The following is a 144179-nucleotide window of genomic DNA, read 5'->3' on the forward strand; positions in this document are numbered from 1 at the left end:
TATTATGGATCGAAACTCTATTTTTTAAAAAATAAATATAGCCCTGTTGAGGAAGGTATTGGGATGTATTAGCAACTCATCATTTATTGGAAGCCTGGAATTAAACTTGACTCTTCTCTACCCGTGATAAATAATCTCTACGTGTGAAAGTTACTTATGTGTTCTCCACTGAGTCCCTATCACCATTGTGTTAATTCAGACCTTTAGCTTCACCTTTCTAGATTATTGCCATAGTCTCCTGAAAGCTCTCTGACTCCAGTTTGCCCCCCTTAAAAATATCGGTCAGGGGCATTGCCTTGCCTTGTTCAAGGCCCTTTAATAACTCCCCAGTGCTTACCAGAAGGAGTTCATATTCCTTAATAAATTCCTAACTGTATTTTCTGCTTCTCATCATTCCTAACTTGATGCTCTGGAACTACTGTTTTGCCAGTAGTATATTTAAGTTGTATACCACCTGTCTTTGCCCATTCTGTTCCCTCTGCCTCGAATTTCCACACCTTTCTTTACATGGGCATGGATGGCCTTTAAGACCAAGCTCAAGTGTCGTTTCCACAGGAAATTTCCCCTGAACCCTTGGATTAAAGTAGCTGCTCTTCCTCCATCTCCAGAAATTTCTACATTATCGAAAATATATCTACTAATATATTTGTAAATAGATTGGAAGTTCTTTGGCGGCAGTGGCCACACTTTATTCATCTGTCATTGGTTAGCATGGTATTTGGCATTCAGAAAGGCTTAATAAGTATTTAAAGGATTGGGCTACACTTAGTTGTTAAGGTAATATAAGCAGTGAAGATATGCAGATTGGCTGTTTCTCATACTTTTTTCACATACCATTGTCAGGTTGGTTTTTATTAATTTGTGGATTCTAAATCTAGAAATTAATATTTATTCTCCTTGTTTTATTTATTATTTATTTATTTAAGTTAAATAAATAAGTACTAAATACTTGATTATTAATAAATGTTATTTATTATTTATTAATTTATTTTAAAAAGATTTTATTTTAGTCAGAGGGGAAAGGAAGGAGAAAGAGAAGGAGAGAAACATCAGTGTATGGCTGCCTCTTGCATGCCCCCTTCTGGGGACCTGACCTGGCTCACAACCCAGGTATATACCCTGACTGGGACTCAAACCAGTGACCCTCTGGTTTGCAGACTGGTACTCAATCCATTGAGCCATGCCAGCCAGGGTGACTTTGTTTTATCATTAGTATTTAAAAATATAATTCTGACAATAATCCTTTAATTATTACATATAATAATTATATGTTGAACTAAACACAAATTATATATTAATTAAATATATATATATAATTATATATTAGTTGAAAAAACATGCCTTCTTGACCTGATGTAAGATATTATAGAAATATCAATAAGTATAGTGTCAGGAAAGAATAGAGAGCTGGCATATCATATCTGTTCAATATCTGTTGACTCTTGGGAAGTAGTTAAAGGGGCAGACTCCGAAGCCAAACAACCTGTATGTGGAATGCTACCTAAGTCACTTGACAACTTCGTCTTAGTTTACTAAGGACATAAAAGGGAATAGTAATAGTCCCTATATCATGGTTGTTATGAAGATTCGATGAGATAACACATACAAAATCCCAGAGTATGCTTGAGAATCATAAGTTATCAATTAGTACAGTTACTCTTATAATTAATCTTGGAGACTTGGTTCAGGTTATGTCACTTCTTCTTATTGCCCTTCTAAAGATGAATTGTTGTTGAATGCCCTTCTTCAGGGTTTATAGCATCCACTTCATTAATTCATTCATTCACTCACTCAATTATCATTTATAGCATCTACCACAATCTATGCCCCTGGTAGAAATGGGGACACAAATAAGGCTACCTTCATGGAAATCCCAGTCTGGTTAAGAAGACCAATCCATTTATAGAATAAAAGCAATATGCTTAAGTCCAGTGATAAAATACAGACCCAGAAATGTAAATTGTAAGAACCGTTAGTTACAAATGAACACAAATTTCCCATCACTATTTTGCCTGTCTCTGGTCTGACAATGGGAATTAAGAAAAAGTCTTCCCTTTGCTGTATGACTCTACTTTTCCAAGCAATCCTTTTAGGGTTCACTCTCCTTTTAGTTTCACCAATGGTCTTTACCTTTTCCTTCTCCATCAAGGTCATGTGACGATGTACAGAGGGGTCAGGAACTCAGATACATATGGGCAAATAAAGTACTGGAAATGAGGTGAGCGGGTGTAGTGGGGACAGTGGGTCATGTTCATGTTTAATGCACAGGAAGAAAAAGTGAACCCCTTCAAGCCATTTGTCACCATGAAGAAAAGCAGACAAATCATCCAATATTTCAAAATAACCCAGAATTCGAATTTTTATGTGAAAGCTCCTAGTTTTTGACATAAAATTAATCCATTAAATAAAACAAAATTGTTGTATGAGTTAAACAAAACAAGTTTATGAGCTGGAAACTCTTTTTTTTAAAGTTATTCCTTTCGAATTATTTTTTATTTTTCATTTAATCTTTATTGTATTTTCCCCATTACCATTTAGTCTCTTTACACCCTTTCCCCCTAGCAATCACCACACTATTTATTGTCCATGACCATGAGTCCTTTTTCCTTTTTGCTCAATTCCTCCACCCCCCACTAGCTGTCATCTGCTCTCCATCTATCAGTCTGTCTCTGTTTTGCTTGTTAGTTCAGTTTGTTCATTTGATTTCACATATGAGTGAAATGCTTAGGGATTTTAGTTGGTAAGTTCAGGAAAATATTTTCTTTTTACCGCAAATTTTTATTTTGAAAAATTTCAAGCCTACAAAAACATTGAAAGATTTGTGTAATGAACATGCTTTATATAAGTATGTGTATTTACATTTACCACCTATTTGCATATAATGTTTTTCTCTCTCTTCCTCAGAGACATTTCCTGGCTGTAAATTTTTAATGAATCATTTGAAATGAGTTACAGACATTTTGATACTCAGGCCCAGGTAGCTCAGAATGCATCTATTAAGAAAAAGCCATTCCTTTGTGTAATGACAATAGCATATTACCATTAACAATAATTTAATTATACACTTAGTTTGCAATTGCTTTAGTGAATGGTTTCCTAACATACATAATGATCTTTGTCCTCCTCAACTAATGTGTTTTTTTGAACAAGTTGTATTCTCCTATGGCCACTAAGGTGGGACCCTGAGGACCTCATTCCTCTGAATCTATGGGAACTTATACCCATTTGATTCTTGATATCATGATCTAGTCCTATTTTCATAAGGCTAATATTTTATATCAGTGAGGTGCTATGTTACCTTTTTGCTCAACACGTGCACTCCCTTTTCATACCTCACTCTGAGTGCATAGATTTATGAGCACTGAATTCATGTCCGTTACTCTGGATTCTTATCTCTATAGTTTCCTCCAGACAATAAGTAGCTTCCTTTTCCATCGCCAATTTTCTTTTCGTGACAAAGCTTTTTTTTTCTTCCACAGTGATTGGTTTTACCATTTTATCTGAACTTTCCCCCTGTGTTCTCTTCAGATTTCATATAAAGCCTTCTTGAACAGGCCTATTAAAATGTTTTGCTTATTTACCTGTTTGCCTTTTCTTTGTTCAAATGTGGAGAACTTATGGAGAGCAATAAAACTTAGGTGGAGATTTCAAAAAATGCATTGAAGAGAAGCTTGAGCCTGATTTCACTGTGTTAATACCAATTAGGGCGAGACTATTTAAGAAAGTCTAAGTCACCATAAAAACATTCTTAGCAACATGCAAATGGAAATGAGCCCATTCATAAAAGGAGATTTCAGGAAAAGAGACTTGACTCATCACTTGCCACAGCCTGAGATGTACTGGTTGAAGTGCCTCAATGATGTCTTCAAAAGGCCTGTTATAGTTGCATGTCTATTTGTGCTTGAATGACAGATTTTTTCAGTTAGAGAAGAATACCAATACCATCCGAAAAAGGCATTACTCATATGAGCTGCTGACCATATATTGGGAGAGTTAAAAGAAAAAGAATTAGAAGTTGATTCATGCCACATAATGCTTATGAAGGCACCGGTGCTATGTGTGACGCATTGTCAGCATGTCGTAAATGTTGGTTTCTCTAGTTACAAATGGAAATCTCTTTCATTGCTTTACCAATGCAAAGCTAAGACCAAGGAGTTGCCTGGCTCTTCTGAATCATCAAAATATTTCATTATATTTTTATTATGAGTATCATATTGTATTCTTTGAGAACTAGAAATCAAATTCTAAGGCATTTTCTAACTGGTATTTCTTTAATATTTGATTCATGAAAATATGCCTTTCTCTATCCTATGTAATCAAAATGATCACCATCACAGTTTTATGATGTGATAGCTCTCACAGTTTTATAGCTCTCAAAGACCTGTCTTATATCAATACATACTTTTAATTTCATACTACCTTTTTGAGGTCAACAGGAGGACGAATTCCCTGAGACTTAGTTTTTTCCCCAGTAAAGCAGACATATGCATACTCGTGTGGCTGTTAAGGTGAACTGCACACAGCACCTGCCAATCCTTTGATGCTCAGTTTTCATAATAGCTGTTGTGTTTGTGTCCTGTGGCTGCTGTACCAAATTTCCATGGACAGGTGGCTTAAAGTAACAAAATTATTCTCTTACCGTTTTGGAGGCTAGAAGTCTGAAGTGCAGGTGTTGGCAGGTTGTGCTCCCTTCAGAGCCTTTGAGGGAGATTTTGTCCCTTGCCTCTTCCAGCTTTTGGTGGCTGTTGGCACTGGTTGGCTACACTTGCATCACTCCAATCTTTCCCTCTGTGGCCACGTTGCATCCTCTTCTATTGTTTGCTTGCCATTAGGATGATTTTCTTATCCGGAGATCCTTAACTTAATTACATAGACAAAGACCCTTTCTCCAAATAAGGTCACACTCACAGGTTCCAGGGATTACAGGCATTTTTCAGCTCAGCACCACATAGACTTTAGAGTTTCGAGTCGAGATTATGAACTTCAACAGGTCTCTGATTCATAGTCTACACTCAGCAGATCCTGGCTTCTTTAACAGTGTCCCTGAATCCCAAAACCATGCCCCTGATTAACTTCCTTGGTGTCTGTAAATAATTTTCCAAGATCACAAATCAGGGGAAACAGATCCTTGGTGTTTTAATTTTTCAGTTCAATGCTTTCCCTAAGAACTATATTATTAACACATTTTACTCTACTGTCAAAATGGGACTCAATAATAAGAAAACAAACAACCCAATTAAAAAATGGACCGAAGTTCTTAACAAGCACCTCACTGAAAGAGATGTACAGATGGCAAATAAGCACATGAAGAGATACTCCCCATCACTGTCATCAGGGAAATGCAAATTCAAATAACAATGAGACGGCACTGCACATCTGTTGGAGTGGCCAAAATCCAGCATGGTTACAACATCAAATGCTGACAAGGGTGTGGAACAACAGGACCTCCTGCACATTGCTGATGGGAATGTAAAATGGTACAGCCACTTTGGAAGACACTTCTTATGAAACTAAATGTACTTTTACACATGATCCAGCAATCATGCTCCACCCCAAAACCTGCAAATGGATGTATATAGAAGGTTTATTTATAATTGCTTAAACTTGAATGCAACCAAAACATAATTTGGTAGGTGAATTCAGAAGGTAAATAGATTGTGGTATACCTAGACAAAGGAATTTTATTCCGTGCTAAAAAGAAATGAGCTATTAAGCCATGAAAAGACATTGATGAACCTTAAGTGATTAATACAGAGTGAAAGAAGCCAATCTGAAGAGGTTGCGTACTATCCAATTCCCAAACATATGACATTCTGGAAAAGCAAAACTGTGGAGACAATAAAGACATCAGGGTCTGCCAGGGGCAGGACAGGGGGAAAAGATGAATAGGAAGAGAGCAGAGGATTTCTAAGGCAATGAAAATACAGCCAAACCTCAGTTCTTGGCTGCCTTGGTTCTTGAACAATTCAGTTCTTGACCAAGTTGTTCACAGAAAAAATGTCTCAGTTGCCTAACAAAACTTCATGTTTCAATTCTACTCAACAGCCCCTTCATGCTGGTACCTGTAAGGTCAGTCACATGTCTCACAGGTGACAAACAAAGGGGATTGAGTGTTCAAACAGATCACTTCTTGAAAAGTTTTCTGGAATAAAATAAGTTCAAGAACCAAGGTTCCACTGCACTTTGTATATTATAATGATGGGTATATGTCATTACAAATCCATGTAAACCCACAGAACAACGCCAAAAGTGAATGACTTTAGGTGGTTATGAAGTATCAGTGTAGGTTCATCCTTGGTTTAAAAAAAAGTGCCACTATGGTGATTGATGTCAATAATAGGGGCGGCTATGCATGTGAAGGCAAGGGGTGGTATACGGGACATCTCCGGACCTCTCAATTTTGTTATAAGCCTAAAACTTCTCTAAAAATGTCTTCTTACAAAGGACACTCAAAAGGCCTGCACATATATACAGAGAGTAATATTATTCCCTGGATTGTATGTGTGGCAATCCACATTTGCCTATGGAAATAGTCAACAACCAGATGGGTCCAGGGTTACTGCCTCTGAGCCTGAACTCTGGCCAGACCTCTTGCATTCAAGTCTCAGTTTTCTCACTTAGTAGGGTATTGGGCAAGTTATCTGACTTTTCTGTATTTCAGCTTTTTAAATCTATAACATGAACTTACTAGCAACAACAACAACAACAACAGTTTTCTGATTATTAAATGAATTATATGCAAAAGTGGTGAGAATAGAGCCTGGCGTGGGGAAGCATAAGTGCTAGATTCTATTATTATTATCATCATCATTGCTGTTGGTATTATTGTTGTTATATATGAATATGGAATAGGAAATAAGCTTGTCTTTCAAAGTGAGGTTTTTAATGACTCAGGGGGAAACATGCAAGGTAGAATTTAAGGAATGATGATTCGGTTTAGTATAAACCAAAACATTTATAAACAAAGCCAGAGGGGGCTGAAGAAGAAATTTTGGGAATGAAAATAGGACTTAACAGTTTCTTTAAAGAATTTAGTAACTGATCTTGTTTTTCACAGCTGAATAATAAACTGTTCAATTTTGCAACTGGCTGCTTGCCTTAATCCAGGATTTGGAAAAATAGGGAAAGGACAGTTGTTTGTTAAATAAAACTGTTTACAAAAGCTTTATTTTTCCCTTGCATACACACATATGTGCTTATTACCTGATAGAAGCTCTTAGGTGATTCCCCCTCTTCATGATTCAGTGTAGAAATTAAATAAAAATGTTAGCAGAATGCAGAAGGGGAAAAAGTCAGTTACCCAAATGGTGCAAAAATGGAAGGAGTAATAAATGTTACAGAATTCAAAGAATCTGAAGCATTTGGCCAATTTAGGAAGGACCTGGTGGGAGGCTCATTTAGGGTTTTCCTGCAGAGGGAGCTTGTATAATAGAAGTTATTTCATTGGCTGGCTCTGTTCATAGGACAGCCTGGAGACACGGGCAGCTGAGGCTGAAAGGAGATTCCACAGCATGAAAGGGACTCACAGACTGCTCTTGGAAAGGCTGGCCACTCCAGGCTCTTGGCTTGGTTAAGCAACTTGTCTACTGGCCCACAGATAGGACAGGCCACACTCTGTTCTCTTCTGAAAGCCAAAAAAGCTCTGACAACAGGAAGTTTTGTCATAACTCATTTGAGAGTAGAGCCTGACCTGAACTGACACAAGGTTATTCATCATCTCAGTGTTTATTAGTTTGCTAGCATGGCTCTAACAAAGTACCACAGGCTTGGGTGGTTTCAACAATGGAAATTTTTTGTACTCATAATTCGGGAGCTCATAAGTCTGAGATGGAGGTCTCAAAAGGATTAGTTTCTTCTGAAGCCTCTCCTCTTTGCTTGTAGATGGCTGTCTCTCCTTGTCTTCATGTTGTCTTCCCCTGCGTCTCTGTCCTAATTTTCTCTTCTTGTAAGGATACGAGTTGCATTGGATTAGGACCCACCCCAACGACCTCATTTTAACTTAACTCTCTAAAGACTCTCTCCAAAGAGTCACATTCCGAGGTACTGTGGGTCAGGAAGTCAACATGTGAATGGGAGGTGGGCACAATGCAGCCTGTAATATTGTGAAGTTCAATTCTTGTAGAGACTTTTTGTGTTTGATTCTGGGTGTTGTCCCAGACCCCAGTGAGGGGGGGGTTGATGTTTTATGTTATATGTACACTATCACCTTACTAACATGCTGTGAATTCTGAACTTCAAAATGCATCTTGCCTCTCAAAAGTTTCAAACAGGGGGCTGTGGACCTCTGACAGTTGGAGATGAGATTCCTGTCAAGGCCAGGCACCTCCACTTACCCACAGTTCCAGACTATAACACGAGGGATGAACTGAATGGTCTCCAAGGTCCTCCCAGCTTTTACATTTTCATTCAATGAGCAGAGATGATTTTGAGTAAATCTCATCTCATAAAAATTACAAGAATATAAAAATAAACATTATAAGCATACTTCAATACTGATTCTTCTAATTGTTCCTGTCTCATTGGGTGACTCTCAAGACAGGGCTCTATCATATGGACACAGAAACTGGCTTGGGCTCTTTGGACAGGGAATTCTGGAGTCTTGAGTCCTTGGGGAATTTTCCAGAACTGGGCAGGGGGGTTGGTGTGAGGAAACTCTGAGGCCCTTTTTGCTCTGTGAGGAGGAGTATGACGGCAGGAGGGTCAGAATGGGACCTCCTCAATCATAGGCCAAAGGTAGCAACGCCTGACTGGTGGGGCTTCATTTGAGGGGCTAAAGGAAGAGGACAGCACCTAAGAAATCCCACTGGACAAGACATTGGTTCATTTGGAAAACTGGGGCATGGGGCACCATTTTCCCTCTTTTTGTTCTTGCTGATAGGGAGTTGCTTGCTCTTGAGGAGCAATCCTGAGAGGGGATACGAGAAGGGCAAAAATCCTCTGGCTGTTTCCAAGTCAACAGAAAGTTCAAAATAATACATAAAAATCCCCTAAGATTTATTTTAGGAAACTTTGAAGAGCTGGTTAATTCCATATGAGGTTTGAATTTTTTAAGTTTTTGAGGGGAAAAGCTTTGCCTTTTAAAATAGTACTTGCTGATACAGGGTATTAGACTTTTAAAGTATGTTTTGAGACAAAATGTTTCAGTAGAAATAAAATCTAAGAAGGAATACCTAAGAGAATAGTCCTTACTTGTGTTTGATAGCTTTAAGCAAACTGAGATAAAAGAAATTTTCCTCCCAGTTTTAAAAATATTTCTGTTAGACAAGAGTTCTGGGAGTTTTGTTATGTTAGGAATGTTTAGGTGCTCTCCAACCACAGGGTCAGGTAACTTACAGGAGGTTCACATGTGAAGGACTCTGGCACAGAATAAAATTTGGTGCTATCCAGACTGATGTCTCAAGTTCTCTGGGCTTGAGTTTTCCTGGTCATGGGGCCACACCTAGAGACTGAAAACAAAATCATCACATCTCCAGGATCAAGGTCGAAGGCCATGGAAGGTCAGGACAAGTGTATTGACCTGGTCTCAGGGGTGCGCATGTCCACCCATGATCTGGGGGGACCATGAATCCAGTTTCAAATATTGTTGTGGATGATGACCAGGACATGGTTAAGGTTACTTTTGCATCTGTTTACTGTGGAACCAGTGCAGAGACAGTGCAAAAAGAGTGTATGTATCAACGAGGACATGTTCAGGACTCAGAGGTCAATATAAAAGAATCTGCCATGTGAGAAAAGCCCAGGTTAGCTGCAGTTTATACCACACGAGCTCTCAAGAATCTATCCTATTTCTAGTAAGGAAATCTTTGTTGGACCACATGTCCATGGTCTGTTTCTCATCGAGTTGTCAGGCCAGTAACTGACCTGGTCACTACACTTCTGTGGCCAAGCCAATTCTCTGTGCTTCTTTTTTGTCATCGTGATAGTGAAGTGGAGACCAAGAAAACCTTTTGCAAGTGTAAATCTTACTCAAAGATGACCCCAGGCATCCTTGGACCTCCGTGGCTGACCTCACGCATATCTCCAGCAAACCCCTGCCCTTCCACGCCCTGCTATGTTCAGAACTGTGTTATTGGTCATCTAGGGCAGAGGAACTCAAACATTTACTGAAGGACAGTGGCTGATGTAGCTCCTCTTCTGCTCTTCTGTCTGTTTTCACATCACACTGATGTAAAAGTCTGAGTGTGAGCTTGGATTGATTATCCGTATACCGAGGAGGGTATTTATTGGACCGTGGACATTCATATAAGTATGCCACTTAACCCAGTTCTCAACTGGGTACTGTAACCCAATGATTTCAAAGGGTAACATTCAGCATCTCTGTGGATGGAGCCAAAGCCTGTGATTCTGAACAACCACAGTACGATCCATCAGCCATGTTATGCATATAAAAACTAACATGATTCATCAGCCACAATATGCATATAAAAACTAACATTACAGTGCCTGTGGGATAAATGGGGACACGTGAGTAGCAGACAATAGGTGATATGGAGGTTTCAGAGTGGAAGAGAACGCAGGGTGCTGGAGTTGTGCAGGGAGCCACTTTGGAAATGCTACAGTCTAAGTGAATATTGAAAATGAGGGGGCGGGGGAAGCCTAAACAGGGGAAGAAGCCCCTTTTGGGTGGACAGAGTGGCTGGGACCAGGATGGAAAGTTAGACTTAACAGTGCTTATTGGGGACATGACTGGACAGTCAGTCACAATGTAAGAACCCTGTAATATAGTCAATCCCTCTTCAGAAAAACTGAGATGCCATTGGTTTATTATTTGAAGTATGTTCAAGCAATTTTCCTCATCTGGGCCATAACTACTTCCTCTGGCCTCAGAATCAGTCAACATTCATGCCTGCAGAGCAGGAGAATGGAGCCCACTGGCTTATGTTGTTTGTACAATTTCTGCTATAGCCTCGGGTCCATGTTGTGCACTCCCTGAGGGCTGCCTTTGGAAGGTGGCCATGGTCTTGCCCTGAAGGAGTCCTGCCTACAGCCAGCTCCCTGTGGTGAGAGGGAGGGGAGGGGAAAGGAGGGAGAGAAGAGAAGAGGAGAGAGACTTGTTCTAACTTTACTCTTTTGTACAGCATTCTTTACATGCAGTAACTTTTTCTATGAAGTACGCTATTTGCCCTAAAAAAGCACATTTCTTTGGCTTTTCTAAGTGGGTAATTGGAATTATCTGAAGGCGTTGTAGTTTGGAGTGATAAGTACAGTAACACTTTATCTGATCTCCAATGTCTGATTGTGTTCAGGCAGCAATGCCTGTTTGTGAAGAGTGACTTTGTAATTTCCCTTGGGAAGCAATGCATTCGTGAGTTAATTCAACTCAGCTGGCCATATTATCTTTTTAATGTTAGAGTAAGTATCTTTGACTGTGTTCTACAAAGCTTTTTTTAAGTGCACCTACACCTAAATATTTTCCTGGATTTATTCTTTATTCCACTGCAAATCAAAATGTTATTGGCAACTGAATATACTCAAAATTAATGAATCAAGATATTTCTGTATTGGTGGAAGCTTTGTCCAATTGGAGTATGTACCATGGCCGTCACACTTAAAGAAAGGGATATTGTAGAAAATGCTACAAATTACAAGTATAGAAAGAACACGGGAAGCTTCCTGCAGGGTCAAAAATCCTGTTCACACTGGATCACTACTGTTCTCCCAGTGACTATGGAGCCTTGCATTTTAAGTAACCCCACAGTTAGTGTCTGTGCCCGAGCTCCTCGGTGAGGTAAATACCAGTGTTTAGTGTGAAAGCTCCTTCCAGGACCACTCAGGAGCCACCTCGGTACAACCTCCTGAGCTGTGTTAGAGGATGGGGCAGATCTCTCTCTGACTCGCTTGGATATCAAGGGGGAAAGGTCTACCTCCGGAGAAATGAGAACATTTTTCATGCCTATAACCCTCATCTCTAGGAAGAATGAAGTATACAGATTTGACCTTCTGTGCACCTACCTCTCCCATTACTATGTGTTCAGAATAGTGTCTGCTTACCAGCTCCTATGCTTTTGGCTTCAGTGACCTCCCTTTCTAGCGTGGACCCCCATGCTGTGAATTTCAGCAACACTTTGATCTCCCTGACTCAGAGACCTTCTGCTGTTCCCACCAGCTACAAAGGACGCTGGGGAACAGCAGCACACACAGCTAACAGGTTTGCCTTGTTACTTTGTTTTTTTTTTTTCCTTCTTTTCTTATTTGCAGGCTGCTGGCAATCCGCAGAGTAAGTCATAACACTAACCTCAGAACTTTGAATGAAATGGATTTAGGTCATCTGCAATGGGATCTTCAGTACTGTGTAGCAGATCATTTTAGCTCCCTGTCAAATTCCACTGAGTCCCTACTATAACCGACTCACTGTCTGCATACTTTCTGAGCCTGGCCATCATCCTCTGACCCTAGAGCCCACTTATGTAGTGAGGGAGAGAACCTTCTCTTCTTGAGCACTTCTCAGCATCCTCACCCATTTTACGCTCTTGTGTTCTACCCCCAGGGAAAGAGGCAACCTTCTGCTCCACCAACAGTCTCCTGAATCTCACTGCCTTCTGCTTCCCTTGGGGGTCTTGCTCTGCTGCTTATTCCCTTTCAATTTTTCTTCAGTGTGTTTTCTGGAGCTACAGGGCATTTCCCTCCACTTGACAAACATGCTCAAGTTCCTATTAATTGAAAACAAAGTAGAAAAGCAAGTGGTCAAAAGAAAAAACAATCACCCTGGACCCCTTGACCCCTATACCATCCCTTCACTTTTCTCCGGCCAACAAACATCTTAGTTGGCACTTGCCACCTTCATCTCTTTGTCAGGCACACACTCCTTAAAAGCTGGCTCCCAAACTGAATATTCTACTCAGCTGTTCTCTCCTTAGTTAAAGGCATCTCATAGTTTAAAGCTGAAATGACCTCATCCTACTTTTTAACCTCTTTACTCTCTCTGAGGGATGAGGCACCTTGGCCATCCATACAGCTGTGGACTGAGTGTTTGTGTCTTCCCTCTGTCCCTCAGTTAAAATGTTAAAGCCCTAATCCCCGATGTGATGGTGTTGGAGGTGAGGCCTCTGGAGGCTACAACGTTATGAGAGAGGAGCCCTCATGAATAGAATCTGTGTTCTTATGAGAACAGACATGAGAGATGATCTTTCTTTCCCCTGTGTTGTGAGCAAGAAGGCAGCCATCTGCAAATCAGGAAGAGAGCCTTTACCAAGAACCTAACCATACTGGCACTGTGGTCTTAGACTTCTAGCCTCTGGAAGTGCGAGAAAGAAATGTTTTTCATTTAGGCCACCTATGGCACTGTTAGGGTAGCTCTAACAGACTAAGGAGCACACCTTAGAGTTCCAGGTGGACTTCGTGATGCTGCATGCTCCTCTGACTCTGACTGGTCCATTGGTCCTCTCCTTTCTTCTTAAATGAAGATGCTCCTTTTTCTTGGTCTTTCTCATTTCTCTCTGTACTTAGAGTCTCTCTTTGAGTGATCCCATCTACTCACATTAATTAAAATACCCATTCTTGGAAAACCTCTGAACTCTATACATACATATCTTGGAAATATTGTGGGTTTGGTTCCAGACTACTGCAATAAAGCAAATATAACAATAAAGTGAATCACACAATTTTTCTGGTTTCTCAGTGGATATGTTATGTTTTTGCTATACTCTAGTCTATTAAGTATGTAGCAGCATTATGTCTAAAAAAAACAATGTACATACCTGAATTTAAAAATGTTCCTAAAAATGCTAACCATCCTGAGTCTGTGGGAAAAACAGCTCTGATAGACTTAATTGACACAGGGTTGCCACAAACCTTCAGTTTGTAGGAAACACAATGTCTGTGAAGTACAGTAAAGCAAGCATGCCTGCGTCTGTATTGCAGCAGTGAACTGTCTAAGATCCCATTTCCAATTGTTTGCTGCATACCTTCACCAGAAAGATCACCCATTGGCTCAAACTCAAAGTGATCAAAGCCGAACTCACTGGTTTTTTTCTCTCTCTTAATGCTTTAGGCCATTCTTTTATCACTGCTTATGAAGCATAACATATTTTCCAAACTGGTTATTCCAACTGTCAAATTTCTTCCTCATAATTATGCATGTGTGGATAAATTTATTACTGATAGATTACTTGTCAGATTTTGGTGCTGTTTAAAACTCTCCGTTGCAGATATGCCTATGGAAGTAAACCCAGCCAGAACCTTGCTCGAAGATGTTCTACAGTGTGGCTAAGCCTTACCTTCTCAGGCTGTTCTTCTAAAACACTCCCGGGATTTCTTATGTTATGGATGAAACTGACAACGTATGGTTTCATGGATATGCTCTGAGCGTTCTTGTCTCCATTGCAATAAACTGACATGCAAACATGATAAATAGGAGATTGTTTAAAATGGGTACCAGTGGGTGTACTCATATGAGTTGCATTCACAAACCCAGAAATGATATCGCTTCCTCACTGTCTCTCAGTATACATCAGGAAAAAAAATGAGTGGGGAGGCATACACCTGTTATTATAGATTGTCTTTGACCACAAGCAGATTTTTTTCTATATCTCTTGTTTTCCAAAGAAGACTGTATGTTCTTCGGGGACATCATATGACTTATTCTTTATACCTTTTAAAATATGAAGTATACAGAATAAATATGCCACATGTATTTGTTAAAAGGGGACATGGACGGTTAAAAATGGACATCATTGCTGCTACCCTTGGAGAGAACATACCTATTATTTATCATGCAAGCCTGGTTTCCCATTGTCAAATGAAAGCTCTATGGCAAACATCTGAAAGCCTAGACAAATGGAAATTAAGCTGCTCCCAAATATATCTGGAGATTACAAGGCACTTTGTAATGCTTTCCCATTTTATCTTCCAGCTTAATTTTCGTCTGGAAAGCAATATTCCACAAATGGCTGTAGCATGTTGGAGATTTCAGCTGGAGGGCAAACTTGCCATTTATAGCATGAGCCATTAAACTGTTCTACAAAATTTCCAGGGTTTTTTGAGGCTGGTGATAACTGCAAGAATAATGCACATTCTCTATGCCAAAAGATGTGAATTAATGAGGTAAAGGAAATGTTTATCTCTTGCAAATGACTAGAGAAAGTTTGCCAAGTCTCTTTAAGTTGTCTCTTTTCTCTTGTCATTTTCTTGGAAAGAGTACACCCTGGTTATGAGACTCTCATGTGACTAAAGAGAGCTTTATGGACAGTTGCAGTCCTTCAAGGCCACAGTTAGAGGTCTGGGGGATACTGGATGTTGACATAGTTTTTAGGAATATAGAAATATATTCCAAAATGTGATCAATGAAAAATGTACAATCCCTAAACTAGGTCTACACATCCAATGCAAGGTCATGTGGGGTGTGTGTGGGTCAGGTCACCTGGAAGTTATAACCCTGTATGATATAATCCTCTGCTTCTCATTCGCTAGACCATTTTGTAATGTGGGTGTGTGTGCACACGCATGTGTCTGTCTCTGTGAAAGGGTCATTAACATGCTGAAAATAAGGCAACAGTTTAGAGAAAAGCCTGTCCTAGTAAAAACCGACAAAGGCTGACATTTTTTAAGTAAAATTCCTGGATGACTGAACAGGTGGACAGCCACTTTGGGTGTGTCTTCTTCTTAGAATAAGAAAAAAGAGCAGTTTAGAGGTCTGTGCTCTCTTCCCTGCATGGTTTCATCAACACAACTGGATAGTAGGATCTCTACTTAGGGTCTAAATAAGGATTTTCTTAAGCTCACTGTCTTTAACTTTTAATACACTCATGATAACGTGGAAGTACATTTGGTCTTATTTTCTAGGCTAACTAGTCCCTTATTCAGTTTAACACCTTGACCTCTGGCCTAGAGAACCTGGGGCAAGTGGAAATCTTTCGGTAGTTTTTTCTTATGGTCTGTTAGACACCATGACTCCCAGGTAGCTAGAACAGTTTCCCCAAAGTCTTTGGGATTTGATTTTGTTCTTATCTGTTTTTTTTCTCTCTGTGTCAGATCGTTCCTTATCTCACCTTTTACCTTTCCTGTTCTTTCTTCTGCTTCTTTTGTTTTCAGCTATACAATTCTAGATGCCTAGAAGTTAATGTGGCTTGTTAAATATTCTCTGCACAGAGCGTGGAGAAAAGTGTTATACATGTCATGCAAATAACGATAAGGAATCAAATTCTGCTCTGTGCTTTTGCCATTTGGGGGTAATAAGTTATGTAATAATGTACTAAATGATCAATTGGCAGCCTGGTGGGGTGAATGCATGTCTGTAAGTGCCTCGTGAACACCCTGGGAATGACTTAAGTATGAGAAAGAATAAAAACCAATAATATATGTCAGCTCTGATCCATTTGAGAATTCATGTCCTGAGAAATTTCAGTGGAAAAATCTAATGTCTCATCTGCAATGGCATTTGATTTGCATTCATAGAGAGATCATTTTCTGGTCTGGCTGCTCTGGGAGGGAGTTCAAAACTCATGAAACCTTTTAAATCCTTAGTTTTGTTCACTTCCCTTTTACAGTGAATATGCACTAAGGTCATGGCCCTGCCTGGAAGGAGAGCTGGCTTAAGAGCAAAAATAATCTGGTTTGTATCTCTGAGAGCTTTGTCAATGCAAGAAACATCCAAATCTGTAGACAATTTTTATGAGTTTATTTGAGCCAAGTTGATGACATACGGGGTGCAAGATCTCACGTGCTCCCGAGAATGGCAGTTTTGTAGTTTATTTAGTACATTAGAATCAGAGGAGAAGACAGAAGGAAGGTGCCTGAAATCCATGGACAGTAGATTAAGGAGGCAAGAGAAAAAAAAGCAGGGAAATTTCTAGAATTAGACATAAGGCAAAGTGGAGAAACATGCTTCCTTTACATTAGGGGATGCAGGATAGTTAATAACTGACATTTATAGCACATAGAGATGGTATTCGAAGAACAAGAGAATAATTAGGCATTTTGTGGTCTCCTGTTCAGGCACTCTTATACTCTGATGCCTGCTTTTGTGCCTTCAAGGGGTAGAGAAAGAAAATTACTCTGACATTTCAAAGGTATGTTGTCATAGATGCATAAGAACAATGGGCAGGGCTCACTTAAGGTAAAGACTGAAATCCTTTGCTGAGGAAGCCACAGGCCTGCCATGTGCCCCCCCCCTGAGCTTGTCAGATTTATTACAGAGCCCCCATTTTTGTTCATGGCTTCTGTAGTCCATCATTACCAAGAGTGTTCCTTAACTGGAACCCAGTTAGGGAGTTCCCTAGGATAGGTAGTATCTGGATCTTCCAAACTACAGTAAAGGAAAGCTTGCTATGTGTCATGCACTGATAATCCCAAATTTCAAAGAGATGTAAAGTGCAATTCCTGCTCACGAGTTGTTTAAAGTTTTGTTGAAAAAATGTGTATGCACATTTACAAACACCATCACAGTCTATGACAAACTTTAGGGAACACACATAGAAAGACTAGGGGAGGTAACATCTGTACAAGCTGCAACTATCAGAGGGTAACCTCCTGGGGATGGTAAGATTTGCGCTTGGCCTTGAAATAAGGAGGGACTCTGGCTACAATGGGCCAGTGTGGCTTGGTAAAAAGAGAAGGGACTTTGGAAACAAAATGTCCTGATTTGAATTCTGCTTGGCTACTTAACGACTGTGTGAGCTCAGGCTAGTTGCTAAACCTCTCTGCTTCTCAGTTTTCTCCTGAGAAAATTGGCAGAGATGCAAAGTAGGTGCTGAGTAAGTCATTACTTAATTGGGTGAAAGAGTGTGGGAAGCACTTTAGGCAAACTGAAAGAGCTGAGCAAAGGTTTGGAGCACATGGGCAGAGGATCTGTGGAGTGAAAGTGAGGCTACTGATTGTCTAGAGCAAAGGTAACCTGGAGAAGAGTACAACATAAAGTTAAATATTGAGAAAATAGAAAATGCATAGGGCAAATGTTCTTTAGTTATTTTCGTTAACTGAAGTCCAGTTAACCAGAGCATTCAGTTCTGTGGTGTGAGGGCAATTATTGTGTACATTGGCATGCTCCTGATTAAGCTTCAGGTCACAGCTTTGATATCACATCCTTCCGTCAACTTCCAAGTCTGGGTTGTGTGCATGTTCCTATTACCCTGCGTCACAATTGCTTTTCCCATGACCACCTTCCACCCAAGATGAGCTTGTTTCTTGATGATGGCTCAGACTAGGCCTGTTTTATTCACTGTTGTATTTGAGCACTGAGCAGAAGACCTGGCTATTTATTAAGCACAGAGTAAGTGCTTCATGATTATTGATGGATGGGAAGAAGAAAGGAAAGAAAAAAGAGAAAGAGAAGGGAGAGAGGGAGGGAGTAGGGAAGGAAGAAATAACTTCAAGAAGCTGAAAGTGAGGAGATTCTGATATGAAGAAAATAACTTTGAAAACTGGTTGGTAAGCAGGGAGTGAGAGTTGACCTTTTGCAAATTCCTGACTTTGGGATTTGTTTAAAACAGGCAAGGAATTTAACTTTCAAATATTTAATTGATTGAGAGTCACTCTACAACTGCCTGACAGAGTGCATTTTTCTTACAAGCCCTACTTCTCCCCTTTTTGCAGCTATTTTCAATTGCCTAAGCTCAATGACTTAACAGAAGGAAAATCAACAATCCAGATAGTCATTTCTTGAAAAAAGCATGCAACCAGGAGGTCCACGTTCAGAAATATTAGTTTCGCCAAACCTCTTCCTCTCAATTATACCATTTTATCACAGATTCTAAAATATATGTTTTTTATATTTTAACATCTCTGCAATCAGGATGCATTTTATAATCAGTGGCATATTACAGTTATAATGGCCATGGCTTTTCTTTCTCCATCATAGTAAATAGCTGTGCTTCTTTTTAATCAATAATATCTTAGTTAAGAAGAAGAAACTGAGTCCTTGGCTAAATTAAGAATTTTCTAGCCCTGGCTGGCATAGCTCAGTGGTTTGAATGCAGGCTGCAAACCAAAGGGTCACTGGTTCGATTCCCAGTCAGGGCATACGCCTGGGTTGTGGGCCAGGTTCCCAGTGGGGGGCTACGCAAGAGGCAACCACACACTGATGTCTCTCTCTATCTCTTTCTCTCTCCATTTCTATCTCTAAAAAATAAATAAATAAAATATTTAAAAAAGGAATTTTCTGAAGTTTACTCTGTAATCTGGTAGTGGAGCTAGGATGAGATCTTACTCCCAATGCATGACTCCATTGTCCTGGTTTTTCTTCCTCATTTCTCTAATCACATGGCATAACTACAGATACTTCATGGTAAAATTGTTTTTCCCTGTCAGTGGCAATAAGCAACTCCATTATTCCAAGGGTGGGAAAAGACCAGTTAGGAAACCTGAATAGCAAGAGTTCGCAATGATCTGTGTGAGAGGCAGGAGCATTTACTTTGGCCTGACTTCTGTGAAAGGTAAGCGGAAGCTGTTTGCCACCAAATTGGTTCGAAGAGACTTAGTTCCACTCCTGTGAAATCAGGGGATGCAGCAGGGACACCATGGCAACGCACATTTCCATCATTGTTCTCCTGCCTCTTCCCAGCCCTGAGGGCTTGTATAATGAAACCTTGACTCCCCGGACTGGATCGATTTGAAACATGTTTTATTGTTCCAACTATTTGGATTTCAATGCCATCATGCCCTGGATGTCCTTGCCTGACAATCTGGAAGCCTAAGGGAAGTAAATTTCTTTATATTATTCATGATTTGAGGGTCCCACAGTCAGTCATCCCTGCTCCAAATAATGATGGGACAGATACACGCTTCCGTAGTGAAGAAAGATTTGGAACCCTGAGGTTTTGGGTCATGCTATTTATAGGCAGTGTTGTGCTTCTGAACATTCATTTAGTCACCCTGAGCTGTTTCCCGCATATGTACGTGTCCTAGTCTCACAAATAATAGTTCATTTCTCATTCTAAAATTTTGCACAAAGAACAATGGCTCTTATGTGCTTATCATTTCCTCTCTGTGCCATTTTGTGGAATTTATTATGTTAAACATGTGGGACTAAGTCAAAGAAAAATTCCTAGGATTTGCCTGGAATTGGTCATTAGGTTTGGGATATTTTCATGGGGCTTTTATAAAACTCTTGCTCATGGGGTCTTGAAATATTACAATGGTTGTTTCTATTTGTTACACCATGATAACAATCTACATATCTTGCTCTGTGGCCATATTTTATACCACTAAACTTATCTAGTTCTCTGGAAAATTTAGTAATTCTTCCAAGATTAGACTCTATGGTTCTAACAGGGAGTTAAATTATCCCTTAAGCAATCAATTAATTTCAAAAGAAAAAAAATCACATTCAATTAGGAGCAGAATTTAGAGATATTTCAATAAATAAATAAAATGTTGAGACATGAAATAAATGTATAAAATGTTGAGATATGTCAAAGATAAAAATTTTCTGATAATTCATTATGGCTGTCATCGCCTACACTCATTTACTAATTAGTTACTTCTACTAAATAATAATAATACCCAACATTTGAACCCCTCCATGTGTAAGAGATACGTGGTTGGAGCTGTCTTCTCTGAGTCCGAATTTAGAGAACCTGAGTAACCGAGTTCTGGGCATAGAAATTATAGGAGATTCTCACTGATTTCTTTTCATCTAGCTTTGATTTGTTCTCCCAGGAAATCTCTCTTATCAACTTCTCTCCCCATTCGAGTGGAAATGGGAAGACTTCACATAATCTTGCTTCTCTGGTCACAGTTCAGAGGTTGACAGAAGACTCAAGTTGGGCCTATGAGAGTCCCTTCCTTAGGAAATTTGAAATTGAGATAAAAGAATTTAGTCAGTTTTGGGGTAAACTAGGCACCTGTTGCATTCCCTCATATGTTTATCTCAAGGAGAGATCAAAATATAAGGCTGGAGATGGACAAAGGACATGTGTAAAGGGGAGCAGGGAGGTCTTTTTTTTTTTATGGGGAATACATTTTATTTTTAGAACAATTGCTATTGGCTTGCTAATTAAAACATCTTTGTTTTCATTTTTTTAATTGTTATATTTTATTTTATTTTATTTTATTTTATTTTTTAATTTTATTTGGTTACTTTTCAAGTACATTTTTTTCTCTCCCCCCCCCCCCCCGGTCTCCCCCCCCCCCTCCCATTCCCCCCCCCCCCAGTCCTCATCTCTGTGTCATTCATACTTGTTCCTCAAAATCCCTCCCCCTTTTTCCCCTTAAGTTCCCTTCCCTCTCCCCTCTGGTCGTTTTGATGGTGTCAGTGGCCCTGTCCTAAAACATGGCTTATCTCCTGTCCTTTTAACCTCATAGTAATTTTTATCTTGTTTTTTTTTCTTATTTGGGAGTGGGTTTCTATTACTGGTAACCAAAAAGTCCAAAGTTACATAGGGATAGGTGATTAAATGCAAATTAATATCATGAGACTGTAAGATAAAATAAGCTAATTTCAAGATATATTTAGGGCTGTGCAACTAAATGAAGAAAATGGACTTTTAAACATGCTATTTATCCTACTTTTTATATTTTTGGATTATCCACTTGACAACTTTTAGTGAGTACTCTCTATATGTAAAAAGTAAACCAAACAAAAACAGGTTCAGGTAACTGAACAAAAGGAGGTTCAGCTGCCTGTTGCCATGAAAGCCAAACTTGTGAGACAGATGTTGGTGCAAGAGGAAAGAGGTTTTATTCAAGTGGTGCATGATCTGGGAGGATGGCTGACTCCAGTCTTAAAGCCCATCTCCTCAGCACAACCAAGCAAAAGCTGGTGTCCAGAGTTCCTGCTCCAATTTAAAGTACAGTCCCTTTGGAGTTTGCAGCAGCTGCTAAGCTGCAGTCATAGTCCGTATCCAGGTAGCTTAACTTGTTCCTGGCTGGTGTTCATTCCAGTTTCCCTCCTGCAGCCTGTGTGTGAGGGCCACAAGGTCACGTACTTCTGGGAGAGTGTATGAACACACCAGCCAGTGCATCACCAGGTAGATAAGAGAGGGTTTCTTTGTTCCTCTGGGATTATATTAGGTTGGGTCTGGGACAGACCAGGTACTTTCTCAAAATGACCAGTCAACTTCCTAAACTTTTTCTCCCTTCCCAACCAATCCTTTCTTTCCCCTGGTTAGACTGACAGGCCACTTTGGTCTAAAAACCTCTCCCTGTGACATTTTGACTTCTAGGGCTCCTGTACATGCCTCCCTTGGTCCCACCCCCAACCTGATACTGGAAGGGGAAAGGCTTTTTCCTATCTGGTTATCTTGCTAGCTTTTTGTGATCTCAGTCTAAGAACCTCCCCCTGCCACCATCTTGGCCAACGGAGGAGACTCTCTGGTGCTCTGACTGTTTTATGGTAACACTTGAGGATCTTACAATGTAGTTGAGAGAAAAAATGCATAGGGGGAGAATTCTTAAGTAACTGCAAAGCAACAACTGTATAAACACAAATTAAATAGAGCAAACTAATTGCATAAATGCTGAGGGGTGACAGAGTAATGAGCAGGTTCCAGAAAATAATCCGTAAGGTCTATTTCAGCTACAAAATGCCACGAGGTTGCCTACAACTGATAATTGGATAAGGCAGCACTTAGCAGTAACCTTCAGCCTTACAGAGCTTGAAGCAACCAGACCTAAAGTAAGCCAAGATTTGATTAAAGCTTGAATGTTGGGAATACATGCTGTACTGGGCTACAGCAGATGCTTTCTTATATGACAGCAGCAAGGAGACTCCTGATGAGTTTGGAGTTTGTCTGAAGGAGAGGAAGGCAAGAGAAGAATGATACCAAATCTTCTTTCAGGCAGCTCTGGCCAGGAGAGAAAGGAGAAGGCCATTCTTGCCACATTGTCTTTATGATTTTATGACTTTATGACTTTACGACTACTTCTTAGGTTTGTTGAGATTAGATAAATTTGCTGTACTTCTACAATATTTCCATTTGAGTTTCATATATATATATAATTTCATATCATTTATTTAGAATATTCCCTCCGAAGATCCTTGTTTTAAATAAATCCTATAGAGGGAGGGCCCTTGGCATTATGTATTAAGATATTTTGTCATGAGCTATATAGCAGCATAAACAACTAACTACATTTCTGGGATTATCAAATTCAATTATGAGATGCTTATTATCATTTTACCTCCCTGAACTATAAGTTCTTGACCACAAAGAATATAACCATGGGGGGTGGGAACTTTTTCTCTCTTGTTGTACAATAGCTGACCCCTCATGAGCCTTTAATTGGGACAGAATAGCTGAGGAGTTGAGGGTAAGCTCTATAGTCGGAGATTTGGTTTCAGGTATTGACTCTGTAAACTTGGACATGGACCCATGGTTTAGTGTTAACAGTCAATGGGGGAATGACAGTGTGTCCATTATGTGGTTGTCATGAGAAGTAGGGAGTGATAAAACCTAGAACAGTGCCTGGTACATAGTAAATTCTTAATAAATGGTTGATGTTTATTTTATTTATTAATGTATGCTATTAAATAAACAGATGAATAGATGAATGATTTGACAGCATTTTATGAGATATCTTACAATAAATATTCTGACCTAGAAAAAGGTATTGAAATAATCAGAAAAAATTTAAAAGGCATCACTATAATTAAAAGCTGTAAGATTGTTTAATCCTCCATCCCCCAGAGGATTACATTTTCACCAGTATTATGAGAAAGGGCGGGAACAGGGCTCCACACCTTTAATTCACGTAGATTTGTGTGTAGCTGGGGACAGTGACATGCCTATAGGCATATGGCTTTCAATGTGGAGATGGTCATTATTTCTGCCGGAAGCATCCCTGAAGCTTGGAGATATCGCTTGCTCTTCTCTGGATGTAATGACAAGCAGATCTGCAGATGCAAGATGCTGTGGGCAGAGGCTGAGCTGTCAAGCACAAAAATGATAAACCTTTTGTCTTTTAAATTCTCATTCATTTAGAAGGTGAGGGAGGCAGAGCTGCCTTTTGTGCTAGAACTATAATACCAAGAAATTCTATAAGCCAGAGTCCATGAATCTCATCACCAAGCTTCCTTGGGTCCTGCAAACCTAAAGTGAGGACCTCATTTAATAGTGAATCCCTTATAGCTTCATTTGCAGCAGCATGGAACTAAAGATAAAATTCAATCTCTGAAGTCAAAAATAATTTTCTAAAAAAGAAAAATCACAATGGCCATTTAGCTGTGCCTAGTCAAACTCAGAAAATAATAATAGGGGGAGAAGGGAAACCTGTGGAAATTTTCATTAGTGTTATTAGATTGCTGAGGCCTCTATAGCAAAATAACACAAACTGAGTGGCTTAAGGCAACAAAAACTTGTCTCACAGTTCTAGAAGTTAGAAGCCCGAAATCCAGGTGTCTGAGAACCAGTCTCCTTCTGAAACTTGTAGAAAGCCCTTCCTTGCTTCTTCCTCGCTTCTGGTGGTTCACCAGACATTTTCAGCAGTCCTTGGCTTGTAGATGCATCACTCCCATCTCCATCTTCATATGGCCTTCTCCCTGTGAGTCTGCACATCATCTTTCCTCTGTGTTTGTCTGTGTCCATATGTCCCCTTTTTATAAGGACTCCAGTCATATTGCATCAGAACTCCACCCGCTCCCCCATGACATTATATTAGCTTGGTGACTTCTATAAAGACACTCATTTTAAAGAAAGTCACAGTCTGAGGTACTGGGGCTTAGGACTTCAACATATCTTTTCTTTTTGGGGGGGAGGAGGGAGATATAATTAAACCATAACAGATAATCAACCAAAGCTTAAGTTACACATTTTGAAGGGTTCATGCTTACTGCATTAAGCAAACCTCATTTAAGGTCAGGAATTTTCCCCTCTAATTAAGTGTTATGGAATGACCAACTGTACAAGAAGTCAGTTTGAACTCTGGGATTCTAGGACGTGAAAGAAAGATCCACAGCAAAGAAACCCAAGTGTCTGTGTCTTAACAGCAGGGAGGACAGGAAAGACATTTGTAATCAGTGAGTCAGTCTCTCTTCCCGGCCTTGGTGCCCTAGCCCGGGAACCACCTGGGTGCTGTCACGGCAGCTCTAACCGCACAGCACCTTCCAGGACCAGGCTGCGAGGCACTGCCAGACACCTCCCAGAGGCAGCTGAGCCTCCTGGGCTCTGCAGGACACTCCACCACTTCACACTTCAGGCTCTTCCATGGGAATGTGTAGGATGATAGATGCTGATGTTGTTCTGGGTGGTTCTGAGGACCCGCCCTACACACAAACATACCAATCTCAGGGGGTGGTTGTGAGAATTTCATGATATGTTATATCTAATGCTGCTAATACAGCATCTGCCAACAGAAAAAAACTACTCAAACAACAGTTCGAGATGAATTTTCAGTATAATCAACTATGAAAATAATTGAACTAAGACCGAACTTTAAAAATAAAAAAATGTTTAGTCAGTCAACACTTAGGAAAAATGACCAAAACAATGGTGTTTAAGAGTGGCTGTTAGGATAGACTAAGGGATCTTACATTCCAAGTAAATTCTAATCTTTTAAATACTGCCGATCGTTGCATAACTATTACTTACTGCCTGTGTCATCAACACAAAATCTGACAAAACAAATGTAAGAGGTGATTTAAGGAATTGTTTGTTGATTGATGTTCATTAAATTTTAGAAACGAAAGTGACCTTTTTAAATTTCATTAAGTATAGTAACTTTAATGAAGAAGAGAATAGTGCTTTCTATTTTATTAAAAAATGTTGTGGGAAGTGGAAGCTTTTCAGAAGCAAATGTTAAAATCAGGATGATGTATTCTTAGCCACAACATTAAAATTTCTGTTGTACCATCCTCTCTGTATTTTGATTAATTAAGGCTTTATAGACCACGGGATTAGAGGGTTTATTTTCAGATGGCATGTGCATCACTATTGAGAAACAATATAACTTTTCAATATTTAAACTAATATACATGTTAGTATTAATATATATTATATATAAAATGCTGACTTACCTCCACATAGATTAATTATAAAGATGTCAGTAAGATACAGGAAATGAGATATGAAGGCAAAAAATGAGAACAAGAAAGATAAATACAGGGAGTGGGCCCAGGAAAATTCCCTCATTTTAAACTTCCTGGATAAATGCTCTACAATTTCCTGGCCCCAGGGAGTGTGCTTTTATCTCTGCAGTCCCATGTTTTCTGTAATTTGACTTATCATTTGCTCAGTAAATTATACAGCATTGTGTCCTTTGGTCTATAGCACTGAGGCTGCTGCCTTTCCCCCACCCTAGGAATTCTGCCCATAAATCACTGTGAACTAGTGGCTCTGTGAGTACAGGCAAACATGTCTATAGTTGCTGGACCTTTTTTTTTAAAATCAGAGCTCAGAAACTTCTCAGTAACAATTTTCTCCTCCTCTCCAGAGAACCACGTTGAGATAAAAATTTAACTTCTCAGGCCATAACTAAAGAAAGGGTTTCTTTTCTGTCTCCAACCAATCTCGCTGCTGTTCATCAACAAATCGGTGCTCTGCAGAGGCAGGACAGAGGTTTGGGTTACGCACTGAGGGGTGTCGGGAGGAATGTGGAGACTCTTGGTGGTACAGGTCATTAATACCCACTGTAACGTCCCATGTCTTTGCTCCTGCTCCTGGAATTCCTGTCCTAATCCCATTTCCCATTATTCGCCCCTTGGTTACACTTTCAATTCCTATCCACACAGCAGACCACAATTCTCCTTTCATGCTTCGCTTACAGAGTTGATCATTGAGACAAAAACCCAGCATCCTGCCCCTGGGGCCTCCACACATTGCACCTTTCCCACTCCCTGTGTCTCTCACAGTGGGCTTCTTAAACCTAAAGCTATGTCGGGTCAGCATTGAATTTAAAAGGTGCACCTGCAGCTTGTGGGACAGCTGGGGACCAGTGTCTCGGTGAGTGGGAAGGACACCTGCAGTGACCTGGGGCAGCAGAGTAAAAGCCTGTACTGGGAAGTAACTGAGGTTACTGAATGAGTCACACTATTTAGTTCCTGCCTCCCACTGATTTTAATATTGTCTTCCTGAGGCACCCCTGGGTGAGAACTCAGGCTGTCCCTTGACTTTTCTGGTCACTCTTAGTGACCACACATAAAATACACACTCGGGTAAGCAATTGGAATGCACAGTCCCACATAATTATCAAATCTACCAACTTGGTTTTAAGTTGGGGTGTCTCTTCTTTCCCCATTGTTGTAGGAAAAAAAGTCTGTGATTGAGGAGTGGTTCTGTGTTTAGCTGTTTTTCTAAGCTGGTGGTTCATACCCTCCTCCTCCGTATCCCGTGGAGTCAGGAATGTGGGGCAAGGGGAGAAGGAAGAGGGAGCATCGCTTTGATCAGTGTGCACTTCTGTGAGGGGTGGCATGTGCCATGGCTAGGCAGGTGTTTAAAGTGGACTCTGATTCGTATAGGTCATCCGAAGGTTCTTTAGAACCCCCCTCCCATTTTCCCCATCCCCCCTCCCCGCCAGCCACAGAACATCTTCCTGCAGGTCTCTGAAGAATGCTAAATGTATCTTTCCTCCTGCTGGGCTCTGGCTCCTTCCTCAGGCATTTGGTGGTAGTGCCAACATTTTTCTCTTAGACTGCCCTTACATTCTTTCATATTTTTCTTACTTTTATTTATAGATTACATAAATGGAATTAGAAAAAATACTCAGTATAAATTATAGAAAAATAAGTCAGATGTTGGGCACGGTCCAGAAAGTTTCTAAGTACATTTGTTGGTTTGTTTATTTTGAGTTCTCAGAAAAACAGATGGTATCATTTCCCTGAACACTCTAGATCAATGTCTGTGGAGATTTAAACACCGCATCAAAAGTGACTTTTGCAGCACTTTTGACTCTATAGCAAGTTCATGTAGATTAAACACATCTCATTGAGTTGTGTCATTTAAGGCAGCTGAAAACTTTATAATAAAACAACAAAAACAGACGTCCACATGAACAGTCTTTACTAACCCATAGTGATTATCAGCCTAGAGTGAGGTGAGCTCATTCCCATTTGATGGACAGTAAAATCAGGCTGAGTGTCTGAGGACTTGGGGGAGGTCGCTGAACAGTACTGTGGGCCAGAACTAGAATTCATGTTCTGATCCTTCTGACTTCAAATTCCACAGTATTTATACTATGTCCTGCAACATACCAAAATAATAGGAACTTTTAAGATAGTGAAATCTGGTCAATAATTCCAGGTGTTCTGGTAAAGATGCATGGGGACCTGGCTGAGTAGGCAGGTGGCAGCTTTGGTCCCCCTTCACGTTCTCTCTGATTGTCCTAGGTGGAGGATGACCACTTTTTGGTCAAAGGACTGGGATTCCTGCTCAAACCTATACTTAACTTCCTCAGGAAAATGTGGAGAGCAGGGTATTTGAAGTACCACTGTTGCTTGGAATCTTTAAGAGAGGAATTTCAATATATTGAGTGTTGGGTGTCAAGGGAAACAGATATAACAAATAAGGGCTTCCTTGTAGAGGCCTTTCAAAATAAAATAAAAAGGGAAAAATGTTCCAAGAGAGGTTGGTCTCAAAATAATGTTTTTAAAGTTTTATTTTAGATTTTTAGAGACCTAGATATGTTTAAAGGAAGGGGAAGAGGGCACCTGAAGAGAGGGCAAGAGATGAATGTTGCAAGCAAGGAAGAGCATGGCATGAATGTGTCACAGCTTAAAGGGTACCACACACAGATGACAGACCTGACCATGAAATTAAAAAGATAATTTTTGTTTGAATTGAGAGTGAAAAAGGAGAAAAAGGGAGAGAAATATGGGGAGATGGAGAAGTTGAAAATTCAAGAAGTTTTCTGTGTAATTAGGGTAACCATAAAATGTGTCACCTAAACCAGAAAACTTTGACAGTGAAAATGGCACCTTCTGGAATAGATGTTGGGATAACAAACATAAGTTAAGTTTAAAGGTGAAGTATGTTCACCCTCTGATGGCTTCAATCTTTTTATTTAAACTCAGACATCTCCCTTTCTTTTTTTCCCCAAATATCCCTTGAAGTATACCTCGTATCAATGTGGTATTTATTCTTCTACTTATTCATTTAAAAATAGTTTTCAAGAACTTTTTATATATCACACAATATTCACTACACTGATATATAGTGCAGAAGACAGAAAAATATAGCATACTTTATTAGACATTTTATATCTGAATTCTCAATAAAAATAAAAGTATGTGTTCATAAATTATACACTTATACCACTAAATTAATATATTGTGTTCATTTTACTCCAAAAAGTAAAGTTTAAAAGGGAGATAAAGATATAACATGCAATATTTTAAAATTATAATTTCATTATTGACAAAATTATTTTGTTCCACATGAAATGCTAAACTTATTAGCACTGAACCTATTACAAATATTTCATTGTTTTTGAAATTATTTAAAATTTTAAAAAAAGGTTTACATGTTGGCTTCTAGGTAGATATAGATACTTAGTTTTAATAATATGCGTAACTGGAAAAAAAAACACCCCCCAAAGCACAGTCTATACAAAAAGGTAACATTCACTTAATCAATGTTTGGATGTTGGATATCAATCCATAGTTCAAGTAAGCCGGGTTTTTCTGCCTGACTTCAAGTCAGAACCGTTGTGTCCTCATTGTGTCTATCGGTTTTCACAGCTGTAAAGAGCACATGCCTGTGCCTTTCACACGTGCTTACATTACTGGCATTGTAGTCAGTTTTTCACTGCTTTGGAGAAATATTTTGAACCCATTGTTCCATTTTCGAGGTATATTAGTTAAAACAGATGAGTGACTTCTCTGGGCTCCGTCATGATACACTAACAACTAGCAAATGAGTGAGGAGGCCACTGTCACCCCTCTGTCAACCCCCTTCCTTCCAAACACTCTGTGGGCTGTACATGTTGTTTCACTACCTGACCTGGACTAAAATGTTCTTACTGACAAATGCTGGCCAAAAAGAAATAGAAATATGACTTTTAATGTCCTTTTTCGTGCCCCTGCAGGTTGACTTGCAAGTACTTTTGTGGGGAGGGTAGGCTCAGGTATGGGTTTTGATGTCATCTGGACCTTGCTGTGACACAGAGAAGCTCTGTGGTCCTGCACGAGTTGCTTCATGTCTCTGAAACTCAGCTAACTATTTGCTGTGTAATGGTGATCATGATATTTGACTCATTTATTTTTTTGACAATTGATGAAAGACCATGAAAGAAGTCCAACCAAGGAATGGCAGATAAAGTGGTTCCCAGATAAGGTTAAGCTAAAGGAGTTCATCATCACCGAGCCCTTATTATATGCAATGTTAAAGGGACTTATCTAAGAAATTGAAGAAGATCAAAAATGTGAACAGTAAAATGACAACAAACTCAACCTATCAACAACTGAACCTAAAAATAAAAATAGAAATAAAAACAAACTAAGCAAACATCGAGAACAGGAACAGAATCACAGAAATGGAGATCACTAGAGGGTTATCAGCAGGGAGGGGATGGATGGGGGGTGGAGAATGGGGAAAAAATACAGGGAATAATAAGCCTAAGTGGTAGGTACAAAATAGACAGGGGGAGGTTAAGAATAGTATGGGAAATGGATTTATAAGCCAAAGAACTTATATGTATGACCCATGGGTATGAACTAAGGTAGGGGAATGATGGTGGGAAGGGGTACAGGGCAGAGAGGAATAAAGGCGAGAAAAAACGGAACAACTGTAATAGCATAATCCATAAAATATGTTAAAATTAAAAAAAGAAATCCAACCAAGAGCTTGATACATGGCAGGTGCTCACTGCCCCATTGGCTGGCCCTCTGCCCCTCTGCGTCCGTTCTGTCCAGTCTGCCTTTCTCACCTAGCTCCATCATGCTCCCGCCCGATGCTTCGCTTCTGTGTTTGAAAAATGAATGAAAAACAGAAACTTAGTACATGTGACTAGCCCTTCTGAGCTCCCCACATTTTTTCCTACAATGGCAGTTCTCAGGGCTCTGCTCTGTTTTAGAAAATAGACAAGGGGACCTCTTCCCAGATTCATGTATGCCATACATTTCTCCCAGGACTCGTCAGCTAGAACAACATATGAGGTCACATTGAGAGTAATAGCTCAAATTTCACCTGGTTTGCAGGGCCTCCCCACCTATTGGCAAAGGACTTTCAGCCTCCCTGCCAGCCCACACACCAATATTTCTGAGATTGTCTATGGGGTGCCTTAAATGTGCTTACACATGGTTTTATGCTTGACACATGTAGCAGCACTGGGCAGTGTGGTCCTTCCATTGCTCTCTTGTGCATGGTGTTTCCCTGATGTGGCTCTGCATGCCCTCTCCTGGCCTTGGAGTCCCCCTTCTCCATGCTTCTTCACTTGCTATTTTAGTTCCTCCTGTGGCTTTGCTCAGCACAGTTAGCAGATGGACTAATTCACCAAGGAAGACCTGAACTTCCCTCTTACCAAATCTCCTAGGGTCTTTGCCAGGGCAATGAAGAGGGGCAGTTGCTGAGGGTGGAGATACGTCCTTTTCCCTTTGCCTGATGTTCTGGTAGGGTAAGATCACAACAGCTGTATTATATAATTTAGTAGAAGTAATTATTTTAATTAATAATTACAGCTCCATCTTCTTTTCTTGACATGCCTGTGTCCAGAAGGCTGGGACAGGGGCAGTTCTGACAGTGTTTACCATGATTATCCAGGATCTCTACTCCGATGTGATAATTAAGCCTTTTTTTTTTTTATCGGATCAGCTCATTATCTTCACTTATTCCTTCAGTATCAGTTCCCTACAAATAGACTTCTGAGCCTCTATCCGAAAACCATTTGGGCAATCAGACTATCGAGTTATATACCCAGATATGCCTAAGCTCCAGAAAACAGTGTGGCTCAAGTTCTGGTTCCCAGCGACATGTGTGCATCAAGCTGAGAAACTTTGGTGAGTACTGTCCCTCCAAGTCACCGGCAAGCAACAGTATCAATTTTGTCCTCATTATGATCTTCTTCCTTGTCAAAATCATCATTACCCTAACAGCTACCATTTAAATGCTTCTGACCAACTGGATGCTATACACAGCACTATTTAATTAAATAGTGCGTGATGTAATTTCTTAATATTAGACTTGCAGCAGGTGAACATAGCCCAAGTGCAAGATGGATTTCTGCTATGTCAGGTTCTCTTTGTTGCCTCAGACATTAGTATAACTTGCCATACTAATGCCTGGAGAGGAGACCTGCAGTGAGTAACTAGAAGCGTAGGCCATGGAGAAGCCGTAACATAACCTGCATGGATCCGAACCACTGAAGCATTTCAGAAAGCGTACTAGAAATGTATTTTCGTCTCCAAATGATGAAGCCTTCAGTTCCACTATAATTTTTACAAGTTCGTTCTACAAAATTCATTTAAAAGGCAAAAGTAACTTATTTTTGGTGCATTGTGCATTTTAATTAAATGCCCTAGAAGCATCGGTATCTCCTCTTTTTCTCCCTCAGAAAGAGCAATATATAATGAACACGCTGACATTGAAATGAGTAATTAATATGCAGCTAGTTTAGGCAGTATGAATCAGCATTTTGATGATGTCTTGTGAGAATAGGATTATAATGGGCAGGATTTTTGCCTTAAGGTTGATAATTCTGAATTCTGGAAAGAACAACTGCATTAAATAGCACTGTTAATTTGTTTTATAAAGCATACAGCCATACGAGAAACAAGTAAAACTTATAACAGAGAGAAATTGATAATGTCTAATTAAGTACATACCAACTTTGAAATATTTAGGTCATTATAAATTTGTGGCAACTCCTTAATTATTCAGAACAATAATTTAGAAAACTACCTTAGGCATTCTTTTCTATGATATGTTGTCTATAAGATTAGTATATTCTTCAAGATTCACCTGCTATCTTCTCATGGACCTCAGAATAGTTATAATTCAAGGTACTGGTTGACTTTTACAGTTACCTGATTTGTTTCCTGCAGTATTCTTGCAGGAATCTTATTCAACCAAGCCTAGTTTGGAACCTGCTGTTTCTTCCATGAAAATAGATTGCTCTCAAGCCTGGCAAACAGTGTAACAAGCCTTCTTCTCATTTTCTTATCAACTTCTTTATCTCTCTCTTTAGAGACTCCACTACAACTTCCATGAAGCTCTGTTTCAATGAAACCTATGTGAATCCTAATCTCTACTATGAAGTATTTAGCAAGTGTAGTCTTTGGAACACAGCTCTTTTGTGATGCTCTGGGTAAAGAGTATTAGAAATAAAGAACTGAGGGAAATGTTGCTTTTACTATACTCCACTGGGAGACTCACAGCATGTCTTAAAAGTTTGGCTGTAAGAAGCTTATTTTGATGAACTTCTTTGATGACACATTTATATCCCTGGAACTGCTGTTGTGTGGAATGTACTCTAGGAACCCACTACTGCAGCTGTGATAATGTGGTACTTGAATTAAGATTGCTGACATTGTTTTCAGAGTATTTAGTCATTTCTCCGCATTAAAGTGCTTCAGTTATGTTGTCCCATCTCCCCAAGCACTCACGTGTAATTTTCTCAAAGTGGGCTTGTAATTCACATCTACCAGATAAAAATTGAAGACTATGGTGAGAGACCTCAAAGTTGCCATTTCTATCTGGATTTGAAGGGCTCCTTTAGATTTTTAATAAACAAGAACTAGCAACTCTGTCTATTATACTGACCCTGTCTGTCCCTTCTTTTAATTCCTCATCACCACCTCCATTATAAGTGCTGCTAAACATATTCAACTTCAAAGCCTTGCTATGCCTTTTATTTTAGTTCCTATTGCTGAAGTCTGGCCTTTCCCGGGTGTGCAAGTCACAGCTGGTAATGATGGGGACCAGATGATGTCCCAGCAGCACATTAAAGGTCTTTTCCAGGATGTGGTTTGATGGTTTTGCTTGGGTATTTTGTTGTTGTTATTTTTTCCTTTGGAATGTGACTTGTGGCCAAGAATTATTTCCCTGATTGCATTTTTGCTATCCCTCTTCATTTGGGGGGTTGGAAAACATACAGAGACACAGGGATATGATTGTAAACTACTTCTAAAACTAACTGGTAAGCTCCTGTAGGGGGACTTCTAGCTGTGGCCTTTTATTGATTCAATAAATATGCTTCTATTATGCCCAAAGTACCATGCTGATTTCTTGGATTTATCACTTTAACAAGGCATCATTATTTTAGATTTTTTAAAAACTTAAAAGTTTATAGGCATAATTCTTTGAATATTACAGAAGAGATGTTTGCCCTTATACTGTGTGTTCACATAATAAGGTAGTGGAATGTGTATAGTTTTCTGATCACTTTGAAATGCCCTGCGTACAATATATAGGGTGGATTGTGTTTTTCTCATTATAGCATTGTTGTATGCTTATACAATTGTTGTAACACGAAATTGTTATAAAGAATTTGAACAACATAGAAAGTCCAAGGAAGAAATGAAAAATCATCCATACTATGACCACCATGCACAGCTCACTCTTCATTTCATGTAGCGGAAAACAGTGAGATAAGTAAAGTCGACACTCCAGACATTACTTCCAGCATCCTACCTAGGCAGTATGCCTCTCAGCGTTAGTCACCAGACTCAGAGCCTGCTAATGATCACATGTTCAGTGGTTCTAATCACTGGAGCTACCCAGGCCTGGGATGCCTTTTTGTTTCTACATTCAAACTTTTTAGGTTATCAGTACTAATTCCCTGGACTCCAAACTATATCCTCCAAATATATATCTCCAACCTGGCTGCCCCCTGGAATTATAACTCATACTCAGCTGCTATCTTAACATCTCCATGCAGATACCCAGAAGGACTCAAACTTAAGGTCAAAGCTTAACCCCAGATGTTCCTTTATCCAGACATTTTCCCCAGGTGTTTTTGTTTGTTTGTTTGTTTTTCATCTCAATAAGGAGCATCGCGTTAACACAGTTGCTCAAGTCAAATTCTGGGAGGCCATTCCTGATTGTTCTTTTTCCTTCCTCTCTCCCCCTCATGTAGCATATGTGAGCCTGGAGAGAGAAAGATTTGGGATAATGCCAGATTTCTCTCGGCCAAGCCATTATTAAAGAATGTAATTTATAGGGGTCAGTTCTCCCTCTGCTAGAAGCAAATGGAATCCTGTCAACTTCGACGCTGGGGGTAGGCATGACTTTGGCAGAACAAATATTTTCCATATTGGAAAAAAGGAGGAGCCCTTATGGATGACCTAGCAATATGTAGCAGACTTCAACAACTGCTGTTTTTGGCAGCAGAAATCAACCCCAAGGACCGACATTTTCAAGCAGCAGCATTCTGAGTGGTTGCCAGTAAGAGTGTTCAGCAGGTTGAGCAAACATCCCGAGTTCCCAGCAAGCTGGGAAACTAGGAGAACCTGGGTCCGAAGAGGCCAGAAAACAAAATTGTATGTTATATTTTAAGGGGACATATTAGTCCATTTCCCATCTTCTTCCATAAGGCACTTGCTGAAATGAGCTGTTGAGTGGGGGTGGGGCAAGAGCATTGAGAAAGGAGTAGAAAGAAAGGAAGGGAGGGAGACTCTAGGGCAGTGCTCCTTCATGGAGACTATTAATTTCTGGGACAGACAATTCATGTTTGCGCAAACTGCCCCACATTGGGGGCCATTTAGCATCTCTGATTCTGCATGCTAGAAGTGAATGCTAGTAAATGCCAGGCATGTCCATCAGTCATTAGGGCAACCAAAACATATTTCTGTGGATATAGCAGTCCCAGCTTCCTTGGAGTCTGTTGAGAGAATCAATAAGGAAGAAAAGAACTCTGAAGAGAAAGATTTGAAGGAATGATGTGTGTGTGCAGGAGAGAGGAAAGAGAACGAGAGAGAAAGAGAATGAGAGGGAGAGAGAGAAATATATAGTGGTGAAAGATCTTTCCTTTACTGACTGGGGTGGTCAGACTTAGAAGGATGTGGAGACTTTACTGGATCAAGAGAATCCTCAAGGATCCCTAAGACAGGCTAGACAGTCTGTCACCAGGGTCCTTTGGGAGAACTCCTCCATCCTCAACAGGCAGGGAGTTTTAGGGTCCAGCCAAGATTAGATTTGTTTTGCCATATGCATCCCCAAACCCTGTCGGTGTAGGATATTGTTACAAACCCCTAAATAACCAAAGTGTGTGACACACAGGAGCATCTGTGATGTCATTTTCTCTGTGATACATTCCACACGCCTGAGTAATATTGCCTAAAACACATGCCCAAGCTGCCCACAGCCTTTGCTTGGCGCCAGGAATCACATTGCTTATCTCACTCATATAGAACGATGGTACAAGGAATCATCTTAGACAGCTTAGGCTCACGCCTGCCATAAGAATTTAATTTTATAAATATATCAGCAGGCACCTCGTCTTGGGTGGATTATTTCACTTCTCTGAACCTCAGTTTTCTTACCTATAAGACACAGCTATTAATACTTACTTTACAGTGTTGTGGCAAAGAATGGATAAAATAACCATGTAAAGTATTTAATATACATTTTGTAGCTTACTGAACATGAATTTCCCAACTAGTTAGATAGTTGAGGTGATTATCTGGAGTGAAGAAACTACTTTTGACTAAATGACCTTACATACTTTTATAAAAGTCTGTCTTCTCTGGGTTCTTTCCATCCTTCCTCTTCGCCTTCTCATGAGTTAGCACAGCCAGCACAAGAGGCATGGATCTTCCCCTGGTCCAGGTAAATTGATTGCACAGCACACTGCAATCTAAGCTGGAGGATCAAGCATATGGGGATGTGAGTAGGGGAAGTGGTTCTGCAGTTTTTAAAGAGCAAAAGAAAGGGCACAGTATACATTTCAATCTGGACATCCAATGCCCATTTTGTTCTAACAAATTGGTGGAAACAAAAAGGAAGAGGAAAAATTCCCCTCTTAACTGATTTGTGCTTCAGGCAGCACCAGTGCACAGACTCCGCGCGGGATGACTAAGCATTTGCTTGCTGTCATATCACATAACCTCAGCTGCCATATGCTTTCAAATATCTGCAACAAACTCACATAATTGGAGAAAGTCTTTAAGAGGCATGCAGAAGTTATAGAAGTCAGGGGTGTTAGTAGCAATATAAACATTAAAATGATAAAAATGAAATTGGGATATGTGTCCTCAGACAACAAAACGGAACAGGCTGTTAATGGTGCTTCTTTTTGCTGTTGTTCTTTTCCACATTCTTTCTTATTTAGACACCTTTTTTCTTTCCCCCTAACCCCTATATCTGGTTTCTTTCTCATCTTTCAGCAACACTGTCCCTACCACCCCCCACCTCACTCCCCCCCAAGCCATCCCTTGAATACTACTAATATCCCTGTATCATATAATAGACATTAAAAAACTATCTTTATAAGTTTATATAAAACATGGACCTAAAAAAGACAATTACAAGAACTGCTGAAGTGGAAAATGTAGTAAAGTCCCAATGTTCTCATTTACTAATTAACCCAGACAAAGCACACTTTCCAAAACTGCTTTCATTTCATGTAAGAGAGCCAAAATTAATGAACTATTCAACTAATTTACCTCAGCTGGAGTCTCAAAATGTGGTACCTAGTGCTTATGAGCAGTACTTTCATTTTTTTAACAGAAGCAGAAAAACTGGGAAATGAGCCCGTGGCTGCTGCCTCTCTTCCAATATCTTCTCTCTTGGCCCTGAGGTTAAATATACTCATCACAGCCACAGGCACAGACACAGGTGACCTCACAGGGGCTGAAAAAGAAATGAGAAATAGCCAGAGAGGCGAAAAAACAAATAATGGATCGTTGCTGAGATATGTGTCATTCTTGAGCGAAGTAATAAGAGCGTTAATTAGACACTTAGGACCAACGTGTGAGCCCTTGTATGGAATGATTTACAGGTGTTTATCTCTTCCTCACACAGCTCTAAGAGGTAGGTAATGATGATAATAGAAAATCTCCGGGCAGCGTACATTATATGTTAGGTGAAGGTCTAAGCACTCTGTAAATGCCAGCTCATTTAATCTTTGTGACAATCATTTGAGATAAGTATTATTTAGTATTCCTGTTTTACATGTACGGACGCTGATGCACAGAGAATTTTAATAACTTGCCCAAGATCACAGTGAATACGTGGTGGACTTAGAATTTCAGCTCAAGGGGAGTTGATACCAGAGAATGCAGTTATCACTAAGTTGTATTAGCAGCCTAATTTCTCCTGGGTTAAAAGGGTGATTGGCATTTTATGCCATAATTTTTTAAAGAATTTTTACCTGAAGTTTATGACTTCTGGATCACCAAGATTAATATTGCTGAGGACAGAAGAGAGACCAAAATGACCCAACTAGGGAGGGAGTGACAAGTGATATGTGCAGAACATGGATGAGGTTGTGCCCTGTGAAGGCAAAAAAAAATGTGGAAGGTGAGAGAAAACGTGCACCCTAATGAGGATGCACTCTGGTGGAAAATGTATTTCATGCCTTTACAGTATCTTCAGCCTCGTTGCCAGGGGATTTGTTCCAATTTGATTGGTAGCAGCAATTGTGTCCAAATAGCCATCATCTTCTAACTAGACTGGTTCCTAACTGCCACTCTTGTCTTTTTCACATGCTTTCCCCACCTAACATCCAAGAGGGAGCTTTCAAAAGAGTAAATCAGATCATGAGGCTCCCCGGTTTGGAACCATCCAAACCTTCCATCCCATTTGGAGTAAATGCAGACACCTCACCCTGATGTTAAGGGCCTGTGTGGCCTGCCTTTTGCCTTACTAGGTAGAACATTTTAGTCTCAAAGAGCACATTACCCAGTGAGTATACATTACTTAGCTGAACACGTATTGCTTAATATAATATTGTCCACTACCAAACATGATGGAGAAATTTACATTCATATGCTCAATAGTTTTCCAAGATCTAACTGAAAAATCACTCATTTCTTTCTCAAGCCAGTTTGTATTTCTAGTGTTTGTCTCTGTGTACTCCCCACAAACTGTAAAATAGTTATAAAATTATAACAATATATTGGTCCTTATATATTAAGTGAAATCCATATATCGAATCTTTCCTTAAAATCAGGGATACATACACTGTATTTAAAATATTTTTTAGAGTAGCCCCTGAAAAAAATTATACATTAATTGTGAAGAGGATGAGAATACTTTTATATACTACCCCCAAATATACCACACTGGCATACGGGTTATTTTGAGCTGAAGGCACATTCAGGAGGAGTTCTCTGCCATCCTCTTATCTGCTTAAAAGCAAGGCATAAGTTTCATTTTGAGGAAGGAACTCCTCTCACCCACATCAATATCAAGAAGAGAAGGGTAACTCACTGCAGATGGGGAGTGAACACTAAACTGAGTTTGCATAAAATAGACCTTACCTTCCATGTATTCCTTGTGTATTTGGTAGTAACTTCCCCCCAGTTAATAATTTCTTGAAGCCCCAAACCTCTTTGCTTTGTTAAAAGGTTATATGAACTTCTGAATCTAAGTGCTTTATTTAGTTTTAGTTTATTTCTGTGAATTCCTATGCATGTAAATATAGTACATGTCCCCCTATTAATCTGGCTTTTGTTAGTTTAATTTACAGGCTTCTGAATCACAAATCAAGAGGGTAAATTTAAAAACTTTTTTTGTTTAAAAAATGCATATATAATTGTAATAGAATTGTAATAGAATTTTAGATGAATCCAAGAATAAATATCATACTTCAAAGGAGGTGCTAGACTATGGTCAGAGTTAACAAAGTTGTGCCTAAAAAAATTAACCTTTAAAGGAAGCAAAACTGTCACTGTTTGCAGATGAAATGATAGTGTACATAGAAAATCCTATTCAGTCCACCAAAAAACTACTCGACCTAATAAATAATTTGAGAAAATAACAAAGTCAATATTTAAAGGCATTTTTTAAATAGCAATATACAAAATCAACACAAAGGCATTTTTATATACCAACAATGAAATATCAGAAACAGAAATCAGAAAAACAATCCCATTTCATATAGCAAAAAGAAAAGTAAAGTACCTAGGAATAAACCTAACCAAGGAGGTAAAAGACCTGTATGAAGAAAACTACACAACACTGAAGAAAGAAATCAAGGAAGACACAGACAAATGGAAACATATATCATGTTCATGGATTGGAATAATTAACATCATCAAAATGGCCATACTACCCAAAGCAATTTATAGATTCAATGCAATCCCTATTAAAGTACCAATGGCATATTTCACAGATATGGAACAAACATTTCAAAAATTTATGTGGAACCATAAACGACCCCAAATAGCTGCTGTAATTTTGAGAAAAAAGAACAAAGTAGGAAGGATCACAATTCCTGATACCAAACTTTATTACAAGGCCACTGTAATCAAAACAGCCTGGTACTGGCATAAGAACAGACACATAGACCAATGGGACACAATAAAGGCCCAGAAATGAACCTAAGTCTCTATGGTCAATTAATATTCAATAACAGGTACAGAAGCATACAATGGAGTAAAAATAGCCTCCTCAACAAATGGTGTTGGGAGATCTGGATAGCTACATGCCAAAAAATGAAATGCAATTACCAACACACACACCACACACAAAAATAAATCTGAGGTGGTTAAAAGACTTAAATATAAGTAGTGACACAATAAAAGTCCTAGAGGAGAACATAGGTGGGAAAATCTTAAGTATTTCACACAGCAATATTTTCACCAATATGTCCCCTAGAGCAGGGGACATAAAGGAAAGAATAAACAAATGGGATCTCATTAAAATAAAAAGCTTCTGCATGGCTAAAGAAAATAGCATTAAAATGAAAAGAGAACCAACTGTATAGGAAAATATATTTGCCAATGATACTTCAGAGAAGGGTTTGATCTACAAAATCTATAAAGAACTCACACAACTCCACTCCAGGAAGACAAACAACCCAATTTAAAAATGCGCAAAGGCCCTGGCTGGTGTAGCTCAGTAGATTGAGCACTGGTCAGTGAAGCAAAGGGTCGCCAGTTCAGTCAGGGTACATGCCTGGGTTGCGGTCCAGGTCCTCAGTAGGAGACACATGAGAGGCAACCACACATTGATGTTTTTCTCCCACTATTTCTCCTTCCCTTTCTCTCTCTCTAAAAAATAAATAAATAAAATATTTTTTAAAATGGGCAAAAGATTTGAACAGACACTTCTCCAAGGGGGACATACAGAGGGCCCAGAGACATATGAAAGGATGCTCAGCATCACTAGCCATCAGAGAGATACACATTAAAACCACAATGAGATACCACTTCACACTGATGAGAATGGTCATCATAAACAAATGAACAAACAACAAGTGTTGGAGAGTGTACTGTTGGTGGGAATGCAGACTGGTGCAGCCACTGTGGAAAACAGTATGGAATTTCTCAAGAAACTAAAAGTGAAACTGCCTTCCAACCTGACAATTCCATAGCTGGGGTTGTATCCTAAGAACCTCAAAATACCAATTCAGAGGAACCTATGCACCCCAGTGTTCATAGCAGTACAATTTACAATAGCCAAGTGCTGAAAGCAACCTAAGTGCCCATCAGTAAATGAATGGATAAAGAAACTATGGTACATTTACACAATGGAATACTATACAGCAGAAAGAAGGAGCTCCTACCCTTTGTGACAGCATGGATGGGTCTGCAGAGCATCATGTTAAGTGAAATAAGCCAGGCCATAAAAGACAAATACCATATGACCTCACCTACAAGTGGAACCTAATCAACAAAACAAACAAGCAAGCAAAATATAACCAGAGACAGTGATATTAAGAGCAATTGATAGTAACCAGAGGGGAGGTGGAAGGGGATAAAGGGGGTAAGGGGTAGGGGTTTTCAGAAACATGTATAAAGGACACATGGACAACACCAAAGAAGGTAGAAACGAGAGTGGGAGGTGGGGATGGCTGGGGTGGGGGGGAAATGAAGACAACTGTAGTTGAACAACAATAAAAAATTAATTAATAAAAAGATTAACCTTTCACCCATATTGAGGGCATAATCTAAAAGGTTTTTCAGAGAAGCATTTAGAGTGCACTTTTGGTGAATTTTTGGGTCCTCCTTCCTCTAAAAGGGGGAAGTGCTCATAGAGTCCTTTTTTCTTCATCTCCATTTGAGAGATATTTGAAGGTGCCAAATAAAAACAAATTCAGACTTAAGTAAGGAGAGACTTTATTTAGAAAGTACTGCAATAGGGAGAACATTCTGACCTTAGAATTTGCAAGGGTCTCAATATTAACTTTTTAAAGGGTGTTTTTTGTAGGAAGAAGTAAAATGTAGTAAGAGAAACTCTGTGGGGACCAGGCAAAGTGATGGGGTGAGCAAACAGCATCATCTAAAGCTTAAGAAAATGTTTCTCTATGGGATGATCAGCCAGTTCTCACAATAAGCTGTTAAGAAGGATGTTTTGCTCCTTAGTGCTTTAGTACTTGCTCAGATTTTGGGTCAAGCCATATTTTAGGGTCCTGTAAGGGGAAGAAAAACCTGACCAAAGTTCGATCAAGCAAAAGTTTACTGGGTAAGTAATAGGCAATTGTAAGCCTTTGGTCAAAGGGAATCATTAGAAGAGCTTAATGCATTTTTGCATTAGGAGATACAGTGGACTTGGGTTGGTTTTCTGTGTGAGAAACATGTAAGGTGAGAGGGTGGCTTAAGTGGCCTGTGGCAGTGAGATGGCTACTGCTTGGGAAATAATTGCACTTACAGAATTAGTTGAGTCAGAGAAAATGGAAGTTTTTTTCTGACCTTCTTTTGAAAGAGGTCTTAACTAAGAAGACCAGCTGGAAGAATGAATGAATGGACTTTGGCAGAGAGAAGCTAATAGTACTGCTGGGTTCTTAGAGGCTGAGTCAGAAGAGTAGAGATGTGTTCATCTTTAACAAAAGATGAGCATGTGGGAGATTCTCAGAGACTGGTTCTACGAAAAAGTCATGAGTAAACTTCAGAAGACAATAAGTAGAACTCAACACTAAATCATGCTCAGAAAGCTCTGGTGTTAGACCAACTCACCAGCACCAAACACGAACATCCCTTTGCCCCTTTGCTTGTCTTCTACTCCCTTCTTCCCCAGATGTCATGAATCAGTTAGCAAAATGTCATAAATCAGTAGCAAGGTTTCTCCTGGCTTTTAAATTAAAAGCATTATTGACTCCAAAGAATCAAACAGGGAAGGCAATGGTTTGGAGCAATATGCCAAAATTTGGGAATATTCAATCTACCAAGTCGAATTACCTGTGTAAAAATCACTTATCTAAAAGTGCTGTCAAAATAAAAGATAAACTTTTAACATATGCAGCATTTCTATTTATTAAAAGTTATCTGGAGCAATTCACAAAACTAAAAAAATAATAATCCAAAAATTTATATGGAACCACAAAAGACCCCAAATAGCCTCAGCAATCTTGAAAAAGAAGAACAAAGTTGGAGGTATTACCTACTTGATATCAAACTATACTGCAAGTCTGCAGTAATCAAAACATCATGGTACTGGCGTAAAAACAGACACATAGATCAATTGAACTGAATAGAGAGCTCAGAAATAAACCCATGACTATATAATCACTTACTATTTGTCAAAAGGTTCAAGAACATACAATGGGGTAAAGACAATCTATTCAATAAATGGTGTTGGGAAAATTGGACAAATACATGCAAAAAATAGAAACTAGATCACTTTCTTACACCATTTACAAACTCAAAATGGATTAAAGAAGTAAAATGTAAGACTCAAGACATTAAAGCTCCTAGAATAAAACATAGGCAATAAAAGCTTGGGAATTTCTTGTAGCAATATTTTTTTCTGATATATCTCCTTGGGCAAGGGAAATGAACAAAATAAACAAATGAGGTTATCTCAAACTAAAATGTTTTTGCACAGCAAAGGAAACTATCAATAAAATGAAAAGACGACCTACTAAATGGGAGAAGATATTTGCCAGTGACACATCTGATAAGGGGTTAAGATCCAAAATTTATAAAGAACTCAGACAAGTTAACACCAGAAAAAGAAACAACCCAGTTAAAAAGTGGTCAGAAGACCTGAATATACACTTCTTCAAGGAAGACATACAGATGGCCAACAGGTATTTAAAAAGCTGCTCAACATTACCAGTCTTCAGAGAAATGCAAATTAAAATCACAATGAGATACTACCTCATGCCTGTCAGATTGGCTATCTCCAACAAATTAACAAACACTAAGTGTTGATGAGGTGTGAAGAAGGGGGAACCCTTGTGTATTGTTGATGGGAATGCCGACTGATGCAAATACTACGAGGAACAGTGTGGAGGTTCCTCAAAAAATTAAAGAGGGAACTGCCTTATGACCCAGTGATTCCACTTCTAGAAGTTTATCTGGAGAAACCTGAAACACTAATTTGAAAGAATATATACACCCTTATGTTTATTGCAGTGTTATTTACAATAGCAAAGGTTTGGAATCAGCCCAAGTGCCCATCAGTAGATGAGTGGGTTAAAAAAATTGTGGTATATTTACACAATGGAATACTATATGGCTATAAAAAAAGAAGGAAATCTTACTTTATTCCAACAGTGTGGCTGGAGCTGCAAGGTATTATGCAGAGTAAAATAAGCCAGTCAGAGAATGACATGTATTATATGGTTTGATTTACATGTGGAATCTAATGAACAACATAAACAAAATGGAAACAGACTCACAATACAGAGAACAGACTGACAGCTGTTAGAGGAGCTAGGGATTGGGGGTTTGGGTGAAGCGATTAAGTGATACAAAATTGGTAGCTGCAGAACAGCCACAGTAATGTAGATTACAGCACAGGGAATATAGTCAGTAGTATTGAGATGAATAGGTATGTGTAGGGCCAAGAGAGTGCTTGCAGCAGCAAGGGGGGCTACTCTGGAAAGTACATGATTGTCTAGTCACTTTGCTGTACATTTGAAACAAATACAGAGTAATACTGAATGTAAGCTCTAATTGAAAAATGAATTTAAAAAAATACCAAAGAAAACAAAATCCTTGTCAAATATATTAAATGTCCTTTAATCACTGCTAAGGCCTTGCTGCCTGTTTACTTCCCTACACCACAATGGAAACAATTGTCTCTCTTGTTTGGAGAATATTTTTGTTAACACTTGGTTAACAGATAATTCTGACTTTTAGAAAACTATTGAGAAGCATGGAAGCCGAAGCCATAACACAGCTGAGTCATCCTTTAGGACTGAATGCCTTTGATTGGGGTCCCAATTAACAAAGTATGATGACTAATCATGTCAATTAATTGTCTTTTCATTACACCAAGTACTCCTAGGGTTGCATCTTTCAGAAACTTCCTGTAGTTCTTTTCTATAATATTTGGAAGTCTCCACAGCCCTTTCTTTCTGAAGGGCTCCATTGAAGTACCATGTTAACTTCATCCAGTGCAGATACCCAGCTCGCGTGAGGACAATCGATAATCTATTTTGGTCATGATCAAATAGCTTGGTGTTTCTGTGATTATGCAGCCTCCTGGACTGGGAGCAATCAGGCAGAGAATTATCAGGACATTGACAGATTAGCCTCATCGGTTACCTGCTGTGAGCATCAGCTTTCTGTATATTGATAAGGAAAAAATAGCCTGCTGATTGTCATTTAAATTACATGAAGATATATTGGTCTTTTGGAACTCTGGAACATTTAAGTGTGATGTAAGATCAAAAATTGTTAAAGAAGGAGCAGAGTTGTTCCAGCAAACATCTCCCAAGAGGTTGAAGTGTGCCACTTGCAGAGTTGAGAAGGTGAGTACATTTTGTGCTTAATCATTTTCAATATGCAACACAATTTAATCCCACAAGTATTTATCGAGCACTTTCTATGGGCAAAGTACTCTGTTAGGTCCTGTGGAGGTTGGAGGAAGGGACATGGGCACTATGAATCTCAAGAATCGGTTGTTGAAACCTACAGGTAAATAAACATAATCCAAGGCAGACTATAATGTATGATGCAAAAAAAAAAAAAAAAAAGAATCTGAAGACCACCTTATGTTGGAACAATTAGTAAAGTCTTTGTGGAAGGACAAAATATCTGAGTTGGCTTTTTAAAAAGTGAAAGTGGGAAGAAGAAAATTATAAAATGAAATAAATACAATATCAAATGCATGAGAATGGGTGTGGCAGATGCTGAAGGTGTTCTTACAAAATGCTCTGGCACGTACCTTTCCATCCTACACTGGCACCTTCTTGCTGCCTGGTATGCAACTCTCCTAAGACTTTTCTTTGGCCGTGGCACCTGATCAGTGAACATGTAGAGCAAGTGGGGGGACCAGGGACTTGATGTCCTTGAGAGCAGCTCCAATCAGTGACAAATAATGGGACAAGTCCAAGGGGTGTTCTTTACCACCTCCTGGAGATATCTAGCAGGACTGGTTCTCAGTTCCCCAGAGTAGCTGGTGCTCACTAAATTATACTATTTTGGATTTCCTCCATTGCCTGCCTCACATCTCCAATTCCTCGATGGGCACTTAATGTGCTACTTAATGATAAGGATACATTCTGAGGATGCTTCATTAGGTGTTTTCATCATTGTCCACATCATAGAGTGCACTTACACAAACTAGATGGTACAGCCTACTGTACAACTAGTCTATGTGTTCTAGTCTATTGCTCCTAGGCTGGAAATGTATAGTGTGTTACTGTACTGAGTACTGTGGGCGATTGTAACACAATGGTATTTGTGTATTAAACATAGAAAGGTACAATAAAAATATGGTAGAAAAGATTATAGTAACAACTTTCATATATGTAGTCCATTGTAGACAGAAACATTATGTGCCATGATCCATGCATGGTCAGTGTTTGGGGAGGTCTAACATTGAGATTAAGGTTCTAATTCAGTGGTTTAGAGTCTTGGTCCCATCATTACTGTTTCTGAGATTTTGAAATAGCAATGTTTCAAAAAGTGAGGTCAGTTATCTCCACTCTCTGAGCCTCAGGCTTGTTATTTATAACAAGTTACTTCATAAGGGTGTGAGGATTAGCAGAACTAACAATTTGAAGGAACTTTTGTGTGGCATGTGTCTGTTGTTGCTTTTTTGAAGGTTTGTGGGACTAATATACAGAGTGAATATAGAGCTGAATTTTTGGCAACTTGGGTCCTACTAAGACCGTCTTTCTGACCCTCTCTTACTCAGCTGTCAGTGTCTTGTGAGCCTGCCAGACTGGGAGCACAGCAGCAGTAGTAATGTGGAGAACGTACCCTGGCATGGGTGTGATAAGGCCCGCCTTCCTCCTGCCCTATAAGATCTTTATGGGAGCCTCACTGACGGCCAAGTTCATGGTTGCCCCTGCTGTGAATTGCCATGGGCAGGATTGTACAGAAGTCAGAAAGGACATGTTTAGCTCTAAAAGGCAAGCTTCTAGAGTAATCCACATGTTAAGACTGCTCACTCCAAGTGGCTTGATCTTTATCTATTAAAAAACACTCTTCTGTAGTACCCTTTATATTCACACAATGCCATTTTTGTCTTAAGTAAAAATCAGAACACAGCATTTCTCCAAATTAGTATCTATAGACTTGTGGTGATTTTTTATTGTAGTGCAATTCAAGTAGGTACAAAGGGTATTTTACACTTAACCTCATCCTTGTACTTGGTGTTATGGAGGAATACAGAGAAATATAAGCCACATTTCCTTCCTTAGAAGCTTATAATTTTATCAGGGAGAGGAAAAGAAAGAAGTAGCATGCATTTAACGTAGAGAAAACAGATATGTCTGTGGGTGGGAATGTTCTAAAGAAGCGGGGACTGCAACCTGAGTTTGAGTGTACAGGATGGCTGCAATTTATGTGAAAGCTGAAGCTGACATTCTCAGAGCAAGGAGCAACATGAACAAAGATGGAAAAAGAATAAGAGAGATTTGTGTAGGTGACAGTGAGTATGTTGGCAGGGCAGGGGTGGGGATCATTTGAAGGTGGGCTCGGGAAAGGGAGGTGGACTCAGACTGGGTAGGGCTTTGCTGCCAGGGTGAGGCACGCCCTCCGGACATTGTTCTAAGTTACCATCTTCTTGTTTACACCCATGCAATGAGATCCTAACTGGTCTCCTGGGATCCAGTCTGAGGTATTTACAACAGGTGAATGGTGTCACCTCTCTGCTAAAATCCTTTCCTAGTTTCCCTTAGCTATTAGGAGAAAGACAAAGACTTTCTCCCTGCATATGAGGATTTTCTGATCCAGTTCCTGCCCATAGCTTCGTCCCATCTACTCTACACTGTCTTCAGTTCTCCCCCTTTCCCACTCTCCCCTCATCTGTTTGTTCAGCCACCTTGGCCTTGATTCAGTTCCCCAGTGATCGCTCCCACCCACCAGAAGCCTTTGCTTGTATTATTTCCTCTGCCCAGAAGGCTCTTTCCCTCCACCTCGGTCTTTGACCTAATTAACCAATTTTTACCTCACATACTACAGCTTACATGATACTTTTTAGGGGAAGATTTCCCTGGCTTCTGACCATTGCATGTTCCTGAAACACCCTGTGCCTCTCCCTCGTAAGACAGAATCCCAGTATGTGCGCAACTGTTTGTGTGTGTGACTGTTCTAATGTCACCCTTTCCTCCTGGACTGGAGACACGGATGCTCACCATTGCATCGCCTGCATTTAGCATAGTGCCTGGAAAAGAGCTGACAAAGATCTTTTGGATTAATGGGTGTTTGAATGAATGGATGGGTGAGTGAACAATAAAAAATGTACTCAACAGAATTTGGATCAAATTTGATACCTACTTTCTCATTATTATCAAGTTTATCTGAGGAATATCGGTTGCTTATTTTATTTAAAAGCTTCCTATGTCTCTCTTCAGGCAGTTAGCTTATTTTTAGAACTACTATTCATGGAAACCAATTCTTCAGCCGCCCTTATCTGTTTTTCTTCTGAGTCTGGCTTGTTTTAAAAATGAAGAGAGAAAAGTAAACACTCCAATTTTGTGGTTCAGTTCACATTTCAGTTTTCTCTTCTCTCTCATTCTGAACAATGTAAATGGTTTGAAAAACCAACTGCTCGCATTCATATTGCTCTTTTTAATGACAAGATCTCTAAGAGCTTTGAAAACATACTTGCAGTAATATTTCAAGCTACAAAAATATATCTACATTAAAGTTCCTTTAAGATATAGAGGCTGTTAACCGGTTCACAATATAGCAGCAACATTTAAAACACAAATGGAAGGTTCTCATTAAATCCTCTAAATTGACTAACGGTGGATTCCTCCAAGAAGCACCCCTCATTCTAACCCCAAACAACGTTTATGTCTCTTCAAAGAACACATGGCTTTAGAGAGCTCTGGTTTGAAAACAAGGATTTGAAATATTTGCAAATAAAAAAGGGCAGTATAAGATTTTCTCAGCCTTTTCTAACTTCTTGAAAAATATAAAAGGATCTTTAGTTCTAGATTTTTTTCTAATATGTACGTATAAAGCTATCAATTTTTTCAAGCTCAAGTTTTTGCTGTACCCTGTAAATTTTGATCCGCCATATTTTAGATATTTTTACTTCAAAACATTTTCTAATTTCCACTGCAATTTCTTTCTTTGACCCATGGGTTCTTTTCAAATGTGTTGCTCAGTTTCCAAACATTTACCCATCTTTTAGTTACCTTTGTAAAAAGTTTTGATTGATTTCAGCTTTAATTCCACTGTGGTAAGAGAACATTCTCCGTATGATTTCAGGTCTATGCGATTTGTTAAGACTAGCTGCATGGTCTATAAGCAAATGTTTACAATTGTTGTAAATGTTGTGGGCACTGAAATGCAGATTCCTAAATGTGTGTCATATTATACATCTGTCAATTAGATCAGGTTTCTTAGTAGTGTTACTTAAATATTTTATATACTTCCTGATTTATTTTAGTCTGTTTTGTCAATTTGTGAGGAATGGTTACCTAAAATCTCCAACTATACTTATGTATTTGTTAATTCATAAGTAACTTGTACTAATTCATAATTAGTAATTTGTACTAATTGTATTTAATATATTTTGATGTTAGGCTGTTAGTGCATACACATAATTATTACATCTTCTGGTTGGTACGGTTGGCACTTTCATCGTCATAAAATGTCTCTCCTTATCATCTTTCTTTAAACTGTGATTTTAGCATAGATATTTTATATTTTCTTATTTTGTAGGACATATTACATGGACATATTTTGTGGGACATATTACATGGTTTTACTATTTCCATCCTTTTTGCTTTCAACTTGTCTCCTTATAGTAAATGTGTCTCTTCTAAGAAACATATAATTTTCTTTTTAAATCTATTCTTACAGTTTTATTTTTTTAATTAGATTATTTGGGCTGTTTACATTTAACGTGTTTGTTGGTATATTTGAGTTTTCTCTTCGTCCAATCTAATATTCATCCCTGATCTCTCCTTTCTAGTCATCTTTTGGGTCAATGCAGTATTTTCTTTTATTTTCCTATTTCCTTCACTCTACTGGCTTATTAACACACACATATATTTAATCATTCATTGGTGGTTACACTAGAGATTATAATATGAAGTTTTAGGGGTTTTTAGCATTATCTGTACTTAAGTACTTTATATGTAATTCTTGGTGCACATTTTCATTCTTATATACATTTTAAGTCCAACATGTTATTGTTATTATAAAGTCAATATCCTGGTAACTTAGATTTTTTCACACATTTACAGTCTGCGGTGTTAGTTGTTTCCTAAAATTCCATGCCTCCAATTGAAATAATTTTTCTTTTACTTGAAAGATCTTTCTTAGTATTTCTTTTCATGTAGGTCTTCTGGGGGTAGAAAATATTTTTGATAGAAAATATACATTGATTTTATTGTTTCTTCTGTGCATTTTAGAAAGCTTTTAGTTTTGAAATCATTACAAATGCACAAGAAGTTGCAAACATGGTTTAGAGAAGTCCCGTGTAATTTTTATCGAGTTTCCCCCAGTTGCTACATTATGCATAATTGTGATAGGTAGAATTGTAAAGATGTCTCCCAAGATTCCTAACCTGTAATCATTTAAACACTAATCTAGGCACTGCTGTGATGGAGCTGTGCAGATGTTATAAAGTTTATGGATCTTAAAATAGAAATATTATTATGAATTGTCCAGGTTGGCAAACTGAGCACTTGAGCCCTTGAGAGTAGAGAAAATTTCTGTAAGTGGAATCAGAGAGATGTGGTGGAAGAGAAAAAGGAGGAGAAAGAGGGCAGATACTCAAGGAGTGAGGACTTCACCTGCCACTGCTGGCTTTGAGGATGAGTAAAGGAGGCCATGAGCCAAGAAATGGAGGCAACCTCTGAAAGTTAACTAACAATGACCACGGCCAACAGCCATCAGGAAAACAAAGACCTTTTTACTGCACCCACAGGAACCTGAGTTCTACCAATAACTTCAATGATCTTGGAAGTGCATTTAACCCAGAATCTCTGGAAAAGAATGCAATCCTGCCAAGATCTTGATTTTGGCTCCATGAAATCAGGAGCAAATAATTATTAGCTGAGCCATACTATGCCCAGACCTCTGACCTACAGAACTGTGAAATAATAAATTTGCATTATTTAAATTTATGAAATTTTTTACTGACACAAACAAAAACTCAAACACAATAATTTTTTTACAGTGTATGTTCTAGGAAATTGATATTGGTACAATGTGTAGCATTCTATTAACTATACCTATAGATTTGTGGAACTGACACCAGAAAAGCCAGCATTCATGCTGCCTGTCACCACCAGACCCAGTAAGTAGAGATAGGAATTGAATCTTTAAGGGTGTTTTTGTTCAGGTGGCAGGTGATCTGAGAAGACAGTGAGTTATGTACCCTAAAAGATCCTCTTACATTTCTCTTTGAGCCAGCCTTTTTTATAAGGAAGAACAAAAATTGTAGGTAAGAGACTTGGAATTCAAGGGAAAAGTGAAGGGAAGGGATTTGGAATTCTGGAAAGCGACTAATCAGATGAAAGCTGCAGTCTGGCCATTCCCCTAACATCCTCTCATCCGATGACTGGTGATTCTTTATCTGGCTCTTCTGCCGTGTCCTGGGTGATTTTCTTTATTTGTGTCATGGGCAGTGGGATGACTCTCCCTGGAAAACACTCAGATACCATCTTGATTGCTTGCAGTTTTTTGGGGGGCACAAAGGTGGAATTGCTTGTGGTCTCCTCGTGTCAGGGTGGGCCATACCTTCAGTTTCTGAAACAATAACTTTTTACATGCATTAACTGCTAGGTTTATTAACTATTACCTAAAACTAAAATTTTTAACTCTTGAGTTCCCCCATGGGAACCACTAGTCCAATAAAGATACGGAACTATTCCATCACTGCAAAGACCTCCTCCTCCTCCTCCTTTTATAGTCACACCTCTCCCCCTATATTTCTAGTCCTTGGCAACTATAAATCTCTTCTTTACATTTAAAATTTTTTTAATTTTGAAAATGTAATATAATTGGAATCCCATGGTATGTGACTGAGGATGGCTTTTTTCACCGAGTACAATGCCCTTGAGATCCATTTAAGTTGCAGCCGTGTCAGTAGTTCTTTCCTTTTTTTTATTGTACAAAAACCACACACAAATAAAATTTATCACTGCAAGGATTTTTTAAGTATACAGTTCACTAATGTATATTCTCATTATTGTGAACCAGACCTTCCAAACTTTCATCTTGTAAATCTGAAGCTCTATACTCAGTAAGCAAAAATTCCCTCTACTCCACCCTGCCACTTCGGGTAACCACCACTCTACTTCCTGTTTCTATGAATTTGACTACTTTAGATACCTCATGGAAGTAGAATCATCGTATTTTTGCTCTTTTGTGACTGGTTTATTTTAGTTAGCATAATGTCCTGAAGGCTCATCCATGTTGTAAGTTATTTCCTTTATATTGCTGAGAGGTATTCCATAGTATGGATGTACCACAGTTTAGCCATTCACCTATGCAAGGACATTTCAGTTGTGTCCAGGTCTTGACTCTCCCAAATAAAGCTGATGTGAATGTTTGTGAACATGTTTTTGTGTGGACATAAGTTTTTATTTTTCTGGGATAAGTGCTAGGCAGTGCAATTGCTATGTCAGATAGCAAATCAATGTTCAGTTTTAAAGAAATTGATCATCTATTTTCTGGAGTAGTTTATTATTTATATGCCCACTAGTAGAGATCCAGTATTTCTCCATATTCACCAAATTTAGTATTGTTACTTAAATTTTTTTAAAAGATTTTATTTATTTTTAGAGAGTGGGTAAAGGAGAAAGAGGGAGAGAACATCGATGTGTGGTTGCCTGTTGCGTACCTCCTAGTGGGGATCTGGTCCATAACCCAGGCATGTGCCACGACTGGGAATCAAACTGGCCAGACTTTGGTTCGCAGACATGCTCAATTCACAGAGCTACACCAGCCAGGGCAGAATTTTTTCAGTTATTCTAATAGATGAATAGTGATTTTTCATTGTGGTTTTATTTGCTTTTCCCTAATGGCTAGCAGTGTTGAACATCTTTTCATGTGCTTATTTGCCTTCTGTGGATCCTCTTTGGTGAAATACTTTACACTGCCTTTTGCTCATTTTCTAATTTGAATGTTTGCTTTTTTTCTTTCAAGTTTTTCAGAATTAAAAAAAATTATCTAGATACAGTTTTTCATGAGATCTGTGGTTTGCAAGTATTTTCTCCTAGTCTTTTACTTGCCTTTCCATATACTTCAGTGGGTCTTTTCTGTGCATGATTTTGGTCTCAATCAAGTCTACTTTATCAAATTTTTTCTTTAAGAATAGTGCTTTTGATATAGTACCCAAGAACCCCACACTGAAAGTCCTGAAGATTATGTTGTTGCATTCTAAAAGTTTTATAGTTTTACATTTTTCTTTAAATCCATGACCCATTTTGAGTTCATAATGGGAGTTGGAAGCCCTTCTAGTTACAGCTCTGTAAGGTGGAAGTGTAGGCTTTTCAATTCACCTCTGTTGGTGGAGGTGGGGTTGGGATTCAGGTTTTCTGATGGTGTTTGCTTTGAGTAGGGTGATAAGTGTATAAAATGTTCTGTAATGATAAGCTGCCTGCATTTTAGTCATTTGTCCAGAAAGAGTAGGCTTTTCTTGAGACTCTGTTTGTTGTGCACATTGGTGTTCTAGTTTGTTCATTTTAGGTTGTTCGCTCAACTTAGTTTTCCTGAAATAGTTATTGATTCAGATCTTGAGTGTTTGTAACATAGATTGCCAGAAATTTAAAGTAAAAAGATTTATACAATTGTTATTACAGAGGATAAAGCAAACATTTTCAAAGGAAGAGCTATCTTAGCTATCTCAAGCCAAAATTGCACTAGGATCAAATGCTTCTATTTTATGTTCTTAATGGCTGTATTTTTTTTTGTTTTAAATCTACAAATCTTTAAAATGTGTTCAAGTGAAATATTTGTTTGCTTAACACTGTTTTTAAAGCATGTAATACAATATAAAGTGTACTAGCCATTTTCTTGACGTCTCTCAGAAGTCATGGTGGGAATAAACTACCTGACAGCACAGAGCCTCCGACTGGTAACTGTAGCTCCGAGGTCTGATCGTTCCTTCCACCAGACCTCAAACGCAACTGTCATCCGTGCAGAGTCTGGCAAATAGAAGGGTTTTCTCTTACTTTTGGATAGAAACATCCACAGGAAACAATGTCACAGCAGTTTACACAACCAATATTTTGACTATATCTGTATTTTTACCTGTTTTTATTCACATATGAATAGACTTTAAAAAGAATATTAAACTTTTAGGCATTATTTATGAGTTAAATATATTGCATTAAAAACACTTTACTGAGCTATAATTTCATACAAATAAATGTCTTCTTGAAATGTCAAGTTCAATGAGTTTTGACAAATATAGACACTTTTATGACCACCCCCATCGCAATCAATATATATTATAACTCTATTGGCCATATTTTTCCAAATTCTCTTATGTCCCTTTATAGTTAATAGCCACCCCATATTCAGGCAGCCCACTAACTTTATTTCCCCATATTAGATTTTCTCCCTAAAATTTCATGTAAGTAATATCTCATTTATACTCTTTTGTGTCTGGCTTATTTCACTTGGTATATCGATTTTAAGATTCATTCGTGTCACTGCATGCATCAATAGTTCCCTCTCTCTTTTGCTTGCTCACTGTGTAGTGTTCCATAGTATGATGTACATAAGTAATGTGTTCATCCACTTACCTCTTGAGGGGCAAGTGTGTAGTTTTCAGTTTAGGGATATTATGAATAAAGCTGCTATGAACATTTGTTTACAAGTTCCTTTGCTATTGCATATTTCCCCAATGACTTTTACATAAATTTATGCAGGCATGAAATACTTCATAGAACTGTAAGTGGAGGCATACATGATAGAGTTACAACTCCCTTGCTCTCATTTAAAATATTTTTTTCTTTGTTTCTAAAGATAGTGTGATATTATGCTTTAGGTTTGGGAATGTAGCAGCATGCAATTTGTTTGGTAGTTACCCAGGGCACCCAGGAATGGCTTAGTATTTTTAGTGGCTGTTTCCACTTCTTTTTTCCACTATCTCCCCGCCCTGCAACGTTGTTGGTGATGTCGTGTCTGAGAGGAGGTTAGGAGTGTGGAGCGTATTCAGCCCTTCCTTGAAGACTGGATTTTAATATTTTTAACTGGGAGGCTTTCTGCTCCTCCTCTGTTCTGTATTCAGCCCTAGTTCCTTTTACGGGCTTTTATTTATTGACGCCCTGGTGTTTCCTTAGCCATTAGCCTCAGCAGTAAAGCTGCTGGGAAGGAGGCCAGAAGAATCGACTGTAACAGGATAGACGTAAACATTTCAAATCTTCCGTGTTTTTACCTTAACCCACAAATACGTGAGATCAGTCTACATTCCACGTAAGACTGGAAATCAAGATCAATGATTCACTTGCTCTTCGTATTATGGTGAAATTCCAATGTTTTCTCAAACTTGGTTTCCCCTTCATTTAGTTCCTTGTGCTTTTACTATCACTTGAATTCTTTTATTTAGGTTCTGGCTGTCATGAATATTAGCCTGGAATCCCTCCATGCTCAGTGATTGAGATCTCAAACACAGTGATGTTCTTGGAAACTATTCAAACCTTCAAAAATATAAACCCTGAAAATCAAAGGCCAGTAGATAGAGCAGCATTCAGACTTTCAGCTCCGTTTGTTGTGAGAGATTCAGAGCATTCAAACAAGGTATCACAGTAAAGCAGTAATTACTGAGCTCAATAGCCTATTGTTAGGATATTAAACTGAGGCCAAATAAGATAGCTAACCAAGCTGCCTTTTAAATATAATGACTCATAGCCTAATTGATGTGAGGATCAAATAAATATTTTGGAACTTCTTTAAGGGGAAGGGATTTCTTTGAATTTAATTTCATTTAATGGAATTCATTGAACATCTTCAAAATTTTCTATAAATTGTCTAATAAAAAAAGTTTGAACCAAGTTTAAATCATCTTTTAAAAATGGATGGTGAAACTTTTTCTCTTCTTGCCTACCACATGAAAGGGAAATGTAGTGCTGTAAATCCCCCTGTAATTTTAGCTGTAGAGACCTGGATCTGGAGGAAAAGGTTCTTGCTGGCACAAAACTTCAGGAATTCTTAATGGGATGCAACTGAATGGTGGGACTTTTCTGTAACACATTAAACAAATCAGTCCCAGAGTAAATGCTCATTTGGTCAGCCTGTGGTTTTGTTTTTCTTGCAACAGAGTATTGGTTTCGTGTGTTCTTTTTACTTATTTGTTTTCTGGTGTTTTGTTTTTGTTTTTGTTTTTACTTATAGGTTCTTTCTGTTATGCAATGACAATTTCGAAGAGTTTCTACCTGTTAGGCAATTCTGATGACTTTTGCCAATACTGCTAGATTTCTTTCAGTCATGTTGAGAAAGGGCTAGTGGAAGCCCTAGCATGATGTGAAACATGCTGAATATTTGGCACCACAGAAAATAATTTGAATTCTTTCTCTGCTACAACTAGAGGTATGCTTTTGATTAAATGGTTAGCATTTTGATCCTTTGCTTTCTCAGTTTAAATGAGAGTATAAAAATCCTTTACTTAAAGGAATGTTGTGTTATTAAAAGAAATAAAATATGCAAAGAATCAGGTATATATTATATGCTCAGAGCGGCTTACTTCTACCACTGTATTTTTTAGAAGGCTATTTTCTAGACTTTTCCTTTCTGAAAATTGTTCCTTTCACATTGACTGTGCCTCTAGATACATTCCAGAGGCAAATTCTTTTTGCAAAAAATATCATATAAGTCTTGTGTTATTACAATTTTTATACACAATGCACAACCCTCAGTTAAAACTACAAATCACATGAAACGGTAAGACAATAAGAAAGGAAAATATAAAACAATTAGGCAATGCAAAGAGATACACTTGGCTTCAAATAATGGAATAATCAGACATAACACTTAGAATGACTATTCTTATTTTGGGGAGCCTTGTAACTCCTAAAAATTCCACAACAGGTTCAATCATTGGAAAACAAAATATCTGAAATTGTGAACTCCACATGTGGGAATAAAAACAGATTACATGCAGCTGAAAAAAAAACTAACTGGAGGATAGAACACAATAAAATATATAGAATCAAACCCAGAGAAGCAAAAGAATACGGAAGAGAGAAGAAAAGGACAAGGAGATAGAGGACACATGAAGGAGGTCTCACAGGTATCTAATTCGACTCACAGAAAAGAGAGAGAATGGTGCAGAGCAGTATTTGAGGTAATGCCTGGGAATTTTCCAAAATGAATTAGAGACACCAATCCTTAATTTTAACTCTACATATGGTATTTCTGGGTATTATCTGGTTTCCCAATTGAACATCAAGGGCCCAGATAATATAATTCACTAGAGCTGGGGAACTGGCTGCTCATGAGTTGGACTTAGAACAATAAGAAATGGGACATACCCGGGAACATAAATCTCCCCTTCATTATTTCTTCCACTGAATACTTCTTGGTGTGGTTCATTTCTTAAAACCCTATAAACAATTTATGGTGCCAGAAAGTAAACTCAGCTACTGAGGAACCTATTATATCTCTTGGCAGCTTGCCATAATAACTAATATGATAATATAATTCATTACATTCCTTACATATTATTTTGCACCATTTCCCTTTTTCCATATCCATAACCACCCTGGTTTTGCACTTCTCAAATTAATGGCACTTTACTCCATGTCACATCGTCTGCTTTCTTGAGGACCTAAACTAAGGAATTCTATGAACCATAGAATTTAAAATTTAAATATATATATATATATATATATATATATACCTAAGTATCTTAGTATAAGTTCTAGAAACCAGGAAAAGATCTTAAAGAAATATAGACAGATTGTACTGCAGACATTTTTTCTACAAATGATGATGAGTAAACTGATCATGTTATAGAAAAGATAAATTGACCTCTACCACACTCCACACACAATTATCAATTTCCAGAGAGAGAAAATTTAAATGAATAAAACTAAAGTTTCTATAATAGAATATAGGAGTGTTAATTTTCTTTGTCAAACAGAATGATTACCACAAAGGTCTGATTTATAAATTTAACTATATTAAAATTAGCTTTTTATCAAAAGGCAAACTACAGAGTGAGAAAAGATATTTGCCATACATAGTATAACTTATAGAAGACTCTTATATCCCAAACATATACCAATTTGTATAAATTGGCAAGCAAAATGTGGATAATAATTAATACACTGGAAAGGATATAATGGATATTTTATAAAACAAGTTGTATAAATTTCCAGTAAGCTTAAAAAATATCTGGAAAGCCTAAAAACAAACTACCTCACTGTTCTTAACCTTGTGAGTGAACATAAAATGATATATCACTGCATGCCTATCAGAGTGGCAACAATCAAGTTATCAACAATACCAAATATCGGCAAGGGTGTGCAGCTACTGGAAATCTCTATGAGCAGGAATATAAATTGGTGCAGCTACTTCAGAAACAACTGTTGGATATTACCTCTTAAGACCCATCAATTCCATTCTTAGATCAATACACAACAGTGACGCCAGTGACATGTACTAGAGTGTTAACAGTAGCATTATTCTTAAATTCCCCAGATGAAAATAAATCAGGTGTCAATCAATAGTAATTAAACTAGATCAGTAAACTATGGAATAGTAATGCAAAGGAATATTACAAAACAATGAATATATATGAGTGATAGCCATATGTAGTGAGCAACATGCATAAATTTTAAGCACAATGTTGAAAGCAAAATGCTAATTTTAAAGGAATATATACTGTATGATTTCAATTTTGTAACTCTCAGAAACAGGAAAAAGTAAATTGTAATGTTAGAAATCAAGACAGTGATTACTTTCGAGGCAGGAGACAGAGTAAAGCCTGGAGGTGGGGCCATTAGAAGGACATTCTGTGGTGCCCCCAATGTCCTGTTTCTTCAGCCGGAATAGTGCTATTATGAGAATTTACTTTATAAAAGTTTATTTTATGGTACATTTATCTTTGTACATATTATGCATATGTATTATAAGTCATAATAAAAAATTTAAAATACCACATGGAAATAGACTTAGATGTCTTTCAAAATGTACAACAATTTTTGTTTCTTTGTAGTTTCCGTGTTTTATCTTTTTGCTTGTAATTATAATATAAAGCAAAAGTGGCAGCAAACAGAATTTTTATTAGAACTACTGGTCCATGACTGACATATATTATTTCTAATTTTCATCATGTTTTTCAGGTTACTGTTATCAACATTTCATAAGTGAAGCAAGCGAGGCTCAGAAAAAGCCTCTGCAACACACGGTGGGGTCTGAGCAAACACACACTTAGATGAGTCTGAGAGCAACAGTAATATAATACATTCCTCTAGTTCACTATTTATGCCATATTGCCTAAAGGTACAATATTTTAAAAATACAATTGTGTATTTTTTTTCTTCAGAAGTTCAGTTTGGGTCTGTTTCTTTCTTTATTGTTTTAAATTATATTTTATTGATTATGCAATTATAGTTGTTCCAATTTTTCCGCCTTTGCACCCCTCCACCCAGCACCCTACACTCCCTCAGGCCATTCCCACTTGGGTCATGCATATGAGTTCTTTGGCTGCTTGATTTCCTATACTATACCTTACATACCCATGGTTATTCTGTAACTATCTATTTGTATGTTTAATCCCCTCACCTCTTCACCTATTTCCCCACACACCCATCCCATCTGGCAACCATCAAAATGCTCTCCATATCCATGATTCTGTCTATGTTCTTGTTTGCTTAGTTTGTTTTTTTATTCAATTATTGATAAATATGTATTTATCGCCATTTTGTTATCCATAGTTTTGATCTTATTTTTTTAAAAACAAGTCCCTTTAACATTTCATATAATAATGGCTTTGTGATAATGAACTGCTTTAATTTTATCTTTTCTGGGAAGCACTTTACCAGCTCTTCAATTCTAAATGGTATCTTTGCCTGGGTAGAGCAATCTTGGCTATAGGTCCCTGCTTTTCATCCCTTTGAATACTTCTTGCCAGGCCCTTCTTGCCCACAAAGTTTCTTTTGAGAAATCAGCTGATAGTCTTATGGGATCTTGCCTCTAAGTACCTAACTGCTTTTCTCTTGCTGCTTTTAAGATTTTCTCTTTATCTTTAAACTTTGCCATTTTAATTATGATATGTCTTGGAATGGGGCTGTTTGCATGCATCTTGTTTGGGACTGTCTGTGCTTCCTGGACATGCACGTTTATTTCCTTTATCAAATTAGGGGAGTTTTCTTTCATTATTTTTTCAAATAGATTTCCAATTTCTTGCTCTTTCTCTTCTCCTCTGACACCCCTATTATGTGAATGTTGGACCTCATGAAGTTTTCCCAAAGGCTGCTTATACTATCCTAATTTGGGGGGTTCTTTTTTCTTCTTGTTGTTCTGATTTTTTTTCTCCTTCTTTATGTCCCATATCATTGATTTGAATCTTGGCTTCATCCTCTCTATTGTTGTTTCCCTGTAAATTGTTCTTTATTTTAGTTAGTGTTCTCTTTGTTTATGACTAGAACTTTTTTATGCTGCTGAGGTCCTCACTAAGTTCCTTGAGCATCCTTATAAATAGTGTTTTGAACTCTGCCTCTCAAAAATTACTTCTATCCATTTTAGTTATTTTTTTCTGGAGTTTTTCTCTGTTCTTTCATTTGGGCCATGGTTTTTTTCCTCCTCATTTTGGCAGCCCTCCAAAATGTATTAGGTAGAGCTGCTATGACATTCTATCTTGTTAGTGTGACCTAATGTACTAGGTGTCCTGTAGGGTCCAGTAACTCAGCCTCCTCTATCACCCAAGCTGGGTACTCAAGTTATACCCTTTGTATGGGCTGAATACAACCTCCTCTTGTAATTGACCCTTAATTGCTGTTGGCAGGTCAATTAGAGAATTTACCTATCCTCGCAAGGATTGGCTGTGACCACTGACCACTAACCTCCACCCTCCATGGAGAATCAGCTGTGTAGGGGCAAGGTGGTGGTGCTCTTATGCGGTCTGTAGCTGTCCACTGAGTTTTAAGGCTCTGGGATTTCCCTAGGTGGTGCAGGCCAAGGTCAGACCCCACCTGTGTTCTGCCTTGGACCATCCTACATTAGGCATAAAGCAATCTGAGATGATTGCTACTTCTGCTGCACTTGGAGATTCCCAGGTGAAGCCAAACTGTAAATCTAGGCTGGCTGCTGCTAGTGCTGGGCCTGGGTCACTTAGCAAGAGGCATAGGATCTAGAGGCTTGCTGAGGCTGGCTGTTTCTTGTTTGATAGGATGTAGGATGTTGTAAAGCATGAATCAAGACCAAGCATTCATATGCAAAGTTCATGGTTAACAGTCTGAGTGGGCCCACAGTTTGGGTGGAACAGAGTCTCAGGGGATCTCCAGGGTGGAGCAAAGAGTGTTAGCCAGGTTGATGGAGTCTCAGATATAGCACTTACCTAGCAGCACTGTGCCTCTCTGGAGGATGGCTCAGCAAGGGAACAATGGCCTCTGCCTTCCTTTCTGTCTGAGAGAAAGCTGTCCTTTAGCTCCCACTTTGATGCCAGACACTTCAGTTTCTCCCTTTTATGCCACTGGTGCCTTTCAAGCTGCTACCCTGGTCCTGGAGCTCAGAGGGATTGTATCTGAGTAAGTCTGTGTGTGGGCTCTTTAAGGAGAACTGCTTGGGACTCTAGAAGTTTCTTTTACTGACTCAATCTTTGCTGATTATTGCAACCAGAAGTTATGGACACTTATCTTTCTGGAACTGGTATGCTGGGCTTGGTGGCCTGGTGTGGGGCTGGGAGTCCTCCCACCTGAGATATCCCTTCTAAATTTTTATCCACTACACATGGGTGTGATACCATTCCCTTCCATATCTTTGCCCCTCCTGCCAGTCTGGATGCATGTGTTTCTTAATTCCATAGTTGTCAGACTTCCATTCAATAGTTCTGAGTGATGGATTTCTATATTTTAGTTGTAATTTTGATGTCCTTGTGCAAAGAGGCGAGCCGTGTTTATTTGTGCCACCATGTTGACTGGAAATTACCTTGGGTTTGTCTTATTTTTAAAAAAATCTTCCAGGTTTCTGCAGTATCTAGCTTTTATCTGCATTCTTGAACATATGAAAACACAGTTACAATAAATGTTTTAAAACTCTTAACTACTAATTTTATCATTGGGGTCATTGCTTGGTCAGTTTCAATTGATTGTTCTTTCTCCTCATTATGGGTGGTATTTTCCTGCTTCTTTGAATGCTTGGTAATTTTTTATTGGACATCAGTTTCCTTTTTGGGAACTAGACATTCTTGTATTCATACAAGTGTTTTTGAACTTTATTCTAGAACACAGACAAGTTGTTGTGTTCAAAGCTTGGGTTTAAGCTTTGTCAGGCAGAACCAGAGTAGCCTTTAGGTTTGCCCAGCAACTGAGGCAACGCCCTTCTGAATACTCCAGCAGGGATTGTGAGATTTTCCTATTCTGACTGGTGGGAATACTAACTGGAAGGCAAGCAAGTCCTGTTCGGGAGCTTCAAAGACTTCCTCCTTCTCCTTCTGGGTGGTTCTTTCCCTGGTTGCAGAGAGTTTCCTTTCAGGCCTGCACTGGTCACACTTAGTTCAAGACTCAAGAAGGACCCTCTCTGGACACCTGGAGCTATCTCTCTGTGCAGCCTTTCCTTTCCGGTGCCCTTCTCTGGATGCAATAGAAATGAGAGGGTCTTCGTCTCTCTGGACTTCCAACTTTGTCACCTCAACCCTGAAGGTCTTTTGGGTCTCTGCCTCCACTACAGCTTGGAAGCTTTTCCAGGCGGTAAACCAGGATAATCCGAGCACTCCCTTCTTATGTCTCCCTCTCTCGGAGATTACAGCTTTGTTGGAGTCTGAAAACCACTGTTTCATAACCACTGTTTTGTTGTTGTTTTTTGTTTGCTTTTCTATGTGTTTCAGGGTGTCACATAAAGCCAGTCCTTGTTATACTATTTTGCCTGGAAGCAGACCTCAAATGTGTTTGCTTTGATTTCATCTTTTTCTGTTTTATACAAGTGAGGTAACTCCAGCATATATATGTGCCTGTGTAACACTAATTGGGAATTATATCAGAATTACTCAAGGAGAATCCAAGGTGACAAATCATAAGGTAAAAATTTAGTGTGCGTTCATGCTACACTCTGTGGATCCTGTGTGCACCACCCTGCTGCTGTCAGCCGGGAAGCTAGTTTCAGGAAGGAGTTAATCCTTCCTCTAAGACATAGTTACTTCTCTCAACATTTTTTCTTTTCACCGCAGAAACAGGCTCATTAATCATCATTTTGAATTGAGGTTATGCAGGGCCAAGCAGTTCCAACTTGCAAACTGATGAAGTTTGGCAAACCCAGTTGAATTTCCAGAGCAGCATCTAAGCACAGTGCACCTGCCTGTACCTTCACTTGAACTCCTGCTTTGCCAATTTCACTTTGTCAATATTTGCTGGGATGAGAGCCAGGACTGGGATGCCTTCAAACCTGCAATAAGCTTCCTTGCTTGTGGAATTCCCTGCATGCAAACTTACAGATGTTACAACACAGACACAGGTGGTCCTTAAGTGAATCTGATCAGTGAGCCCACATTTCCTTCTCTGTTTCTCTCCACTCAGCTTCAGCTTGCTTTTCAGCCTGTCCTTCAGTGACTAGTGCTTTTCCCCTGCTGCTTGCCTGATACTGTTCTTAGTTCAGCTGGGTTATAGCAAGTGGGGCTGGATTCATTATGAAGAGAAACCTAGTTTTTGTTTGTATGTTACCTAATTAGTAAATCACCTTTACCAGGGGGCACATTGACTGAACCAGACTAAAAGGAACATTTCTTAAGGAGACCACCAGGCGGAAAAAAATCTTGCTCACATCCCATTTTACCAAAACAGCTGCCATCTCTACTCTTTCTGCATGGAAGACCAGTCTTAGTCTTATCTGCAGTTCTGAAGTCTGATCTGATATCCCACATATATATTTTTTCTCGATTGTATTTTTAAACTAATTAACACTTATTGTGGGCTTATTATGTGGTTAGTACTGAGTAAGAAGTTTCACGAGTTCTTTAGAAATTGTTAAGCTTCAACAACGACTTAGTGAAGTGACTATTTTAATCCTCACTTTATAGACGAGGAAACTGACCCTGAGAGAGGTTAAGTGACTATTGAAGTCCTTGCAGTAGGCTATAGAGTCAAGATTCTAACCTCCATGTGGTTTTTCCCCACCACACACAGCTTGAGAGCAGAAGTAATTAACAGGAAGATTCACAGGCTGTATGCATTAAGCTGTCTACTTATGCTCAGCAGGTCCATTATAAAATCATATTTATCAAGCACAGGATTATATAGGCAGTTTGTCTTCAGATACAAATACAGACCAAGCTATGTTGTTCATAGATCTTTGATCTTAGCAAGGAAAGATCTTTTCTGAGTCCAGAGCAGATTGTGAGGTGTGCTTCTTGTAGGTAAATGAGAGAGAGGAGATATTAGTAAACATTTTAAAATGAGGCATGTGGACAGAATAGTTGGTGATGTAACAAAGCATTACATTAAAAGTGTAGTTTGACTTATGAATATTACAACAGGGTTATTTTTTGGTTATTCATGAATGCACACAGTTTCTTTATTGAATGTATTCTATTTTTTTCTGTATGAAGAAATCTAAATGCTATTTTAACCTTCTCAACTTCCAATGGCCTTTTTGTATTAATTATTCTGGGAGGCAATGTTAGCTAGAAATAAAGTAAGTAAGAGAGAAAAGCAGTGTATATCGCATGGGTTTTAGTTGTTTAACCTCTATACCAGTGTGCAGCTCAAGGAAGTTCCTATGGGAATATCTATAAACAAATGATTTCAGAAAATGTTAGATTTACAGAGAAAGCATGTGATTTTTTTAAGCTGAAGTGGGAAGGTAGAAAGCCCTACAATATTTTCCTCTTCTGTATATTGCCAAGAAATTTATGAAAGGAATATAAAGTAATTCAAATAAATCAGAGATATATCTCAGAAAGAAGTCACCCTACCTTCCTATCTTTTATTCTGCTGTCAAGTTTGCTTTCTTCCCCAGAGGTCACCTTTGGTAAGAGTATGGAGTATAATATTCCAGGCATTATTTTTCCTGGCAACTCACAAACCACACACACACACACACACACACACACACACACACACACACCCCTGCTACAACTTATGTCACTCAATCAAACTTCATTATTCATTAACAAGGCATCAACAGAGTGTTGATTCATTCATATCTTTTATAAATTAATGTTTTAATTGCTAATTTTTAGATAGAGAGAGGTAGGGGAGGGGAGAAGGAAAAAATGAGAGAGAGAAACATTGATTTGTTGTTCCACTTATTTACGCATTTATTGATCGCTTCTTTTTTTTTAAATATTTTATTTATTTTTAAAGAGAGGGGAAGGAGAAAGAGGGAGAGAAACATCAATGTGTGGTTGCCTCTAACTCGCCCCCTACTGGGGACCTGGCCTGCTACCCAGGCATGTGCCCTGATTTAGAATCAAACTAGTGACCCTTTGGTTCACAGCCCACACTCAATCCAATGAGCTGCACCAGCCAGGGCAATTAATTGGTCACTTCTTGTATGTTCCCTGACCAGGGATCTAACCCACAACCTTGGTGTATTGGGATAGTTCTCTAACAAAGTGAGCTACTCAACCAGGGCCATATCTTTTACTGTAAAATCTAACTATCTGTCAGAGAAAACTCTGGAGTTCTGAGAATTAAAACTCTTGAGACATTGCCAGACAGTTCAAGCCTGGCTCATTTGGCCCATTTGCATTTATAACTCAGCAGGTCGGTTAACAGGTCACAGTATCTTATATCAAGTATGGCATTTGTTTAGTTCTTATAGTCAATATCTTTAGTGATTTTCAAGCCTTCACGTTGCTGCTGCTGTTGTTGATTGAAATTGAAAATATAGTTGTACATATTGTGGCTTATTGTGTTTGGTGTTACAGAGTCAAGGATCTAAAAGGTAGATCTATCTCCCAGGTATTTCCGAAAGTGTGGACCATTTGTAGGAAGTGTCAGAAACAGCAGCTCAGTTCAGACAGAGTCCCCCGCCCCTCCACTCCCTAGCTACATGACCAAATGCTTTCCCATGCTTATGCCAAAACCTTAGAGTCATCAATGGTTTCTCTCTTCTTCTCATGCTCCACATCCAAAGCATCTGAAAGTCCTTTGGTCTCTGCTTTTTCTATACAAACCTCCAACATGACCACTTTTTACCACCACTATTGTTGCTACTCTAATGCAGCAATGTTGGTTCTTTTTATACCTTTTATTTTGTTCTTATCATTGAGTTTCCTATTATTTAGTGGTTTTATAAGAATTCCTAAATGCTTTTTGAAGTATTTTTATGATGCTGACACTAAAATCCTTGTCAGATAATTCTAACATCTGATTCATCTCATCTTGGAATCTGCTGATTTGTCTTTTCTCGTTCTAGTTGAGATACTTTTCTGATTCTTGGTAGAATGAGTGACATTTGGGTGTCCTGGATATTTGTAAGTCATTTTATGGAATTATGAATTTTATTTACTCCTTTTTTTAAAAAATCAGGTATTCCCCCTGTTAAGGTGTAGCAAAGGGCTGGGTGGAGATATACAAGGTCTGTCTGGAAAAAGTCCAGCCATTGTTAATATAATGAGAACGGTTTGTGCAACATCAATGTAACCTGGCAGCCAAGAGCCGTGGACTGGAATGTGCATGAGTGAACAATGACGACTTCACTGTACTAGTCAGTGGGGGAGGTAGGTGCCTTTGAGAGAGCATGTGTACTGTGTGGCTATCACATTCAAAATGACTGAGTGAGTAGAACAATGAATCTGACTCAAATTTTGCATTAAGATTGAACATCCCTCCACATAAACTATTCAGATGATTCAGAAAGCTGCAGCTATGGGCAACTGGTGATTAGCAGCCTCAACAGGACAACGTGCCCATTTGTGCATCACATCTCACGCAGAGTTTTTTTGTGAAACCTCAAATCACCCAGGTGACACAGCCCCTCTACAGCCCAGCTTTGGTGCCCTGCAACTTCTGGCTTCTTCCAAACCCAAAATAACTTTTAAAAAGGAAGAAATTTCACACCATTGATGAGACTCAGAAAAATATAATGGGACAGCTGATGGTGACTAGGAGAACAGTGTGAGGTCCCAAGGTACCTACTTTGAAGGGCACTGAGGCATTATTGTCCTATGTACATTGTTTCTTGTATCTTCTTTAATAAATATCTCTAGTTTTCAGCTTCCCATTGTGCAAATGTGGGGCACCAAGTCACACTGCTTTGTGGCAGATGGGTGGGGTAGATGTTCAGTTCTTCCACTGGCCCTTCTGACACTCACTAATGTAAGTGTGACATTGACTCAGACTCAGTTTTTATTCTCAGAGGACCCAGCTGCCACTGGGGAAGGAGAGGAGGTAAGTGAACCGGCATGTCATGCCACCTTTTCCCCATCACCTCCTTTCACCATTCATTCCAGTTCTATGTGGGGCTCCAATGACACTGAGATGAGCTTGTGAAGCAGAGTGGTGATAAGCACCACTTCTCATTGCCTGGTTAAGTCCCTTTGCTGCAGGTGGGAGTGAGGCTCAGTTTATTTCTGGACTCCACTGATACCATCTGAGTAGGGCAAAGTACCTTCAGCTTTTGCTGGGCAGGATACGTAAGATCAACTCCCCATTTAGTCATGCTGGAACTAACTCTGCAGGGGAATCAGAACTTGGCCTGCTTTAGCCAGGTTTGGGGGTAGATTGTGGTGGACAAATTGCTTACCACTTGACCCTTCTGGCACCATTGGGTGGAGATTGGAGCACTGCTGGGTGATGTCCCTGCACAGGGGATGATGGAGGTAAAGTGGTGGGAGAGATGAGAGCAGCTTCCTTCTTGGCAACTGTTGACAGCAAATGGCACCAAATGTTAGATGGCGCCACATGTTAGACTTCATATAAGAAGCAAATTCAGAACCAAGGGACCCAAATAGAAAGAGAACATTTGTTTGTTCAGCAAACAAAGGGAAAGTAGACTTGAAAGAAAAGAATCAGGCAGGTGCCTGGAAGAGCTGCTCTGGGGTGTGGCAAGGACACCTTATCCAGCTGGGAGGGGCTAACCACTTCTTTTTTTAGGCTGACTTATCAGGATTTGGCCTGTGGTCTCTTGTCCTACTCCAAGTCAAATGATGGTTGCCTCTGGCCCCTTGTCACTTTTCTAAGTGGGTCTATCCCATGACTACTGATATGAAAAATTCAGGGGGGTCTGGCACATGGAGCACATTCATCCAGCAATGTGCTGGAGGAGGAAAGATTATCCTGGGGGTGAGGGCTCAGTCCGGTTTTGCTTGTTGCTAGCTGCCCAGGGCTCTCCATTATGGTGATCTTCAGCACCTGGCCTGTCATTCCTACTCTGCTCACATTTGTCTAACTGTCTACCACATAACTAACATTGTGGGAGCGTGTGTGAGGGGTGGATTTTCCTTTGATGGCTGGTTTGAGGAGGGTGAATATTGCCAAAAATGTATTTGGTACTTTTAGGTGACATTTTTCCTGGTATTTTGACTAGGTGTTATAGACTTCTCTGGAGATTTTAAAAGGGAGTTTGTACCTGTTAGCAGTTCTTATTGGAGGTTTCTGCAGGGCACTGTCTGGGATAGGTATGAGGAAATAAGGAAACAGGGAACTTATCTCAAGTTCCAGGGTTCTGAAAGAACCTGCTTTCTTTTTAGCTTTCAGAGCCTAGCTGTGATTATTGTTTGTGTTGTATGGATGGTAGAAGGGATGATCCTGGAGGAAGGGGACTAATTTATCTGGGTCGGAACTGAAAGTCACCAATAATATCTGTCATGAGCGTATGTTCCTGATATAGTCTTCCCTATAAGTCAGCTGGGCAACTGCTTGGCTAGCTGCCTGCTGAGCAGCCCAGCACCAAGGAATAGATAAGAGTCACACACAATGATTATGCTATTCACTCAGCTTTTATTGAATGCAGGTCACTCAAAGTAGAACATCAACATATGTTAATATATTACTCACACTCTAACAATCTAAGGGAAATATAATACACACACATGCAGCAATCAACGAGGAATGACAAACCCGAGTCCCAGAGTCTCAGTCTGCAGGTCTGGAAGACAGCATGGTGGGCAAGGGAGTTTTCTTGCAAGGAAGGATCTTTGGAGCCAGGTGAGCAGCAGGGCAGAGGAAGTCCTCAGTCCAGCAGGGCAGAGCCTGTGGCAGCTGAGGCCAAGGGAGATTAGCATGGCAGGAGCAGCACTCTGGTGTGTGGAGCTGGGCTGTCTCAGCCGTGGTCTGGAACCTGACTCGGTGTAGTTCATGCTTCTGGCTCTCTTGATAAGTGTCTTGGCATCCATATAAAGAGTGTGGAATTTCAGTAGAAGCCTATCTATGGGTGGCTGTTTTGATCACGTGTGCAGATATCTTGGATGTACCTCCTTGACAGATGTGTCTAGTGTAACTTAAGTAGTTTCCCTCTTGAACCAAGGTGTCATAGCTGACTGGCAGGCATCTTGGTTGACATGAGTGACACCATCTTGCTTTATGTACTTCATGCTTTCTATTGGATCAATGCCATTTTATTGATTCTGCTCTCCACAGTATCTTTTGAAGATCTAAGTTTTTAAATCTTATGATGTGTGATTTAAAAAATTAGCCATAGATAGGTCCGGATGCGACTACCTGGCTTGGCTTGCCAGTTGGGACTTTGTGATCAGATCACCCTGAAGTTATTTGTGGTCACTTAGCTTGTCAGGCCACCACCCCCACCCCCTCCAAGCTTGTCAGGTTTATTATGTTGCCCCATTTTGTTCACGATAACTCACCACTTCATAAAAAGTCAGCTGTTGATTTTTCCTAAGTGCTCTACAGTATGTTTAGGAAGTTTCTATTTCTAGTTTGTTGGAAGTTTTTTTAATTAGTCAAATTTTAATTTGTCAAATACTTTTCTACATGTTGAAATAATTATGTTTTTTTCTTTGTTAATCTAAGTATTTTGATTGATATTTGTATGTTTGACTTTGTATTTCTGGCAAAACCCCAGTTAGTCAGAATGTGTTATCATTTTCAGATTAGCTGGGTTTGATTTGATAAAATTCTGTTTTGAATATTTACATGCATTTTTATTAGAAACATCGGTCTGTGTGTTCCTGTTATTTATTTGTCAGGTTTTAGTATCAGGGTTTTCTTTAGATATTACTCGGTTAAACATTTGCTAACTTTCCTAGACCTCAGTACCCCTGAACCTTATTTTTGTTTCTCATTTCAGCAGGTCTTCTTTTGATATGTTTCCACCTTGCCAAAAATAATTAAAGCCTCAGATGGTTTGTAATTAACTTCAAGGTCAAGAATAAACTAGTATACATTTGAATTACAATCTTTTAATTTATGGTGGCCCCCAAATGAAAGCGATTAAATGTTATAGCATTAAATTGTGATCAAGTCTTTAATAATGAATATTCAAATAGTTCATTTTAGTAAAAACTGAAATAAAAAACTTTTTGTATAAATTTCTTAAACTACCATTTTCACATTGATTTTTAAAAATATTTTTCTTTGCTAGTAAAACACTTTAGTGACCATGAAAAATGAAACATGGAATATACCTAAACTTGTTTCTACCTTTCCCTCCCCCTACTTATTTAGCTTTACTAAACTATTGTGACACAATCATGGAGGTGGTGATAGTTAATTTTCATCTTTAGAGAAGTGAAGCTTTTAATACAAGATGATTATTAAATGTTTAATATCTCCAAGAAGAATGGAAAAATAGAAAGTAAGTCCTTATTATTAGAAAAATATGGTTTGCAAAACAAAAGAATGCAAATATTGATTTTTTGACACTGGATCTGGTACCATAAGGAGATTTTGCTTTTTCCCTCGGATTAGTTACACATGGTACAGTTTTCTAGACCCTTCAATGCAGTAATGCTTTAAATTTGATATGTAAATCAGGTAATCATTAGAAACAATATTTATTAGAAAAATTAAAACTAGGTATAAGACTATCTGATAAAATAGAACATTAATTTGGTAATGTATCATGTTAATTTTTTTGGCTCATAAAAAGATTAATGTGAAGTTTTAAAATTTCAGGTAGTTTTCAATAGCATTCATGTATTCAAGGCTACTCTTTTCCAAAACAACCTTATTTGAAAAGTTTTTATGTCTCAACAACTGTTTTCTATCTCTGTTCTATGTCTTAAATATGTCGGATATTTAAGGGATCTAAGATGCTCTTGTGTAAGGTGATGGTATAGTACAGTGTACCTCGAGTGAGAGCGTCATTACACATAAGCTGCTACTGAAACTTCTCACTTCATGACCCTTCACAAGCATGTCAGTGGTAAGGCAGAGAGAAGAAACGTTTCCTCGGGACCTTCTCTTCTACTCCCACCCACTAACTCTAAGTGAGGGAACCCATAGTGTTCCCTCAGCCTGATTTTCCAGATAACTGAGCCCCAGTAGCTTTCTGTGTTTCAAAAGAGGCTCAACACTTTGGGCTTACCAACTAAACTCTTTGTTTTCAAGTTATTTTTGGATCTTTAGAAAATATATTTTCTGTCTGTTCATGGTATTTGAACAGAAGATGAAGTATTCTAGGAGCTGTCTTCATCTAATATGCACTTTATTTAATCACCACAATAACTGTAGATGGTAACATTATCTACACCATTGTGTTTTTTTAAATAGAAAATTAAGCTGCAGCTTGGGGAGATTGAGCGACATACCAAGATCACACAGCTAACCAATAGCAGAGCACATACTAAATTGTACGGGTACCTGAATTTACAACCCATGATCTTGTTTTTAAGCTAAAGTCAGTATAGCCTAGTGACAATTTAGAAGAATGTTCCAAGGAGAGGGAGAGCATGCTGTGAGCAGTGCCAACTCCACACAACATGTAAGATATTGTGAGGGCTCTCTGGAAATCTTTTGCAGAATTATCTAAAATAATAAGTGTTCAACTATGGCAGATACAAAAGGCACTATAAAATGAACTAATGTCATTTTGCTACTTCTATGAGTTAGCAGAATCTGCTTATCAAAAACTTCACAGATGTACGTGAAATCACAGGGTTATTTTGCTACCCAGTTAAAATTTCATAAACCTTAAAATACCACAAAAGTGAGTATCCTGAATTTTTACAGGTAAAGGTGGTAAAGTTAGGGTGGAATTAGAATAGTCTGAAATCCTTGAAAAAGAGTAAGAGCTACCTCAAATATCATCTACAACTTAAAAATCCATCTCCTGCCAAAAGTATAGCTATAGAAAGAATTTTGTATTTTAATAGTTAAATAAAATTTTATTTTACTTTCATTATTAAAATAAAACCTTACTTGTTATTTTCAGTCACTAGAAAGATTGATTTTTACCTATTATCTTATAGAAAAATAAATTATAGATATGATTGGTGAGATAGTCAAGAAAATTACAATTTATCTTTTATCTCTATGCATATCTTTATTGCCCAAAGCGTCTTTCAGCTTTAAAATATGCCTGGCAGTCACAAAGCTCTGTTTGCTGTGAGATTGAACACTGTTTCTCAATACATGCCATAAAGCAGCACATAATGTAACAGAATCTGGAAGTCTCTCTGTGTACCTGGGGGAGCCCTTTGAAGGATGCTATAGTTACTACTATTAATGACTCACACTTGAAATTTTTGGGCAACAGGAGCCACCTCATCCAGAGGGGCTGAAGAGGCCTCTGGGTCAGTTCTTGACTGGGAGGGGTTCCAAATACCTGCTGTCTTGACTCCAGAAGGGAAATAGCAGCCTTCTTCAATCCTGCTGACTCAGACTGATGCTAGTTATACCAGAACTCGATTCCTTCTTTAGCTCTCTGCTTTTTCTTTTACTTTAACTTTACTAATTTTTTTGTTGTTGTTCAAGTACAATTGTCTCCATTTTCCCCCTACCACTTCCCACCCCAGCCATCCCCACTTCCCACCCTTGATCCTACCCCCATTTAGCCAGGCAGTGAAAGACAAATACTACAAATACCATATGATCTCACTTGTAAGTGGAACCTAATCAACAAAACAAACAAGCAAGCTCTCTGCTTTTTCATCTTGCTCTCTTCATCCCTAGTGGTCTTACCCAAGAGTACTCTCTTAAAAACCACTTGGGTAAGAATCTTAGTCTCAGGGTGTCCTGTTAGGAAACAAGACCTTAGATATGTGGCAATTTAACCCACAGTACGTATCTCCCTTTCCTATATTCAAAAGTGTGCCTGGGTTCAATTTTGAAATATATAGATGCCTGCATTGCCAATAATATTGCTGGTTGTGTTACTTAATTCTATTTTTTCTTTTCTTGTGTGCTCTTCTTCTATTGAATGGAGAATGCTGAAATTATTTATTATAAATATTGAAATGAATTTTATAAGCTGTTGAATGTGGAAAAATGCTCCTGTTATGGGTGTTTTGGAGAAATTACTAAAGGACTATGTCACACAGCAAGGTCACACTTAATGGTAATCGCTTCCTTTCTTCCTGCATGTTTTAGAAATAATTTTATAATCACTGCCTATCTGCTCCAGATTTTATTGTCTCCCACCCATTTCTCCTGCTGGCAGCTCCTTACTGTGCTGTAGTGTTTTTCAGTTTTACCAGACTGGGAATACAAGAGCTTTGAAACAGAAGCCGATTCCCCCTATGCCCTTCTGATGTGGACAATATTAATTTATAACAAAGCTGTTTTGCCATTACTGAAAAAGAAAAAAAGCAAACAGCTGGTTTGATGGAAAATCTGCCATAATCCCTGGTGAACAGGGAGTTCAGACATGATACAAGCTGACAGAGGGTGAAAAAATAATCTTCAGGCAGATGAGTTAGTGCAGCTAGGATGCCCGGGATAAGATGCTGTTTGCCAGACAAGACAACACAGAGTATTGCATGGTCACACAGTGCACTTAGAAAAGGTGACACTGGGAAATGATAATAATCAGCTAACCATTGTTTATAATAATAAAAAAGTGCCAACAAAATGTATGGAAATAAAGATTTAGATATATCCCATGTAAGGGAGGTTCATCTGCTTAGAATCCTTTCAAGATTATTGTTCACTCTCAGCTGATATTTTCCTGAACACCAGCAGAGGCCTCCACACACTTCTGCAAGTAAACAAATACCACACACATGGAGGGGAGAGCATGAAACCCATTGTGTCCACTGACATGCAGAGGACTCAGATGGAACCTCTGATGACGATGATTTCATTGAGAGTCAGCTCTAATTAGAGGAGCTGCTAACTTTGTTGTATAACCTGCTCAAATGCCCATTAAAATACACACACACACACACACACACACACACACACACCCCTTGATCTAGAATAGAAGGAGGTCATGGTATGTGAAACAATAGTAATTTTAGACCACATTTAACTTGATCATATTTAACTAATGATCACAATGTGGGCATTTCTCTATTAACAATCATTATATTGTCAGCAATAGTTCTCTCAAGCTACATAGCTTGCCCAGTATTCTTGGTATGGAAACACTATAGCTGGAGAGGGAATGACCCTCTCCATTTGCAGCAAGGTCATTTGCAGACCCCCATCCTGGGTTATTTGGCAAGTACCACTTTTTGTCTCAAGCTCTGAACTAAGTGTAGTACTAAAGGAAAAGTTTGCTGAATAGTTACTAGCCATTAAAGCTTTACAGAAAATATAACTAACTCATAAAGAAACTAGTAATGAGCAGTCTAAAACACCTCTTCCATTTGTAAGTATTTGTGCTTATGTGAATGGTTGTAAATAAATGCCCAAGACCTACATGGCTGCTGTTGATTAACTACATGTTTCCCCCAAAGTTTTAATGAATAATTGCAATTATAATCACCCAAGTCCTATAATAATGCCCCAGGATGGCTTCTGCTTCTGAAATAAATGTCCATCAGATTCTACACGTCACTCATACACTCTGCTCAGCCCCAACCTCTGCTCTTTGCTTTCAGAAACTACAACAGCTTCTTTATAGACTAGACCCTCCTCTGACTGTACCTTTAGAAGTATAAATACATTAATTTTGCTGCCATATTAATTGATTTTAGCTAATTAGGAACACTCCTTTTGACCCTGATATGATAAGAAAGTGTGAACACATTTTCCCCCACAGCAGGTTTGTTATTTGCTGAGGTAATAGAAGAGTGTTAATTAGACATAATTCTACTGTCAGGTTGATGGTTTTTAAACAGTATTCACCACACAGTGTAAAATGGTGAGAGTAGAAGCTGGGTTTCGGCCATTGGTGTTATTTGTCACATGAGGATAGCCTACCTCTGGAATAGAAACCTGATGGAGCTGAATGTGCATATGCTAAAGAAGCCCCAGATCTGTTTTTCACAAATGTTCTTCATGGTTGAGATCTCCCTCTCCCCCATTTCAGAATGTCTCAGGAGGCTGCAGAAATACACGTGTGTCTCTTCAGTCATTGTCACTCTTTCCCAGCCTTCCAGCATCCAATTTGGTATTCATCCTGGCTCTTCCTGTTACAGCAGAAGTCACAGGTTTCGAAGTTCACTGGCCTTGAAGTATATGCAGAAAATCCTTTGAACAGTTTGGGTCCTGGGATTTCTTTCTCCAGTCTCTTCTGCTGAAGGCAAAGCTGGGCAGACTGTGTGCAGCCTGCCCGGAGCAGTGAAACAAAGGGAAACAAACAGCAGAGCAGTTGAGATTCCTGCTAGGAGCTGGTGTGTGGATGGAGCCCATGCAGTACTTTTGTTTATTTGTGAGGCTTTTCTTAGGGAATGCATGAAAGGAACTTAAGATAAGCAACCATTTAGGAAAAAACGAAGAAAGATGTTTGACATTTTGGGTTTCAAGGCTGAGCGAAATGCTCACTCATCCAATGCGAAAGCTCCCTGAAAGTGCGGTGGCTCTGTAGGGCATGTGCTTTCTGTTTGCTTTGTTTTCTCTTATAGCTTGACACTGATCATTTACACCTGTTACTAATCTATGGATAAAAATATTAAATAAAATAATCTCTGAATGCCCTTCCATTATTACATTCTACCATTATTACATTCTACCATTTTGATTCTGCAAATCAAATATCAAATGTTGATCTCACCACCAAAGACCAATCAAATTGATAAAAATCCCATTGGAAATATCTGGTGATATATGCAGTTTCTAACTATCTTTGAGTCATAGAATATAATAGGATGGAGGGAAAAACCCCTTAATAAGTACCTTGACCTTTAAAAGATTAGTATTGATAGAGTAGTGTAGTGGAGGTGGAAATTTTCCTTTGCCCTTCTTAGTTATTTTGTCTGGTCTAATAATCAAATTTACATGAGACAGATTAACAGCAAAAATAACCAAATTTAAGAATGTATGTACATACATGAGTTCATTTCATAAGACAAATCAAGCAATTAGGCTCATGAAGTCTGTCCAGAAAAAGTCCAGCCATTTTAATAATGAGAATGGTTTGTGCTATCTCATGTAACCTGGCAGCCAAGAGCAGTGGACTAGAATGTGTATGAGCGAACAATGACGACTTCACTGTATTAGCCAGTGGTCAATGCTATTGAGTGAGCATGTGTACTGTGTGGCTGTTGCATTCAAAGTGACTGAGTGAGCAGAACAATGAATTTGCATCAAATTTTATGTTAATCTTGAACATTCCTCTGCAGAAATTATTTGAATAATTTAGAAAGTTTTGGGGAATGATACAATGTGCATAATGCAAGTAAAATTGGGGCACTAACACTTCAAAGATGTTCTGGAAGGCCAGCAACAAGCAGAACACCTGAGAATGTTGAACATGTACAGGCTGTGATCAACAAAGATCAGTAACTAACAGTGCAAGAACTAGAAGCTGATCTGGGGAATTCCAAAAACTACTATGCCTGAGCATTTGATGCAGTGTCTTGTCATGAAACATGTTTGGCAAAATTTGTTCCATGGCTTCTGCTACCAGAGCAGAAGAAACATCGTGCTGCAGTTACTAATGATTCTGGGAGAGCTGTGTGAGGTCCCAAAATGCCCACTTTGAAGGGGACTGTGGTGTTATTGTTCTATGTGCAATGTTTCTTGTATCTTGTATCTTCTCTAAGAAATGTCTCTGTCTTTCATAGTGCATGACTGGATACTTTCTAGACAGTCGTCCTATATGCCATTATGAGCTAAAGACAAAGGGGAGTTGTGGTTTGCCACTTGAAAGAGGAGGAAGGCAGTTCGAATGGAGGTAGAAAAACACATTTTTGGTAAGGAAATGTTTGCTGGGCCATCTTTAACATTGGGACACAGGAAAGACTTTGATCAAATGGGTCTTAATAGATTCTGTTCTGTTCATCACATACTACTTCATATTAAACTTTAGTTATCTGTGATGATAGCTCCCTTCTTAGAGCTGGTTCTCTGTATAAACCTTTTAGGCAGTTAGAGGGAAGATCAAAGGATTTTCCTGAGTCTTCATTCTTAAAAATAACCAGATTAATATAATCAATATTCCAAAAAGGTCATATGTTGGGGTGGCAAACTCTGCTCCCCAACTTGGGAAAGAATATTTGGAAACACTATCCATCTGTTGGTTGTAAATGGGTTCAGTTCATCTTTATGAGTCTTAGCTGTCTCTTTTGTAAAATGAAGATAATAATGCCTTACTTTTAGCTAGCTGTTGATATTAAGTATTTTTTCTTTTGCCATCCTAGTATTCATACTGGCTTTTCTTAATTTTAAAATAAAAGTCACAACCATTTAACAATGGTTGGCAAACAAGCTTTCCCATTCTCTCTTTCTGGTGGCAGAGTCTGGAGAAGACACTCAGAAATGGAACCTTGCAAGGGGAAGGAAAAGAAGGAAGAACAGAACAGGTCATTAGCCTCAGACCTCAGGTGGCTCAAGGAGAAAATATATTTGGTCTCTGTCACATTTTGCATCCTTCAGTGGTGCTTTTGTCTATGCCATTGGTGTTTCTGGCAAGGAAACCATCTGCCATGTGACTGGTGGAGGGAAGGTAAAGGTTGACTGAAATGAGCCCTTTCCATACGCTGCCGTGTTGGCTGCCTAGGATGTGCCCACAGGTGGAAGGAGCTGGGTGTCACTGTTCTCCACATCAGACTCTGGGCCACAGGGAGAAATAGGATCAAGACTCATGGACCAGGGGCCCAGTCATATCTCAGCACCCTTTCCCCCTAGGGAATAAAGATGAGACAGATTAAGAATGTCACCTCCATCTCTTCCAACAGCATATGCAGGAAGGGGGTGTTGCTGTGGTTACCATCTTTGAACAGGACTTCTCAAATTATTGTTTTTTATAATAAATTGCTTTTGTGTGAGCTAAAAAATAATACTAATGGTTGGCAAATCATAGGTGCTCAATAAACATTTGAATATCTGGCATCATCTCATATATTTGTTGGTTTATGTGATTACTACCTATAGGCCCCCAATAATATATAAGTTCCATGAGAATAAAGTATATATCTCATTCTATAATGTGTCCTCAGCTACTGACATGTGGCAGCAGCTCAATGAACACTTGTTGTTTAGTTCAATGAAATGTCAGCTATATGGCCCTGGCTGAGTTGGTTTGTGTTATTGTCCTAACTCACCATGGTTGCTGGCTTGGTCCCTGGTCAGGGAACATAAAAGAAAGCAATCAATGAATGCTTGAATAAGTCGAGCACTAAAAGCAGTAAACGGATGTTTCTCTCTCTTCCTCTCTAAACAACAACACAATAACAACAAAACCCCAAACAACCCATCAGCTGAATGGCACTTATTGTTATTTTTTGTAGTTAAAATTTACTACTTCAAATCTAAAATTAACACTAATCACATAAAAACAAAAGTATTTATATTTTCATTTAAAGGCAGATTGAAAATGAATTATGTAAGCTTCCATCTCAAGAACACAGGAAAGGAGTAAAGCCACAGTAAAGAAAGTAGACAGAAGGACACTCTAAAATTAAGATAGAAAATCATTGAAGTAGGAGACAAATATAAAACAGAGAAAATTAATGAACTCAATTTGATTTACTAAAAATACTAATGAAAACACCAGCAAAATGAAAAGGGAACGAATCATATAGGAAAATATATTTGCCAGTGAAACCTCAGACAGAGGTTTGATCCCCAAAATATATAAAGAATTCGCACTACTCCACACCAGGAGGACGAACAATCCAATTTAAAAAATGGGCAAAGGACCTGAACAGACCCTTTTCCAAGGAGGACAAACAGAGGGCCCAGAGACATATAAAAGGATGCTCAGCATCACTAGCCATTAGAGAGATGTAAATTAAAACCACAATAAAATACTACCTCACATCCATCAGAATGGCCATCATTACCAAATCAACAAACAAGTGCTGGTGAGGTTGTGGAGAAAAGGGAACCCTAGTGCACTGCTGGTGGGAATGCAGACTGGTACAGCCACTGTAGAAGACAGTATGGAATTTCTCAATAAACTAAAAATGGAACTGCCATTTGACCCTGCAACTCTGTTGCTGGAATTATATCCAAAGAATCTTGAAATGGCAATCCAAAAGAACCTATGCATCCCAATGTTCATAGCAGTGTTATTTACAATAGTTCAGTGGTAGAAACAGCATAAGTGCCCATCAGTAAATGAGTGGATAAAAATATTATGGTACATTTACACAATGGCGTGGTACTCAGCAGAAAGAAAGAAGGAGCTCCTACCCTTCATAACAGCACAGATGGAACTGGAAAGTATAACACCAAGCAAAATAAGCCAGGTATTGAAAGACAAATGCCATATAATCTCATCTATAAGTGAAAGCTAATCAACAAAACAAACATGTGAGAAAAATAGAACCAGACACATGGAAATAAAGACCACACTAACTGTGACCAGAGGGGAAGGGGGATACTAGGGAAGAGAAGAGGGTAAAGTCAAAGACCATGTGTAAAGGCCCATGTGTAAAGGCCCATGGACAAGACAATGAGGGAGGGGAGGATTGAAAGTGGAAGGTGGGGCATGGGTGGGGCAGGAGAGTATAATGGGGGGAAATTGGGACAACTGTAATTGAACAACAGTATAAAAATTAAAAATTTTTTTCAAGAACTAGGAAAAAATATATATTCCCTACAAGTAAAAAAAATACTGATGAAATGGACAAATCATACCCAGAAAAAACAAAACATTAACAATGTAAAAAATTAACTCCACCAAAAAAACTACTAGACCTAATAAATAAATTTGGCAAAACAGCCAGATACAAAGTCAATACTCAGAAATCAAAGGCATTTTTGTACATCAACAATGAAACATCAGAAACAGAAATCAAGAAAAAAAATCCCATTTGATATAGCATCAGGAAAAATAAAGTGCCTAAGAATAAACCTAAACAAGGAGGTAAAATACCTGTACTCACAAAACTACAACACTGAAGAAAGAAATCAAGGAAGACACAAACAAATGGAAGCATGTATCATGCTCATGGATTGGAAGAATTAACATCATCGAAATGGCCATACTACCCAAAGTGATTTATAGATTCAGTACAATTCCTATTAAAGTACCAATGACATATTTCACAGATATAAAACAAACAGTTCAGAAATTTATATAGAACCATAAAGAACCCTGAATAGCTGCAGCAATTTTTAGAAAGAAGAACAAAGTAAGAAGAATCAGAATACCTGATGTCAAACTGTATTACATGGCCACAGTAACCAAAACAGCATGGTATTGGCATAAAAACAGGCACATAGACCGATGGAACAGAACAGGGAGCCCAGAAATAAACCCACGTCTCTATGGTCAATTAATATTTGACAAAGGAAGAAGAAGCATAAAATGCAGCAAAAACAGCCTCTTTAGTAAATGGTGTTGGGAGATCTGGACAGTTACATGCAAAAAAATAAAACTCAAGCACCCACTTACACCATACACCGAAATAAATTCAAGGTGGATAAAAGACTTAAACATAAGTCTTAAATATAAGCCATGACACTGGTAAAGTCCTAGAGGAGAACATGGTCAGGAAAATCTCAGATATTTCATGCAGCAACATTTTTACTGATATTTCCCCTAAAGCAAGAGACATAAAGGAAAAAAATAAATAAATGGGACCTCATCAAATTAAAAAGCTTCTGTGTGGCCAGAGAAAACAGCATTAAAATAAAAACAGAACCAACTGTATGGGAAAATATATTTGCCAATGACACCTCGGACAATGGTTTAATCTCCAAAATATATAACAATCTCACGGGACTCCACTTCAGGAAGACAAACAACCCAATTTAAAAATGGGCAAAAGACTTGCAGAAAAGAAGGACCCCAACAACATATATAAAATGCAAAAAAGCCAGGGGTGAAAGACAAATACCATATGATCTCACCAACAGGAAGCAACAACAAAACAAACAAACAAGCAGAAAAAAAAACAAACAAAAAACAAAGACACTAAATAGAAACAAGGGAATGACCAGAGGGGAGAAGGAAGGGAAGTTAAGGGGAAAATGGGGAGGGATTGGAGAACAAAAGGAAGGACAAGGACGAACTAAGGGGGTGGAATGAGGAGGTGGGGAGCAAGGGGCGGGGGAGGCTGGGATGGGAAAAATAGACAAAAAACTGTACTTGAAAAATAACTAAATAAAATTAAAAAAATAAAAAAAATAAAAGTTTAAAAAAAAATGGGCAAAAGACTTGAACAGACACTTATCCAGGGAGGATATACAGAGGGCCCAGAGACACATAAAAAGATGCTCAGCATCACTAGTCATTGGAGAGATACAAATTAAAACCACAATGAGATATCACCTCACATGGTCAGAATGGCCATCATAAACAAATCAACAAACAAATGTTGGAGAAGATGCAGAGAAAAGGGCACCCTACTGCACTGTTGGTGGGAATGTAGACTGGTGCAGCCACTGTGGAAAACAGTAGGGAGTTTCCTCAGAAAACTAAAATGGAACTGCCTTTTGACCCAGCTATTTCACTGCTGGGATTATATCCTAAGAACCCTGAAACACCAATTCGAAAGAACCTATGCACCCCAATGTTCACAGCAGCACAATTTACAATACCCAAGTGCTGGAAGAAACCTAAGTGCCCATCAGCAAATGAGTGGATAAAAAAACTATGGTCCATTTACACAGTGGAATTCTACACAGCAGAGAGAATGAAGGGGCTCCTACCCTTTGTGACAGAATGAATGAAACTGGAGAGCATTATGCTAAGTGAAATAAGCCAGGAGGTGAGGGATGAATACCATACAATCTCACCTTTAACTGGAACATAATCGACAAAAGAAAAAAGCAAACAAAATATAACCAGAGCCATTGAAATTAAGAACAATCTAACAACAGCCAGAGGGGAGAGGGGTGGGGACAATGAGGAGAAAGGTTTTCAGGAACTACTGTAAAGGACACATGGACAAAACCAAGGGGGAGGGTGGAAGCAAGGAAGGGAGGTGGGTTTGGAGGAGGTTGGGGGGAAAGGTGGGGGGGAAGGTGGGGAGAGAATACAGACAACTGCAATTGAACAACAATAAAATAAGTTAAAAAAACAACGTCAAAAACTAAAATAAATCATTGTTAATATAAATACTAAAACATTTAAAAGACAATACTGAGAAATGTTTAGGCATCTATCATGTACATGAAATAAAAAAAATTCATGAAAACCATTTACCAAAAGTCCTACAATCTAAATGATCAGACACCTTTTTCGGGAAATTAAGTATATTATTATAAAAAACCTCCCACAAGAAAACTCCTAGATCAAATGGCTTCCTCATAAATACTTGATATTTATAATATTTATAATAAGAGTAAGCTTGCAAATACCAGTCCAGAGTAAAGAAGAAGAAAAACACTTCCTAACATTTTTTATGATTCCAGCATAACCTTCATACCAAACTCTCACCAGGACAATACAAGAAAGGAAAATTAAGAACCAAACATAGGTACAAATATTCTTTAAAAATCAAGTAATACAACACAGCAATAAATATATACAATGCATATATAACTATAATAACTATAGTAGAAAATCACTAAGAGCAAAGATTTGTTATTAGAGAGCAAGGCTAAAATCATTCACACACTTGTATTTCCAATTGCTACATATGGATATGAAAGCTGGACAGTAACGATGGCTGATAGAAAAAAATTTTGATTCATGTAAAATATGGTTGTAGAGAAAGATGAACAAATGGGTCCTGGATGGAAAACTTTAAGCCTGAAACATCGCTGGAAGCAAAAGCGACAAAAGTGAAGCTGCCCTACCTCTGTTATATCGTGACATGAGAAAGCAGGTTCTTTAGGAAAGACAGTAATGCTGGCTAAGTAGAAGGCAGCAGGAAATGAAGAAGCACAAATATGAGATGAACTGACCTCATAAAAGAAGCAGTAGGCACGAGTCCACAGGAGCTGAGCAGGGCTGTGTAGAAAAGGGTGTGAACATCACTCACTTGTAGAGTCTCCAGGAGTTGGAGCCACCTCAGTGGTACTTAATGCACAATATATAAATCCCTATTATATACATCTCCTATTTTTAGTGGTGCCCATTCTAGTTATTTAAAAGTAACTTAACATCTTAACATTCAGGTGTTAATCAATAGCATGACTATGTTCATAGCAATACTATATTAAAAGTTATAGACTATATCCCTATGAAAATAAATTTGCTATAATTAAATGTAAAAACATAAATATTACAAAGATAGTGTTGAGCAAAAGAAGCCAGACAAAGTATGATAAGTCAGATAGCGGCTAAGTTTGGATGGATATACTAGTGCCTGGGAAGACACAGGAGTGAGGCTGGAATTTTTTTTCCTCAATGTGAGCAGTTACTTAGACATATTCAATATTGAAAATTCATAAAGATAATCAATTATGACCAGTGAACCTTTCTGGATAGATGTTTATATGTCAAAGAAATTTAGATGAAACACACAAATAAATGTAATCACATAGCCTTACACTGGACCTGCAAGCTTGGCATTTGTGTTTATGGGATGTTTCTGCAGACTTCCACTGTGACCACTGTTGGGTCGGGCAAGCCATGTTTAGTGTAAGGCAAGGAGAAAGTAAGTAAGTAAGTAAGTAAATAAATAAATAAATGCAATAAGAACCAAGTTGCTTAGTCTAGTCAGCAGGTACTCACATAAATGTAGAAGTAAACGAGTCCATAATATGCATATTAATTTCTACCTATTTCTTTCTCTTAAAAATTTACATTATAATCATTATTTGTTAGTGCTCGTAAATAAAAATACATTATCATTTTTAATTCCAAAGAGCATTTTATTGCATAGATATATTAAAATCCGTTTCAAAAGACACCTACTTGTGAATATTTAAGTTGTTTCCAAATTACTGCCATTCTAAACAATGCCTGTGTGGACTCCTTTTACAATGGCTGAAGAGCTCCGCTTCTGGCAATCTGTCATTTATGTCCCCTTCCACCATCACTCACTGGAGGTACACACCATTCACATGGCGGTGAGAAATGTCCTTGCAGTGTACCCAGGATCTTCATCATCCCAGAACTCCTTTCCCAAAATGACATCTCATATTAGCTTATACTAAAATAATGTTCCTAGAGCATAGTTCTGTTCAAAGAGGTCTTGGAGTGCCTATGTGAAGAAACGTCGAACTCTCCTGCGGTATTAGCTTAGGTGACTCAGATATCATGGCACAATTATCCTAAGACTTCCCAATAATTATTATTTTGTGCATTTTTAAACTTAAAAGTAGAGTGCTCTTTTGTGAGCATAATTTAAATTCTTAGTAATTAATGCCTCTACTTCTCAGGTTTCTTTATTCAAATAGAACCAAATTCAGGTTAAAGGAAAAAGAAAGAAATACAATGTGAAGAAATAGAACAATAGGTCCAAAAACATACTGGTTCCTCATTTTTCTCAACATTGTATATTTTCATTCAAGTGAATTCATATTATACTTTCAAAGTGGTAGGTAAGATGCTCATCATTCATTAATCCACAGTTCAAAAGCAAGGGTGAAATGTCTTTTTTGCCCCCATGTATCTAAATGAGAGTAAAAGAGTGTGATTGTGACTTCACTGCAGTGATTGTCTACAATAAGAAATAGCCCTTCTTCCCTTGAGATGCAACATTTTCACTGGTGAATGCAGCTGCCTCTTCACAATGGCTCCCTAACACAGAGACAATGAAAAGAGATGAATCTATTGAGAGAGTTGCATAAAACATATCTGACCAGAGATTAAAACCCTGTAAAGTTTTATTAGAGGCAAGCAAGAACAGACACTTTCTCCTCAAAACAGACAGTAGATGGCATCTCCTTTTAAAAAAATGTTAGGTAGGATCAGCCAATTCAGAACAATATGCAGTGTCACTTTTCCAGGAAAATGTGTTTTGGGGAATGGCTGATTCAGTTCTCCTGCAAGAAAGAAACTTAAAGGGACCTTGCACCCATTTCTCTCTCTTTAGCCTATTGTCATTTTAATTTATTTATAATGAATCCAATCTGCTTAGAAGTGTGGGCAACAATTCATAAAAATAAAATGAGTGGCGTGTAGAAATATGTCATCATGACTTTTTATTTTTCTGTGCCTCTGAGGAAAAATTATTGCTATTAACTTCCTACTCTAATGCAAGGTACATTTCAGTTGCTATCAGTTGAGGGTAATTTGCACTGATTTCCTCATGGATGGCCCTGTGACATTTGCAGATGAATTTTTTCTTTCTTTAAAATTGTTGACAACATCAGGCATTCCATAAGATAGGGATAAGCTGCTTCAAAATCCAAAGAAAGGTGACAACCTAGTAGGATACATGTGCAAATGGCTCTTCAAATAAAATCTGTGAAAAAATTTACATGAACATCTGTTTGGAGAACAGAGCTACTAAGGGGAATGTTCTGCACAAACAATATGCCACGCAGAATAGTTGTACAATAATGCTGCGAAATTGTTTAATTAACTCATAAAAAGGGGAATCTAGTCAAGAAAACGCACACGGTGCACTCTGGAGATATTTGACAGTCTTCAAGAGCAGATGTGATTATGATTATAATTATTTTAGTAAATTGAGCCATAATTTCTCTTTCTGTCATAAAATAAGGTAAAGTACAATATATTATGAATCCTAAGTAGAAAAAAAACCTTTAAACATAAATAATTCATGCAAATCTTGGCTTTTGTTGGAGGCGGCATTGCTTTCGTTTTTCTTTCTTCATTGAGGAGTAAGTACCTTTGTAAATGCGACTGAACAGAGTAAGTATGCAATATGTAACTAGGTTGGATTTTATGTGTACTTTGTGGAAATTGCTTCAATATTTTGTAGACATGACTTTCACCATACATTTGGACGGCCATAAAACAGTACGTTTTTGGCTCTAGGAGTACAGATTATTTATGAGACCATGGTGAAGAGCAGGTTTAAAGTAATTTTATTTTAGTACCAGAAAAACTGCATCAGAGGCCCTACAGTATTGAACATAAAGGCTACAGCAGCATTTTTTTTATGTGTGAGGTCAACCAGTTTGACTTAAAATGGATTCATTGACCACATATTGTATATCGTTTGTTTGATAATGCTATGCAAATGTATTAGGTTTATACTCCTCTATCATTTTTCATCCTTCTCCATTTTAGAAATTACATATTTTATATTCATAACTGTAGTTAGTAATTACAGGAATGTTACACTTTCTGTATGTTGCCTTTATCGTTCCTATTAACTGAAATTACTGCTAGAAGAAAGTTAATTAGACAAATTAGTATGCTTATTCATGAAATACCTAGATTATAGTAAATGCCAAGATTAAGACTAATGAAACAATTACCTATTTAATCATTTAAAAAAAAGGGAACTTTGCTCAAGTATCTGACAGTAACTGTGGCTTGCATTAGAAATATACACAAGAATATGTTTTCCTTGATTGCTCTTTCATGAAAGTAAGATTAGCATCACTTGCTGGGAGTTCGATTTCATAGTCAACATTCTCCCCATTAAATGTGTCTCTTCTAACTAGGAAGGATAAAATATAATTTCTCTAATAGATTTCTGTCCCCGAAACTTAAGCTCTACTTCCCCAAACTTGAAGATACGTGTGAAAGTGGTCATGAGTCAAGGCAGTCGAGGCTTATCAGGGGCACAGCCTTTTGCTATTTATAAGAATAAACACTAAATTAGAAGTATAAATATTCACTTAAGCCATTTCTTAAAACAAATTCAAAATTTTTAATTTAAATTAAACATGTATTAAAGAGCAAAACTATGGGGCCGACAGTGACCGCTCATAACCTCCTCCTCCACACGCCCTTGCAGCTGCCTTCCCAGCGCCCGGTGGCCGCCACCGCCAGCCAGTCCTGCGTTTAGGGCTTCGGTGATCCCCTCCAGGTCGGACTGCTTTTCTTCTTCCTCAACTTTAGACATTAGCATAAACCTAATGATTTTCTGCCATAATAGCTGAAGATTTTACTCCTACTACTTCTCACATCTTAGTCCTTCTTCATCTAAAAATGTTCTGGATTACTTAATTAGCTACGTTTAAAATCTAAATATTACATTTAAAATATCAGTTTCTTGTTCTATCAAATCTAGACACCAGCTATTGATTCTGCTTATTGTTAAGGTGAAAATTTCAGCATTCTTAATCCTTATGAGAGGAATCTAGTGAACAAAATAAACTAATGAGCAAAATAGAACCAGAAGTAGAGAATCACGGAACAGACTGACAACTGTAAGAGGAGAGGGGGGAACCGGGGAAAGAAGGTGAAGGAATTAGTCAAAGAACAGACATGAAGGACCCAGACATGGACAATGGTGTGGGGGAAGACTGGTAGTGGGAAGGCAGATGGGGGTCTGGGGGCAAAGGGGGAAAATTGAGACAATTATAATAATATAAACAATAACAAATAATAAAAAAGAAAGAAAATTCTTTGACATTGTTTGTCATACACACATATAACCCTTGCTTTACATAATGAGTATTGCCCTTAAAAGTCATTCTTCTGAGAATCACATTTTGGCCAATTTAAATAATATTTTAAGTGTAATAAGACTATACCACTTAATGAATCAAATTAGAAATCTTATAAAACAAATATAAAAACCTTATATAAATAATTTTGTAATTATCTTTTGATAACTATATCTTATCACATAATGCTATTACATTTTTATATTAAAATACTAAATTGTTAATAATAAATATTTTATATATTGAAAAAATACTTCTTTACTCTGCTTTACACCATACTTAGGTTGCTGGATAAAATATAGGACAACCAGTTAAATTTGAATTTTAATAATCTATAACTCATTTTTTTGTATCAGTGTGTCTCAACTCTGAGACAAAATTTTATAACTATTTATCCTCTTGGAAAATAGACAACTATATAAGTGACATATAATTAACTACACTTGAGAAAGGAGAATTTATCTTGGGAATCTAAAAGTACATGACCACCAATTTATCTGCATTAACCCCCAAAGTCTTAAGAGTTTGGGATACAGATACTTTTAAACTGGGCTTAGGTGATAAAGCAGAAAAAAGGATGACTGCTCAATAGTTCTATCTAAAAAAAAAGCTAAACTCTCAGGTCAATAAACCTTCATAAGCTAAATTCCAAGTCCCACTCCAGCAGAGGAAATGAAGTTTCTATTTCTGGCAAAGTTAATGTAGGGAGACTCTTAGCTCAAGAAAAGCAAGAAAAACTAAGCACAGGGTGTGGCCCTGAATTGGACAAAGGAAAACTGAGTGAAATTCTGTGTTCTGCAGTGGGAGGCCTCTGGCCCTCTTTTCTCTTTTGGCTCTCAGAATGCTGGTAGCAGGACAGCTTAGAGGTAGCCTGGAGAGTCTCTATCCTGAGCTCAAAAAACTGGCTCAAGACAAAGCATAATCTATTGTTAGGACTTCTCAAGTAAAACGGCATGGTACCCCCTTTACCCACTCACAGTAAGAGCCATCAGCCATCAATCCACAGCTTTTTTTTCTTCAAACAGAATTTTAGGACCTCCCTTTTGAATTAGATTTCTGGCCAAGGAAAAAACAGACATTGGAAGTCCCTAATGTGAAAGGCAAAGACCAAAATGAACAAATAGAAAAGGGAGAAACAAAGCTGATGAAAGAAAAAAATCATAATTTTTTAAAAGCTACAAGTAAGGTCAGTAAGATAAGGCTCTGCATTTGATCTTACAACAGGATATTTTCACAAATAGGCATCCCTTGAACAAAAAAAAACTCTTTTAAGCCTACAAATGACAAAGTTTTATATTGAAAGAGTTCATGAAAATCTCAGAAAAAAAATCCATGAAAATAACACCAACACTGGAGAAATGAATCATGAATTTTTAGAACAATGGGTATAAAGAAAATAAATTCTTTTTTCATATTTTTTATTGTTGTTCAAGTAAAGTTGTCTCCATTTTCCTCCCACCACTCCCCCCACCCCAGCCATCCCCACTTCCCATCCTTGATCCTACCCTCCTTTGAATTCTTAGAGATGGGGGGGCAGGAGGAAAAGAGAAAGAGGGGAGAAGGGGAAGGGGAAGAGGAGAAGAGAGCAGAGAACCTTACCACATAGTTCAACAGCTTTTCATCTTCTCAAAAGTAAAGAAATGTATAAAGTCCTGAGGGAAAATAACTTCCAACTTAGAGTACTATACTCAGCTAAGCTATCAATCAAATGTGAAGGTAGAAATAAAAACGTTTTCATATATACAGTGTTTCAAAATTTATCTCCCACGCAACCTGTGTCTTCATGAAACCAGGACAAATGTGTTGGTAACAAAGGGAATTACACTAAGAAATAGTAAATTATGAGATCTGAGACACAGAGGCCAAACAGAAGGAAGATGAAGATAATTTCAGGATAATGGTGAAAAAGCCTCAAGAAAATAGTTTCTCAGCAAGCCAAATTAGAGAGGATAGAACATTGTAGTAGTTACTGAAAGCTTACCTGATGAATTTAACCATATGTAAGTGTACACTTAAAGTTCTATTTGAAAATTTAAACCAGTGTTAATTACTTATAAAGCTATGCAAATGAAGAAAAATACAATTACTAACTTAAAAAAAACAGAAAATGTTTACAATTGGGGGCATAATTACAGTATACTATCTGTCTGAGCTCTTAATAAAATTTATAGTCATAACATACATATGAAATATTAATTTGATAAAAATAATGATATAACTGGATTGAGAAGATGGTGAGAGAGTAAGAGGGAGAGAGAGAAGTGGAGATTTGTATAACAGTGAAATCCTCTTCTTGCATTATAGAAGGCATTAGGTAATTTAAACAAACTAAAAAATGAAGATCTAATTACATAATGTTTTATTTATAAGAGGTGAATACCAGAAGAAACCATTGAAAAGAGGGAAGAATGATTACTTGTGTTGTTAGGACTTGGGATTACAAAGAAATGGAGCAGAAGACGACTTCTTTTGTTACTTATAAATGTATTTGACTTTTAAGATCATGTATACATATATTACTTTGATAATAAAAATGAACAGACATGTAACAAATACAGTGAACAAATTAAAAAAGTGTTACATGTTTATTTCCTTAGAGAAAAGAAAAGAAAGACAAAATAAACCATATGACTTCAGTAAAAAAAAAAAGGAAGCATCAGAGTAGCTGCAAGTGTGGGAACAATGGACATTTTATAGCTCAGAGAAAAGGTGATACATTTCTCTGGAGTAATCCATATAGTGTAATTTGTAAACTAATAAGAAACAGGAAGTGAACCATGAATGTGGTAGGATCCTTTCTCTGTGCTCACAAGCCTGAGGCCTTTGAGGGGAGCAGTGGGAGGCTTGTGCAATGTATACCTTTTGGGGAGTTGTAAGGCCAAGACACCAGCAGGCCACTCCTGCTTGTAGGAATGTAGACACAGAGGACTCAGAGACTTGATGCATTCTTCCTTCCTGAACTTGGTATTTAAAAGCCCAGGAAATATATCACCACTGGAATAACAACTTCAGGCTGCCCTTTTAGTCCAATGTGGTTCTTTAGGACTCAGCCACTTAGAATGATTATCAAGCATCACAAAAAGACCTGGTTTTGTTTGGTGGCATTTTGAGGCAAATGACAATAACCATAAATAAAGGAACTGGGGGTTGGGGAAACTACATATTTTTTAGGGCTTTTATGGAGTAAAGCTTAAGATACTACCACAGATCCTATGTCACAGAATTTTTCCCAAGACATTGAAATTTAAATATGGTACTGACACAAATATGGCAAAGAAAGATAACTTTCAGATTTCCAGGAGATATCACAGGTCTACTAAGCAGATCCTGAGCCCAATAGAATTTAGTTTTTTATAGGGGCACAACTAGCAATGCTGACTTAAGTTATGCTAATAAAATGACAGAGTCTAGAACAAGTAAGGTGGTGGTTTCACTGTAGTTTGCCTGGGTCATACCATATTTGGAGTGTTGTGGGATTTAGCCAAATTAGGACACAGGCTGAGTAAAAACGGAACAATGACTATGAGAAGAATCAACCAGGCTGTATGAGGACCATTTAGAAGAACCAAGGATTTAAGACTAGATGAAGCAAGATGTATTGGAACACACTACGGCAAAGTAGTCATTAGTACTCTTATATACAAGAAAGAATGGATTTTAATCTGGATTGCCTCTGAGACTGAAATTGACTTTAAAAAAGTAGGAGTTACACGAAGCACCTGATAGAGTAATTTCTAATAACTAGTGAATAGTAGAATAGCATGTCTCAGAAATTCCTGACCCTTCATCAAAATTGTTTAAAGAGTAATCAGATGATCATCAAGTAAGCACAATGAAAGACTAGTCCACAATGAAATACAGGTTGGAATTCAAAGTCTAATCTGAGTCTAATTAATATTCTAAGTCCTTAGGTATGTCAATTTTGGTATGCATTCCTTGAACACTGATTATTCGATGAATAAATGCTGGTCATCTCCTATATGTCAAAGAACAAAATAAACATTATTCTTTCTCTTGAAATGGTAAATTCAACAGAGAGGCTAATAATCAAGCAGATAATTGCATAAATAATTAATTTAAAATATAATTAATTATGAAAAAATAAAGAATATTACGGTCACCTGTAACACAGGATCTGTTCTCATTTGGAAAGAGTGGGAAAGCTCTTTAAAGCTCTTTAAAGAAGTAATATTTAAACTGAGACCTAATGGCTGAGTTGGCCTATATGATGAAAATACTCCAGATCCAGCGTCAAGGTCCAGAAAAATTTTTGGATAGAAAATTGCACATATTGAAACAAAAAAATTCTACCTTAACACTGAACCAATCTTTCATATATCCCTAACACCTCCCTCACTAACTGATGTGCTACTGAGTGAAGTTTGCTTTTTTGCTTTACAGGAAATCCTCTTCACTCACAAAGTAGTCAATTGCCTTATTTATATTTGGGGCCTTTTTAGTGTGATTGATTTTGCTGGTGGTATTGTTATTATCTCTGACTGACAGCAGGACTCACTGCTCTATGTTTTTTTGTCGCTCAAATGAGTCAGATTCTGAATTATATAACCAGAGAGGCAAGTGGGATTGCTTTCCTGCCCTTGACTCTTAAGAGTTTGAAATACTATTGTTTAAATGCCACCTGCAAAACAAAGAAGTGAGTAAGGAATAGCTCTAAGAGTAAATGAAACCATTCTTTCTTTCCCTGAGTGTATTTCAGAAGTCCACAGAGTAAACTCTGTCATCTAATCAAAGATGAGCTCTCACAAAACTTCAAAGTATCTGATGATATGAAAGGAGTAACCAGGCCTATGAAGTGCTGATGAATAATCACAATCTGAGATTTATTGGTGACCACTCTTGTGTTAGTAAAAGGTTGGCTGCCCAGATAAAACAAGGCATTGGCTAGAAGGAGGACTCTTGAGCCATTTAATCTTTTGAAATTTCTAAGGAGTTTTCCAAGGGGAAAATCAACATTCACATACTATATAGGAGAATCTTTACATAGATCAAATGTATTCAGCTGGCTTCAGTTGACAATGTCTGATTCAGTTCCTGAGAAATGGGATCATGCTTTAGATCTTAGGGATATCCATCATGACTGCTAAGAGCTGGATGGAACAGTTCTATGTCTGCTGGTATGTTTTTAAATCTACAATGTCAGCTTAAGATCAATTCAGAAATACAGCATTGCACAGTAGCATTTGATACGGATCTCATCGAGGACCTTGTAATCAAGAAGTGTCACATAAAACATGATTATAAGAACATTCTTGAGCTTTTATAACATTGAGTAGTTTTCATAGTGTGATTCAAGATGACACACTCAGATAGTGGCTTTTGTTTAATACCCAGAATAGCAAGGCCACTAAGTACAGTGAGAATACAGTAATAGTCTGGGTGGGTCCTTTTAATAACAGAGCTCACAAATGTGTTCTCTAAGTTATTTATATAAATAAATATAAGTATTAAATTGCCCAACTAAAACTGAAAGGTGAGAATTTTGTCTGTGAAAGCTTTATTCTGTACTCCAAAATCTTAATATTTGAAAGAATTATTTATTTGGCTGCATAAATATTGACCTAGAAAAGATAGTTGATGAATGGAACAAATTGGTCACTTTAGTCTATCATTAATAATATTGATAAATAAAGTAAAACAGGAGATGTGGAGAATAAAATTTGAAGAGCCATTAATTTCAGCCAGTTATTTGAAGGCTCTAGATTTTGTCTTTGAGCAATGAAAATATAATCTGTAAGTTCCAGAAAACACTGCAATAACAGACCTCAAGGTTGTAGAATAAAAATAATCCTTTAAAGTAACAGAAGCAAAATTTGATTAAAAAATAATAAGCTCATCAAAGAGTTTATTATATAAAGTATGTAACTTCTGCACATAGGTTTATATAAACAGGGTAAAACATATTCTCACTTTCAGCCATTTCTCCCATATTTGAGGCATAGATTTCTAAATATATTCTCAATATATTTAGTATATTATCAGTATATTATTGAAAAATAGTGGTTCACATTTATTGAAAGTTTAGTATATTTTTGGCATAGCTAAACTCTTTGCCTATATCATCTCATTTATATTCATGACAACTCAGTGAGGTAACTAGTATTGTGATTCCTATTACAATTAAGTAACTGCTTCTTAGAGAGGTAAATACTTTAAAGTTGTATAGCTAGTAAGTTAAAGACAGAATCTGAATTAAGGCATTCTGAATTGGAGCCTGGCTCTTAATCACAAACTATATGGCTATCTATAAGGCAGCACAATTGATTGAATGGTGGTGAATTAAAACATCTTGTCTTCTCTGCACATTCTCAAACATAAAGTCTCAAAATTGTATGGACATTGTTACATATCATCCTCCTCATTCACTTGAAGTAATACCACACAGGTCATGCTCCTGTGGAAGTCATGGGAGGTTGAGAATTCTGGAAGTAACAGGTGGACTTTCATGTGACATTGGTAGCTTAATTAGGCTGGGGGTCTATAATTCTTTATTGTTTTCTAGTTGATATTAGACCTGTAGACCAGGTGGGTGGTGACTTATAACAGATAACTAGAGAATTTAGGAGGGGTAAATCACAAACAGACTTTTTAGAAATAATTAGGTAATCAGGGCTAGAGATTTTAGGATGGAGATTTTCTTTTTTTTTCAATAGTCTCTCCCCTGAAATGTGTCATTCCTCAAGTTCTTATAGTTTCCAGAAACATAATATACTTTATTTTCAAAGACCTCCTTGCTATGTTGCATGAGGTTGAGAGCCTTGAGAGTGAGGGTGACAGCCATGTAGAAAAAGAGACAAGAGAACCTAGAAGGTGAAATTAGCCCCAACAGAGCAAAGTCGAGAGTTCTGGCCAAGATGGAAGCATAGGTAGAAACCCTTCACTTCCTCACATAACCAAAAGAAGGATAACAACCAATTTAAAAGCAAAAAACAAGAACTCCCAGAAAAATCAAACTGCATGGAATCCTGATGACCAAGGAGATAAAACAGCATTCATCTAGACTGGTAGGAGGGCCAGAGATATGCAGCCAGGTGGAGAGGATGCAAGGCAAAGCAGGGGCTGGTAGATCAGGGGCTTCATATTCATGCACAGATAAGCCAGGAGGAACAACTGGGGAGTGAGACAGACCAAGAAACCCAGGGCATCAGCACAGGGAAATAAAGACCCAAAACCTCTGGCTGTAAAATCCTGTAGGGGTTGTGAAAGTGGGAGAAACTCCCAGTCACAGGACAGTCCATTGGAGTGACCCACAGGGTCGTAGAACGTACACAAACCCACCTGCCTGGGAATCAGCACTTGAAAGGACACAATACACTTGTAGGTAGAGAGGGAAGTGATGGAAAGTGGGGCAAGAACCAAGCAAGCAGCACTGTCCCTCTCTGATTGCTCCCCATAGGCAGCGCCACAACACAGCAAAGAGTGTTGCCCCATCCTGTTGAATACCTAAGCCTCCACCACTTACAATGTAATAGGTGTGCTAAGACAAAGAAACATGGCCCAAATGAAAGAACAGATGAAAACTCCAGAAAAAGAACTAAGTGATGAGGAGACAGACAAATTACCAGATGCAGAATTCAAAACACTGGTAATCAGGTTGCTCATAGAAATAGTTGAGATCAGTCACAAAATGAAGGAAGAAATGAAGGCTATACAAAACAAAATAAAGGAAAAATATAAAGGGAGCCAACAGTGAAGGGAAGGAAACTGGGACTCAAACCAATGATTTGGAACAAAAGGAAAAAAATAAACATGCGACTGGAATAAGATGAAGAAACAAGAATTCAAAAAGATGAGGAGAGGCTGGGACAATTTTAAATACCCCAACATCCAAATCATAGGAGTGCCAGAAGGAGATGAGGAAGACCAAGAAATGGAAACTTACTTGAACAAATAATGAAGGAAAATTTCCTCAATCTGGCAAAGGAAATAAACTTCCAAGAAGTCCAGGAAACTCAGACAGACCCCAAAGAAATTATATCCAAGAAGAAACACACCAAGGCACATTCATAATTACATTACCAAAAATGAAAGATAAGGTGAGAATCATAAAAGCAGCAAGAGAAAAGGAGACAGTTGAAAGAAGTATTCGAAGTCATGAAAGGCAAGGACCTACATCCAAGATTACTCTACTCAACAAAGCTATCATTTAGAATAGAAGGGCAGATCAAGTGCTTCCTAGATAAGGTCAATTAAAGGAGTTCATCATCACTAAGCCCTTATTATATGAAATGTTAAAGGGACTTATCTAAGAAATAGAAGAAGATCAAAAACTATGAACAGTAAAAAGACAACAAACCACAGCTATCAACAACTGCATAAAATAAAAACAAAAACTAAGCAAACAACTGGAACAGGAATAGAATCACAGAAATAAAAATCACATGGAGAGTTATCAGTGGGGAGGAGGAAGGGGAGAATGGGGAAAAAGGTACAGGGAATAAGAAGCATAAATGGTAGGTACAAAATGGATGGGGATGTTAAGAACAGTATGGGAAATGGAGAAGCTGAAGAACTTATATGTACAACCCATGGACATGAACTAAGGTGGGGGGGAATGCTGGTGGGAGAGGGTGCAGGGAAGAGGGGCATAAAGGGGAGAAAAAAATGGGACAACTGTCATAGTATAATCTATAAAACATAGTTAAAAACCAGCAAAGTTGAAATTGGAGCAATGTGTTGTTTGGCCTTATTACATAAATTATTCAAGTTTTTCATTTTTTGGTTGGTTTTTTTTCTTTTCCTTTCCATGGAATGACTTCACGGTTTAAAATTTTTAATGTATTTTTATTCAAGTGGCTTTGTTTTCAAATTTACCTCCATAGGTGGAATGTTGGCATTTGCATTCTTCTGCAGTTGGGAAGTTTGGTTGCCCATTGACTGACTCTTCAGACTTAAATGAATAGTTGAAAGAATGAAGCAAAGTTTTCTCCTCCTTGGTGCTCTTTTCATTGTGGTAATATGTAGTATGATATCCTTGGGCAAGCAAATAATTTGCCTTGATTTCACCAGTGCAATATCATTTTTGATTAGGCTTTACTGATTTCTCAATTTCTGCAAGGTATTTAAGTCTCACTCTTGAAAAAGTGATAGATTACAAAAATATTTTAACACTCATATGAAGGAGGTTCCTGATTCAAAGACTAGGTTCATGCAAGGGTCATTATATTGTTAATCTTTCCTTAAAATGTCCAAATCAATGTGTGTGTATCATTGTAACATACGACCTAAAGGCAAAAATCAGAGTCTGTATGATCTGTTCAGGCTACAGCATGTCAGTAGTACAGTGTCTGCAGTGTGGAGAGACTGAGAACGTTTCTTAATCAAAATGTCTACAGATCTTTGATGTCTGCTTATTTATTATCTACAGAACAGCAGTGTCTTCCTGTTTGATCTCCCAGAAGCAAGAGCCTGTTTCTGTGGAGTTTGATTATAGAAAGAGAGGTGTCCTTACAGGGAGCCCAGCTGGATGTATCCTGCTTTCTGCCTTAGTTTCTTTCATGGTAGCAGAGAAAGGAGGAAGAAAAGCAAGCTATAGAATTGGTAATTGTTTGTACTACTGGCTGGGCCTCAAATGGTATTTATTCTGTTACATTCACTTCCAACCAGAGGATTCATTTTTTGCTGCAGATGGAAGGTGGGCAGCATGTAAATGCCTGGATTAAATATATTCTAGTGATTTTTAAAAACTCTGGTCTCTATTCTATAACAATGTTGTTTGTAGGCATATTTTGTTCCACTTATATTGGTGCTTAATTAGAAGAATTAGTAGGAGAAACTTAAGTGATTTTGTTGGTTGTAGTTCCTTACCAAATATTTGAATAGGAGTGAGGTGACTATTAGGATTGAAAAAGTGCAGAAGTTTAGGATTTGGCCTCATTTCAAAAACTGTTAGGTTTTAACATCCCTGGTGATGTTTTCAGTCTCTTAAAGCTTATGGGACTGATATTTCTCCACTTTTTAAAATTTCTTCAGTTTTTTATGGGAAGAGAATTAGATTAATTGTTAGGATGCCACTGGGGAATCTTTGTTTAAGGGTTACTTTTGAGTTTATTCCTGGGAAAAAAATGCAACTGGCAGGAACAAGGCCAGTTTACTATTATGTCTGATGACTGTTTCCAGGAAAATCTAGTTAGCCAAACCACATGGATTCTTGGCCTCTATTGTAAATTGCCAAAAAGGATGTCCCCCCACCCGGAGATTGTTACAACTGGTTTTTATAATGTTAGCATTTGTAAGCTTTTCATGGTATAAGGACTAAAATCTTGAGAAGGATGCTGAAAATATATGAATCCTGAGATCCAGTAAATGCAAAACACTCTGTTCCACAGTTGGAAGGTCTAACTGTCCCTATCATATATACTGGATAGAGGGAAAAATTATTCTCAAAGTGAAAGAAATTGTGTGTATTCAACCTTCTATATGGTCTCTGCTGATAGGGACTTGACTTTTATTCATATATACTAATTTAAAATGACATTCTTAATAAGTCAGCAATTTATTATTACCATTAAACACCATGACATTCAAATTAGAATAAGGATGGTATTATTAATTAATTTATTCAACAAATATTTATGGAACACTTTGTAAAGGCCAGACACAAGGTATTTGTGAGAAAAAGTGAGTAAGATAAAAACATTTCTACTTTAATGAAATTTTCACCTTAATGAAGTAATACAAAGCAATGGAAAATTTTTACTTTAATGCTGTGCTTTATATTATAAAAGGGAAAGTTTTAGATAACCTTCAGTAGGTCACGCAATTAAGATAATTTTCTGTTGTTTGTGGTGTGCTCATTTTGATCCATGGACTTGCTCTGTTTCTGATTTCATTGTGATAACAATACACTTTTTTCAAAGGTCATGACAGCCTCTGTTTAAGGTTGGGCTGTACAGTAATGTTAATTTATCTATGAAGGATTAAACTTATAGAGGTGACTTTATTTGTTTTAACAACTAAACTAATCAGTTGTAGTATTAATTGAATTCCTTTCCTGGCCCTGTGGACTTTAGAATTTATTAGATACTCAAGGTTATACAAAGGCATATCAGCCCACTTTTACACAATTTATTTGTCCTTTTTAAGGAAATGCAGTCAGAAATTGTGCATCAGTTTCTTGTGGTATTCTAACTAATAAATCTGGAACTTAGTCAAATAGGTGATATAATTGATTTGTTTCAGGTCTCAAATGACAAAGTTTTGACAGCTTGCAGAAAGCCTTATTGTTTATTCCATTTCCAAATGTTATTACTGTTAAGAGTACATGTGATCATGGCTATTGGTATATAATATATTGTCAATTCTAATTTATTTTTACAGTAATGTTTAAAAAGCACACAGGTTATATGTGTGTGTTCCAGATGAGGTGAAAACTCTGACAATTATATGATGACTGCAATTAAAGTAAGCCAGAAATTCTCCATATGGTATGTTATAATAGTGAGATTAGTTGTTATCTGTGTTGTAACTAATTATTTTATTAAAATAAAATATCGGAGGTTGTGAATGATTAAATTTTTAAGATAAATTAGAAAAAACCAAGGTTACCCTGATAATAATTTCATTAATTATTATTCATTATACATTATGATATACTTCTTGAGGGCAAGAGAAAGAAATGGAATTGCTTATAAGCCTAGTGCACCTATGGGAGGGGGTTGCACCTGTGACTTGCATTTGCCTTGTGCATATGGTGGAAGCATGTGTGATAGATCTTGGTCCAGGCAGCACTGGAACAGCAGTATAAGATCTGTTTCTCCAACTTTCCTCCACCCACCTTCACCAATATGCTCTCATTTCATATTGTTTGGATAAATTTATTTAAATAGTTTTCATTAATTATTCACTATTCAGTTTCAGAGGGAAAACTGGTTGAGAAAAAATCTTCCGTTGTAAACAAAAGCCATTTAATTTATAAACATCAAACTTTCTATTTCTCTTCACCTATCATATTTACCTCTTGATTTAGATAGATTTCAATTTATTTTGGTCTGATAGTCCTGTGCCATTATTTTAAGCTGCCTCAAGTGTTTTTTGGAATAGGTCACTTATTGTTTATAGCAATGAGAGTCTAGTCAGGAAAATAGAAACCACTCATTAGGTATTTCAAATAAAGAATATTTGCTACAGAAAATTAATAGTACAAGTGACTAAAAAGCTAAAAAGCCAATCAGGGAAAAAGGAAATCTCCAAATTAACAGTAGCAAGAAACAGCTACCATAGATAAGTTTTAAAAAGAAAAGATGAACAGGAGAAGTGGTTTACCAAGGCCATCTGGTATACCTGTCTGATAGCCACTGTAGCAATGCATGTCACCAGAATTACTACTTTGGAAGAGAGAGTGAGAAAAATATTTTCTTGTTCATCTCCCCAGCCCTAATATACTGTCAGTACCTCCCTTTGACAACACCCTACCTGGTACCAATGTATACAGACCTGGGAAATAGTCTGCAGGGGTCAGTCTTCTTGTGACACAGAACAGAAGAAGGGTAAAGAAGGCATCTGTAAGCAAAGAGGCCAAAGAAGAAGATATGGGTCAACCAATCAATAGAAATAACTTTTTTTTTAAATTTATTTTTTTAAATTGATTATGCTGTTACAGTTGTTCTATTCCCCCCTTCATTTCCCACCACCCTGCCCCCCCATCCCCACCATTACCCCCCCTTCAGTTCATGCCCATGTGTCTCAAGTCCTTTAGGTTCTATATTTCCCATGCTATTCTTGCCCCCCCCATCTATTTTCTATCTACTGTCTATGCTACTTATTTTCTGTACCTTCTCCCCCCCATCTCCTCCTCCCACTCCCCTGTTGCTAACCCTCCTTGAGATCTTCATTTCTATGTTTCCACTCCTGATCTAGCTGTTCTTTTAGTTTGCTTTCGTTTTAGGTGTGGTTGTTAATAACTGTGAGCTTGTTGTTCTTTCACTGTTCATGTTTCTTTAACTTCTTTTTCTTAGATAAGTCCCTTTAACATTTCATATAATAAGGGCTTGGTGATGATGAACTCCTTGAATTTGATCTTATCTGAGAAGCACCTTATCTGTCCTTCCATTCTAAATGAAAGTTTTGCTGGATAGAGCAATCTTGGTTGTAGGTCTTTAGATTTCATGACTTGGAATATTTCTTTCCAGCCCCTTCTTGCCTGTAAGGTCTCTTTTGAGAAATCTGCTGACAGTCTGATGGGGACTCCTTTGTAGGTGATTGTCCCCTTAGCTCTTGCTGCTTCTAGGATTCTCTCCTTCATTTTAATTTTGGCTAATGTAATTATGATATGCCTTGGTGTGTTTCTTCTTGAGTCCAACTTTTTTGGTACTCTCTGAGCTTCTTGGGTTTCCTGGAAGTCTATTTCCTTTGCCAGATTGGGGAAATTTTCTTTTATTATTTGTTCAAATAATTTTTCCACTGGTGGTTGTGTCTTTCCCCCTTCTGGTACCCCTATAATTCGGATATTGGAGCGTTTAAAGATGTCCTGGAGGTTCCTAAGACTCTCCTCATTTCTTTGAATTCTTGCTCCTTGACTCTTTTCTGTTTGGCCATTATTTGCTTTCTTCTGGGCCACTCCATTGATTTGAGTCCCAGTTTCCTTTTCATCTCTATGGGTTTTCTGTGGAATTCCATTCAATTCCCTTAGTTTAGCCTTCATATGTTTCTCTAATTTGTGGCTATAATCAACCAGATCTGTTAGGAACCTGATGACCAGTGTTTTAAACTGTGCATCTGAGAGTTTTGCTATTTCTTCGTCGCTTAGATTTATCTCTGGGGCTTTGAGGTCTTCCTGCGACATTTTTGGTCTGTTCTGGCCCTTTAAATGTGAGAAGCGGCGCCTTGGACTCCCAGGTCGCTGGGTTGTGACGCTGTATGTGGGGGCGTGGTCAGAGCGGGGATATGGCGGCGCCCTCTACTGCCGCAAGCCAGGCCCGGTCCAAGCGCCCACTCCCTGGCCTGTCCGCTCGCCCGCAGATAGGCAACCGCAGTCAACACGCAGCACCGCCTTCCCACTGTCTCCTCAGCAGTCGCTCACCCGGTGGGTTGCTCGGTCGCTCACTAGGTCCAATCCTGGGTTTGGAACCCGTGCGTCTGGATTCACGCGTCTGGATTCCGCGCCTGGGTCCGTCCCACCGGAGGCCTGTGCAACCCCTCACGAGACGCCGGTTTCGCCCCTTACCGGTCGGGCTGAAGAATTTGTTGTTACCGGACTTCTGAAAAGTTCAATTTTCCGTGTTCTGGTTGTGTTTTCTGATGCTAATATTTAGTTGTCCCTAAACTTGGTTGTGTGAGAAGGCACGGCACATCCACCTAAACCTCCATCTTGGCGGAAGTCCCTAGAAATAACTTTTTAATTATATTCACATATTCCTCCAGAAAAATAAGTTAATAACTACTAATAAATAAAGTAGCACTGTATCTCTTGATTAGCTTGTGAAAATCTTGAAGTCTTAAATTACCAAGAGGTATATTATAAACTTAATTTATCTAGTTTTTAACATAGCATTTTGTTAGCAAATCATAAAACCAAGAGAACAGGTTACTGGGACAACTCATGTAAATGTTTTTTTTCCTGAAAGTGTTGATAGAAAAGTTAGATATCTGGTTGAGTTAGTTTAAATTTTACTTAGAATCTGCTGGGACTTTACAGACGGTCATCCCAGCACTATAATTTTGTCTGATAGCTACTAAGTTGATAGTTCTATGATTATTAAATATTTGTATTCTGATAGATATCATTTAGTCAGACTAAGAGTTAGAAGGTACTCTGGAAAATAGAAAAGTACATACAAAATTGGTCTGGATTTGCAAAATTCTTAATACTATATAACAGAGTATGTGTTCATACCTAGAGATTTTCAGAATAAAAGAAAAAGGTTAGAATGATTTTCAGAGCTTATTTATAGTAGAAAAATAACTCCATTACATTAACAAGAAAGACACATCCTATGAAATACTTATGATATATGGAGTTTTGGTAAAACTTGAATGATGAAAATTAAATCTTGAGAAAATATCACCAAATTTAATGCAAAGCTTTGAAGACCCACACAATAGTTCTCTTCTTAGATAATTACCATGCTCAGGAACTTAGTCCTAACTGGACAGAGTTCCCAGATTTTTTTTTTTACTTGCAGAAAGAAGACTACACCCTCACGCCTTTAAAAATGACATAAGGCATGAATATATTCTCCAGGAAGAGGAATCATTTTACGAGAATCAAGCTACTTTACCAGAATTGTATTAAAGCAAAATTCTAACTACTGTTGATTTAAAAAAGGGTTTTATTCTCTCTCCTTTTAACCTTTTCTCTATCTTCTTTTTTTGCAATCTATGTACACTTGCAAACAATTATTATAATGTCTAATTTCAAGGTAATTTACAGCAGCATTGATTTTTCTCTCTAGGTTTCTTTGCAAAGAAAAATTATTCTAGACAATGGGGTTTTTTCTATCAGCACTAATCCTATGCAAGATCATTCACTGGAGAGTGTGGGAATTCTTCCACTCTGGTCAGCTTATATTGTGAGGGGGAATGCTGTTAGTGCCTGTCTCATGTTACCATGATAATTAGTACATGTAAAGAACTCAGAGTAGTGCTTGGCATGTGATAAATGTTAAATGAATTCTTGGTGAGTAAATGCACAAAGAAATAAATCTCTGTTCTATCCATGCCATATTAATTCCCATCTTTCCATGATTCCATTCTCTCTGCTTAGATTCCCACCTCCTCTCTGTTTTTTCAAATTCTTTGATTCTTTAAGAACTTGTTCAGACTGCATGTCTTAAGACTTTTGTGACAACTCGAGACTCTACTGACCTCAACTTCTCCTATACCTCATTGCACTTACTCGCATATACAATATGTGTTTTATTTAGCCCTTGCCATTTGTTTTTAACCAGGGGAGGGCATTGGAATTCCCTGGAATGATTTTCCAAAATATATATCTCTGGGTCCAATCCCTAGAAGTTTTAGATTCAGAACATCTTGGCTGGCACTGCAAATATGCACCTTTTGATTAAAGCACTCCAGTAAAACTGCTATAAGCCTCTAGTTAAGATACATCGATAAAAATTATCTCTTGTGGGTATGTAAATTTTCTCTCTAAATGAGATTATAAATTTCTTGAAGACATGAACCATACTTTGTTTTTCTTATGTATCCCCCCACAGTGCTGGAAACATGACCATGATTGAATAGCGCTCTTCTTTCTTATTTGATTACATGATGTCGTCAAGTGGAGTCAGGATGTACATGTTAAAGGGATTTAGAGGGTCAAAGAAATCCACAGGTGGATCATTCAACTATTGTCACTATATGCTGTGAAATGAGCATACACAAAACTTTAGCAGCATACTAAAAGCATTTACCATTTATGTTTCTAGAATCAGCAGAGATGGGCACCTCTGCTAACTTGCTCACATATTTGGAGGGTCAGGTGGCAGCTGGCTGGGCTGACTTAGTTGTCTGCAGTTCATCCACTCAGTCATGCAGCTGTGTACTGCAGAGAGAAAGTAATCAGCCCTGGAAGGAAAATGGGAATTAACTTGGCATGGATAGAACAGAGATTTATTTACTTATGCACTTATTCACCAAGAACTTCTTCAGCATGACTTTGATGCTTCTGGGACCATCAGATCAGTCAATGCAAATTTCTTATGGAAATAATGGAGGACAAGAGGAAAAACCCAGATGCACAAGTCCATTCCAAGCCTATGTTTGCAATGCATTGGTCAAAGCAAACCATGTGTGAAACCTGATTTATGGATGGAGGGTGCTACACAGTTACATGGCAAAAATTATAGATTCAAGGAGGTGGGGAGAATGGGTGTTATTTTCTCAAGCTATCACAATGGGTTTCTTGTTAATGACTCTTCTACACAGAGTCTACTCTGGAAAGCATTATGCTAAGTGAAATAAGCCAGGCGGTGAAAGACAAATACCATATGATCTCACCGTTAACAGGAACCTAAACAAAAAAAACAAACAAATAAGCAAAATATAACCAAAGACACTGAAATGGAGAACAGGCTGGCAGTGACCAGAGGGGAGGAGGGAGGGAATTTTAGGGGAAAAGAGGAAGGGTTTACAGGAACAAGTATAAGGGACACATGGACAAAAACTAGGGTGGGATGGAAATAGGAGGGAGGTTGGGAGGGATAGGTGGGTGGGTTAGGATGGGAGTAAAAGACAAAACTGTACTTGAACAACAATTAAAATAAAATTTAAAAAAATCATGGTGTATATCATCCCAGTCAGGGTATTTTTAAAACAACCTTACTGCCCCCAAGTAACCAAGTAACTACTCATATTCAGAGAAAAAAAAGTTTCAAATATTAGTCACACTAATGTCACTTTATTCATCATTAAATAAAAAATTGTCTTCTGTATTTTTCAGACTTGATATCACTCAGATAGTATGTCATACTTCATTAAATTAGAACATCAAATGCAGGAAACAAAATATTTCTTGTTCAGTAAGATTATCTACTATTTGAATAAGGTTTTGAGAAATTGTCAACATGGTGTATTTGAATTCAGGAAATTAAACCAAGTATTGTGACTGGAAAGATGTTAAAAATACCACAAATTGGCTTTGAAATAATATAGCCTGTGGTTGTCACTTTTGATTTTACTACTGGTTTTATCTTTATTACCTGTGGTGCTGCTTAGTGAACTGTTGCGAAGCACTCGTGCAATTTGTTGTGGAGATTCAATTTAATATTGCCGGAGAATCATTTGGGGGCTGAGAGTGTGTGCTAAGTGCTACAGCTTCCACCAAGGCTATGCCGTCTCTTTGTCTGAAGGAACTAACTTATCTCTTAAAGGGCCAGGAAATTATAACATTGAACAAGCAGTGTTATGTTACACACACACACACACACACACACACACACACACACACACACACACATATAGTATTTATCATAAAAATAATAACTAAATTATTTTGACGTTTTCTAAGTTAATGTGCTAATTTTTCATATTCAATTCTTTTCTTGCTCCCAAGGTAGGTAGGTACCTCATTAACTTCCAGTGAGCAAATTTGATCAACAATATCAATATCACATATTCTCTAGTAAGGAAAATTGCTTTCCAGGTCTACTTTGCCCTTACTGTATCATGGGATTTTAGGCAAATCACTTAACTAATCAATATTCTTATTTATGAAAGCAGACAATTTGCATAAATGAATGGCAAGGGTCTTGTGGCTGAATCACAGATAAAGAATCTGAAGTAAACTCTGAGGCAGATTCTCATCTTTGTTTACATAAGAGAAATCTGTATAGAATCACCCTGTATGAGTAGGTTTGTCTTTTATTAAAGATGTTATCCTAAATTTTGCTTGGCTTTCCTTTTTAAAAGGAAGGACAGTAGCTTGTAAAATAAAGAAAATAAAAGTCAGCATGGAGGCACAGACTAAGAAGTGGGCTTGTGCAATATATGTAATAGAGTTCAGTTTTACCGCCTTGCATTGATGGACAGCTTTTTAAGTCACAGCAACAGAAATAAATGAGGCACATGGGACTTTGACATAACCCAGAAAGTTTCTTCTGAGACTTTCTAATTGCTAGAGGAGAGAAAAACTGAAAGAGGCAAAATAAACTCTCCCTTACAGCTGGAGATATTTCATAATTTTACATGAGTATGATTATGACGGAGGCTGATAAGAGGACCATTTTTCTGGAAAGTCAGGAGCGACAGCACTAAGGACCTTCTCCCTATTGTCACGCAGAAACACATATGCCCATTTCCTCTCTAGGCAACATAGCACCAACGAGAGCAGGCTGGTCACAAAGTTACCAGGTCTGCAGGACTGTGAGGGGAACAGGTTCAGTTTTACTTCCTCAAATGGAAATTTCTGTGGAACTGACATTGTAGTCTCTCTTTTCATTAAAAAGAAGGAAAAATTGCTTTAGGACTTAGGTCCCCTAAGCTGTAGCTCCCCTAAGTTGTTTTTGATAGAGCATTGTAGTTCATGCCACTGGCTGCAAAGAAAATTTAGCAAGCACTTGGGCAAGCTAAGCTGGGCCTAATACACCACATAATTATGAGAAATTGGCAGGATGGCATTACAGGAAGATAAGAGGGACAACTGACACTGCACTTGGGACTGACCAGTATTAACCTTGGGGGGACTGAAAGTTATAATAGGACTAAAGCAAGTGGCAGAAAATTAATTATTTTAAAATGTCTACTTTCAGCAGAGTTTCAACCTTGGTACCTTGTATGTGGATAAATAGTCAATGCTTAGAAAACATAGCACTATGAGTGTTTAATAGCCAAATGATATCTTGATGTCATAGTCACTTACATACATGTGCATTTTTGACTTGATTTGACTGTTGCAATGGGAAAAGATAAAATTGAAGCAGTTATTTGCAGAATTTAGAAGTTAAAAAATTCAAGCTATGTGGTATTGTTTTAGAATAAATTCATGAGGACAAAGTCATTCCTGAAATGGCAAAAAGGGGAAAGCATGAAAAAATTGGTAAGTAATGCTTAGATTTATCACTTGGTGCTCTTGTACTGCAACAATCACTGAGATATTCAACAAGAAAAAGGAAATAACATATTTTAGGAGAAACCCTATATATGAAGAAAAGCATTCTATTTAATTTGTATATGAAAAATTTTGGTTCTCATTTCCATAAAAAGAAAAACTGTGACTGAATGTAGGAGAGTGGGTGATGGTGGAGAGAACTCCTGATTGGGAGATGCATGCTTTGGAACACCCTTTCCCTATCACAAAACCAGCCTGACACCTTCCTACCACTAGGAATGCATTGAATTAGATGACAGCTTTTAATTAGACAGGACCATTCAGCCTGTTTCCTCTCCATCTTTACCTTTCCATGCGTCATTTCTCCACTAAAAGGATGCAATAGCTATAGTTATTTCAGTAATCCTAAGGAGGATGCTTCAAAATACAGTATTTAGCTGTCAGAAAGAGAAAGCTAATTTCTAGTTACGAGAGCATTTTCTCAATGGAAATCTTCTTTTCATTCTGGATAGACACATTTGTGTCTGTTTCCAGCTTTATTGAGCTTCATTTTCTCCTTGGAGAGCTAAGTTCTTTCCTAGTTGTTGAGAATTAAACAATTTCCTCAATTCCAGAAAACCTTCAGGCTGTTTTTAGCTAGCCAAACTGTCTACGTTACCTGAATAATGCACATTTAGGTGAAGTACATTGCCTCAAAACATGGCACATGCAGTGAAAATGCCCAGCGCAAACATAATGGAACCGAGTAAACGGAAAGAATTTCTATAATATGAGGAATACTAATAGATGTAAAGGGAAAAAAATCAGTGGTCAAATATTTGGGCAATTATGGGCTAAATAAATAGATTACTTTAGGATTTATCAGATAGGCATAAGGTCTTTGCCATCAGACTTCAAGATTTTTCTATTACCATGTATCTTCCTGGGAAGAAGAAGAATAGGGGAGAGAGGTTTTTCATTTGGGTAATTGGTAAAATCATACTTTTATTTTGTTTTCTCTGAAACTAGAATGTGACAGTATCCTTCCTCTGTTAAAAAGTTTTAAAATGTCTCTGTTGTTCCTACTGAAAAGGAGAAAGGAGACCCGATTTTGTATTACTTGTCAGAATAAGTCTGGCACATGGGCATGCACAGCCCCTTAGCCTTTATCTGTTAGACAGAGATAATCATAGACCAATGCGCTAAGAACATGCAATCTTTAAAATATGGAAAATGTACCCTCCAATGTCCCTGGAAGAAGAGGAGAAACAGAAATACTGGACAGTGATCAGAGTACTCTAGATAAGATAGGATTGCCAACTCCATTCACTACTATGCTCTGTTATCACATCATATTTTCTCCCTAGCACTTCATAATACCATGTTATACTATACATATTATAAAAAACCTAATATGCTAGATGCCTTGTTCATTATTTGCTTCTCCTCATCTACCACCACCAATGTGAGAATCTCAGAAACAGGGGCCTTGTTTATTTTATTAATTTCCAGAATCCAGAATACATATTTGGTGATTGAATCAGTGAACATGTTTTGTTTAAACATTGAGAACCCAGAAAAACAAACCCTTGCTTGAATCCCTCATTTTCCCTTAGGAATGGAACTTTATTGTGGACATACTTTAAAGTTATTTTTTAAAAGATTTTATTTATTCCTAGAGAAGAGGGAAGGGAGGGAGAAAGAGAGGGAGAGAAACATCAATGTGTGAGGGAAATATCGACCGGTTGTCTCGTACGTGCCATGACCTGGACCAAACCGGAAACCCAGGTACGTGCCCTGGCTGGGAATCAAACTGGTGACATTTTGCTTTATGGGACAATGCCCAACCAACTGAGCCACACTTACCAGGGCTAAATTTGTTTTATTTAACTAGAGTTGGCATAAAACCCTATGCTACTTATATTACTTTCAGGTGTACAGTATAGTAATTCAATATTTTTATACTTTATAATCTGATCACCCTACAATTTTAGTAATTTTAGTAATCATCTGTTACCATGTAAACTTACTGTGATATTGTTTTCATGTCCTATTCACACTTTTCAAGTGGACTCCCTGACCTCAAACTATACTACAAAGCAATAATAATCAAAATGATGCAGGCACAAAAACAGACACATATATCAAACGGACAGAATAAAGAGCCCAGAAATAAATGCTTGCTTAAATGGTCAATTAATCTATAACAAAGGAGGTAAAAATATACACTGAAGTAATTACAATCTCTTCAACAAGTGGTGTTGGGAAAACTGCACAGACACATACAAAAAAGGTAAGATGGGACCACTCTTTTACATCATCTAGAAAAATAAACTCGAAATGAGTTAAAACCACAAAAAGAAGGCCTAAAACCATCCAATTCCTAGAAGAAAGCATAGAAAGTGGTTTCTATCTGATGCCAGTCTGAGTAATATTTTTTGGACATATCTCCTTGAGCAGGGGAGGCAAACAATTAAAAACATAAACAAATGGGACTACATCATTTCCTCCTGCATAGCAGAGGGAACATTTAACAAAACAAAAAAGCAACCTATGGGCTTGGAAAATATATTTCCAAATGATATATTTTGATAGAATAAGGGATTGATATCTAAAATATATAAGAAACTCATACAACTCAATAAAAAATACCTACCCAATCCAGCTGAAAAGTAGGAAGAGGATATCTTTGAATGGTTATGTCAGCCAAATGTGGCTCAGAAACTATCTTTACAACAGAGATAAATCTGCATTAAACCTTGAGCAGAGCCTTTGTCAGACCAGCTGGGCACATCATTTGCTCTCAGACAACAAAGAGATTATTAAAAACCCTCAGAAGTATCTAGGAATGTAGTGCTGTGTTAAGGCAAGGTAATACACAATCTGAGGGAAAACGAGTTTGAAAATGAGCTTAGGCTTTTAAACAATGCAGGCGAAAGGTGTAAAACCTTGAAAAATAGGTAAATTCTCAATTTAAAAGTCTTCCTATCTCAGGTTTATGTTTATAGTTAAGAATATGCAGCTCTCATTACTCACCAAATATCAGAAAGTTAAATCACCTCTTGAATATAAACTGTAGATACAATGTTTGGAACATTCTCCTTGGGGAGGACCAGACCTGACAGACCCTGGGTTGGGTGAAATGGGGGTTTCCTGCTGGTTCAGACACAGGTTTTTGTGCTTTTTTAGGCTTATTGTTAACTCTGAGCTTAATGAGTGCATTCAGGCATGTAATGAAGAACAACATCATCATACAAACAATTCACTGAAGTCCAAAGATACGGTGATTTTATCAATTATATTATTCAGTAGAGTAAATTTGCAACTTGTAAAAACAATACAGATTGATTGGCACCTGGACACTGTTATTTTGACACTCATGATATTAGCAGCTGTGTTAAACAAAATCTCAACTGGATGGTATTTGCTACCATGGGTAGAAAGCTTTTGTCTTTCTGCTTGCTAGAGGAAATAGATGATCAAGAGCAATGTGGTTGTGGATCACAGGTTGCTCCGGTGTGAAACTCATCCTGCTAAGCTTAAAATGTTTGATGACCAAAAGCGTGGGCTCCCATGGGAAATGATTCTCATTTTCACCTTCACTAGTTAGTGGGGATGAACACAGGGCTGGAAGGCAGGGAAACTCTACCAGTTTATCCAAGAGTTACTTGATTTAAGCACATCACTTTCCTTTTTTCTCTTTCTTTTACTTTTTACACAGTATGTTACAGAGTTTTCAGAGCATTTTTATACACATGTCATTTGATCTTACAACAAACATCACAGAGAGGTTAGCTGGGTAAGGGTTCTCACTTCCAGTTCTAGTAAGAGACACTGTTGCTTACAGAGCTGACTTGGAAGGAGGTCAGGAACTTTAAACCTTTTTTTTTCATGGTACAATAATAGTGATCTGGGCTCAGTTTCCTCATTTAACTAAGTATAAATATTCTTAGTTTGCCAGCTTAAGTTGTGGGGATGAGAAGAGATTGTTGAACTTTAATATTGTGACTAGTCAAAGTCTTATGTAATTATGGAATAATCATCTTGCTGTTGTTATGCCCAATAGCTCTGTCCTTAGAACTTCTCCTCCATATTCTTCCACAGGAACTGTCCCACACTGATGCATGTATACAGCTCTGGAATTCTCCATATGGGACATTTAAGAATGAGCTCACTTGAAGGAAGAGTGAAGAAGAGTCATTTAAAAGCAGTCAGAAACAATAGAGGTCACGTGCACACACCAAGCATCTCTAGATTCCCCACCCCTCCTGCAAGGGTAGACCTCAGAATCCCCTTGGCTTGCCTGTCTAACACATGGCCGACAAGAAAGCAGCCTTTGATGATGCTGTAGAATATGTGATCAACAAAAAATACAAAATATGGGGAAAAACACCTCTTTTCTTTATGATTTGGTGATGACCTATATGCTCTGGAGTGGCCCAGCTTAACTGCACAGTGGCTTCCAGATGTTGGTTACATCTGGAAAGGAAAGATTTCAGCATTCATTGACTTGTCCTGGGGACACACAAATTAGATGAACAAAACCACATTGTGATAGCTGGTATGCAGCTCCCTAACAATGATGCTCAGCTAGATCCTTCACACTACCATAGTGAGAAAAGAAAATTTGGAGGTTTGAGCTCTGTTGGTGGAAAATAGAAATCAAAATCAACCACAAAGGAGAAGTAAACAGGGCACATTATGTGCCACAGAACAATCGCATCATTGCAACAAAGACTCCATACACTGATGTTCTTGTTTTTGACTCTACAAAACATCTTCCTAAACCAGACCCTTCTGGGGAGTGCAACCCAGGCTTCCATCTCATTACAACCCAGAAGGAAGGCTATGGACTTTCTTGGAACCCAAGTCTCAGCGAGCATTTACTTAGTGCTTCAGATGACCACACCATCTGCCTATGGGACATCAGTGCTGTTCCAAAGGAAGGAAAAGCTGTGGATGCAAACATCATCTTTACAGGGCATACAGCAGTAGAAGAAGATGTTTCCTGGCATCTGCTTCATGAGTCTCTGTTCAGGTCAGTTGCTGATAATCAGAAATTTATGATCTGGGACACTTGTTCAAACAATCATTCCAATCCAAGCCACCCAGTTGATGTTCCCATTGCTATGAACTGCCTTTCTTTCAATTCTTACAGTGAGTTCATGATTGCCATAGGATCAGCTGTTAAGATCTCACTGTTGCCTTGTGGGATCTTAGAAATCTGAAACTTAAGTTGCATTCCTTTGAATCATATAAAGGTGAAATATTCCAGTTTCAGTAGTCACTTCACAGTGAGACTATTTTGGCTTCCAGTGGTACTGCTTAAAAACTGAATTTCTGGGATTTAAGTAAAATTGGAGAGGGACAACCCCTGGAAGATGCAGAAGATGGGCCACCAGAGTTGTTATTTATTCGTGGTGGTTGCACTGCAGATATATCTGATTTCTCCTGGAATTCCAATGAACTTGGGGTGATCTGTTCTGTGTCAGGAGACAATATCATGCAAGTGTGGCAAATGGCAGAGAACATTTATAATGATGAAGACCCTGAAGAAAGCATGAATACAGAAGCACAGGAATCCTAAATACATCTGCACTTCTTGTGATTTTAGACTCCCCTTTTTTCCTCTCAACCCTGATGATTTAACAGTGGTTTTGATACACAGAGTTTTTTTTATCTATCCCTCTATAATAGGTACCATCAACAAGGCTATTAGCCCAATTGAGGGTATTTTCCAAATATTAACCAGGGGACTTGATTCAGCAAAGGCACAGGTTTATATTTAAATTTTCTTCAAGAATTTTCTAGTAACAAAGATATAAAGTAGCCACTGAAAGGGGACTATTGTGCATGGTTATTTTATTTTTCTTCTAATGCTATATCCCCAAATTTTTCAAACTCATTTGAGTAAGGGCTAGAAGTAAGTAAGTAATAGAGCCAAGTGAGACAGGTGTCTGAGCCATGAAGTACAACTACTGCAAGATGTTCGTTTATTCAGGAATTAGGGGAGACCCAAGTCATACAAACTGCTACTTTAAAAATCCTCACACCTGACTTTCAAGGATGCACATTTTTCTCTGTAGGCCAGTCTCCTCTTAGTTTCTTGAGTTAAGTCAAAACAATATATTCCTCATTCCCCATATATTTTTGCTTATTAATGTATTTCTTGAGCTGTTTTCATACTATCTATTTCCTTTCTGTGAAATAGTTTTTTAAAAAAACTTGGGACCACCAACTTGTAAAGATGTATGTTTTTACCTGATAGACCACAGATAGACTGTCAAGCTGGGAAAAGGGAATCCATAGCTTGAATTTCTTTTTTAAATTAAATCAATCCTAGATAAGAGTTGCCTTTCTTTTAGGAGTTTGTCCTTGACCGCTAGTTTGAGACCATCTGTTTTGGGTGACCTGTTTCACCAGCAGGCCTGTTATTCTCCATGACTAACAGTGTAAGAGCTTATAATGGATAAATTGCTTTTCTACATTATAAAGAAAAAGCAGTCAGATGGTAACTCTGATTTGGCCCTCTTTTAAGATGGTCATCAAATGAAAAAAATTTTATGATGACTTCTTGGTTTGTTACAATGCTGTTCTAGTTTGTGACTCATTGATAAAGATGGTTTTACTGTGACTAGGCTCTGCCACATAGTACTTTCAAGGACCAACTTAAAAATATAAATAACTAACCACACCTAAAACAAAAGCAAACTAAAAGGACAGCTAGATCAGGACTGGAAACATAGAAATGAAGATCTCAAGGAGGGTTAGCAACAGGGGAGTAGGAGGAGGAGAAGGGGGAAGAAGGTACAGAAAATAAGTAGCATAGATGGTAGATAGAAAATAGATGGGGGGCAAGAATAGTATGGGAAATATAGAATCTAAAGAACTTGAGACACATGGTCATAAATTAAAGGGGGGTAATGGTGGAGATAGGGGGGTAGGGTGGAGGGGAATGAAGTGGGGAATAGACCAACTGTAATGGCATAATCAATAAAAACAAATAAATTTAAAATATATATATAAATAACTTTTTTTATATTCCAAAGTGTATATGGCTGATTTTTTTTCAGGGATGAAGAGTTGAGGTTGGAAATTTTTCTATAAAGGACAAGCATTTACAGGACATATGGTCTCTGTCACAAATACTAAACTCTGCTGTTATAGAGTGCAAAGATGGCCATAGAGAATGTGTTAGTGGATAAGCATGCTCCACCAAAATTTTTTATGGTCACTGAGATGTGAATTTTATATAATTTCCTGATATCATAAAATATTATTTTTCTTTTGATTTTTTTCAACCATCTAGAAATAGAAAAACCATTGTTAGCTCATAGGTCATACAAAAACAGGTGATGGGCTGGGTTTGGTCAATGGGCCACGCTGAACAGTGATGTAGAGTTCAGGAGAAACATTCATTGCACCTGTTGCTCAGATGATTCTTTGAGTTAGAAAAATATTTCCAGGGAGTCTATTCTCACAACACAAACTTTCAGCACCATCAGCAAAGGCAATATTTAAAAGCTGGGGTACAGAAGTTAGGTGATCATCCTTGTATAGGAAAAGTAAAAGTACTTCCTCATCAGGAAGTTAGAAACTTCTGTTTTACTTTTTGTTTTTTAAGGTTAAAAATTTTAATTTTTAATTATTATTTTTTTAAGATTCATAGAGAAAATACACAATTTATAAATCATAAATGTACAGCTGGTGAAATTTCATGATGAGCACAGACTCATGTAACCATCATTTGGACCTAGAACAGAACAGCATTACCACTTGAAAGCCTTCCACTGCCCCATCCCCGTTGCTGGCACTGTCCTATTTACAACAGCCTAGACCAGCAATTTTCAATCTGTGTGCCTACAGCAATTTTTTGCCAAGTACAGTTGTCTCCATTTTACCCCCAAACTACCCCCAACCCACTTCCTACCCTTCATCCTACCCCCTTTGGTTTTTCAAAGAAGGAAAATTAATTAGCACAAACTGGCAGAGAAATTGCCAAATTTGGGGGCCAAGACATTCTCGCAGGGCTAAGTACATTATCACTCTCAATTTAGGTTCTTAATAAGTATCTGTTTAGTTCATTGAGATTCTCACAACACCCTAAGTTCATGCTTATTATGTAGAATGAAGTTAGAAAACAAGGAGTTAATCTAGTGAGCCTCTTTCAAGTAGCAGTCTTTACTGCTATATGATGAAGGATAATTATGACAGACTTAAAAGACAATGAGATTTACAAAAGACTTGTGCAGTAGGGCAAGGTATGTATAATATCTAAATGATTAGCCATTGTGAGCTGATAATACCCATGACTAAGCTAATCTATGGCTATCTACTGTATATCTATGGAACCTGCTAAATTCTTTAAGATCTCCTGTATATAATGTAATCATAATGGAGCAGCTAATTACAGCTGTGTCCTATTTTCTTAGAAGTTCACGCATATTTTAAACTCCTTTGCCTTATAATGAATGCCAAGATATGTTCGTCCCTAACTAACCTTTAGTTTTTCATGTGTGTTACTTTTATTTATTCGACTATATCATAAGTTTTTAGGGGACAGAATCATACCACACAAATAAGAACAGTATAAAGGTTCAGAATAAGACTGTGGATTCAGGTTGCTGGGATTCTAATCCTGCTTGGACATTCGCTAGTAATGACACTTAGGATACATCACACAGTCTCTACTTTTAGTTTATTCATTTACGAGTTATAATAATTAAAGCACTTTCTTGATTGGATGGGATTGCTGTGAGAACTAAGTACATCAAAACATCTAAGGCACTGAGAATATTTGCTGGCACACAGTAAGGCTTCAATAAATGTGGACTAAAAATACACCTTGGGGTACTAGTCTGCTGCTATACAGTCCTATTTATAAGCTAATGACTTCTCCAGTCTTTATCTCTCCATTGAACCCTACATAAGTTGTCCACTTGGAATTATTACATATCTCCACTTTGAAAAAGAATACTCATCTCAAAATTATCACACTCACAAAAATACAATGGACTCCTTTCCCACTCCAAATCTATTCTCTTTTAGTTTTTCCCATCCAATATGAAGGGCAGTTTTATTCTTTCACTTTTTCGGGCTAAAAAGCAAATATGATTCTCAAGTCATCTTTGACTTCTTTCCTTCTCTCACATTCCATATTCCATCCTCAGAAACCACATTCTGCAGTTTCTAACAAAACATATCTAAATCAATTAACCTACCACCTTACTCATTGTCCCAGCAGATGGCACACCTACATTTTGCTTAGGCCATTATTGAAATAGCCTCCTGCCTGGTCTTCCTGCTTCTGTCCGTGATCCCCTACCACAACCAGGTGTTATGTGTATAGCATCTACACAGTTTCTGCTGCATAGTCAGCACTCAATAAATAAACTAAATGAATGTTTGATTGAAATACTCACTTAAATCTAATTAACTTACAACCTTATAATAGGAACTGAAATAATTTTATTCAAGTAATGCAAAATCTAAACAGTCTCTGCCTTTTAAAGTTGTCAAATACATAATTCCTTTAGAAGTGAGTATAGAATATGAAAGTAGGACTGTATAATTTTTGAAGTATCTATCAGACTAAAATTCTATGAATCTGTGACTTGGCAAAAGTCATAAGGCCAGGAATAAGGCAGGTGAAATAATTCTAAAGGTGAACCTTTGAATTATTCCTGAGAAGTGTACCATATTTGGAAGACTTAGTTTTGTGAGCCCTGAATTATACCAGAAAGGTTGATTTGTGAGTTCGACAATTGCACTAGACATGGGTACTTTATACTCACACAAAATTAGGACCTACTATTATATGAAAGTAAAAAATAAAAAAGAAAATAAATTACCACCTTAATTAGATCTTTAACTAGGAAAATAAATTAGAAAAAATGCTTTGTATCAAATTATGAATCTCTATTTTGTTTTTCTAGAAGTACTGTCCTAATCTATGAATTTTTTACTTAGGGATTTTGAATCAAATTTACTTGTCTGGTATAATTTCTTTAAGCTGTAAAGTTGTTGTTTCCTAAGGTCATATTTAATCACTGTTGGGAGACTTAGGCCCAGGATGCTTTTAACATTAAGCCCTGGTTCCTCTCACTTCCCTGTAGCAATTATGTCCAGACCTAGAGATGACGCAAAGGCCAATTGCTGGGAATAATCCTTCCTTGTTTCGGTGGAGGAGAAGGGGTGGGACACAGCATGCTGTTGATGGCTGATAAGTCTGTAATTCTTTCTGGGACATCTTCAGTCGACAGCACCTTTCCCATCTATCCTCATTTTTTCTTGAATAAATGAGAGGCAATTTTTGTGTCTGGAAAATTCAAATAATTTTTTTCTTCACTCTCAGAGGGAAACTATGAATAAACATGGAAAGAAAGAAAGAAAGGAAGAAAGAAAGAAAGAAAGAAAGAAAGAAAGAAAGAAAGAAAGAAAGAAAGAAAAAGAAAATGATAGCCAGAAGAGAAAGTGAAAAAAAGAAAGGAGAATAAAAAGAAAATGAAGAGAGAGAATTGCTTAACTCTCCATTTTTGAATGATGCAGAGGAAACTAAGTGTGCGTGTGAGTGTGCACGCATGTGCGCACACTCTGCTGAGTCTTTGCTGAGAGGCCTCTGCTGAGAGGCCTGGAGCCAAACTGCACTGGTGTAAGGAGCGCAGCTAGTGTCCAGATGATCTTAATATCTAATCACCGTTCTCCACTAAAGGAACCAGGATTAGGACTCCTTAGAGAAATGGGAGACTCTAGAACTGAAGCATGAAAGAACAAGGTGAGCCTGGAACATCTTATGGTGGCAGAAAGTAAGAAAGTGCCAAAGAATGACAGAGGCTTCTTAAAATGACATAGGAGCCTGGTTCAATGGGCTTTTGCTGGGCAGATTTGGGAATGATTTAAGCATCAAAGTATAATAACAGTAATAGTAACAATTATAATCCATTGTATAAAATAAGACTTTATGAGTTCATTTTTATAAAATTAAAAAGAAAGGCAAATAAAGAGAAGGGGAATTTGTTCTTCACAATAAATGGCAACCAATAAATGTTGAAGGAATGATGGAGTTAGAAGATCACCAATGGATGCTAAAACCGATGGGTAGAATTTTAATTAACAAGAATATTTACATAGGCTTAGAATATCTCTAAACAAACACCTTATTTATTAATTATAGAGAGATAAATAATAACTTTTCAGTGGAGAATCCTGGCAGATGCCAAAGCACTCATCAATCCCGGGACCACCAGCATTAAATACTTCTACATATGATGCTCAGAAGGACAAGCCATCGTTTACCTGGTGGTCCTGCTGCAGCAAATAATGTAGTCTAATCATAGCAAATGAATAAATCTGAATCCAACAATGAAGAACCAATTAGACAAACTCAAATCAAAGGACATTCTATGAAGTAATTGACCTGTATTCTTTAAAAAATGTCACAGCCAGGAAAGATAAAGAAAGTTAGAGGAAATGTTCCAGATTAAAGGAGATTAAAGAAATATGACAACTACCTATGATGTATAGTTTTAGGTTGGATTCTGAACTAAGGAAAACAGATGTAAAAGACATCACCGAAACAATTGAGAAGTTCTGAATACAGACTGTGGATTAAAGTCTTACTCTGATTTGGCTGTGATAACAAAATACCACAGACTGGCTTAAACAACAGGAATTCATTTCTCACAGTTCTGGAGGCTGGAAGTCCAAGGTTGGGGTGCCAGCATGGTTTGTTTCTGGTGAGAACGCTGTAAGTTCCTTTGGGTTGCAGATGGCAGAGGGAGAGAGAGAGAAGGACTTCTGGTGTCTCCTCTTGTTTTTTCAGTTACAGGTGACATGCAATATTATATTAGTTTCAGGTGTACAGTATAATGATTAGACATGTATATAACTTAGAAAATTATCATCTTGATATCTGGTGTCTGTTCTTAAAGTGCAGTTGTCTCTTAGGACCAGCTCCCCCACGTACATGATCTCATCTAACCCCAATGATCTCCGTAAGGCCCCAATCCAAATATCACCATAAAGAGTCTTGCTTTAACAAATGTACGCATGAAAATCAGAGTTGATGAGCAAGTGAAATACAAACCAACATATAATTCATAACTTAAAAATATAATTTTAGCTTTTCTCTTAAAGATGTCAATAAGTACATATTGGTTTTCTGTATGGCAATTATTATTTAACCTACATCTTATATAGGTCACCGTATTCACTAATCTATTCAACAAAAACATGACTCTTAATAAAGCATTTCCCCAAAACATCATACACACTTTTCTCTTTCTGAAAAAGCAATAACTTACAAAAAAGAAAATCCTATATTCATCTTTTATCAAAATCTTAGTTTTCTTTTTATCAGTTGGAGTTTATTTTCTGTGACTTTTCAAAAGAGATGGACTTGATTTCCATTCTCATTTTCCATTTGAGAGAAATGTGTTGTGTCTTAAAACTTGAAATATATATATATTAAACAAAAAATATTTATATGAGCTACAGATATCACTTCTACGCCCACATATGGTGAACTACTTGAAAAGCCTTGTTGTTTCCTGGGAGGAGAAAGGATCTATGGTTCAACTTTTGGCTTAAGTCAACCATTTGCAAGTAGAGTTGGCCCTCGTGGCCTGGAATGCCAGGTTAGCTCTTTGCTCAGGTGTGGTAAATAGTGAGCTACTTTGTAAACTGAGTGGTAAAAATGATCACAGCTACTCCAAATATGGGCCCATGATTGCCCTGCTCTTCCTATCACATTGCAAAGTGGAGAGTTGTACTGTATTCCACGGGGTTGAGAACTTCTGGAGTTAAATGTGGATGGGGAAGCAGTAAAGGTGAGAAACTGCAGAGGCTATTTAGGAATGCCCTGATGGGGACGATCTGACAATGGTGTGAAGTGTGTGGACAACGAGGGGGCAATAGGTGCCTGGATCTGTCTGTGCTGGTAAGGGGGATCTCCCAGAGTAGGGAGAGTGCCGGATGCACAGTTTGTGCTGGGTCTGCCCTCGCTAAAGGTGTAAAGAAAAGCCTCATATCGAGCTCCCTTTATGCATTAAGAAATCAGATGCTACCACTGATGATGTGTAGGCACCTCATCACTGTAAATTTACTGTCTACTTTGCCTATTTCTTTACTAAAATACCATGTGCCTCAGAAAAGTAAAATTTTATGTTTCAAATGCCTGTCATGGCAACTTTGCTTCTCTCCAAAAGCTTCCTCTCACTTTATAAACCGTTCTGCTTCACTTCGTGCAGAGCCTTTTCCTCTGGACCTGTGCCAAGGCTCTGTGTGAACTGAACTTTGCATCATCTCCCCGCCACCATGCAAGCTTCATCCCGGGCACAGGGAACTCACAGAACCCCTCGGCGCTCCTTTCTGAGCACCTAGGGTAGATTGAAATTATCGCTGTGCTGGCTTGTTCTCAAGTCTGCTGCCTACATTCTCTCCAGGACACACATGATTTTTTTCCTTAGACAGACAAGTAGATTTTCCTTCTTGAAAATCTGCCAGAAATTTCAAAAACAATCCAACGCTGTTAACTGCTTTATGCAGAAGGCATGTAGATCTAGACTCTTCCCTTTGAAAAACCTTGTACCTCAGTTCACCAATAAACACCTTTTTTTAAAAAAAATCAAATGATTTACAGTTACAGTTGATAGTCAACATTATTTTATATTAGTTTCAGGTGTGCAGCATAGCGGTTAGGCAATCATATAGTTTACAGAATGGTCCCCCCAAATAACTCAAGTATCCACCTGGCACAATATGTAGTTATTACAGTATCATTTACTATATTCCCTATGCTGTACTTCACATGACTATTTTGTAACTACTAATTTGTACTTCTTAATCCCTTCACCTTTTCCACCCAGCCCTCAGTGTCCCTCCCATCTGGTAACCATCAAGTTGTTCTCTGTATCTGTGAGTCTCTGTTTTGTTTGTTCATTTATTTCGTTCTTTAGATTCCACATTTAAGTGAAATCATGTGGTATTTGGTTTTTTTCTGTCTGACTTATTTTAGTTAGCATAATATCTTCTGGATCCATACATGTTGTCACAGATGGTTCATTGAGTTCATTCCTTTTTATGGCCAAGTAACATTCCATTGTATATATGTACACATCTTCTTTATCTACTCTTCTGTTGATGAGCGCTTACATTGTTTCCATATCTTTGCTATTGTAAATAATGCTGAAGTAAACACGGGGATGCATTTATCTTTTCAACTTAGTAGTTTTGGTTTCTTCGGTTATATACACAGAAGTGGAATTGCTGGGTCACAATATAATTCTGTTTGTTAATTTTTGAGAAATCTTTATAGTGGCTGCATCAATTTACATTCCCAGTAACAGTGCAGGAGGGCTCTCTTTTCACCACACCCTTGCCAACACTTGTTGTTTGCTGATTTATTGATGATGACCATTCTGACCAGTGTGAGGTAAAATAAATTAAGGTTTTCCCTTGCTAGTGGCTCCCCCTTGCCCATGTCCCCATGCTCACACTGTTGACAATAATTATGTCTGCACTTCTTCCTAATGGCTGACATAAGACCTCCCTGCATTTTCAGAGTAGTGGGCAGAAAATTCTGCTCAGGAGCACTGTATACAAGCTGGCAAGGGACAGTTATATAGGGAGGGTGATATTCTATTATATTTAGGTTTCCATGGTCACAGGGAGTCAACACCAGATAGAAATGTAAAGAAAGAAGTTTGTGTCAACACAGCTGTGTATTAGGGTATGCCCTAGAGCCTTGAGATTCAGGAAAAGGTTTGGGATGTTTCCTATTCTTCTTCCATTGACAACAACATCTAGTATTTCATCTTGAGATTTTTGAGAAAGAGATGGCAGGTGAGGAGGTTGGGGCATTAATGTGTGAATACTACATCTGTTAACCCCAAAGCACACTTGATTAACTATTGGTCTAAAAATAAAATAGGAATGATCCAAATGTAACAGAATATAGGCTATAGTCTAGTTTTCCTTTCATTGCAGTTTTTGGCTATGAGTGATCCTTTTGCCTTTCCCTTAGGGAATGGGAAAGACAGAGGGAGACAAGAATCTGTATAACATTTAAACATAGTGCTATCATGCCTGTGATAGACATCTCCATGTGATGTCCTAAGTAGCTAGTGTTGCCTTGGCAACACCACAATGGTAAACAAAGATGTTTTCTGGGTGGCTAGAGGAAATGTGGCTTTCATACCATCAGACACCCTCCTGTCCCCTGCCCCCTACCATGAGTAGAAAAGATTTTCTTTCCTTTTGCTATGAATTTTCCCTCTCCAGAGAAAATAACTGAGGTGAGCTACTATTTTTCTCTCCTGTTTATTTTTATGTTCTATGTTATGCATTACTGGGAATTTTTGTTGAAACTACCACTCGATTTAGAGAATACGATATTGCATCTTGAATTCTGTAATCCCCTGTTGTGTGGCACTGCTGAGAAAGCACAAGGGGAAATTCCCTGATGTAAAATCTCAGGCTATGACAAGTTTGACCAGATGAGCTTGAATGACCTTACCTCATGTGGTCACACAGCCAAGTTTACTATCAAGGTTCTCAAAAACAGATAAGGCAGGTGAGGAATGGCTCTCTTGAGACAAACATTGAGCTGCTGTAATCAGAGTACAAAAATAAATTTAGGACATTTTAAAGCATTGTTTAAAAAGTAAAATAATGCATTGTGAAGGATGATGAAGAACAGGCAAATAGGGGTTTTTATAATTTCTCTAAAAGCACCGCATAAAGATTACAAATCATTATTGTTTTGTAAAAGAAAATGTATATTTTAAAATTTAACTGGGAAAGGAAGATGGAAGGAAATGTGCCCCCAAAAGCATTCCTTAAATGCTTGGTGCACTGTGGCTGCTTCTCATGAGGCAGTGACATTTCCTCCAATGGACACAGAGACAGAAAATCTTTGCGATATTTCTCACTCAAGAAGGACTAATTACTATGAATGGAAGGCTTTTTAAAATATAAACTTAAGTAGGGTATAAATGTATGTACTTATCAGGCTTACTATCATGCATAAATTTCTTATTTCCTGTTTCCTGGGGGGGGGGTGTGGAAATCAGATGCTTGGTGGGATCTGGGTGCAGAGGGATGGCATTTTGATTAGGAGACAATGGTTGGGACCTAGGATTTGGGTAGACAAGAGCCTGAACGATCCTCAGCTTACAAGCCTGGGTCAAATCCTGTGACTGAAGAGAAAATGTCCAAGAGGGAAGGCACTGGGGACTGGTGTTGTTAGAGGAACACTTCTGTTCAGGATAAAGCCAATTTCCCTGCTTGCTGACCATAGCCCAAAAAAGCAACATTCAGTGTTTACAAGCTTTTTCTCACTCGGTCTACTAAGAGCAAGGTCCATGATTCTGAAGAGAGAAAGAGATTTACTTTTGTCACCTGAAAACACATGTCCTTCACTAACTCAACTGTGTGACTGTCTGCCAGAGAGCAGAACTCTCTGTCTGTGGAGACTGAAAGCTTGTAGGAAAAATAGCAGTGATGAGCAGCAACGATAGCAGAGGCAGGGGGAGGGTGCATGGAGATGAGAAGGGCTAAGGAAAAAGAGATGAGAAATTAATGGCTTCAAAATTTCTTGTTTGCTCCTTCATCTGTCTCCTCTTCACCTACCCCCTTCATGACTGCTCTAGGTGTATAGATAGAGCACCTTAATTTGTGAGCATCTGTTCATCTGATTTAAATCCCAACTCTCTAGGGGAAATTCTGTGATGCAATGAACATAAAATGAGTTGCAGAACCATTAGTCACAGCAGAGGTTGGGAGGGGGTCTCTTACCTGAGGTGGTGCTTTGAAAATGACCTCTGGTACTCCTGGCTTTCCTAATTAAATGCTATCAATCCTGCAGATGGTAAAATGATGTATGTATTTTGTTGAATTCCCTCAGCAAGAAATCTTTCAATGGGGGGCGTGCAATAAAAATTACATTCATTGAGAGTGTCCTACTGGAATCTGTAAACTTAAACCAAAGTAAATAACACTTTAAAATTATCTTTAAAAGGCTATATGAATCTTTGACTTATGCTAAAAGATTGATAATCATAAAAAGAAATGTGTTTAAGGAGATTTAAAAGGAGGAAATGTTTTCTAGTTCAACTCTAAACTCCTACTCCTCTCCACAATTAGTGAATTTAGTAAAAGCCAGACATGTACATAATTCCAAAAGTTTTTCAGAGAAAAACCAAAAATCCATACTACAGTTATAATATAATTTATCATCAAAGATTGGACATTTCAAAAGTACAAGAAGGCATTTATAAAAAATGAAATTAAGACAACATCCATAACCTAGAACTATCCTAAGCAAACTAGGCATCTTGAAGTATTGGGCAACCTACCTATACCTTTATCCTATAGAATGCACATTTCTGGAACCATTGCTGCAGATCTTTCTACAGATTGGAGGAGAGGCCACCATGCCATCACTCATTGTCTGTGTCCTCACATTTTTAGGACCTCAGAAATTTGAGGTCCAGGAAAGTTAAGCAGTTTCCCATGGTCTCATAGCAACCTATGCACGGTTTTCCTCTTGTTCCTTGGAAATATTCTTCTGATAGCTTCTAGATTCCCCAGAAATATCTCTCATTGCCTCCCTGAGACTAATTACAACTATAGCTGTGACACTCCCAGGGGACACAGTTTCAAGAGTGTGGTTTCTTTTCCCTAGCACCCTGCTTATAAACTACCATTTGGAGTGCTGTCACAATCAGAGTGATATTTAACTCTGAAGTTATAATATTTATTTATTGATACTAGGAGATTTAACTAAACATACCTTTCAATATACCCATGAATAGGATGTCTTTGAACAAACCCAAATTAAGGGATTGTGGCTGTTGACACACCATTGTTTTCAGATGATGTCTTCTTTACTCCCTCTTCGTGAATGTAATTTAATTTTGTTAGCATGGAGAGAGAAAAAGCAATGTCTATCATTTAAGTCTCTGCTCTTCTAAACTTCCTCCCCTTCAAAGCAAGTACTAAGGATGAATTCTAGGGGACAGAGGGGCAAACTAGCAGTGTAAGCACAAGGGGGAATGTTTAGGCTGAGTCTTGAAGCACAGATTACCATCAACAGGTGTTTAGAATACTGTATACAGAGGTTCTAAAGCATTCAGGAGTGTATTGAAAAGCAAGCATTTTTACTGGGTGGGTGGAGTTATTTTTTAAGAAAATGGTCTTGAAGGACCCTGTGTAAAGCACTAAGAAGCTACACTTTATTCTGTGTCCAGTGGGAAGAATTGAAGGACTTCAAGGAGATGCGTAAATACATCTTTTTAAGAGTAAACTCAAGTGACTTTGAAAAAGCTAGGTTGTAGGTGAGTGCAACACAATACAACATAATGCCTGAAGACCAGCTAGGAAGCTCTTGCAAAGGCTTGAGGACGGATCTGAGTGAAGGATCATACTGAGAAGATTGATCAAGATGAATGGTTCAGCAAGACATTCAGGTGTTAAAAGTTTTCAAAAACAAAATTTGAAGCAGTTAAAGGAGGACTGTATTATGAAAAATAGGAGAGGATGACTATTTCCAGCAATGGAAACAGGGTACTGGTGGCACCCTAAACTAAAGTAAGGATTAGTGGAGAAAAAGGAAGTATTAGTTGAACATTGGTAGAGATAATGAGTTACATCTAAACATATTAATTTTCTGTGTTCATGGCACATCTAGACACAGATGTCTCGTCCAACTCTACCCCCTTTTTTATCCTCACCCAAGGACATGCTTGTTGATTTTAGAGAGAGGAAGGGAAAAAGAGAGGGGGGGAGACATTGATCAGTTGCCTTCCATATCAAACTGTAACCCAAGCACACACACTAACCAGGAATGAAACCCGTGACCTTTTGGTTTACAGGACCAAGGAGGCCATACTGGCCAGGGCCAACTCCACCTTTTAAAAAAGTCATGGTACTGAAATTCAGAGGAATGAAGTGAATTCAGGAAGATTTCCTAAATTCTAACAGAGGAATTAAAACACCAAGCTCCAGAGATGCAGTCCAGAATTTTGCTGTGAGTTTCTCTGAGACAAAGCTTACCATATCTTGCCATTGTTTGTTTGGTTGGTTAGAAGGGATATTAGTTGAGTTAATAACAGCTTTTTAATTCCTGGAAATACTTTGTCTGAATGCTGCCTTTTCCCTAAGTTATTACCTTGTATGTTAGCTGTATTTTAGCATTGAGCGTCCACACTAAAACATTGAGTAAGTTTTGCTTTGGGAGCAAAGTTCCACAAGGAAGATGACACAGCTCTGTGATGTCACAGGTTCCTGAGAGGGTTTTCTAAACCACTAATAATATTCAGTCTGGATGTCCCCATTTCCTCTTTTTGTTTTATTCTGTGCAGCTGTGTTGGAAGCAAGCAGAGGAAGTGACCAAAACTGGATGTGGATTAGAAAGATTCTTGAACTTCCCTTTCCAGCATCTGTCTTGCTGTGGGGCAATTCAAACAGGAGGCCACCTCACAAATAGCCCTTTGTCAGAGCTAACAGCATGTTTTCTTGTGAGAAATGTCCTTTTGCTTAATGTGGGTTTTCTAAACTGTTGGTCATTAAAAGTGGAAGTGTTTGACCCTCGGTGGAGTGCATTAATGGTGGTAATATCACTGGTTCCTCAAAGTGAAGGCAGATGTTTGCAGGAGAAGGGATCAACGCTGAGAGGGAGATTTTTAGGAATATATAAAAATATCATTAATAAAAGATTAGTTTTGCTTTAAATGAAACAAAAAGGCCCATGGCCTGTTTTGCAGGCTTCGGTGAGAACTGGCCACAGGCCTTTAGAGAGTGTTTTTCACAGGCTTCTCCATCTCTATGAATCCAATATGATATGTATTCAAAGTTATGGTGACTCAAAGCAATTTCTTTGGTTGTTTTCTTGTTCGGAGGTTCTTAGAAGATGGCAATATCTTAGGGTAGTATGTTGAATTTTAGGCAGTGGTCTGCATTTTCACAATACCATTTTTATAATATCAAAGCACTTTGTAGACATTTAAATTGATGTCTTATAGCTGTTTTGTTCTGTTTGGGTTAGCCAGACACAACTCCCACATTTTAGGATGCTAGTTGTGACTTTTATCTTAAGTCTCAGAACTCTTGGCTTCTTACTCAGAATTGCTGCTTACCCAAGAAAAATTGTGCTGTTGGTGTCTTTTAGTTATTGTTGTTATTATTCGATTTTTTTGTTATTAGCTCTGGTTAAGGCAAAGCTAGATGTTTATGTTTATTTAATCCAAGGCCTTATTGTCTGCTGTCTTTGAAAAGATTCTGTACCTGAACAAGTCGCCATCAAACACACAAACATGCACGTATCTGTCCTGAGTCACGTCTCTACTTCAGCAGATGTAGACTTAACCTCTGACAAGCTCTCCAACTTGAGACACACAGGTTATTAGTTCCACAATCACTTGAGTCAACGGAGTTTCCCACGCTCTGTTTCGGGAGCTGGTGGTTAGGCTTGTATCCCTGTATTATCCCCACTCTGACTGACTTACTTGTTGTAATGTGCACCAGTGGCTTTGACCTTTCGATCACATGAAGGAAGGGAAGCTCTGCGACTATCTGGTTCCCACAGAAGTTTGCCTTGTTTTGTTGCTGGAGCACTGTAAGGCAAATGCTACTCACTTCTTTTGAGAATCCCAGCTGCAGAGGGAGTTGCTGACCACAACAGAAGCTGTTGCCAAAACACTCTTGGAGCGCTGCTATGGCCCCCAAATAAGAAGAAGTTCTCAGAAAAAAATAAAAAAGGAAAATTATGCTTATGGCAACATTGTAGGACAAAAGAAATTTGAGATATGGATGGATGCAGTTTGTGGGATGAGAGATGAATTGTGCCACATCGTTCATACTGTTCAGGCTCTTTTTTTCTAGCTAGGTTAGAGAAACACTTCGTTGGCTTGGATGACGGTAGATCTCACATAGTGGATGTGTAATGTTTTGTTCAAAAAAGCCACATACTGTAAAGATGTAAACTATAGTTAATACATGGATGATTTAGCTTAGAGAGATAACTTTGATATTATAGCTATTGGCAGAGTGTCCAGTGTGTTCAGTTGCTAGTGTTCTATTCTACAATGCTCTGTATCTATGTCTTTGGGAAATTCCTTCACCTGTTGTTTTCAGTGTACTGTGACTGTAAATATATCAGCAACCCCAGGCCGTGAATGAAATATGGCAATGGGGAGGAAAAAACATATGGCTGCAGTATCAGTGTATTGCTTCAAGATGCAGTCATGACCTTGGGGTGATGACACTGATGAAGATTAGGATGAAGAGCTTCCACCACAGAATGAGTTATAATAAGACCTTTTTGGTAAATGGCCATTTGGAGGCTTTTAAGGAATTAATAAAGGACACAACCTTGTTTTTTTTCTCCTGAGCTTGAAACCTATTAAAAAATAAGATAGAAGCCAAACAAAGACCAAAAATAATAGTTTTATTATGGATGAAAGCTGCACCAGAGAATAAAATTTAGTATGTGGCCAACCAGACATCTAATATCCTTGCTCTCCTTAGTGGGTTTAACCCAGAACTGAAAATGGCAGGCACTGCCCTGCAGAGATGGGATGGCTGGGAGCAGAACACAGTGTGTGCTCTGTGTACAGGCAGCCTGCTCTGGAAGGCAGCACTGGCCATGACAGGCTTTCCCCAAACTAATTCATTCTCCCAGAGGGAAGTGTGGGAATGAAGATAGAGGCCAAGGGAAAGAGTGAAAAGTCTTTCATAGAAATATAAGACCCCCATTTATGCTGCATATGGATGCAGCATAAAGGAAAAGGAGAGCATGAGTCATAATTGGAAAGAGAGAGAGAAGGGTCAGCACCTTAGAAGTTCTAGGAATGAAGTAGACAATGAGCCTACTGGGTAAGGGGCTTAAAAGTAAGAAAGAACAAGAGCATATGGAGAATAGATACCAGTGTTTGGGCCACTTTGCTCATTCAGATGGACAGGTAAGAGGCTGAACAACACATCTGTCAGATTTAAAGGGCTAGGAATGACAAGAGTCTAACTTCAGTTGAGGGTCAAATCCTAATGGGCCTTGGGTTCTTGTAGTTTGGAACCCCAAAAGGCTGTACTCAAGCAGAAAGGGTAAATTAAAAGTAAATAGGTTCTCATAGGAACTAAAGCTCATTTTAGGAGCCTCTTAAAACCTATAATTTAATTCGGGTGAGCCCAGCTCGTAGGCACCCACAGGTACCTGATAGAAATGGAAAAAAATACTTCCTGATGGAAGGTAACACCATCCTAGTCCTCAATTTATTTTTACTAACAGCACTACAAATTAAATCTTTGGCACATTGTAAAAAATATACTTATACATGAATAGAGAAGATAACATAAATAAGAGTGAAAGGAAACACCAGACAATAGAAATTGATCTTCTGGGTTCCAGGTGTTGGTATTATCCAACATAGACTTTACAGTAACTATACTTTCTATTGTTTAAGGAAAAAAGAGAAAAACTGAGAATTGTGGCAGAAAAAAATAGAAAGTTTAAAAAGTAATCATACTGTAGTTCTAAATTTAAAAATACAATAACCCAATTAAGAAGTCAATGGAGAGGTTTAGATGCAGATTAGATCTAACTAAAGGAAGAACTGGTAAAATGGTCAGAGGAAAATGTCCAGAATGAAGCATGGGGAGACTAAAGGGATGGAATATACAGAAAAGAGCATAAACGAAGGCACAACAATAAAAGGAAATGTATGTAATTGAAATCCCAAAAGAAAAAGAGAAAATAGGGCAAAAGCAGTATTTGAAAGATGATGGCTGAGAACTTTTGAGACATATCAAATAGCCTGGGAAATCCTGTGCAGGATAAATGAAAAGAAAGCATATCTACATACATCATGGTAAAGTTGTTGAATAAAAAGTCAAGGAAAAAACTTTTAAATCATCTGGGGGCTGGATCATTGGTGATGGTTGTGGCAGGGAAAGAGAAATGATGGCAACCAAAAAAGAAATACATCTTCAAAATCATGATATCTGATTGAAAAAGAGAATTTTCAATTGATGACTCATACCTTGTGGAAAATGCTTAGAAAATGAAGGTGGAGTGAAGACATTTCAGTGAAAAAGTCAAAGTGTTTCTTCACCAGATCTGCAATGAAAGCAACAGTAGAAAGTTAGAACTTCCTAATCTGGTTATTTAGTCAGAAGAAAAATGACACCATGTGGAAGTTCAGAGATGCTTCCAAGGGAAACAAAAATGATAAATATATCATCGATAATTCAGTGTTGCTTGTAAAGTAATTAAAAAGTCTCATGTTACTTAAAAGATATAGAGAGAATTAAAATAAATTATAACAATGGTATAGCAGTTGGGAGAATGGAATAAAGTGTTATAACATTCTTATGTTGTCTAGAAAGAGGGTAAAGGGCTTATTAATTTAATGTGTTATAAGTTTCTAAGGTAAACACTGAAACAAAAGTAAAAACAAAAACAATATATAACTGTCAGAGCTAATGGGGTGAGGTGATAATCAAAAATAACCTAAAAAGGAAAAAAGTAAATACTAAATGAACAGAACAAGATGAAGACATAGAACAGGTGAGATAGTTACAAACAAGTAATTTAGTGAATTTAAATATTATGTGGAAAGGTAAAGTTAAATATTTTGAGAAAGCATAAAGTGAATGGAATCATTCTACCTGATTTCAAGACTTATTATATAGTTGTAATCATGGAGACTGTGTGATGTTTTCAGAGGCATAGACATTTAGATCAGTGGAACTGAACAAAGAAGCCAGCAATAGCTCCAACAACTATAAGCAATTGGTTTTTACTAAGGTACAAAAGCAATCCAATGGATGAAAGATAATTTTTAAACAAATGGTGCTGGACCAGTTGGATATCCATAGCCTCCCCTACCCCCAAATAAAAAAAGAACCTAAAGCTCATGGAAAAATTAACTCAAAATGAATCATAGATTTAAATGTAAAAAACACAAATCTATAAGGTCAGATAAGAGATAATATAGAATAAAATTTTTAGGACCTAAGGTCTGGTGGAGAGTTCTTACACATGACACCAAAAACATGATTCATAAAGCACTATATTGACAAATTGCACTTTATGAAATCTAAACACTTGATGTGTAAAAGACCATTGGAGAGGAAGAAAAGAACAGCTGCAGACTTGGAGAAAATATTTGCAAACCATACATCTTAAATAACTCATATCTAGAATAGAGAAATCTGAAACTCAACAGTAAAACAAGCCAATTAGAATATAGGCAAAAGATAAAAGATACATTTCACCAAAGAGAATATGTGAATGTCAAATGAGCACATGAAAGATGATCCACATAACTAGCCATTGGGGAAAGGGAAATTAAGACCAAGATTCTATACCTATTAGAATTGCTAAAATAAAAAACAGTGACAATTCAAAAATAGAAACTCTCACACATGGGAATTATAGCCCCTCTGGACAATAGTGTGGCGGTTGTTTAAAAATTAATTAAACATACACTTACCATACCTGGTGTCAGTTGCATTGCTGGGCATTTATCCCAGAGAAATAAAAATGTATTTCTACACAAAATCTACACATAATTGTACTTAGCAGTTTGGTTTGTAAAAGCTCCAAACCAGAAACAACCGAAACATCCCCGAATAGGTGGATAGTTAAACAAACTGTGGTACAACTGGATCATGGAAGGCTAAACTAGAAGAGGAAGACACTGTTGATACCTACAACAACTTGTATGGATCAAGGGCTCCATACAAGAAAAAAACTCAGAAGACTGTGGTTACAGAAGAAACCTCAACAGATGCATACTTGTATGCAGTTGTATGATTCCATTTAAATAACATCCTCAAAATAACAAATTTATGAAGAGGAAAATAGATTACTGGTTACCATGGTTTGACTGATGGAGTGAGAGAGCAGCTGTGACTATAAAGGTGTAGCACGAAGGAAACCTTTGTCGTGATGGAAGAGTTCTGGGTTTTGATTGTAGTTGTGGTTTTACTAACTTACACATGTTTACACATGTGATAAAAATTACATAGTATGTATACACACTGTGTCAAATTCCTAATCTTGATATTATACTATTAGAATATAAGATATAAACTAACTAAAAAGTACAGGAGTCCCTTCTAGACTATCTTTTTAATTTCCTGTGAATCTATTATTATCTCAAAATGTAAAGTTTAAAGAAATATATGCATCAGTGATTATATTAAATGTAAATGGTATAAATGCTCCAGTTATATGACGAAGATTACCAAACTAGATATTTGGTTTTTAAAGATGAATCTTTTTATGAGGGATATTTTTAAAACATTACTACAGAAAGTTTGACTATAAAAGGATAGAATCACTAACCAAAGAAATGTGGTATAACTCAATGCAAGTTGAAGCAAATGCAGCTTATGAACAAACACATGGTTTTTGTCTGTTCTTTTGAGTTTTTTTTTCCCTGGTGTTATAGTATTAGCCAGACCATAATATTACTATGACTGAGATGAAAAACAAACAAACAAACAAAAAACAATCCTGGCTGGTGTGGCTCAGTGGACTGATGCTCAGTGGTTTGGGCCTGAGAACCAAAGTGTCACTGGTTTGATTCCCAGTCAGGGCACATGCCTGGGTTGTGGGCCAGTTCCCCAGTAGGGGGCGCATGACAGGCAACCACGCATTGATGTTTCTCTCCCTCTCTTTATCCTTCCCTTCCCCTCTGTAAAAATAAATAAATAAAATCTTTAAAAAATAACCAAAAAATAAATTCACGACTCAGTAATGATAGAATAAAAGCATCTTATGCACACACACGCACTCACAGACATAACTAATCATTTACATTAACATCTACTTAATTTTTAAGAAGCTTAAAATATTGGTAGTGCATTGTTGTGGTTCATCCCATGACTATTTCGGAACACTTTAAGTTATTCCAAACGTGTGGTTTGGTTCTGTTTTCTTTTATTGTCTAGCTCTGTTTCTACCTGCTCCGTGGATCTTTTAGGCATAGTATATATCCCATTATTTTAAGTGTGCTTGTTTTTCTACCAGTTTAGTAGTAGCCATGTCTGGATTTCATAAATATCCTTATTGTTCTTGTACTTCACTCTCTTGGCATCATAAAACTGTTCAGAAAATAGCAGTGTTATCAAAATGCAGAAAATAAATTAATCTCTCTGGGAAGAGGAATATGCAATGAGCGTCTAGAGAAGGAAGTGAAGAGAGTTTTTATAACTATCCATAAAAATAGCCATTTCACATGTTAAAAATCAGCTTATTCTATTTCAATCTCTCCCATTGATAATCTCTCATTTTTTCCTGAGAAACTCTTCATAATGACCCCTAATGAAGAAGCCCTATTTGAAAATGAAAGCATAAAACTTTCCTCTTAAACTTAGGAGCCATTTAAATCTACTTTATGCTTATATTGTTTGAATATTAACAGCTGCTTGCCCAATGCAGGGTCAAGGTGTTTGTTATTATTATTATTAATAACTGTAAGATAATGATTAATCAGACTATTTTTATTCATATAAAGTTTTATATTTTATAAGGCAATTCTCATAAGTAGTTTCATACTTGACCTCAATCATGCTATGAGTTACTCGTGGCAATAATTATTATTCCTATTTGCAGAAAAGGAAACTGAGGCTCAGGGGTGGGGTTTCCAAGCCTTACCCAGAACCACACAACTATTCACTGGTGGAACTTGGTCTCAAATGCAGTCTTTAGAACTTGTAGCCCGGGGCCATTTCTACCTGGTCACACCACCTTCTTTTCTTTATTGATGGGAGCACAATGGCTCATTGTGTTGTGCAGGTTTATCTCAGGAAATATACATACTCTTCTCCTTCCTTATTCTATACGTTTGCTTCAGGCTTCCCTTTCCCTGAAGCCTATCTGGCTGATGTGATCTGCCTGCTGTGAATTTGTTTTTCCTCAGCAAACTTATATGGTTCTTTCTGCAACAGCATTGGCCCGATAGCAAATTCATGGCAGGCTGATTACTGTTTTTCTCTGCCTCCCAGCGTCAACTGAAGCCAGAGTGTTTAAAATCCAAATCAGGGAGATGTCAGTGCCAAGTGCGGCCCACATGAAAATCTCCAAATTGAAAATAAGATTGCCCATGTTATCAATATTGACTATTCTGATAAAATTTCACTGATAAAATTCAATGAAAGGCTGCTGAAGAACAAATGAAAATAAAATGTTGGTTTTATTCTCAATTAAAAAAAACAACTGTATTTGGACTCACATCATAGCCTAGTTATTGACTTCATCACCATAAATGAAAAGCAGAAGGATTATAATGAGTTAAAAGCTAATGAAAACCTAGCAAAAAAAGCGGGAGGAGAGTGGAAGGAATGTAGAAAAATTGTGTACACAGGGCATAAAGAACAGCCATCTTCAGAAGAGTTTATTAAAACTAAGAAAAGAGAGAGTCGGCATCACAGGCATTTCAAACATTTCTGTGCATTCAGAGCCTTGTGCCTGTCTTGAAATGGGCTTGAGAGTTTCACAATGACCAGGATGTAGTCTAGCTATTTCTGGATGATGGGATTCATCTGGCATGGCAGGGTAGCCTCATGCACACAGAAACATCTAAAGTCATTTTTTCTCTGACTAATTTGTACATTAAAAATAAACTGCCTTAGAGACTTTGTTCTTTCTGATGACTGCCTGCTGTTTTAACTGACAAGGCACACTCTGCTATGTTACGCAAAACCAGCCTTTGATACACTTAGAACTTCTACAAAGTCAATCTGAAAACTCCAGGGAAGATAATCAAGAAAGAAATTTAAGAAAGTGGAGAACAAGCTTTAGTAAAAGAAGTTGAGATGTTTTGGAAGGGGGATTTGGAAAGAAGGGAGATGTGGTCATGGGAGTATGATGAAGAGTGGGTTAGACGAACCGCGAAACTGGCTGCTGCCCAGATTCCTCTGCTTGGACCGTCTTCCCCAAATTTCAGTTATTCTCAAAACATGTTCTTGATTTTTTCCATTTCAACTTCGAGCTCGTCAATTTTTATTTAAATTGTTGCTTTAAAACAATTTTTCTATGTCATATAATAAATAGAAAATCAGTAACATAAACAGAAATGTGTAAAAAAAACATGATTTTATTACATTTTAGCAACGTACTATTGTTTGCCCTAAATTCTAAACTTGAAGTGTTGCCTTTTTGTTATTGCTGGAAAGAAGGTTAACAAGTGTCAGAGAAGCTTGAAAGTTATGTCATAATTATACTGATTTTTTCCCTTCCATGTAGTCAGTTAGTTTAAAGGAAAATTATAAATTGAGAAATAATATTTTTATTTTGTGAATAAATAGTATTGCTACTATTTGGGTTTTATTATTATTGTTTTTTGGTTGGTTTGTTTTGGTTGTCAGCAACAAAATTCACTGCTAGAAGGGCATGAAAGAGAGGGCATAAACAGATCACTGTAAAATCATTTCCAAACGCCATTACTTGGGTGAATCAGCTCCATTCTCCACCCTTCCCACTCCACAATTTGCATATCTCTGGTCAACATTCAAACATTCAAAGTAGGAAGCCTTATTTGCTTAGAGCATGTTTCAATTCCTTAAACAGTAAGGATGGGGAGCTTGAGAAACAATTTCACAGAATATAGGCAATGGGAGTATGATAATTTTATATATCAACTTTACTGAGCCATTGTATACCCTGATACCTGGTTAAATATTATTTCTGGGTATGTATTGAGGGAGTCTCTAGAAGAGATTAACATTTGAATTGGTGGAGTAAAATAAAGGAGAAGTCCTTCCCCAGTATGAGTGGGCATCATCTAATCTGGTGAGGGTCTGAATGGAACAGAAGGATGGAGGAAGGTTGAACTTGCTTCCTGCCTAACTGAACTGAGATATCTACCATCTCCTGGTTATGGTGCTACAGTTCTCAGGCCTTCAGACTTGATTCTATTAGTGCTCTAGTTCTCAGGCCCTAGAAATACATCCCTGGCTTCTCTGGGTCTTTAGCTTGCAAAGGAAAGATTGTGGGCTTTCTAAGACTCCAAAATCATCTGACTCAAAATAAGTGATTTAGCAAGGTTGATGTGTAAAAGTCAATCTATTAAAATGAATTTTTTATATACCAGCAAGAAACTTTAAGAAAAAAAACTGAAAATACCTTTATAATAGAATATATATGGCATTTTATAATATGTATATATTTGAAAGAAATTCAAAGATAAATAGAAGGATACATCATGTTTATAGATTAGAAGACTCAATACAGAGTCCAGGAGGAAAAAGACAATGTGTATGGAAACTTGATTTATGATAGCAATACAAGGCTGATGGGGAAAGATGACTTTCAAAACTGGTATTAGTTTTACTAGATATTTTTTGCCAAAATACTAAAAAAATGAACAAATAGGAAAAGAAGTTAACCCAATCTCAAATCAGATATGAAAATTAATTCCAAGTTAATTATAATTCTAAATATGAAGCACAGAGTAATATACGGCTTATTTAGAATAATAAAGGAATATATTTTATTATTTTGGGGACAGGAAAAGATAGTCTAAGTAGGACAAAATGTACAGACAAGAAGGGGAATGGTAAATATATTTGACCATCATAAAAATAATCATTTTTGTTTATCAAAGGACACCATTAAGAAATGAAAAAGCAATATACCTGTTGGAAGGAGATATTTATAATTCAAATACTAGAAAAGGGCTTATATTCAGATATGAAGAATAAGGAAGTTAAATACAACAATGAGTAGGAATCCTAGACAGACATTGGGAAGACACAGAAATGTAGATAAACAAGTTCATCAGTGATAAAAGAAAATATAAAATAAAATTACAATGAGTAATGCTCAACAAATGATCAATAAGCAGATTGCAGTATATTTCTAAAGTGAAATACAACTCAGCAATTAAAAGGAACAAACTACCAACAAAGTCAACAACACGGGTGAGTTTCAAAAGCATGATGCTAGGTGAAATAAGACAGACACCAAAGACTACATAGTATGTGATTTTATTTGTGGAAAATTCTAGAAGAGGCAAAATTGTAGTAACAATAGGTCAATGGTTTCCCAGGAGTGTGAGACGGGGAGGGGATTGGAAGCAAAGGGATATGAGAAAACTTTCTAGGGGGTGGAAATGCTCTATATCATGACTATTTTTGTTAAAGCTCATTTAACTTATTCATACCATGAGAGATTAGAAGCAATGAAAATAAATTACTGTATAAACATGGATGAATTTTCAGAATATAATCTTAAAGAAAGAGGTAATAATAATAATAGCAGGTAAGTCTAAAACCCAGTGTTCCAAGTCAGGATGGTGGTCACCTCTGGGCAGAGGGAAGAGGGTAATAATTGGGAGAGAGCACGAATGGGGCAGGGGGCGTTCTCACGAGAGCCAGTGATGTTTACTTCTTCACATGGCAGGTGGGTTCCTCAGTGTTCACTTTGTGACGAGTTACTGTGTTGTGCATTATTGTTTTGGGCACTTTTCTGATGATTATGACAATTGTCAGGCTGTTAGAAGAGTGAGAAATGGAAACATGATTAAATGTGTGATTTTTGTTTTGTTTTTGTCCTTTTAAGATGTAAAATATTTGAGAAAGACTACTTCTGCACACGACTAATTCATAGAGATGGAAAAAAGTGGAAGGGAAATGGCTTGAAAAGATAATGAATAGTGGGAAATGCCCGAGGGGAGAGGATTTAGAGCCTGGCTAAGAAGGATGGGCCACAAGTTAATCAGAGGGGGGGCGGAGAGAGCACGTGCATCTGCGTCTGCACATTTGAGGGCAGGGAGTCATGGGAGTTCCTGCCTGTTGGCTTCTTGTCTCTAAGTTAGACACAGGAGACTTCTTGAGGGGAAGGAGAGAGCTGAGCAGATCTGCAACCTGAGAAATATAGAGAAGTTTGAAATATTAACTGCAGAGAGAGAAAGGTCAGATTGCCCTGGAATTCACTGCAGGCTTCTCAGTGTTATGGGCCCACAACAGCTTGGTGAAATGAATATATAACTCAGGTGCTTATGAGAAGAGCCTCTGTTCTGCACTAGCAGTGTGTAGCTTGGCCTCTTTTACAAGCTCACTGATCTCAAGGGCCACATAGATTATACATGAAATCAGTGCAGCTTTAAATAAATAACCACAGCTGGCTCTGGGAATAGGTCCTGGGGTTGGAGTCATGCGTGAGATCTGCACCTGTAGGGGCAAGGGGGAAAAAAAGAGGAACATTTGCCAGTAATCACAGTTATCATGACAATGGGGTATTCTTCAAATACAATGTGGTATGAAATTAGAGGAAACATCCTCATACCTGAATGAGTTGTCTAAGACATAGGATTAAAAAACAAAGAGCCATAAAAGTATGTGGGTATCAGAAAGAGCTAGGTATGGATCTTATTTTGCAAAATGCTGACTTTGATTCAAAAGGAAAGTTAGGGGAAAATTGTGCATTAATCAATATAAATTCATTCCAACTCTCTGAAAGTAACTCAAAGCGGTTGTCATGGACAGGATCAGCCAATAGTACTATTTGTGTAAGTGTATTCATGTAATATTGTGTTTAATAACATTTAAGTGAATCTTGTATATTGCATGGGATATAGTTTCTTTGAGAGAAATTATAGCTACTTTATCAAAATAAAGTGCCATCTAGGTAAAGCTAGTGAGCATCAATAGAAGAGATGAAAGTTTATGATACTCCATTAAGAATAAGTAAGCCAAAAGCTTTAAATAAGATTCTGACATTGAAACTTAGTTATTATTTCTGTATTTTGTTTCATTTTTGAAGCATATGTATATTTTCTTGGTGTATAAAGAGGGAAACAAAGATAAGTATTCAGAGGAATGACAGGTGAAAACATAAACACATTTTTCTTTTACTTGTTAGCTCTTTCTTTGGCAAGTTAAGAAATAGAAATATGGGAGAAAAAAGAGGCTTTCAAGAAATTTGAAAAGAAAGATTTACCTTCAGGCTCAAATGAGGAGCAAAGATTGGTAGACCCGCCCCCCCTCCACTTGACAGGGCCTTGATACCAGCCAAAGATTTAGGGTCATTTATTAAAAAGAAATATAATCAATGTTTGTATACATGATTAATGATATAAAGGCCCTTCGGCACCCAATGTGATCTTTGAGTTCATTTTGTTAACTGGATTTCTTTTATTTCATGACAGTAGTAATATGTGATTATTTTAGTTAAACAATAAAAATATATACATGAAAAGTCGATATTCACAACTCTCCTTGTCTCACATTAAAGTAACTAATGATAATGTTTTCGTATCTTTATTTTCATGTGTGTTCACTCAATCGCAGGCAAATAGGTGTGATTTTCCTGTGTGTACGTGTGCGTGTTGAAAAACAGAAAAGGGAACTAGCAAAACAAATTACTCTGCAATTTGCTTTTATCACTAAACAATATATTTTTTTAACTGAAACCGCATGTAAATTCTTTTAGTTTGTTTTTATTTTTTCAACTAGAATGTAAATGTAATATTCTTATACATTAGTTTCAGGCATACAGTCTACTGGTTAGAACATCACACACTCTACAAAGTGTTCCATCAGTGTTTCCAGTACCTCCTTGGCACCATACATAGTTATCACAATACTATCGTTGACTCTGTGCTACATGTCATCCCCGTGAGTACCAGTCTGTCCTTTGCAGCTACCAATCTGTACTTCTTAATGTCTTCAACCTCTTTCACCCAGACTCCCCTCCCTTCTGGCAACTAACTATCCACTCCTTGAGTCTGCGAGTCTATGAAACAATATATTATGGCCATTTAGTCCGAGTTGATGTAATATCCCTTCTTATTAATATCTGCAGAATATTACATATTTATAAACACCACTAACTACTACTACACTCTACTACTAATATGTATTCAAGTTCTTTCTTTTTTTGCTGCTACAAAAATTACTTCAATACACATCCTTTTATGTATCCTCTTATCTACTGTTGCTTTTATTTTTGGTTGTGGATGTAGCATGCCTGTTATCCAAGATGTTTGTAGGAATGCACACTTTCCGCCAGCAAAGCGTGAGAGTTCTGTTTTCCTCTTACACTGCACTGGATGCTTCCAAACTTTTTGAATTTTATCAGTTTAATGGGCGAAAAACAGTATTTCATTCTTGAAGGATCTAATGAGAAGTGTGTTAAAAAGAAATACTAGCTTTAAGTTAGAGTAGAACTTTGGTTCTCCTAGGCTATCATTTTGTTAAATTTTACGTTACTAAATGAGATCTCAGATCATCTACTACATAGAAAGGAGTAAACACATACAGTATATAGCATTTAACTTATTGACCACATTCATATATTATATGATCTAGCCCTCAAACAACCCCATTATGATCTCCATTTTATGGAGGAGAAATAAAAGCCCCACAGTCACCAATTTCCAAAAAGTCATGCAGGTAATACACGGCTGGGATGAAAGTTCATTTAGGTCAAAGAACATGTTTGGCTGTTTTTTTCTGCCTGATCACAAGCCCTATCAGAATCTTGATGTGATCAACATTATATTTGAGCATCTAATGGTACCATAGCCACATAATCTAATTTTTATTTTGCAAAATATTGAGGCTACTTCCTAGCCCCTCAAACCTCTTCTGTATACCATTCACAGACCCCAGGTTAGGAACTCCTGGTTCAAAGTAAACCAAAAATAATGTGGAGTTGCAATGGGCATTCTTCTCTGTGACAGAGGCTTGATGTTGAGGTGCACCAACTCTTTGTTAGTTAATTCCTGAGCAATGGGAAGGTCCACCAAAGTAACTGCTCCGTTATTTGTGATTCTTCCCTCTTATTTTTGCCTGACCAATAAGAATAATGAAAGTGAGTTCTTGTATTTTTGAGCGACTAATACAATGTGAACATATATTTTCCATGGGGTGACCACATACCAAAATTGGATTTAAATAATTTTCTAACATAAATGTATATCCTATTTAAAAAAAAAAACTTACATGTTTTTGAAATTTCTGTGTAAGATGTTATGCTATGGGTATAAGGGTTCTCTAGGGAACAGAACCAATAGGATATATGTATATATATTAAGAGAGATTTATTTTAAGGAATTGGTTTATGTGATTGTTAGATTTGCCAATCCTGAAATCTGCAAAACAGGCTGGAAGGCTGGAGACAGTTGTGAGAGGGGAGAGGGGTGGGAGGAGGACGAAAAGGGTAAAGGGGCCAAACACATGGTGACAGAAGGAGCCGAGCCTCTGGGTGGTGCGTGCACAGTGTACCACACAGATGATGTACTATAGAATTTTACACTTGAAGTTTTCATAATGTTATTAACCAATGTCACCCCAGTCAATTTGATGTAAAACAATGGTGCTAGAGCCTCACCAGGTTGGTACATAAAATTAATCATCACGCTGTATATTTCTCTGGTATTTGCTTTTTCATTCAATACTATTGTTTTTGAGATTCTTTCAGACTGTAGCTCTAGTTCATTCAGTTTTTCTGCTAAAGAATACTATATTCCATTGCATGAATGAATCACAGCTTATTTATCCACTTGTTCATATTGGTGACAATTTGAATTATTTCTTTTTGTGTGTTACAAACAATGTTGTTATGAACATTTTAGATTATTACTCCTAGTGTTCATGTACAAGAGTTTTTTAGATTATATACCTAGAAGTAAACTCACTGGGTCATAGGATACACACACATTCAGTCTGCATGATAATACCAATTTTTTGTTCAAAGAGAAGAGCCAGCTCACACTCCTACCAACAGCTGGTGAGAATTGTACCTATTGTGCCCATCTTGGTTTTGTTTGGCTTTTTAATGTTTGTCAATGTTGCAGTCAAAAACAGGAGTTTGGGGTTTTCTCATTAAGCCTATTAAATATTAGCTGTATAATCATTTTAAAATTACAAATTGAAAGGCTTCTACCAGTTCTAATTTCTCCTGATCTGAAACTTGTATCTCAAACCGATCAGATTGATGATGTTAGAAAACAAGTCACACCAATGTGCTGTGCTCTGACACTGAAAACTTTAATTTAACTTGGTTAGAGGTTCACTGGGTTAACAAGCCAGAGTATAAATCAGACAGTTAGGTGTCAGGTTTTGAATAAGGAACAGAAGTAGTATGGCTATATTTATACAAGACAGTTGAGTAGGAATGGAATTACAGTTTACCTAAAGGCAATAGAATAATTGCAACCAAGTTTTTCATGTTAAACAGATGTTACAGTCACTTGAAATATTATGTCCACTATGGGCTTCTTTCTATTTAACATATTTTCTATCAGACAGCTGTAATTGGCAAGAACTTAAAGCAGTTAAATGGGGCTTGAAAATTTGAGAGCTTTGTTTATTGTGTTAGTTTAAAAAAGCCTTTTCTAAGTTTTTAAAAACAATTTTCTCACATCATTATTATTTTAAAGAGGGCTAATTTAATCATCTATTTTTAAGTGAAAGCCTCTGCTATTTGATTACACAAACATACCTACTCCGAGAGTGATACAGGGTGCATAGTGTGTTTCAGAAAAAAACCCACTGATCTTTGGCAACTTGGCTAGCTTCATTATTATGTTAAAAAGCTCTGCTGACTGGGAGATGGGTGTGACTTTAACTTGCAATGTAGCAAGCGTGGGAAGCTTATTGTGCCTATGTGAGAGCTTGGAAGCAGTCCACTCTGCATCCCAGGGTCATACCTGCCCAGGGTACCCAATGGCAGCTGGAGAAAGGCAGAAGATACAGAAAATAGGCAGGTGTAACCCATCGCAGGAGAAGTAGGAAATGGAGTTATGGAGGAAGCTCTGACCTGAGATTTAAACTCAAGCATGGCAGCCATTCTCAGCTCTTGACCATTTTGCTTGGGAAGGAGATGGGCTCTTGGCCATGCAGTTTGGAAGGAAGTAGAAGGGCCATGAGGAAGGGATGATGTAGCAGCCATGAGGCTCTCTCACTCCTGCTCTCTCCTGTGCACACCCCTTGGCCATGTGGGGAGTAGTAGTGAGAGAGGAGGCATGCTGTCTGTAGTAAGGGATTTTTACCATGGTTTGGAAGCAAGAAGTAAGTGAGCAGCTATATAGTTTATAGTGAGGAAGGAGGCCATGCGGCCTGGACTGATAAAGGAGATGCTGCTGTGAGCATGCCTGCTCTCACTGACTCTGGAGCTGAAAAGTAATTACCTGCAAGATCCTGATCTGCTGAACTTGCATTTTACCTGGACTCTTGGGACTCGTGCCTTTTCTGGAGCTGATGAGATATGGAAGCTGATGAGATAAGAACATGTGGAATTTGGGGGCTTAGGCTAGTAGCCTGGTGGAGAGCATGGGAAGTGCTGAGTCTCTAAGGTGTTTGAAGCTCTTCCATGGTTGTAATGTTATAAATAAAAACCAGTTCCTTCCAGCATTAATTGTTGGGTCTTACCTTGAGGCAACAACATGAATGGGCCCCGGTCTGCTCAGTAACATGAGCAACA

At 37.8% G+C, this 144179-nt stretch overlaps 2 pseudogenes; both read left to right on the top strand.

Annotated features, from left to right (window-relative positions):
• Positions 1-9561: 9561 nt before the first annotated feature.
• Positions 9562-78696, top strand: LOC119063405 (40S ribosomal protein S14-like; annotated as a pseudogene).
• Positions 78697-112060: 33364 nt separating this feature from the next.
• Positions 112061-113333, top strand: LOC119063409 (histone-binding protein RBBP4-like; annotated as a pseudogene).
• Positions 113334-144179: the final 30846 nt, after the last annotated feature.

This window comes from Artibeus jamaicensis, unplaced genomic scaffold, assembly GCF_021234435.1.
Source record: "Artibeus jamaicensis isolate MK-2021 breed Jamaican fruit bat unplaced genomic scaffold, CSHL_Jam_final contig_603, whole genome shotgun sequence".
Lineage (NCBI taxonomy): Eukaryota > Metazoa > Chordata > Mammalia > Chiroptera > Phyllostomidae > Artibeus > Artibeus jamaicensis.